This window comes from Macaca thibetana, chromosome 18 (assembly GCF_024542745.1).
Source record: "Macaca thibetana thibetana isolate TM-01 chromosome 18, ASM2454274v1, whole genome shotgun sequence".
Classification (NCBI taxonomy): Eukaryota; Metazoa; Chordata; class Mammalia; order Primates; family Cercopithecidae; genus Macaca; species Macaca thibetana.
In genome coordinates, this window is record NC_065595.1 from 65,175,569 (window position 1) to 65,311,594 (window position 136,026).

A 136,026-nucleotide genomic window follows, 5' to 3' on the forward strand; every position below is an offset into this window, starting at 1 on the left:
CCACCATCACCTAGGACAGGGCTTCTCAAACTCAGTGCTATTGAGCTGGATAATTCTTTGTTGTGAGGGGGCTGTCCTGTGGATTGTAGAATGTTTAGCAGCATCCCTGGGCTCCACCTACTGGATGCCAGTAACACCTCTTAGTTATGACAACCAGAAATGTCTCCAGACATTGTGAAATGTCATTTGAAGGTCAAAAACACCTCCTGAACTCCTCTGCCATGGGTTAACAGCCATTGCCCTAGGTCTTGGGTGTCCTCCACTGAGTCCTCCCTCTATATCTGGGCAGCACATAAACGAAAAGAGAGAAGGCACATCCACTAGCAGATGCCTCAACCCTGCAGTGACACATCATGTGGGCTCACATTTCACTGATGAGAAACTCTTTGGCAGGCAATATAGAGGAAGGAACAGGTCTGGAGCGCAAAGAGGCAATAATTTCCGTGTTGAGCTTAGGATGCCTGGGAGACATCCAAGCATAAACACCTATTAGAAAATCAGCAACGATACCCAGAATGCAGAAGCGTTTGTAAACCCAGATATTTAGGTTATAATTTACCAAAAGAAGATGTTAGAACTGAATTTACATGACATTTTCATATTAAAATTAAATGTAGGATTAAATGAGAAAGCACTATGTAGCTATAAAGTAACATAAAAATAGAGCAATGTAATATTTCAGTGAGCCGGTGGAGGGTGTGAAAAATGAAGCCGTTCTCCTTACTTAAGAGACAAGTGTGTTCAAATGCTGGATGCTCAAGCAAACTGAGAAAAAGTTTTTCTATCCAGAACACTCCTCAAAATGTCTGTTTCCACTGTTTGGATCTAGTTACCTCCCATTGCAAGGGTATTAGGGAATTTGTGTCTTTTCCTTGGTGAGCTCTGGTCCTATTTGTAAATCTTTGTGACTCATGGGGCTGAAATGGCACTACATTTTATAGCAACCATAGGTTCTAAGCCAAAAGTCAGAATATAGTGTCTTATGGATTTAAAAAAAAAAAATCTGATTTGAATATTTACTTAAAAGATTATTATAAAAGGTGACAGTTAAGGAATAACTTTTTATTAGAAAAAAAGGTTACATGACGTAGAGATCATTGTTTCCTGTTTCAGAATCTACCAGGATGCTTTTTAAAATGCAGATGAAGCCAGGTGCGGTGGCTCATGCCTGTAATCCCAGCACCAAGGGAGGCCAAGGCAGGCAGACTGCTTGAGCTCAGGAGTTCCAGACCAGACTGGGCAACATGGCAGGACCCCGTCTCTACTAAAAATACAAAAAAATAGCTGAGTGTGTCGTGTGAGTCTATTGTCCCAGCTACTCTAGAGGCTGAGATGGGAGAACGGTTTCAGCCCAGTGGGCAGAGGTTGCAGTGATCTAAGATCGCACCACTGCACTCCAGCCTGGGTGACAGAGTGAGACGCTATCTCAAAATAAAATAAAATGCAGATGCGTAGCTTCTACTGCATCAGAATATACCAGAATATCTGGGAATCTACATTTTAACAATAATTCAAGTGATTCTTTTGCATTTGAAAGTTTGAGAGCACTGATCTAGGATAATTTATTTTCAGATTTGTTACTGTCACTTAATGCAATGTTTTAAGCCCTGAATTTGTATGTGCCCATTTTGTGTAATAAGGAGAGATTCCCTTTCTAAGGGACTTTGAGCACCTGAGGGAGGGTAGTTTTAAACTACTCAATCTATACATTTTAAAGCCACAATTTTAAATTAAATCATACTCTTCTTACACTCTTCTGCTTTATACTTTTATGGAGGCATTTTTTCCTCTAAGTGACTGACATATGCTATATCTCAGATTTCTGCCTTAATTTCTAAAAGTAACACTTCCTTGGAGAGTAAGGTGGTTGGTGAAACATCAAATCTAATGGACAGGCACGTTAAATCTCAGTAGATCCAGTTCAATATTCTGTAAAGGGAACTGGCATAGGGCCTAACAGAAAATGCTTAGCAATCTTTGGGATAAAAAAAGGTTTATACTGGAAATGTTGTAATGTCTTATGTTTATTCCAGGATATCTTATTTATTACTACCATCACTGTTGGTATCATCTGCCATCACTGCCATCATGTTTTAAACAAATTTTACATCTTAGGTAATGGAACACAGTATACATGAAGACGGACTTAAATTTAATTTTCATGATTAAATAGAGAATTTAATGGCCCAACCCTATCCCCTGCTTACTAAAATCAAATGACGAGTGGCCATCCAAATTTATGGAAAAGGCCTCTTGATGTGGCAAAAACATTGTTTGGCCTGAAGGGAAAAATGAAGACCTGGGTTTCTAGAAAAGTTGAATGACAAGTGTTGCTTAGAATTTGCTGAGAAAGTGACGTGCTTAGAAGCAAGGTGGAGAAATATGTTAGTTTGCTAGGGCTGCCATAGCAAAGCACCACAGTTCTGGAGGCTGGAAGCCCAAGATCAAGGTATGGGCAGGGCCATGCTTCTAAAGGATCTAGGGCAGGATCTGTCCCAGGTTTCTATCCCAGATTTCAGTAGGACCTTGGCTTATGGCAGCATCACTCCCGTCACCACATGACATTCTCCCAGTGAGCATGTTTCTTTCTGTGTGCAAATTTCCCCTTTTCATGAAGACACCAGTCATGTTAGATGAGGCTCATCCTACTCCAGTATAACCTCATTTTAAAATTATAAATTGACAATTTATGGTCGTGTAAATTTACAGAGTACGGGGTACAAAGTGGTATTATAATTCATAAATATAATGTGAAATAATTAAATCAAATTAACATATCCATTACCTAAAATACTTAACATTTTTGTGGTGAGAACGGTTGAAATTGTGAAGTGTACAATACGCTATTATTAACTGTATTCACCATGCTGTGTAATAGAATTGGAAAAAAGAAGAAAAACATATTCTTCCTGTCTGAGATTTTGTACGCTTTGACAGTCCTCTCCCCATTCTCCCACCGTGCCAACCTCTTTAACCACTACTCTACTCTCTGCTTCGATGGGTTTAATTGTTTACATTCCACATATAAATGAGAACATGTGGTATTTGTCTTTCTGTGCCTGACTTCACTTAGCATAATGTTTTCCAGTTCCATCCATGTTATCAAAATGACAGAATTTCCTTATTTTATTTAAGGCTCAATAGTATTCCATTGTGCATATATACCACATTTTATTTATCCATTCATCTGTTGATGGACACTTAAGTTGATTCCATAACTTGGCTGTTATAATTAGAACTGCAATGAATATGAGGAAGCAGACAGCTCTTTGACAAAGTGATTTCAGGTCTTTTGAGTAAATTCCGAGAAGTGAAACTGTTGGATCATATGGTAATTCTATTTTTAGTTTTTGAGGAACCTCCAAACTATTCTCCATAATGGTTGTACTAATTTACATTCCCACCAACAGTGTATGAGGATTCCCCTTTCACCACATCCTCACCAACCAGTTATTTTCATCTTTTGAAAAAAGTTATTCCAACAGATTTGAGATTATATCTTATTGTGATTTAATTCATGTTTTCCTAATGATTAGTGATGTTGAGCCTTTTGTATGTATCTGTTGGCCGTTTTTGTATTTTCTTTTGAGCAATGTCTATTCAAGTCCCTTGCTCATTTTTCAGCTGGGTTTTTGTTTTTTGCTATTCAGTTGTATGAGCTTCCTTTATATTTTGGATATTAACCCCTTATCAGATGTATGGCTTACAAATATTTTCTCCCAATCCATAGGTTGTTGCTGCGCACTGTTAAAAGCTTCTGCACAGCAAAGAAAACACATTTACCTTGTTGTAATCCCATTTGTCTATTTTTGCTTTTGTTGCCTGTACGTTTGGGGTCAAATCTAAAATGTACTACCCACAGTAATGTCATATAGTTTTTCCCCTATGTTTTCATCTAGTAGTTTTAGAATTTCTGGTCTTACAATTAAGTCTTTAATCTGTTTTGAGGTGATTTTTATATATGCTGTAAGATAAGGATCTAATTTCATTCTTCTGCATGTGGATATCCAGTTTTCCTATGGTCAAAAATGAGTTGATTATAAATATATGAGTTCATTTCTGGGCTCTCTCTTCTGTTCCCATGGTCAATGTGTCTTTTTATTTTGTGTGGGGGGGGGGCGGTGGGGTGGGGACGGGTGGTAATACCATGCTGTTTTAATTACTACAGCTATGTAGTTTAGTTTGAAATAAGGTAGGTGGTACTTTCACCTTTGTTCTTTTCCTTCATAATTGCCTTGGCTTGATTACCCAAAGTTTTTCGGTTCTGTATAAATTTTAGGATTATTTTCTATTTCTATGAAAAATAATGTTGAAATTTTGATAAGGACTACATTGAATCTATATATAATTTTGGGTAGTATGACCATTTTAACAATATTAATTATTCTAATCTGTGAACACTGGATATATTTCCATTTATTTGTGTCTTCTTTAATTTCTTTTATTGATGTTTTATAGTTTTCAGTATACAAGTGTTTCATTTCCTTGGTTAAATTTATTCTTAAGTATTTTTTCATAGCTATTATATATGAGATTGTTCTCTCGATTTCTTTTTTAGATAATTTGTTGTCAGTGTATAGAAAGTCTACTGATTTTGCATGTTGAGTTTGTATCCTGCAACTCTCCTGTATTGATTTATTAGTTCTAACAGATTTTTTCGGTATAGTCGGTAGGATTTTCTATATATAAGATCATGTCATCAGCAAACAGTAGCAATTTCCCTTCTTCCTCTCCTATTTGAATACCTTTTATGTCTTTCTTTTATCTCATCTTAACTAATTGCATCTGCAATGACCTATTTCAAATAAGGTCAGATTCTGAGATACTGCATGTTATGACTTCAACATATGGATTTGAGGAAGATATAATTCAACTCGTAGCAAAGAACATGAGAATCTGTGACATAGTGTATGAATAAAGGATGTGGATTGTATATCAATAGTGAAAAAATGTTTTATCATTTCTCCAGTCGTATCCCAAGGCCTGTTCTCCTTGAGAAAAAAAAAAAAACATAAATATTCAATACTAAAGCAGAAGGGTTCTGACGGATCATTTACTTTCATATCTTATGGTGTAGATGGGAAAACTGAAGTTTGCAGGATTAAAGTGAAGTACTTACTCAAACAGTGGGGTAGCAAATCCAAAACTTGAATTTGCTATACTCTGTCCCGTGTCCAGCTTACCAAGAGCTGGGATACTGTGAAGAACTTCGCCCTTTAAACTAAACATTGGTTTTCATTCATGGGTTGTTAAATGTAAGGGCAAATCCCTTCTGTAAGTGAAATTGGGCATCAGGGCCCCCACCCGCATCTTTTCTTCAGTTGTCCCTGAGGTCGCATTGACCAGAGGACTCTCCAAACCACAGACTGAAATTCCTGCAGCGTCTTGGACAGCACCCTGTGCATTTCAGATTGCCCCTCTGCTTCTCCATCTCTCCTTTCACAACTTCTCTGTCCTGTCATCTCAGAGCCTAGCCCAGCTCTAAGTTGGTAATCAAAAACATGTTAGCCTAATGTATTTGTTTCTTAATAGCTGATAGGTAATATTTTAATAGTAATAAGCCAGTCTTCTACTCCCTTTCCTCTTTTAGGAGTCTCTTGGGCTTTCTGAATGACTATCTTTGGAGGATAAAATAAGACTTATTTTCTCCCATTCTGTAGGTTGTCTTTTCACTCTGTGGATTGTTTCATTTGTTGTGCAGAAGCTTTGCAGTTTGATATAGCCCCGCTTGCTTGTTCTTGGTTTGGTTACCTGTGATTTGGTATCATATTCATGAAATTGTTGCCAAGACCAGTGACATAAAGTTTTCTCCTGTGTTTTCTCCCATGACTTTTACAGTTTCAAGTCTTACACTTAGTCTTCAATCAAGTCATTTGAGTTGATTTTTGTATATGGTGTAAGATAAGGATCCAATGTAATTATTTTGCAAGTGCATATCCAGGTTCACCATTTGTTGAAGGACTCTCCTTTCTCTATTGTGTATTCTTGGCACCCTTGTCAAAGATCAGTTGACTTGATACACATGAATTTATTTCTGGGTTTGCTATTCTGTTTCATTGGTCTGTATGCCTGTCTTGATGCAAGCACCATGCAGTTTTAATTACTATAGTTTTATAGTATACATTGAAATCAGAAAATGTGATTCCTCTAGTTTTGTTCCTTTTTCTTAAGATCGATTTGGCAATTCATAGTCTTTTGTGGTTCTATATAAATTTTAGAATTGTTTTTTCTGTTTCTGTAAAAAATGCCACTGGGATTTTGATAGGGATTGCATTGAATTTGTAGATCACTTTGGGTAGTATGGACATGTCCACAATGCTAAGTCTTCCAAACCATATATCTGATAAGTGGTCAATCTCCAACATATATGAAAAAAACTCCTACAACTCAATAGTAAAACAACAACAACCACAAACATAAACAGGCTAAAGATTTGTGTAGACATTTCTCCAAAGAAGACATATAAATGGGCAACAGGTATCTGGGGAAAAAATGCTCAGTTTCACTAATCATCAGGGAAAGGCAAAACAAATCCCAATGAGAGGTCACCTCACGCCTATTACAATGGCTATTATCAAAAAATATGAGACAATAGTGTTGGTGAGTATATGGTTTTATCCTCACGAACCCTCATACACTGTTGGTGGGAGTATAAATTGGTACAAATATTGTGGAAAACAACATGAAGTTTCCTCAAAAAGTTAATAATAGAAAATACCACATGATCTGGCAATTCTACTTTTGGGTATTTTTCCAAAAGAATTGAAATCAGATCTTGAAAAGTTATTAGTGCTTTTGTGTTCATTGCAGCAAGATTCACAATGGCAAGATGTGGAGGCAACCTAAATCTCCATCAGCAGATGAACAGATAAACAAAATGTGGAATAAACATGCAATAAATTGTTATTCAGCCTGAAAAAAGAAGGAAAATTCTGCCAAATGCAACAACATGCATGAAACTTGAGGAAATCATGGTAAGTGAAATGAGCCAGTCATAGAAAGTACATGATTCCATTTATATGAGGTATATAAAATAGTCAGGTTCATAGAATCAAATAATAGAATGATAGTTGTCAGGGGCTGGGGAGAGGGGGAAATGGGAGTTGTTAATCATCTGGCATAAAGTTTCAGTCAAACAAGATGAACAAGCTCTAGTGATCTGCTGTACAACATTGTACCTATAGTCAACAATAATGTATTGTATACTTAAAAATTTATTCAGAGGGTAAATCTCATGTTAACTGTTTTTACTGCAATATAATAAAGACCTTTAATCTTTGGTTTATTTTGACCAAACTAAAAGGCTTAGAGTTACTGGATAGATACAAGTGGTCATCATGGTATTCTTCAAATTTCAAAGAGCTGGTCACCATCTGATTTGGTTTGGCTGTGTCCCCACCCAAATCTCATCTTGAATTGTAGCTCCCATAATTCCCACATGCAGTGGGAATGGACTGGGTGGGAGGTAATTGAATCACGGGGGTGAGTCTTTCCCATGCTGTTCTTGTGACAGTGAATAAGTCTCAAAAGATTAGATGATTTTATAAAGGGGAGTTCCCCTACACAAGCTCTCTTGCCTGATGCCATGTAAGACATGAACTTGCTCTTCATTTACCTTCTACCATGATTGTGAGGCCTCCCCAGCCATGTGGAACTGTGAGTCAATTAAATCTCTTTCCTTTATAAATTACCCAGTCTCAGGTATGTTTTTATTAGCAGCATGAGAACAGACTAATACACCATCTTTTTTCATCTACTCTTAAGGCTTTGGCATCTTGGGTGGGCTATGGTAAATTTAACACATTGAGTTGTAAAGAGCTTATCCTGCAATTGGTATGCTGTTCAGCTTCAGGGCATGTCCTGAGCTGTCTAGATAAACTCTACAGTATATCTGATCACACTAGGTTTCCACCCTCCCTACAAATTTCACCTTTTTCAACCTATTCAAAGATAGCTTGAAACAATACTTTCATGCTGCTTTCACTTTACTCCCTCTGTGCATAGGATTTCAAAAAGCAAAATACTGTATTGATCAGGCAACTATCTTGGATTGTCTCAGAAAATACTTCATTCCCCAAAACAAGCTATCACCTTCAGTTCCTTTGAGGCTGCATCAGTTTCACTATATCAAATTTATAATTGGAAAATGGCATGAGATTAATTATGGAAATGCTTTTCCAATTTCAATAGTCAATTAATAAGCAAGTATATGAAGACCACAATAATTACATTGTTCTACAAGCATTGCACTACAAGCCTTATTTAAGTATATTTAGACTTTTGAAAGAGAATCTGATTAGCATTATTTTTTAAATGAATTTGACATTCAAGGGATGCATGAATTTACTTTGGATGTTGGATTACAAATTAATGCTTATCAAATTAACATTGATTTTCTTTATAGTCTAGGACCATCATCACAGAGAATTTTTCTGCATGAATTCCTGCCATGGTTATCACCAGGCTCATGAGTGAGATATCAGAAGGAACACAAACTCCCACGGACCCTATTAAAAAATATTCTTTCCTGACATCTGTAGTAGCCATGTCCAAGTCAAAGATCTATCTTACTCCCTTAATTGAAGAAATTGTTTTTCTCTATTCTGACCAAAGAGGGAAAGTAAGAGCTAGCATAGACCGTGGAAGGTGGTCCTAAAAGTGTTTGATTTAAGTAAAACCTCTGACTTATTTTCATAGTACAATTATACACCTTCAAAGGCAGAGGTCCTGAGTGTACAGTTAGATAAGTTGTAATAAATGTATAAAAAAACACTGGAATCAAGATATACAATATTGTCATCACCCTACAAAGTCATATGAGATTTTACGATAGTAAAATGTAACAGGTCTCTCTTTCCGCACATCTTCTATAGTCCAAATTTTCTGGGAGTGTGTGATCTTCACTTTGCCTCCTTCCTCTTTGGTGTTTGGATGAATAGAAAAGTCAGAGTCTGTCGTCAACTCATGTACTCATTCGTAGCCCTCCAACCTCTTCAGACATTTGCTGGGACACTAGCTTTGGAGTCTGACAAACCAGGCATAACCCTTGGCTCTATATCTACTTATTAGAGTTATTTTAAATGCCTGAGCCTTGGTTTCCTTATCTATAAGGTGAAGATGCTAAATGTACCTCATATGGTTGGTATAAAGATTAACTAAAATATGTAAAAGCCCCTGACGTTCAGAACATGCTCAGCTGATACGCCATTCACCCTCTCTGGCTAAAATCTTGGGTGCTGGGTCCTTTCTCTCCCACTTCCTCACCCCAAACAACCATCCAAAGGGTATATTCTAGTCTTTTACAATGCTGCATTTTAAAAAGACACTTTTTCTAATCAGAAAAACCAATCCTCACTAATGTGTTAGTAAACTTGAATCATTTCCCCTTCCAGGTAACATATTTGCATTTTAATTTAAGCCTTTACGGAGATGTTGTTTTAGCCCAAATAAAGGACTTTGAGCTAAAAATATCAGGAATTGGGGAGTGGTGTCATATTTGGGGCCAGGCAGCAATATTTCTCTCTAGGTTCCAGACAGCTACCCATCTGCCCGTGTGCACAGTTGCCGGTGTTAAATGTAGGTGGTTTTTTTCAGGAAAAGATGACGTGTACAGGTTGCAGGCACATTTTGGACAAGCTGCTTTAAACAAACTCATACAGAGGTTAAAGTCAGAGCGTGGCATCTAAGTGCCGTGACAAGGAAACTGCCTTCCCACGGGTGGAGTGACTGCTCACAGCTGCTTAGCAGATGAGAAGTAGAGATCTGCAGATCAACACTAGGATCATGGCAGCGAGCAATGGCCTCTGCTTTTGTGCGCCTCTCAGTGCAACCCACTGAGGTTCTGTGCGCCTCTCAGTGCAACCCACCTGGCAGGTTTTGCTGTAAGTGCCAAGAGCATATAAGGGAAGGTAGCTGATCAGCTTCCCATTTAAAACATATTTAAATTCAGAGCCCTCAGTGAGAGGCATCAAAACAGCTAGATAAGCATTTTGGAGGGCTGCCTTTTTGTTTTCCTACCTTCCAGGCGCTGAACTGATAGAGCGCTGGCTACGCCTTGTTCTTCCTCTTCCTTTCTTACCGAAAGTGGTTACTAACCATTAGAACCTGCTCAGGCGTCAGTTCCTATTCGAGGCTCTGTCTTCCTGTGATGCGTCCTAAAGTCTTCTTTGCTATTGGCTAGTCCCTGATTTTGTATCATTTGATTTTCTCAGGTAAACTGACTCCCATTCACCTTTCCTTTCATCACATTTCTCTAGAAAACAAGAAAATGTCTCTTGATCACAAAAGATACTCTGATTGAAGCAAAGTAGATCTGCTGCCTTTTCTCTCCCTGTGCAGCTTTGTAGATAGATTGTGGATAAAACTGAACATCAGCATCTCAAGCTGCTGCAAGCGCTGACCCCAAAGCAGATGACACACATCACCCATGATCATCCCTCAGCTCAAGATTGATGATGAAGTGCAAAAGTGAGAACTCTCTTTTAGCTGTACACAAATTTGCACTCATTATGTTTTCACAGCTTCAATTGTTTTAACAAATCATTTGAGGAAATACATTTAGGCATAATCCTTTGCTTCCTTCTCTTTTGACATAGCATTCAGAACTCATACTTGGGGGCGGAGCAAGATGGCCGAATAGGAACAGCTCCAGTCTCCAACTCCCAGCGCGAGCGACACAGAAGACCGGTGATTTCTGCATTTTCAACTGAGGTACTGGGTTCATCTCACTGGGGAGTGCCGGACGATCAGTGCTGGTCAGCTGCTGCAGCCCGACCAGCGAGAGCTGAAGCAGGGCGAGGCATTGCCTCACCTGGGAAGCGCAAGGGGGAAGGGAATCCCTTTTCCTAGCCAGGGGAACTGAGACACACAACACCTGGAAAAGCGGGTAACTCCCACCCCAATACAGCGCTTTAAGCAAACAGGCACACCAGGAGATCATATCCCACACCTGGCCGGGAGGGTCCCACGCCCACGGAGCATCCCTCATTGCTACACAGCAGTCTGTGATCTACCAGCAAGGCAGCAGCGAGGCTGGGGGAGGGGCGCCCGCCATTGCTGAGGCTTAAGTAGGTAAACAAAGCCTCTGGGAAGCTCGAACTGGGTGGAGCTCACAGCAGCTCAAGGAAACCTGCCTGTCTCTGTAGACTCCACCTCTGGGGACAGAGCACAGATAAACAAAAGTAGCAGAAACCTCTGCAGACGCAAACGACTTTGCCTGACAGCTTTGAAGAGAGCAGTGGATCTCCCAACACGGAGGTTGAGATCTGAGAAGGGACAGACTGCCTGCTCAAGTGGGTCCCTGACCCCTGAGTAGCCTAACTGGGAGACATCCCCCACTAGGGGCAGTCTGACACCCCACACCTCACAGGGTGGAGTACACCCCTGAGAGGAAGCTTCCAAAGCAAGAATCAGACAGGGACACTCGCTGTTCAGAAATATTCTATCTTCTGCAGCCTCTGCTGCTGATACCCAGGCAAACAGGGTCTGGAGTGGACCTCAAGCAATCTCCAACAGACCTACAGCTGAGGGTCCTGACTGTTAGAAGGAAAACTATCAAACAGGAAGGACACCTATACCAAAACCCCATCAGTACATCACCATCATCAAAGACCAGAGGCAGATAAAACCACAAAGATGGGGAAAAAGCAGGGCAGAAAAGCTGGAAATTCAAAAAATAAGAGTGCATCTCCCCCGGCAAAGGAGCGCAGCTCATCGCCAGCAACGGATCAAAGCTGGACGGAGAATGACTTTGATGAGATGAGAGAAGAAGGCTTCAGTCCATCAAATTTCTCAGAGCTAAAGGAGGATTTACGTACCCAGCGCAAAGAAACTAAAAATCTTGAAAAAAAGTGGAAGAATTGATGGCTAGAGTAATTAATGCAGAGAAGGTCCTAAACGAAATGAAAGAGATGAAAACCATGACACGAGAAATACGTGACAAATGCACAAGCTTCAGTAACCGACTCGATCAACTGGAAGAAAGAGTATCAGCGATTGAGGATCAAATGAATGAAATGAAGCGAGAAGAGAAACCAAAAGAAAAAAGAAGAAAAAGAAATGAACAAAGCCTGCAAGAAGTATGGGATTATGTAAAAAGACCAAATCTACGTCTGATTGGGGTGCCTGAAAGTGAGGGGGAAAATGGAACCAAGTTGGAAAACACTCTTCAGGATATCATCCAGGAGAACTTCCCCAACCTAGTAGGGCAGGCCAACATTCAAATCCAGGAAATACAGAGAACGCCACAAAGATACTCCTCGAGAAGAGCAACTCCAAGACACATAATTGCCAGATTCACCAAAGTTGAAATGAAGGAAAAAATCTTAAGGGCAGCCAGAGAGAAAGGTCGGGTTACCCACAAAGGGAAGCCCATCAGACTAACAGCAGATCTCTCGGCAGAAACTCTCCAAGCCAGAAGAGAGTGGGGGCCAATATTCAACATTCTTAAAGAAAAGAATTTTAAACCCAGAATTTCATATCCAGCCAAACTAAGTTTCATAAGTGAAGGAGAAATACAATCCTTTACAGATAAGCAAATGCTTAGAGATTTTGTCACCACTAGGCCTGCCTTACAAGAGACCCTGAAGGAAGCACTAAACATGGAAAGGAACAACCGGTACCAGCCATTGCAAAAACATGCCAAAATGTAAAGACCATCAAGGCTAGGAAGAAACTGCATCAACTAACGAGCAAAATAACCAGTTAATATCATAATGGCAGGATCTAGTTCACACATAACAATCTTAACCTTAAATGTAAATGGACTAAATGCTCCAATTAAAAGACACAGACTGGCAAACTGGATAAAAAGTCAAGACCCATCAGTCTGCTGTATTCAGGAGACCCATCTCACACGCAGAGACATACATAGGCTCAAAATAAAGGGATGGAGGAAGATTTACCAAGCAAATGGAGAACAAAAAAAAGCGGGGGTTGCAATACTAGTCTTTGATAAAACAGACTTTAAACCATCAAAGATCAAAAGAGACAAAGAAGGCCATTACATAATGGTAAAGGGATCAATTCAACAGGAAGAGCTAACTATCCTAAATATATATGCACCCAATACAGGAGCACCCAGATTCATCAAGCAAGTCCTTAGAGACTTACAAAGAGACTTAGACTCCCATACAATAATAATGGGAGACTTCAACACTCCACTGTCAACATTAGACAGATCAACAAGACAGAAAGTTAACAAGGATATCCAGGAATTGAACTCATCTCTGCAGCAAGCAGACCTAATAGACATCTATAGAACTCTCCACCCCAAATCAACAGAATATACATTCTTCTCAGCACCACATCATACTTACTCCAAAATCGACCATGTAATTGGAAGTAAAGCACTCCTCAGCAAATGTACAAGAACAGAAATTATAACAAACTGTCTCTCAGACGACAGTGCAATCAAACTAGAACTCAGGACTAAGAAACTCAATCAAAACCACTCAACTACATGGAAACTGAACAACCTGCTCCTGAATGACTACTGTGTACATAATGAAATGAAGGCAGAAATAAAGATGTTCTTTGAAACCAATGAGAACAAAGATACAACATACCAGAATCTCTGGGACACATTTAAAGCAGTGTGTAGAGGGAAATTTATAGCACTAAATGCCCACAAGAGAAAGCAGGAAAGATCTAAAATTGACACTCTAACATCGCAATTAAAAGAACTAGAGAAGCAAGAGCAAACACATTCGAAAGCTAGCAGAAGGCAAGAAATAACTAAGATCAGAGCAGAACTGAAGGAGATAGAGACACAAAAAACTCTCCAAAAAATCAATGAATCCAGGAGTTGGTTTTTTGAAAAGATCAACAAAATTGACAGACCACTAGCAAGACTAATAAAGAAGAAAAGAGAGAAGAATCAAATCGACGCAATTAAAAATGATAAAGGGGATATCACCACCAACCCCACAGAAATACAAACTACCATCAGAGAATACTATAAACACCTCTACGCAAATAAACTGGAAAATCTAGAAGAAATGGATAATTTCCTGGACACTTACACTCTTCCAAGACTAAACCAGGAAGAAGTTGAATCCCTGAATAGACCAATAGCAGGCTCTGAAATTGAGGCAATAATTAATAGCCTACCAACAAAAAAAAATCCAGGACCAGATGGATTCACAGCTGAATTCTACCAGAGGTACAAGGAGGAGTTGGTACCATTCCTTCTGAAACTATTCCAATCAATAGAAAAAGAGGGAATCCTCCCTAACTCATTTTATGAGGCCAACATCAGCCTGATACCAAAGCCTGGCAGAGACACAACAAAAAAAGAGAATTTTAGACCAATATCCCTGATGAACATCAATGCAAAAATCCTCAATAAAATACTGGCAAACCGGATTCAGCAACACATCAAAAAGCTTATCCACCATGATCAAGTGGGCTTCATCCCTGGGATGCAAGGCTGGTTCAACATTCGCAAATCAATAAACATAATCCAGCATATAAACAGAACCAAAGACAAGAACCACATGATTATCTCAATAGATGCGGAAAAGGCTTTTGACAAAATTCAACAGCCCTTCATGCTAAAAACGCTCAATAAATTCGGTATTGATGGAACGTACCTCAAAATAATAAGAGCTATTTATGACAAACCCACAGCCAATATCATACTGAATGGGCAAAAACTGGAAAAATTCCCTTTGAAAACTGGCACAAGACAGGGATGCCCTCTCTCACCACTCCTATTCAACATAGTGTTGGAAGTTCTGGCTAGGGCAATTAGGCAAGAGAAAGAAATCAAGCGTATTCAGTTAGGAAAAGAGAAGAAGTCAAACTGTCCCTGTTTGCAGATGACATGATTGTATATTTAGAAAACCCCATTGTCTCAGCCCAAAATCTCCTTAAGCTGATAAGCAACTTCAGCAAAGTCTCAGGATACAAAATTAATGTGCAAAAATCACAAGCATTCTTATACACCAGTAACAGACAAACAGAAAGCCAAATCAGGAATGAACTTCCATTCACAATTGCTTCAAAGAGAATCAAATACCTAGGAATCCAACTTACAAGGGATGTAAAGGACCTCTTCAAGGAGAACTACAAACCACTGCTCAGTGAAATAAAAGAGGACACAAACAAATGGAAGAACATACCATGCTCATGGATAGGAAGAATCAATATCGTGAAAATGGCCATACTGCCCAAGGTAATTTATAGATTCAATGCCATCTCCATCAAGCTACCAATGAGTTTCTTCACAGAATTGGAAAAAACTGCTTTAAAGTTCATATGGAACCGAAAAAGAGCCCGCATCTCCAAGACAATCCTAAGTCAAAAGAACAAAGCTGGAGGCATCACGCTACCTGACTTCAAACTATACTACAAGGCTACAGTAACCAAAACAGCATGGTACTGGTACCAAAACAGAGATATAGACCAATGGAACAGAACAGAGTCCTCAGAAATAATACCACACATCTACAGCCATCTGATCTTTGACAAACCTGAGAGAAACAAGAAATGGGGAAAGGATTCCCTATTTAATAAATGGTGCTGGGAAAATTGGCTAGCCATAAGTAGAAAGCTGAAACTGGATCCTTTCCTTACTCCTTATACGAAAATTAATTCAAGATGGATTAGAGACTTAAATGTTGGACCTAATACCATAAAAATCCTAGAGGAAAACCTAGGTGGTACCATTCAGGACATAGGCATGGGCAAAGACTTCATGTCTAAAACACCAAAAGCAACAGCAGCAAAAGCCAAAATTGACAAATGGGATCTCATTAAACTAAAGAGCTTCTGCACAGCAAAAGAAACTACCATCAGAGTGAACAGGCAACCTACAGAATGGGAGAAAATTTTTGCTATCTACTCATCTGACAAAGGGCTAATATCCAGAACCTACAAAGAACTCAAACAAATTTACAAGAAAAAAACAAACAACCCCATCAAAAAGTGGGCAAAGGATATGAACAGACATTTCTCAAAAGAAGACATTCAGACAGCCAACAGACACATGAAAAAATGCTCATCATCACTGGCCATCAGAGAAATGCAAATCAAAACCACAATGAGATACCATCTCACACCAGTTAGAATGGCGATCATTAAAAAGTCAGGAAACAACAGGTGCTGGAGAGGATGTGGAGAAATAGGAACACTTTTACACTGTTGGTGGGATTGTAAACTAGTTCAACCATTATGGAAAACAGTATGGCGATTCCTCAAGGATCTAGAACTAGATGTACCATATGACCCAGCCATCCCATTACTGGGTATATACCCAAAGGATTATAAATTATGCTGCTATAAAGACACATGCACACATATGTTTATTGCAGCACTATTCACAATAGCAAAGACTTGGAATCAACCCAAATGTCCATCAGTGACAGATTGGATTAAGAAAATGTGGCACATATACACCATGGAATACTATGCAGCCATAAAAAAGGATGAGTTTGTGTCCTTTGTAGGGACATGGATGCAGCTGGAAACCATCATTCTTAGCAAACTATCACAAGAACAGAAAACCAAACACTGCATGTTCTCACTCATAGGTGGGAACTGAGCAATGAGATCACTGGGACTCAGGAAGGGGAACATCACACACCGGGGCCTATCATGGGGAGGGGGGAGGGGGGAGGGATTGCATTGGGAGTTATACCTGATGTAAATGACGAGTTGATGGGTGCAGCACACCAACATGGCACAAGTATACATATGTAACAAACCTGCACGTTATGCACATGTACCCTACAACTTAAAGTATAATAATAATAAATAAATTTTAAAAAAAAACTCATACTTAACAGGAATTCATAATCAATATAAGTATCAGGGAACCGTGTATGTGTAATCCTGGCACACACAAAAAGCGTAAAAAGAATAAAAAGTATAAAAAGCAAGGAAAATTAGGTACTTAGTACTATTAAATCTTCAGGTCCAAATTACTTTCTTTACACCTATCTATCTAGACAGCAGCAAGCTGTCAATGGGATATATGAGTGGAACCTTCAGCATACAGAAAATAGTTAATTTCTTAGACCAATGAATTAGGGACCAAGGGAATGGTGTTCAGTAATACATTGTGTTCCTTTAATCATTAATCGAGTTTACAAAGAGCTGCCCAGTGCAGGTGCTTTTGTATTTTTTTAATATACCTGGCATTCAGCATCAATTTTCAATGTCATTGGCATTAGCCAATTAAGTAACGAGATTAGGAGTGCCCAGCTACAGTAAAGAAAAATATGTCAAAGTCGATTTTTCTTAATGAGACTGAAGCCTCCATTTTGCTGGTGTCAAGAAGAGGAAGAATGGCCATCAATGAATCTGATGACTGTGAGAAATTTTAGTAGTCAATGAGTAATCAATTTTGCAGTTTTTTAAATCATTCTGAGCAATTGTGTGAATATAATCTTTGGTGTGTATTATTAGAGTAAAAACTTAGGGATTTTAGCAATACTGAAAGTTGTACCCCTTCCTTTTAAGACAAAACAACAAGAAAAAATAGTGGCCATGACATTTTTGGAGCTTCTATTTGAAATAAGCCATCCAATATGTCAGTGATAAGCAGCTCTGCAGAACTCTTCCATTTTCAAGTTCAGCACTCTTGGCTAATTTTATTACGCCACCTTAAGGTCCTTCAGGGGCTTTCTAAATGGACTGTAGAATAATTCTCATTGCCCAAATAGTTAAACTATTCAGTACATGCAAGCCAAGAGGTCCTGTGTTGATTCGGTGCCAGGACTCCAAACCTCTGAAGGCCCTATTAGGAAAGATAAATGAGAAGTGTTTTCCACCTACCTGTCCTTGCTTTCCACAGAATGAACTTTAAATCAAATTTTTAGCTTTATGTCACTTGAGAGAATAGTGAGAAGGGCTTTCAGGTGGAGGGAGAGCTATGATTAAAGCTTGTGAAGGGTTGAGAACATACATGGTAAATTAATGTGTGTGTGTGTGTGTGTGTGTGAGAAAAATGGTGTGGAGGATTTAGAATAGACAGCGTTAGCTGGTACAAAAAAGTGTGACATATTTGCAGGGGAAAAAAGAGGAATATACGTTTGATAAAAACGGTTTCCCTCCATCCATCAATGAATTTGGTGGACAGCTCTTTGCTGGCCACAAAAGCATCAGGGAAGAGAATATAAGTGGAACTCAATAAACAGGAATCGATCAAATACATTGCTGCATGCAAAAGAATCTAACAGAACACGAAATAAAGAGCATCCAGTTTAGGAAAGAAAATCTTGTCTCTTTACTAGGATCGGAGGCCAGCATTCCTCTTTGGGAGACAAGCAGGCCTCCATGGACGCTACAGGTCAAGATCTTGTGTTTTTGACACATTCAGTATGCAGTTGGGTTCCCAGCGACTCTTGATCGGCTTTAAAGTCAAAGTGGCATGGGATTATTGAACTTTGGGTGCCCGACTTTTCCACATTCACAAAACCCAGAATGAAATCCCTTCTAGTCGCGGTGTCTCTCTTCTTCGGTAGAAGTTAAGTGGGGGAAGAATTATGCTCTGGAAGAAAGGCTTCCTCATCAACCTCCTGATGTTTATACAGGAGAGTGATCTTTGCTGGGAATTATAATGCTCATCAAAGTGTTTGCATTAAAACTTGCACAAATTAGCAATCATGACCATCTAAGCCTTTGGTGTAAGTCTACTAGCTTGTATGGGGTTGTGAGGATGTGTTCTAAAACTTGGAAGGGCCATAGCATACTTTTATACAGATATTTTCCTTTCCATAGATTCCTATGTACAGTATCTTATTTTAGAGTCTTTAAAATACGTATTTTAAACCGCATCAGTGAAACTGTTCAGAAGTTCTTGTTATATTCAATGTGGTGAGATACACAATCAGTGGTCTCTTCATGAACTAAGGCAACAGGCAAGCCGAGAAGCAGGCTAGCACACCACACATTGGGTGTATCTTTACAAAGTGTCTGGTGGGGAAAGAGCACAGGCTGAAACTCACCCAGCCAACCTTGCATGCTCTGGAGAAAGCTGTTTGCCCACCTAGAAAATGTAATTCAGTAAATGCGTAGCACATGCAAGTGGAAGTCTTGTTATCAAAGAGAAAGAAAGTACCCTCATTCAATGGGAAATGGAAGAAAAGTCAAAATTATTTAGATCCTATCTGGGTGTATGAAGTTAACTGGATAATGACGAAATCCCTCACAAAACCTTTATGTGACTCCTTTGGGTCAGGCATTGACCATTGGCTGAGGTGCTTGGGGGAGCAAGTGGTCCTTACTATTTCAGGATACAGCAGGTAAGAAGCCAGTCACATGAACAAAAAAGGTGTTCCCATATAATTAGTGTTGCAACAAAGTTTACATAACATACAAATAAACCCCAGAGGGGTTAGAGTTTGGCAGCTTAGTTAGGAGTGGGTGGAGAAAAGGTAAGTCTCTTTCAAAGACCCATTTCTCTTAGAGTGCTCAAATCAAGAATTATCTGATTGACATGATCAGAATCCACCTGCTTCAAGTGATCCTATGCCCTTTTGTAGTCCTTTATTCTTTGCTCTTTGGATGGTTTCCCCTTATACCAGGAACCAATACCCCCAAGTAATGAACCCCTGCAGCCTAATCAAGCTCCATCAAAGGTATCAGTTGAGGGTTCAAATCCTTCAATGCCACTGAAGAGACAGCTAAGCTGATTGGACAGTGAGCATATCCTAATGTATTAAGGGGCAATTGCGTCTTTCCATTACGTCTCTGGGGCAACATGTATTTTAATAGGGCTCTCAAATCCTTAACCTAAGAGATTCACTAAGGTGGAGATGGTGAGCCGGCAGGGAAGGTATTTGGGAACAATTGGTTCTCTTGGATCTTCTTCAATCATAGCACATATGCAGAGGCTTCATCAACCGAACGAAACTATAAAAAGTTTATCCCAAGCCAGAAAAAAAAGTTCCGATTAAAAAGTCCAGAACTCATACATTCATTAGCATAGTTTTTGATTCCTCAAAAGAATTACTGAGAAGGCCTTTGATGTATCAAATATTAAGCCTTTGATGTATCAAATGCTATATGCCTAGAGGGATTAGTTCTGATTAGAAAATTCTAGTCTCCGGTCTATCTCCCAGCCTTTAACGACTTGTGCATCCTTTATTAAAAGGCAAATGGCAGCTGGCATTCTTTTGCCAGTGTTTGTTTGCAGGTGCCTGTGTTTGCAGTGGCACACTATGTGTCTAGCCAAGGAGGACACTGTAGTTTGGACTTGGGGGTAGCAGTCAGAAGAACTTGCTGATCTTGGGGGCATTGTTCACAATACTATCACTATGTATTTTCATGCATTCCCTGAAGATAAGTATTCCTTTCTGAGTCCCTGGAACCTCTGTGAGCTATTGTTTCACTTTGTCTCCCAGGAAGAAAGGACAATCTAGCAGTCTTCATATGTCTAATGGTTCTTTTTTGTACATATCTTTCACCAGGGCTCCCTGGCATTGGAACAGAGATAAACTAAATTAGAAGGACTTTTGCAAAGTAAACTTCTTAATAGGACATTTCATAGGATGGGCCACTTTTGCAACCGAGTGATATTCGTGAAGGTGTCTGAAGAACAGCAGACAGTGGTCAGGGCCCTGACACTGCTTTGTCATTTGTATAAAATCAGTCTTGGTTCATCTATCATCTTAAACATGATGATTAACACAGATGTTTTACACAGATTTTGATGGTCATACTTTTATGTAATATTCACTCTGAAGGGAAAAAAAAAAGTACCTTTACAGGGAAAAGAAGGAACCTGTAAACTTCCGCAGTGCTCTGGGGAAACATTATTTGAGGTGCTGCTAACTGGATCTCTGGACTCTCCTCTAGTGGGAATTATTCCAGGTGGTGTCCCTCAGGAGCCTCCCATCTGTGGAGAAAGCACAAGTCAGGAAATTCGGCTGTTGACTACTTCCTGTGAACATTCTACCCAGGGGCCCCTCAACAGCTTAAAGCAGAAATAGAAGGCCTTTTGCTAGTTGGGTGCAATGACTCAAATTGTGCTCTCCCAAGGCTGCATACTATTTTGAGAGCAAGCAATTAAGCAATGCTCAGGTTTATGGCTCAGCAGATGAACCTGGAATGGTTCATTTGTTCTCCTAAATAACCGCTCTGTGTGTGTGTGTGTGTGTGTGTGTGTGTGTGTGTGTGTATGTTTCCCTAAAGGTGAACTTCAGGATAGGTTTGTATTGTGTGTGCCCCAGGAAGCAACTTTATTGGATTGCATTAAAATGCCCTTCAGAAGTGAGTCAGAGCTCTCCTTGTTGCTGTGGACTCCTCATCTGTGCAATGGAAAACACAACCCAACTCTCCTGTAGAGGCTCCAATCAATGACTCCCAGGAAGTGGTGGGCATGTGTCACTGATCCTCAGCTGTCCATTTACCTGTTATGTTTCCAGAAGGCTGTTATTCCCAAGAGAGGCTGTGGCTCCAACATGAATGAACAGTGAGCATTCGCTTTTGCTAGTCTTCAGTTTACACTGAGCACTTTCCCCAACTGGGCTCTGGGTTTTGAGATGGGCATTTACAGAGCTGTAGGGAACAAGAAGGTGATACGATGTCTTCACAGTATTCTTGAGGTCATTTCTTTTTCTCTTTTTTCTTTTTAAGAGATAAGGTCTCGCTCTGTCTCCCAGGCTACGGTGCAGGGGCATGATCACAGCTCAAACTCCTAAGCTCAAGTGAACCTCTTGCCTCCGCCTCAAGTAGCTGTCATTACAGGCATGTGCCACTGTGCTGGGCTGAGGTCATTTCTTCTTGCCCCTAAAGCATCAAAGACAAACCTTCCTTGGTTAAGCAGCAGGGGTAGCCAAGTTGGCACAGGAAAAAGAGGAGAGAGGTGATTATTGCTCAAGCGCAGAGTCTGCCGGCTTCTCCCTCCCCGGCTCCTGGAACTCTGGACTGAGCTCAAGTCCTACCTTGACTTCCAGGGAGGCCTCCCTGCCTTCACCTCTTCAGTGCAGAAGGAGATGCTCCTGAGGGCCAGAGATGCCAACAGGAGATTTTACATTCATGTTTTGTATTCAAATTAAAGGTAACTTCAGCATCCTTCCTCATCAGTTAGTCCTCACATTTCCTTTTGTATTAAATGTATATTAGATTTCTTCTTAAAAGAAAATGTAAGCTCATGCCTGCAATCCCAGCACTTTGCAAGGCCAAGGCAGGCGGATCACAAGGTCAGGAGTTTGAGACCAGCCTGACCAACATGGTGAAACCCCATCTCTCCTAAAAATACAAAAATTAGCCAGGCGTGGTGGTGCGTACCTGGAATCCCAGCTACTCTGGGGGCTGAGGCAGGACAATCTCTTGAATCTGGGAGGAGGAGGTTGCAACAAGCCAAGATTGTGCCATTGCACTCCCACCTGGGCAACAGAGCAAGACTCTGAAAAAAAAAAAAAAAAAAAAAAAAAAGAAAGAGAGAGTGGCCGGGCGCGGTGACTCAAGCCTGTAATCCCAGCACTTTGGGAAGCCGAGACGGGCGGATCACGAGGTCAGGAGATTGAGACCATCCTGGCTAACACGGTGAAACCCCATCTCTACTAAAAAATACAAAACACTAGCCAGGCGAGGTGGCGGGCGCCTGTAGTCCCAGCTACTCGGGAGGCTGAGGCAGGAGAATGGTGTAAACCCGGGAGGCGGAGCTTGCAGTGAGCTGAGATCCGGCCACTGCACTCCAGCCTGGGCGACAGAGCGAGACTCTGTCTGAAAAAAAAAAAAAAAAAAAAAAAAAAAAGAGAGAGGGAGGGAGGGAGGGGGAGGGGAAGGGAAAGAAAAGGTGGGTTATTCCCTAATTTTCAGCTTCCCAACTCATAAGATTACAGCAGCAGAGTAGAACTACTTTGAAAGGAAGTTATACTCTTCCCCGACTTCCACTCTTGACCTCAGAGGGCCATTCTAGAGGGCGGCTGTGCAGAGCCCCAGGAGGTCTATGAGGTGACCTTGCTTGTGATGGTGCAGGATTCCTCAGTGCGGGTGGGGAGTGGTGCAACTTGAGAATTTGGTTCTCAGCTGGCCCCTCTGGGGCCCCACAGTCTCACAGTTTCAAGGCCTATCCCAAATGCTGCAGGTGGGTCTGTTAAATTAAGTCCCTAATATCTCTGCCCCAAATAGACAAGAATATCTAAGGCTTTAGTTCCAGAAGTTTTCAATTTGAGATTTCTTTTTAAAATGTTTACCCATCTATATTTCCAAAATCTTCTCATGTGTAAGAAACACCACAATGTGCCGGGTGTGGTAGCTCGTGCCTATTATCCCAGAATTTTAGAAGGCAGGGGCACGAGGACCACTTGAGCCCAGGAGGTAGAGACCAGTCTGGGAAACATAATGAGACTTTGTCTCTACAAAAAATAAAAAAATTGGCCGGTCATGGCCAGTCATGATGGCACGTGCTTGTAGTCCCAGCTACCAGGGAGATTAAGGTGGGAGAAGGGAGGATCGCTTGAGCCTGGGAGGTCGGGGCTGCAGTGAGCCATGATGGTGCCACTGCACTCCAGCCTAGGCAACAGAGTGAGACCTTGTCTCAGAAAAAAAAAAATCACAATTTTTTTGTGCATGTTCTCAACTTGTGTCTCTCCCCACCCCCACTGAGGAATCCTGCACCATCACAAATGGAGATAAGTAATCTTGTGAACTGCCCTCAAGCCAGAAGCAACTGGAAGAGTCAACCCAAGAGTCCCTTGGTCCCCAGTGCCTGAATACTGCCCTTCCCACCTGGAATGGAATGTGTAACAATCCCATGGACTGTGACACTGTATCTACATTACATATGCCACTGTTGTTTGAAGAGTGCAAAGGCTAGGACCTGAATTAGGCTAGGACCCCTGTGTTAGTTCATTCTCATGCTGCTAATAAATACATACCTGAAACAGGGTAATTTACAAAAGAAAAAGGTTTCACTGACTCACAGTTCAGCATGGCTGGGGAGGCCTCAGGAAACTTACAATCATGACAGAGGGGGAAGCAAACACATCCTTCACATGGCAGCAGCAAGAAGTGCTGAGCAAAAAGGTGGAAAAGCCCCTTATAAAACCATCAAATCTCATGAGAACTCACTCACTGTCATGGGAACAGCAGCATGGGTGTAACTGCCCTCATGATTCAATTACTTCCCACCAGGTCCCTCCCATGACACATGGGGATTATGGGAACTACAGTTCAAGATGAGATTTGGGTGGGGACAGCTAAACCATATCAACCCCCCAGGTTCCATGGATGTGGGTCTGTAGGATACAGGTGTGGATTCCTCTCCACTGCTTCCTAGCATTCTTGAGAAAAATCACATAAATGCTCTCAGTTTCATTTTCTTCCTCTGTCCTAGAATATCCCACGAGTTATTGTGGAGATTAAATTTGAATATTTTTAAAGGGTTCAACAGGTTTCTCATCCATGGCAAATGGCCAATGCATGTACTTGATTATATTAACCCAAGGGTCTTCATGCTTTTCAATTGTGAAAAGACATGCACATTCCAGCCACCCTGGGAAAGCACCAGGTGGCATGAATATGCCCAGGCTGCAGGGGAGATGGCCAGTGTTTGGGGACTGGTTCCAGACCTTACGCAGTATTGTGGACACTCAGACCTTCAATGAGATGGTATTAGAAGGCGGGGCCTTAGGGGAGTGATTAGGTCATGAGAGTGGAGCCCTCATGATGGGATTAGTTCCTGTAAAAGAGGAGACATGAGACAACTTGCTTTCTCTCTCTGTTCTTGGCCATGTGAGGACACAATGAGAAGACAGCCATCTGCAAACCAGGAAGAGGGCCCTCACCAGACGCTGGATCTGTCAGCACTTTGATCTTGGACTTCCCAGCCTCTAGAACTTGAGAAATAAACACTTGTTGTTTAAGCCTATAGTAATTTGTTTCAGCAGCAGGAATGAAGACAGGAAGGTGGCTCTGTTCTTTCCTCCAGGGTCCAGAATGTACACATAATTAAGAGGCTAAGATGCAAACCCCAATATCAAAGGGATTTCCTCAAAGCAATGAAATAATGTGGAAAGTCTTTCTGAAATTGACAGGATGTAAAAGAAAGCCTCCTTCTAAAAAAACAAATTCTTACACAGCCAAATGATGAACTGTCTCTCTCACAAACTCCCCAGGACTTTACTGAAGACTGTCAGATGACAGCCATAGGAAGTGGCCTGTACCAAAGGATCCTGATGCATTCCTCAGGCTCTCAGGAGGACTCAGATTCCTGGAACCTGAGCTCCAGGCCTCCAGGTAAGCAGTTGCCATGTTGAGGGCACAGAGGTGCTGCCATGCTCAATGCTGCAGTGGCCTCTGCATCAGTCTCTCCCCTGGGGCTCAAAACATAAACTACTCCTAAAGTTTCCTCCATTTAAAACAGAATGGAGCTCTAGTGCTGATAGTCTTGAGCTTGTTTATAGCCTACCAATGGTAACTTAGAGCAGAGAAATGGGAAAAAAGTCATTCTAATTTACTTCAGAGAAAAGCCCTGGTGCTCAATCCAGAAACACTATGAGAAATACAGAGGCCAGGCCCCACCAGAGCCTACTCAGTCGAGCTGTCTGGTTGGTCCTTAGGGGATTTACATGAGCAGCCCAGGCTGGGACCCATGGGAATCCACTCCAGGATTAGCAGTGACAACTCTCATTTTCAGCAGGACAATGAACCACTTCTATACAAGGCGGGTGGAGGGTGGAGGGTGGATCAGCTGCTTTGCACAACTCTCTTCTAAAGAACAAGACAAGGTCCATTGCTCAGAACCTGGGCATCATCTCCATGGGCATTGCTCTCATAAAAGCAGGGTCAACAGAGAGCAAGTTCCTGGATCTTCTCCTTGGTGAAATTCTGCAGTGAGTGCATCTCTAGTGATGGATGGATAGAGTGCATCTCTAGTGATGGAGGATCTAAGCTGCAATTGTTAAACCTACCCCTTATATAAAAACCATGAAATATCCAGATGTATTAGACCATCTTCGCAAGGCTATAAAGAACTTCCCTGAGACTGGGTAATTTATAAGGAGGTTTAATTGACTTACAGTTCTGCATGGCTGGGGAGGCCTCAAAAAACTTACAATCATGGTGGAAGGGGAAGCAGGCACCTTCTTCACAAGTCCGCAGGACAGAGAAAAAGAGCGTATGAAGGGGGAAGAGCCCCACACTTATCAAACAACCAGATCTCATGAGAATTCACTCACTGTCATCAGAACAGCATGGGGGAACCATCCTCATGATCCAGTCACCTCCCACTATGTCCCTCCCTTGACACATGGGAATTACAATTTGAGATGATATTTGGATGGGGATACAGAGCCAACCCATATCATCAGAGAACAATGGGGCAGAGTCTAGTTGCACTTAATGGGCCTTAACATCAACCATGAACTCACCGATTTGTCTGCATTACTTCAAAGCCACCTGCCTGACAGCCAGCCAGCCAGATTGGACCTGGCCATTTAGTTAAACCTACAGTCTCATTCTTCCAAATAGCTGATATTTCCCTTGGGATGGTTTGCACTATGCAGGCTAAGCTTATGAGCTCCTATTTCTATAATGCCAATTTGCCTAGATGGTTGAGTGTAGCCGACAAAAATCTGTCTTGAATCACACAGTGATTCAAGATGATTTAGATAAGCAGATATGCTGTATGACTGTATAGAAACCATTTTCTTCTGGAAGCAGGTGATAGAGGGAAGTGTTCTTGCTAAGGAACTATAAATGAGATTCTACCCTGGATTTGTAGTGACCAGTGACCTTTTCTGACTTATAGCTCATGATCAATGATGTCTTAAATTTGAGCATTTAACCTTGAAATTAATTTCTTCAAATTCATGGGATTATAGTATATGGGACTTAGAATCATTCCAGTTCAGCACCCTAGTTTTAACCCCGAGGAAGTAAAAATGCCAGGACTTTGTCCGTGACTAAAATACAAGTGCATGTGCATGCTTGCACACATTTTATTTTCTGACTCCTGATAGAGTGTTTTTCCCATGATGCTAAGATGCTTCCAGTCTGATGTCTGAATCTAAAAAAGTCAAACTCTTTGTCATCCATTGTGTATTAGTCAGGATAGGATGGGATATGCTGTGGTAACAAAGACCCTGGAATCTCAGTGGCTAAACCATAAAGGTTTACCTTTTTAATCACCTCCAAGATGAGCAGCAAGGAGCTCTGATCCTGGGTTACTCTGGAACCTAGGCTACTGGAAGCACTGCCACCTTTATGTGTCACTTCAGTGTTTGCCACAGCTTTGGGATCTCACACTCTCCAGGTGTCAACCTAAAGTGACGCTCATCACTTCTGCTCTCATCCCAGTGGAAAGAACTCACGTGGGCCCTGGTTGCAAGTGATCTAGGAATCATGGTCCTCTGTGTACAAGGGAGGCGAGATGAACCTGATGATGGTTAGCAGCACCACCATATTTAATAAGCATCTTGAGGACACCCCCTCTGTGCTATATACTGTACTGGTGGCTGAGACTACCCACAGAAGTCCCTACACTGGAAGACGGAAGGGGTTAGACTTTGTGATGTGAGAGACTCTATCAACGAAGACCCTATGGTTAAGGAAACAGTTACCTATGGGTCAAGGCTTCAGGGCCTGGATGGCATGGCATGGCAAATTTCTAAATTCCTACGACTGTAAGAAAAACCCTACTCTTCCTTAAACCTCTACCAAAAAGAGTTATCAGATTGATTTACAACCCAGACCACTGCAACTCTGATTGGACAGGGGACTGGTCTTACAAACACTCTTTTCTGATAAGCTATTACAGACTTCAAGTTTTGGCCAGTGGATAGAGACTGCACACAAGCTGTCTTTGTGGCCTGTAGTTCACCTTTTGACATACTGAGCCAAATTCTACCTCATTTTAGAGCTAAAACTCCACCCCAAATTGAACATGGCAGAATAGGTTACATATATGTTTACCCATTGTGCATGCATTCACTCCCCTCATAAATATGTATTATTTCCCACCAAACCTGCTGAATATGTATGACTCCGGCCCTGTGAGACTTAAAACCTGCCCTTTCCCTCTTCAGTCCAAGGTGGAGGCTTTCTCTTCCCAGCTTGCAAACCGGTATCTCCAGCAAAGCTCTCCTTTCTACTATTCAGCCATCCTGGTTGTCTTTTGGATGGCAACTTGCAGATAGATAAGCTACAATATGACAAGTGCCATAATGAAAGTGTGACGAGAGTACAGCCAACTTCAAATATGGGAACAAACATGATTGGGAAAATTGAGAAAGACTAACAAAGTAGGTGATATTTGAGCTGGGTCTTGAATACAGAATAGAATAATCTCCTTATGAACACATTGTAGTCTCATTTGAAATAATTCCTTTGCTTTTGTGAATGTTCTACTGAGGTTTGTTTTAGTTCTGTGAACTTCTTGACAAAGGTCCAACATTCTCTTGAATAGCCTTGAAATAGACTTGAACTTCTAAAGAATCAAATAAGTAATACATAAGCACAGTTGTGTTATCAGTATGAGCTGGAATTGTGTGACCCAGAAAGAAACTGGCAAGAGCCCAGGAGTACAGTGGAAAGTGTACTGAGGTGGCCATATTATATTTTCAAACTAAAATCAGAAAGCAAGAACTTCGAGGAATTTTAGGTTCCCTTTGCATGAAAAGGCCATAAGTTTGGAATATCTGAGATATTCCAGAAGTTTATAGCAATATAGAACCAGAATGTGTTAAATATTATAAAATGATCCCAGAAAAATCTGAAATGTGTTGTCACAGAAGCAACAAATACAGCCAGTGATTTGTATAACAACCATTTACTGAACACTTTTTCCTAGGCAGGATATTGTATTAACATACAATTAAAAATCACTGCTACATCATTTTTTCCTTCCTCCAGGAAAAAGTAAAATTCCTTTCTTCTACTCTTAGTGAAAACCTCTACCCAAATTCACAAAGGGTGATGATTTCAATAAGGACAATTATAACAAATAACAAGAATTTGCTATGTGCCAATTATAATTCTAGTCATGTATTTATTCACACTTCAAGCACGGTTTGTTGTAGGAAACTCCAGGATCTTTAACTTACCAATTAAATTGAAAATAGCTTTGAGTTCCATACACTAAAGTGGCAGAACTAGGATCTGAACCCAGATAGTCCAACTACAGAGCCTCTATTCTTAATCATTTCACTATGCCTTTTTCATAAAATGATTTATCCTCTAGAAAAAGTGAATGACAATCCCTCATTTCTAATTAAAAAAGGAAGAAAGAAAAGGCTCACATATTGGTTTTTAAATTACTGGGCTGCAAATATTTTCTTTCCAGGTATCCAAATCTATATTAAGGCCTATCTTCATTAAAAATGACTTATAATATTTAGCTACTCTCAAACACCTCCCTTGCTTTCCAAGGGCTAGAGCTAAATTGATTCAGATACATGATGCTGTGGTATTAGGATATAATCCAAAGTATGTATTTGGTCCTCATTCCCAGGTTTCTGCCCAGAACTCCTAAAACCCTTTTAATTTCCTAAGTGATAAGAGTGATAAAGGTGAAAAGAGCATCTTTTGTTATTCATAACAAGCCCTGTTCATCTACTCCTGAGCTTAGGTTGATGCGATAACATTTGGAAAGCCCGTAAGGATGGGGGCTGGTTGCCAGGGGAAACGAACCACAGGATTAAAGGCCCAGGACTTGCAGCCCTATTCATCAACCTCTGGGGAGGGGAGAGGGGCTGGAGAGTGACCTAATCACCAATGGCCAATGATTTAATCAGTCATGACTATACAATAAATCATCTTTTAAAAATTCCAAACAATAAGGTTTGGAGAGCTTCGGGGCTGATGAACACGTGGAGGTGCTGGGAGGTACTCCACACAGAGAGGACGTGGACGCTCACTGCCCCATCTCCCATATCTTGCCCTATATATTTCTTCCATTTGGCTGCTCCTAAGTTGTGTTCTTTTTTATAAAAAATCTGGAATCTAGTAAGCAAACTGTTTTCCTGAGTTCTGTGAGCCGTTACAACAAGTTATCCAACCCGAGGAGGGAGTCACGGGGCCCCCATTTATAGCTGGTCTATCAGAAGCACTGGTGACAACCTGGACCTGTGACTGGTGTCTGAGTGGAGTTAGTCCTGTGGGACAGATCCCTGAACCTGGAGGATCTGATACTATTTCCAGGCAGATTGTGTCAGAATTCTGTTAAATTGTAGGATAACCAGTTGGTGTCTGCCCGAGAATTGAATTGAATTGTCGAAGTGTTGAACGTATCATGTGAAAGTAAAGAAGGAAAAACAGTTTGTTTCTCTCTTTGATGGGGACACTTTGTTTGAAATCCCTGTGGCACCATGGCTGGTAAGGCTGTACTAGGTGTGAGTCTTTTTCACCTTTTCCCTTCATAGGAAAAGAAGGCCAAAGAGAGGAGGTGCTATTGGCTTTTGATAAGATTGTCAGGTAGTCTACCTGTAACCCTTATCCCCCAACTCCTAGCAGTCGGTTCCCTGGGACTGTTTTCAAATACCTATTCATAGGGACCTGGAGTCAAATGTGTCCATCTGTTCTTACTCTCTCTTGAACTCTGGAATAACTACATGTAATACATCGCTAATCATTACCTTTCCAGGATAACATATTTTTGTAAGCTACTTACAGCTTTTTAAGAAGTCACCAATGACCTACTAGTAGAAACTTGAGATTCATTCAGAGGGAGCCATTTTTCATAAGAATAACTTTTAGTGGTCCTCTTTTGAAAAAGCCTGGCCTCTTGAAGAGAATTGCCATTTTTGAACCTAGAGGCCCGTTCTGCTGCCCGCATTGCTTACATTTGCATATACTGCAGAACTTATTTCTGGGTTCCATGAAACTGCTGCCTACACAGCCAATCTGCCACTTCTCCTGGCAGAGGCCTCTGTGCACAAGTGCGCACACCGCACACATACAGGGCAGGGCTGGCCACGCTTTTCCACAAATCCAGTTTCCGAAGAATACCGAGATGCTCCAGGTCCCCTCAGAAGAAGGGTTGCTAAAAAGCAACAAGACTCTAGTGAGCAGAGGTCTCTGAGCTGGTGCTGATCTCAGGGAAGACGAATGTGGATGAAAGGTGAGGGGGCTTGTAAGACATGAATGGGGAAATGGAATAACCAGAGTGGAGTACAGGCAAAAGGGGGAGATCTTCCCTCTTCCTTCTTTACCTGGCCTAATGTGAGCAGACGTTATCAGAAGGGATTCTGTTATAACAAAGTCATTTTCTGTGACATGGTTTGTACTAAATGGAACAAGGCTGGTTTTGAGTTTTCAGCGTGCAATTACCAAGAGGGCCTTTTAATAACTTCGGCTATTCAATTGCTAGAGCATATATTGCCATTCCCTAGCTTGTTGCAGTAAAGGTGATGATATAGCCTGCATGCCATTGCAGTAGCTTTCTTCATCACTTGTTTACCAGAAGTCAGGGAGACGGCTTTTCAAAAAATGAGCATAGACTTCCAGGCAGCAAAGCTTTCTAATCCCACCTGATGGTCCTCAAGTTATCCAGAGCAGCTTCATAGAGAAGAACGGTAATTAGGTTGATTGAATCCTCATGGCTGCATGGCTTTTCAGCTGCTCTGATGCATTCTTTTGAGTATAAATAAGTTTTCAATGAGTATTACAGAATAGGCAATACCATAGGAAAAGACTGCCAGTAAGCTCTGATTTTAGATGCTGTTCCCAATGTAGCTATTTAGTTCCTTGAATTGTTAGCTCTCTAAAGCCCTGTCTTACCCTCCCTAAATCCATGAGCCTAGATGGTTGGGTGTAACGAAGAAGTCTGGGATCATAGAAAAGCTGTCTGGCTCTTGTGGAAATTAAACCCTGACCTTTGTCTCAGTAGCAGCAGGCTTTAAGTAGTACAGCCCAGGACCATGTCTTGGTTTTGGTGATTTCTTATACGACTAAGGTGTAATAAATAATTTTGAATGATGCCTTCACATTCTGAAACCATAAGCCTCTTAAACATTGGTCACAAACTTTTTCTGGTTTATCTAAGACATTGTTGGCGCTAGCACTGGAAGTCCTACATCCAGGAATCCCCTTGAACTAGGTCAAACTTAAATGGTTGACCCCCCCCTTCCTTAAAAGGTATAATGCAACTTCCCTAGGATTGGATCTATTTCTCTGTTCGTTTTGTGGTCTAGATTTCTTGTTATATCAGTGCTCTCCTATCAGTTATCTCCACTATATGAGCGGCACCAACTGGCACATTTAGCTGAGGGAAGGGGTGGGAGTGAGGCGGGAGGATGGAATGAGGGATGAAGAGAGCAGGAAGATTAATGTCATATTGCAGTCGGACTGCAGGGCTTCTTTTACACTATAAATATTGTATGAAGTGCTGATGTAACCTTTACCGCAGCATGACATGGGATTTGGCTGTTTTTATGGCTCCTGATTAAAGTAAGAAACAAGTCTCTGATTAGATGATTCTTTTCCCCCTACAGACCTCTGTCCTTCATATTTCCAAGAATGCTATTTTATTTATGTTGTCCATCTGAGACACCAAAATATGTAGATCACCACCTAGACAACATAAAGAAGCATTCTTTTTATTCTTGACCTCAGATTATTCATAATCTAAAATGCTGGCTTGGATGAGCATTGCAGGGAAAAGAAAGAGTTGAAATTGGCAGATTTTACCTCCTTTTAAAAAGTCTATTATCTATAAGTGGTGAAACCCACTGATGTTTTGTTGAGGTTGCATAAGAAAATAGATGGGTTTTTAATGGTATTAGTTTGTTGCAATTGCAGATAGCTAAATACAGTCAGCTAAAAAGCAAATTGAGCTCTAAGGAACTGAATTAAATCATTTGGTTTTCTCCTTCTGGTCTATCCTATTCAGTAATTTAATTATTTGTGAAACTTTTAAACTCAATTGACTCATTGAATTTGTTCAAGTTGGATGGTGTTTGGTGTTACACTCATTATATATTTTTTGGTCCTGGTCCAGCAATTAGCAACTCAGCTTTATTCAATCATACAGAGCCAACTATATTTGAAATGCCTGTGTTCAGCGTTTAATGTCTTCAAGTGATATCAATTTTTTAAATTCAGAACATTAATCTGCTCATTATGTGGAAGTGCAATAGAGCTACCCAATTGAAATTGAGGGGGCTTTTCTTCTTTTTGTAACCCTTTATATGAATTTATTGGATGGAATTTGAAAAATTCAACTGTGATGATTAAGGCTAAAAATTAAAATGATCCAATATAAATAACATCAGAGGGTGAACCCTCATAAATCAGCAAGTCTGATGTTAAAAATAGTTCCAAAATATTATTCTAGCTGTTAGATGCCATCTACTGGTTGTAATTACTATATGATACAACCGGCCGTGGTTTTAATGCAAAGGGAGAATACCCAAGACATCTATAGTTAAAATTCAAATCGTGTTTTATGGCACTCATATTTTGTGCAAATCAATCACTGAATAAGCTAAGCTACATTTTGAAATTCAGACTGCATTTAAGAAAAAAGCTACTGTGAACCAGAATGCCTTACTTAGATTTTACTTGTATTTGTAAAATTTGGTCTTCCAAGAATTTCTGCATGGTGGGCCAATATGATTTCTGGTGATTCTACAATCTAGTTTTTTTTTTTTTTTCCAGATGTAGTATAGTATATAGGGATCTGGAGATCGTTCTTCGTCATTGTACCTGAATGCATTTTGCAAAAGCATTCAGATGCCAGCTGTTCTCCATGTAGGATGTGGAAGTGTGACAGATACAGTGGTTCTTGTGCTGTTGATTAATACACACAGGCTCTATCCACATTTCTGAATTTAACAATGATGAGTACTGATGTCCATTATAAAGAAAATTAAGTATGTAAACCAATCTCATGCCACTTCCCATATTTGTATATGGAGACTGTGCTTATGCTCTAGGAAGGAATAATTAGGTACATTACGGATAAAGAAGTTAACAATTCCCTGGATATCTTAAATTAGAGGAAAGCACACAGATAGCAAAGTCTGCTAATGAACAGATGCTGGCAATTTGGAACCTGTAAATCAAATCCAACTGGCTGCCTGTTTTTGTGAATAAAGTTTTATTAAAACACAGCCATGCCCGTGTGTTTGCGTATTGTTTAAGGCTACTTGCAACAGCAGAGCTGAGTCATGGAGACAGACACCACATGGCCTGCAAAATCTAATATATTTACTATCTGGCCCTTTGCAGTAAGTTTGCCGACTCCTATTCTAGAAACTTAGATTCTTTATTAAGGCTATCATTTAGTGGAAATTCTAAATCAGCATCTTTGCTTCCATCAACCTCAATTTTGCAGCAGCCATGGCTTGTCCCATGAGAGATGATTCTACCACAAGAACAGGACCACAGGGATGGCTCCTCTTTGAAGTTTTTACAGCAGCCTCCTCTCTGGATCAGCCAGCCAAGTCCTGCTCCCGGATCCAGGGAGAGACCATGGGTGCCCTCTAGGGTATGGTACAAAGGGAGGATGTGTTCCAGTAGAGAATAGAATAGGCCTTTTCTTTCACCTTTTGGTTTCCAGGTGCTGACATACATGTAGGAATCTTGGTAGTAAAATCGAGTTTAATGGTTATTGAAATAGAACTACCAGAGAGGTTGTAGAAGCACATGTTTTGTACAAGTTGGTTAATTGTCAGCAGCTTTGAATCGTGTAACTGCTTACAAAAAATTTCACATGGTCCAGGAATGAGAGGAAACAAATGTATGAAAAGCAAATTCCCAGATACTTATATGTAAAATAAAAAGCAAACTAACAATAGTTTAGAAATTTTATACTTTCATATACTGCTGTTACGTAGAAAAGAGATTCAGGAAACCCCTAAAGCTGATTGTTCAAATGTCATATTTATTGATATACCCGAGGCCCTTCTTTTTGTTAAAATTACCTACATTGATGATAACAATGGAAGAAGTAGGATTTGCATAATATCTTTCTAGGTATTTGTGAAGACATCATCTCTTTTGCTCAAAAATGCTCTATGGTAAAGAGAGGGAAAACTATTATCTATCTCTAACTTCAATGAAAAAAAACAAGGATTCAGAACAGAAAGTATCAAAACTGAACTGTGGGTTTGGATAATTATATTCTGGCTGTGATGTTGGGGTAAATTATCTCTTGGGGTAAAAGAAAAATCTCTAAGCTTCAAATTCCATCAGCTGTTAAGTAAGATAATATCCACCCCACGGAGTTACCATGGGGACTGGGGTTGTCCCTTGCCTGGCGTCGGAGAATTTGACTGGTACACAGTTCCTTACAATGATTTCAACTTTTCCTAACTAAGAAGAGTGACTCCCTGTGCCTATACACAATGTGGTTTTACACTGAACACCTGCTTTCCTTCTGGGAGTCTGAACTGGGTATATGTTAGGCAGAGGGTGCTTACGTGACCAGTTCCCCGTAAAAACCTTGGGCTTTTCTAACGAGAACCTTGGCTTATCTAATGGGCCTCCCTGGGCAGAATCAGCAGATGCTTGTTGCTGGAGAAAGAAGCATGCTCCTGGGTGGCCCCTCGCAGGAGGGAGAAAGCATAAGGAAGCCTGCATACTGGTTTCTCAGGACTCCACCATGGCTTTTTCTCTTACAGTCTGGCTGTATATCCTTACTATGTTGCTGGAAGGAATCTTAGCTGTGATTCAAACTAAATGATCCCCATGAGTTCTTCTAGGGAAACTCCAAATATTAGGGTAGTCTTAGGGACCCACAACACCCTATATAGTTTCTTTATATTTTAATGCTCACTTGATTAGGCTAGCCCAACAGTTCCCAACCTTGGCTATAATTAGAATTACTTGGGAAATTACACACACACTTTGCTCCAACTGCCTGTACTCAGCCTCAGACCAATTACATCAGGATTTCTGATGTGTAAGACCCAGCAATTGGTATTTTTTAGTTCTGGCATTTCTATGTGGTTATTTTTTAACAGTTTCTATGTCTTTGTGGAAATTGTCTCTACAAAGATATTGTCAACCTTTTCCACTAGATTCTTTGGCGCCTTTTTTTCTTTTTCATTTTATTTTGAAATCTTAGACTTACACTAAATTTACAAGAACAGCAGAGAACCTGAATACCTTTAATTTGGTATAACTATAGTACAATTATCAGAACTAAGACATTAATGCTGGCGCGTTACTACTAATGAAACTATAGACTTTATTTAGATATCACTAGATTTTTCTAGTTATATCCTTTTTCTGTTTAAGGATTCAATATAGGGCCCCACCTTGCATTTAGTTGTCTTCTTTTTCTTTTTTTTTTTTTTCCTGAGACAAGGTCACACTCTGTTGCCCAGGCTGGAGTGCTATGGCATGATCTCGGCTCAGTGCAACCTCTGCCTCCCAGGTTCAAGCGATTCTCATGCCTCAGCCTCCTAAGTAGCTGGCACCACAGACATGCACCACACCCAGCTAATTTTTGTATTTTTAGTAGAGATGGAATTTCACCATGTTGGCCAGGCTGGTCTCAAACTCCTGGTCTCAAGTAATCTGCCCTCCTCGGACTCTCAAAGTGCTGGAATTATAGGCATGATCCACCATGCCTCGCTGCATTTAGTTGTCTTATTGCCATAGTCTCCCCGATCTGTGACAGTCCTTCTGTCTTTCCTTGTCTTTCATGACCTTGACACTGATAAAGAATTCTGGTTTTTGCAGATTGTCCCTCAATTTGGCTTTGTCTGATGTTTTCTCATGATTAGACTGAAGTAATGCATTTTCAGTGAACTCTGCAGAAGTGGAGTACCTCTCTCAATGTATTACAGCAGGGTTATGTAATGTTGATATGTCTTATTACTAGTGATGGTAATGGTGTTGGGTTCTGGATTTCTTCACTCTAAAGTTTTCAAACATTCCTTGGCAAGGTACATTGAGACTGTGCAAACACACTGTTTCTTTTTAAACTTTTGTCCACTAATTTTAGCATCCATTGGTGAATCTTTCCTACAACAACTTTACTGCAGTGTTATATCAGTAATATTTGATTTCCCTTATTTCTTCTACATTTATTAATTAGAATTCTGTAAGAAAGAGCTCTTCTCCCATTTATTCAATTATTTATTTATATCAGTATGGGCTCATAAATATTTATTGTACTCTATATATTTGGATCAATTATTATTATTATTTTATTGCTTAAATGGTTCCACCTTTGGCCACTGGGAGCTTTTTTCATGTTGGTGTCTGTGCCTCTTGATATAGTCCCATCATCTTTTGAATACTTCCTTACCTTTTGGTACCATAAGATGCTCCTGTTTTATCTTATATTTTCCCTAACCCTGCCTTAGAATCAGACTTTTTTTCAAGGAGCTGTGGTTCCTTTTATGGAGAACGGGATTTAGAAACCAAGATCTGGGCACTGGGTGTGCTCACTGCTAATGTGGAATCACTGCCTCCAGTCCCTCTCTGTGGATGGAGTTTGGAAATATATGTATGTATACCAACCCTTGCGTACACACATCTATTAGTTTCCACATCTCTCTACTGAACATACTTTTTTAAAAAAATGCTCATGAATTCATACTAATTTCTTCTATTGCAATCCAACACCTCATGTTTCATTCTTGCCTTCCTCCTTTCCTAATTCATAACTTTTTCTTGGATAGTGACTCTCATTATTGATAATATTTTTTATATGTTTAACCCTAATACATATACAAATTAGTTTCAGAATAGCCAACCAAAAACTGTGTAAGAAACAAATCTTTTAACTAGAGCTTAGTGGTTGTGTGCAGTCCCTGGTGTCTTTATCCTTTGGCACCTTCATTGGAATCACTGTAAAGTTCCTATCTGGTCATTCCAATATCTAGGCCTTCTGGGTCTGCTGCTATTGACTCATTCCTGGTTTTGACCGCAGGTCACATTTTCATTCCTCTTTGTGTGTCTTGTAATATTGGCTTTTACTTGAACATTTTGTATGAAAGAATGGTAGAGACGGAAGTAAACAACACTGACTCCAGACTGATTCTGTCTCATCTGCAGTCATGCTGGGTGTGAGCTTTGTGGAAACTTGAGTTTCAGTCCATTTACCACCAGTTTCCAGTGTTTTAGGTCAGAATCAGACCTTGTTCTTCTGCAGGGATACAAGCACTGGTGAGATCCTGGAGAGCTCTTTTGCTTGACAGCTGAACCGGCCAGCTTTCTGGTTAGTTGGGAGACTTTTCTTCACTTTCCATCCCAGATTCCAGTTGCTCTAGAATCTTGGGGAATTTATGCTCTCCAGCCCTGCGCAGTACTGCCATCCATTCTGTGGAGGCCCCTTGGCTTCCTGCCCTCCCGTCTCTTTTGGAGGGCAACTGCCTTGCCCCTGGGGGATACACTTCAAGCCTTCATGGGGCAGCCCTCTGGACACCTTGATTTTAGCCCAGTGAGACTGTCAGACTTCTGACATGAAGACTGTTAGATGATAAATTTATCTTGTTCTGAGCCAATATGTTTGTGGTCATTTATCACTGAAGAAACAGGAAATGGATGCCCTCCCCCTAAACATTCAGTAAAGACCTGGGGGAAAGAGTTGCAGGTGGGGAAAGTTGCTTTGTGCCTGGACCTATGGAATTCTGACTGTGTGAAGCAGCCCACTTCTGGCTATTAAAAGCTCGTTAAGAGTTGGGCTGGTGGTGTTGGGATGAACTGTGTCCTCACAAAATTAATATGTTGAATCCCTAATCCCAGCATCTCAGAGATTAACTGTATTTAAAGATAAGATCTTTAAAGAAGTAATAATGGTAGACAGGACCATATCCAATAAGACTGGCGTCCCTCTAAGAACAGGGCATTAAGGCACAGACACAAACAGAGGGAAGAATTGTGGAGGCTTGGAGGAAGACAGCCATCTACTATCCAAAGACAGAGACATCAGGATGAAACCAACCCTGCAACACCTTGATCTGGGACTTCCACTCAGCCTGTGGTGCTTGTCATGCCAGCCCGAGCAGACTGTTATAGCTGGCTTCTCCTGACTCCCCTTTACAGAGGGCACCTCCCCTTCCTGCCACTCCACAGGTAAGAAAGAAGTCATGGGTCTCTCATCTCCTGTCAAGGACTCATCACTTTCTGAAATTCAACTAATTTAAGCTTCTTTGAATCGTTAGCTCTCTGTTAGCTTATAAAAACAAAAATCACAATTTATACAGCTTAATTTGGTAGAAGTCTTCAAGCACTAATGCTTCTGAGAAGTGTTCTTCCACAGCCAGAATGAAAATCCCCTTGGCTAAGAGGTCCTAGTCTACAACCTTGGCATATTTTATAAAAAATTAAGGTACCAAGCAACCTTCGGAAGAACATGAACTCACAGTCCCCCATCCCAACACAAACACACACATACACACACACACACTCCTTTCACCTCATAGTCTTGAGACAAATGCTCTTTAACCTGTAGAGTAGGTCATTTTGACCCTGTTTTAGGCCACCAGTGAACATATAAGTTTGTGTTGGTTTTTTCCCCTAATAGTGACCTTTCTTCCTTCCTTCTTTTCTTTTCTTCTTCACTACTGTGACCCAACAGACATGTAATAGAATGCCAAACTACACTGTAGGGCATAAGCTTCTGGAAAGTAATGGCAGTTATGTGACAAGAAAGATTGCCAGCCCAAATCTCAAACCTCTATGGAAGTTCCTAATGATGGTACACCATGTAGTGGTATTTGAACAGTTCTCCTGGACTAATAGCTAATAATTCTTACATTTCTACTTCATATTACCTTTCTAAGTATCAAGACATCCAAAATATTTGCATGCCATCTGCTACCTTTTGTGCTAAGCTTTTTAAAAAATTTATCTAACACTTAACAATTGACTTTCTTTTTATAGGTATTCAGTGCAGTAAAATTTCACTTTAGAAATATCTTTCATATATTTTTAGACACTTCTCCTAGGGCCTTTCACCCTCCAAAGATAGAAGACAATTTTCTCATAATTCTGTAAGGCAGTGAATTTTATAGACATATGTATACATGTTTCATAATTAAATTGCTACTCAGTGTCTCACTGTTTAAGGGAGAGGGATGACCATGTTCAGAAGCCCAGAATCCTCACTCTGTCAATAATTATAATTACCAGTAAGACTAACAGAGTCAGTTCCCACATTGAGTGAGTGGCAAAGAGCAAAGTATTTAGGCCTTGAAGAGATATTGAGATCACTGAGGTAGAGATCACTTAAAGTACATTGATCCGTACAAACGCCATGGGTCAGATCAATCTTCAGAGACCGAGTTCTTAGCTTTGCATGTCCTGTGCTGCTTCTCATTCTTGAGGCATTTTCTGAACTGTCACAGACTCACCAAACCCCCAAAGCATGCAGAGGTGTCATTTACAGTGAGCCCTATAACTTCCAGGTAGACCACAACATCAACATGTGTATGCCAGGACGTATTGTCCCGGTGGGAAGTCTACATGGGAAGTCACGTGATTCTCAGAAGGTGGTTTTGGCAAGCAGGAATCAGAGCAGCAGCATTTCTTAGCAACTCAGCAATTCAGCTGCGATAGTCCAGTGTGGCAGATTCCACCCTCTACTCACCACAGGGATCAGAACTGGTACAGCTGCTTGTTAAGACCCTGGTCACTGTTGGAAAGAAACTGAAATCCTTGCTGTTTCACCTCCTTCTCCTTCTTAAATTGTTTTAAGTATTCCAAGATGACTTTCAATGTTCTGTTGGTCTTTGCTAGGATATAATATATTGGTCCTACATTTCTCTATAAAATTTCAGTGACTTTACCTAAGAGTTTGCCAGTCTCTTCTATCAAGCACTCAAAATGTCTTGGGTTACTTCTAAGAAGGCTAACCACTTTTCTTAGGTGTTAATTTCCCTATTTCGACTTCAATAGGTTACCTATTGAAGTATTTGGAGTAAAAGAGACTATCACAGTCACCTGGTGGCCCTATAACAATATTTATTATGTAATTAAATAAAATACTAGTGGCTAAGAACTATTGAGCCCTTACTACTACATGCCAGATAAAAAAACTATATGTTTCATATCTAGTATCTCATTTAACCCTCATAACAAACCTAGGAGGCACAGGAACTATTATTATCCTCCATTTTATAGATGCAGAAACAGGTAAGCAAAGTCTGCTCACCCATGGTTTTAACTGCTCTAATATATTGTCTCCACCAATCATAACAGGCATGATTGATTCCATTAGCCCTAAGCTACAAAGTCAGGCACTAGTGTAAGTACTAGATATGATACAGTATGAATGATTGTTTAAAATGTAATTCCTTTATAATGTAAGGATTTGGGTTGGACTTAACACTTCTATTTCAGAACTAACCACGTTATATAAAATTTGTATTGCATGAGTTTTCATATTTCAAGGGCGTGATTTAGCTTGTGGTACATCCAACTGCATGAAGTAAGGAAAGTGGCTATAATAGAATGCCATGGTGTGTATTAACATACCCATTGGAAAAGCTTCCTCAGAACTACAAATTTATGACTCGCATGCTTAATGGGGGTCAGGTTGAACACTGTAACAAGCTGCCAGGTAATCTGATGCATACTTTGAGCACAGGGACTCTGCTTCCAGGAAATGCATAAAACTCAAGTATAGACAGGTCCTCAATGAGGGTGTGTTCAGAAGGCTTGTGGCCAAGAACCATGACATTAACGCAACCCATTAGAGACTTTTCCTTCTTTTATCATTCAGACTGTATACATCAGATCAGTGGTTTTAAAAGCAGTTTGCCACTAACAGCAATCCATCACAAGTTTTCACAGGTTTTTGATTTCTTATAAAATAAAAAATAATGTCATTGGAAACATCTCTGTTAGAATATTTGACTAATGAGTCCTGTGTTCAGGCCTCAGGTTGTGCTGGGAGGATGTCCAGAGTCTGTGGTCATCAGCTACATCCTGGCTCTTCATTTCTGGAGGAAATATTTTCTATTCCTCTCTACTTTGAAATTCTATAGTTTTGTGCATGTTTTAATTCCTTTGACATTGTTCTTACAGTGTGGTCATTTGAAAGCTAAATAAAACTACCTGAACTTCTGGATAATCGCCCATATTTTAGTATTTTTCTTTCATTAATGTTCATATATAGTGATTTTGTTTCTCAGTTGGAGGGGTAACTTTATCTACCAAGGGATATATGGCAATGTCTGGAGATATTCTTGGTTGCCACAACTTGGGGGACAGGGGTACTACCAGGATCCAGTAGATAGAAGCCAGGGTTGTTGCTAAACATCCCGTGGTGCCTAGGATGACCCACACCACAAATAACTGTCTGGCCCAAAATGTCAACAGTGTCAAGGTTGAGAAATTTCGGCTTAAGGAAAGCACTTTTGAAAACATTAAGATTTACTTATGCTTAATTTTAGTCTGTTGACATGAAGATTTTCATCATGTTTTAATATTCTTATTAATTAAATGGTGCTTGTCTACTTTCTAATTAGCATTAAATGACTTTTCCTATATTTCAGGGCTATAGAAAGATTTTTTAAAGATCTATATAAAGAACAAGAAGTTAGTCCCTTCCGGACAAAAATCTTCAGTAAAATTGATCTGTGCCCCAGGCACACAAAGAAGCAGGAATCTGGGTATTCTCACTGTGAATATTCCGTATGTCTAGCTCCTGGAACCAGAGAATACCAAGGAAGACAGATTATTTGGAAGATATGGATGCCAAATTGCTTCTCAATCCAGTCTCAGAAGCCAGAGATGTCAGTGGGTGCTGCTGTTTTATTTCCTGTGAATCAGAGGATAATCAGAAACCAAATGAAAATATTGCCACAGCTAAGATTGAAAAGAAGGCAATTTATGAGTGAAGTGTGGGTTTCAAATGAGATCTTCTCTGTTGACAGAGAGCCTTTGCTCCAAGCCAATACCTGAGCTTCTGCCAGTTCGACCAATTATAATGGAGGAAGGAGATGAGGGATTAGAAAAAACAAAGCTGACAGATGGCAATTTGTGAAGAGTTGAATCAACATAAATTATATCTCATCAGCGAGCGGAGGAAAGAGAGGATGTTTTCCAGTGTTCGGCTAACCACTGAGATGGTGAGCATGCCAGAGGCACAGCAAGCAAACCACTGGGCACCCTCGAGAGTTGGATGCAAGCACAGAGCTGGAGAAATACCCTTTATTGGAAAGCCATATGGATTGCAAATTGTGGGTAGACATCTATTTGAAACAATACAATAAATGAACATCTGGGATTTTGGAAGGTATGTGTCATAGACTACAGAAAATCAGAACAAAATTGCCCGTAACTAGATATGATAATGCAGAAAGTATCCGAGACTCGCCAGTACAAAACCCACCTTTTTAATAGTGTATAAAGTAAGTATAAATGTTTTTTTTCTGAGGTTGGAAAGAGTTGACTGAAATCATATAAAATGTTTAAGCTATCAATTTTTTCTGTAACCTTAAAATTTCCTTCTTTGAACCTAAGTAATTAAACATTAATGTTAACTTTCCAAACTTTTGTAACTTCAAGGGAAATAGAAAAGTCAACTTGTCAGCCTCAATACAATAACATATAGTATAAAATAATATAGATATGGATATACATAAAAATGACTTTAAGTCATGATAATTATAACTTTGGGAGTTAAGTAAAAAAGATCTCCAAATTCAAATATAACGAAATTAGGTTCATGTGAAATAAAAATCTTTTAGCAAGATTTCTGCGTGAAGATTTTTCATTGTATGAAAACCCTGTTTTCTCTAGTGAACAAACTAGAACCCAGTCAGAATACCTAGACCAGCAGATGGCACTACAAGGAAAACTAATAGTCTCAGATTTTCATAGGGCTTAAAATTATAGAATGGGAAGATTTCAAAGTGAATATAAAATAGATTGAAATCTATATTTCTGATTATATATGTAAAGGCAAAGAAACAGATTTTGGGAAAAGCAATGTAAGGCTTATGTCTACTTTTTTTCTTCATTTTGAATGATAGGCTGTGGTACAAATGAGTTTTACACATCCTAAAGATTGTTTCTAGTCAACAAATATATTTTCTCAAGTTATCATTAAAATGATTATGCAGAGATATTATCATAACAGTTGTTCAACTGGGAAAAGCAGCAGGTGGTTAACTGCTTGTAAGAAACTAACAGCATCTCAGTGGGTGGCCTATTGCAAGGGGCAGTTTGAGGTTCATAAAGATTTTTGTGACCCTCCTGTATGCCTCTACCATTTGAGGATTTTGTGTAGGACAAACATTTGTAAAGGCAGAAAACAGTATTTAATATTTAATGAAGTAATCCCCCACTGATGCTTCACAGCAGATGTGCTTGACTTAGTAGAATGTTGGAAAGAAAATGTACAGACAAACACATTAAAAATTATCAGACATCTTCGTAGCCTCTCCCTGCAGGTGTCTCTGAAGGGTGATTACCTTCTGCACAAGATGGAAATAAAAATGGGGAAAATGTTTTGGTACAAAAGTACAAGAAGTGATTTAACGATGGGCAGGAGTCATAAGCTCCAGATGCATTATTATTTTTTTTTTGTTACTTCCAGTTTTACCTTTTTTTCAAGATGAGTTCTACATTATATGCAGGACTTACAGAGGAACAATAAGACAGTCTTTAATAATTCATATCTGAGATGAGTGAAAATAGAAGGGTGCATCTTATTATGAAGACATCAACTGGATTAGTTATTCTAGCACACAGGAGACACTACAAAACCATCTTCATTCCCACTGAAAAGGCACATTCTTTTCTTTTCTGTCTTGGAAATTTCTGATGTTGGCGGGATTAAGATTCTCAGATAAGCACCCCTTTGATTCTTAATGGTTTGCTCCCCTTTGGGGTTTAAACTTAAGATCTAGATGTAGTTTTGCCAGCCAGCAAGACAAGAGAAGGAGACAATAAGAAAATGAACTTGGGGAGCGAAAAGGTCACTTTTTCCATCATGCTCGATGCATATTTTGATGTGAACTGGCAGAAAGAGTTGCCGCAGGAAACCGTGTTATCAGCGGCATCAGTACTGCCTTGTTGAACAACTGAACAGTGTATGCTGCTTCCTCGAGACCAAATTCTGTCATTTGAATCTGAAATGGCAGCTGTGTCAAAACAAATTTACATTATGAAGACCTAATTCCAATTTCTAAAATGCTGATTCAAAAATCTGTGTAACTCGGCAGCAATCAATTATATTTGTCAACCTCTTTGAATAACTGTTTATTAATTTCTCAACACTCCAAGACTGGATCCCACGTGGCCCCGTGGTATAAAAGCTATATTTTCTGAATCAATAATAACTGTCATTTATTAGACTTCTGACATCTAACGATCTGGCAGACTAGACATTATGAAGAGTTAATTAGCTAAAGTACTGATAGATTCTGAATAGATTATAAAAAGCGCGATTTTTCAAGCACTGCTGACCTCATAAGTAAATGCAGAGAGTTTTCAAGGCCAAAACAAGCAAACAAAAATGACTGCAAACAAGAGAACGTAACAGTGGGTTGCGATTGCACTTGAGCATAGCAAGAAGCTGGGTTTTTCCTGGGGTCAGATGCCCACACCAGGAGTAGGTTTGGACCTGGGATCCACCTCCGAAAGTGGATAAAGTTGAAATGTTAGGAGTTCCTTGTAGGCACATTATCTGTGGAGGAAAGCAACCCAGGAACTCAGAACTCTCATGGATTGTGTGGTCAAACATAGTCAAACACACAATCATCGCACACCCAAGGAAACAAACCAGCAGAGTGAGAGTTTGCAAAAGCAATTCATCAGTATATTTTACCTCCTGAACAAAGACTTCAGATGACTGGCATGATCAGATTTGAAATAGGAAAGAACTATCACAATCAAATATAGAATTTTTAAAAATAAGCAGGAACTAAGGACTATCAAAAATGCAGATGAAATACAAAGTGTAATTCTTGAAATGTTCTAGACAGCGTATTATGCACAGATGAAGAGAGAATTAATATCATACTTTAGTTCAATTTAAAAGGAAGCCCTGCACCTCCTGAAAGAAGGGAAAAAATAATAAACATCAAGATAAATCCAAGTTACCCAGAATGCAGCCTGGAGATAAGGATTTGAAGACAAAAGATTATGTGGAGGACACAATGAGAAGGTTGAAACATAAATGTCATCAGTATTTGAGAAGAAAAAGTGCAGAACATAGGGGCATGGATAGAGGAGAAAAACAAAATTATGGGGGTTACAGCAGAAATAACAGAAGCTAAAAGACTGGAAAATAACACCTTCAAAGTGCTTAAAAAAAAACAACTGGCAACTCATAACTATATACCTGCTGTGCTTCCTGAGTTCAAGTGATTCTCTTACCTCAGTCTCCCAAGTAGCTGGGATTACAGGCACCAGCCACCATACCTGGCACATTTCTGTATTTTAAGTAGAAACAGAATTTCACCATGTTGGACAAGCTTGTCTCAAACTCCTTATCTCAAGCGGTCCTCCCACCTTGGCCTCCCAAAGTGCTGGGATTACAGATGTGAGCCACTGCGCCTGGCCCGAAAAAAATTTGTATAGAAAATTAAAATATTTAAATTGTGAAATTAAATAATGAGCTAAGATACTGATTTTTTTTAATACCACATAAGTTGAAAGATGTGAAATTGGATTTAATCTTCTAAGCCTGTTATTGTTCAGAAGCAAGGTTAAAGTAGAGATGCAGGTAACATTTTGAGGGTAAATACTAAAAACACAGAAACAGTGAATCACAAATCAGTACAAGGAGAAAGAGAAAAATAAAAACAAAACAATTTTAAAAACCAACAAAAATCATGGAAAATGGAGGACAGATAGAAGGCACAAAGCAAGAAGCTTGAGACAAGTCTAGGATTTCTATTTCTGGTTGTATAAATGATATTTATTTATTTTTATTTTTGAGACAAAGTCTTGCTCTGTTTCCCACGCTGGAGTGCAGTGGCACGATCTCAACTCACTGCAACCTCCGCCTCCCAAGTTCAAACGATTCTCTTGCCTCAGCCTCCCAAGTAGCTGGGACTTCAGGTGCCCGCCGCCACGCCCAGCTAATTTTTGTATTTATAAATGATTTGATACCTGAGACGACCTTTTCAATGCAAATTAGTAGAAGTTTGGATAAGACAAAAATAAATTATTTAAATGCACAAAATATGGAATATGAGATGGTATAAGATTAATAAATGCATAGATCCCCAAAGTGAAGTGAGAGCAGGAATCCAGAAAGACATGGAGACACCAAAGCCAGATTTCACCCTCAGGGTTTCTGCTGGACCTGGAGAACTTTAGGCAGCACATCACCCCCACCCTTTGGCCACCGCACAGGAGTTAAGCATAAGATCCCAGGGCCTACTCAAGGTGGAGAAATTTAATAGAAGCAGTCTGCATAAATTTGTGATCTCACAGAGCAACATCCTTTGCATCAAGGTTAGTGAGAAGCCCACAGTGAAACAAGCTGTCTTACCCTTGGTGCTGGGTAAAGGGAGGAAATCTTCCCTGAGGATTCATGTTCATAAATTTGTCCTCGTATAGGCTTTTGGTCTAAGGTTATATTAGCAAAGTGTTCAAAAAAGACTTCGAACTGATAATTTAGAACAGAATGGTGTTAGCAGAATCCTAAAGCAGCAGACAGAAGCAAACAAATGTTCTCTAGAAGAACTGAAACCTCAACTCACACCTCAGAGAATTCCTGGCAACCCAGTTCTAAGAAAGTGAGCAGCTTTCAGTCAAAAGGAACATGTGCAAATGAGGAGGACAGAATCAACAGACAACGGAAAGAGATTATCCAGATTACACGAGAACTTCAATATATTGAAGGAAATAAAAGAGAAGATTGAAAAATGAACAGAAAACAGTCTATTAAGAAGGCCCATGCAGATTTGAAAGAGAACTAAACAAACTTCTAGAACCGAAAGTTATAATAATTAAAAATTGACAACTTGGACACATTAAACAAATTACACTACTGAGAAAATCAGTGAATGACTGAGACAGATCAATCTATCCAGAATGTAGTACAGAGATAGAGATGAAAAAGACAAACTAAAGGTTGACACAAGGAGAGCTGAGTGAAATTTAACACAGTTAACTGAGGTTTCAGAGAGTGATAAAATCAAACAGAGACAAAAGCTGGGGAGAAAATATCAGATCCAAGACACCCAGTGAACAGCAGAATAGATAATGGGTTTTTTAAAAAAATAAAGACATATAATGAAACTTCAGAATGCCAAATAGAGAAGATTCTAGAGGCCAGAGAGAAAAGATGGACTAAGACCAAGGAAGAACTGGCATTGAGATTAATGTCTGACTTCTCAAGGACAGCAATGGAAGCCAAAAGACAGTGGAATAGTAGCTCTGGGGTGGTGAGAACTGACAATCTGGAAGTCTATACTCAGACAGCATTTTCTAAGAATGAATTCAAAATAAGATAAATAGAAACTGGTGATTTTCTGGGTTTCTAGCCAGAAGCTTTGCTGAAAGAAATTCTTAAAAATGCACCTAAATGAATATTTTTAAATCCAGCTATATGCTACTTATACCCAAATCATAAGAACCCAAAGACTAATGCAGAATGGAAATTATTAACCAAAAAGAAAATATTAATCAAGTATCCCAGAGAAGACTAGGCACAACTAGTTAATATGTGATGAAAAAGTTTTTTAAAAAGGAAAAAAGCATTACAAGTGGTGGAGTTTCAGTTCAGAATGATAGAAGTTTCAATTTATTAGGAAGATATGGAGGTCTAAAATTTCATCTAAAAGCATAATTTAATTTTCAGAAAATAGAACTGCAAGAGGGGAAAACAAATACATAGTTGAATATTTGAGCACACCTCTCTCAGAAATTAATGGTTCAAGCAGAGAAAACATGAATAATGATATAGAAGATTTAACAGCACAATTTGCAAGTTTAGATACATGGAGCATTGCACACAACAGCTAATGAATGCACATTCTTCCAAGTAGGTGGGGACATTTTCAAGACTTGATCACCTGTGAGGACATAAAGCTAGCCTCAACAGAAACAAACACCACAGAAACATTCTCTGGGCAAAATGCAATTAAGCTAATAATGAGCTAAAACAAAACTAGAAATAAATTCCATATATTTGGAAATTTCCAAACTACCAAATAACTCATGGATCAAAGGAGAAGCAAAATACTATGTCAAACTTGTGAAAGGCTATGGTACCTGTAGGGAAATTTAATAATTGTTAATACTTTCATTTAAAAGACAAAGGATCAAAAAGGTCATCAGGCATTAATCATCCTACATAAGAAACTAGAAAAAAACCCAGCAAATTAAGTCCAAAGGAAGTTAAATGAAGAAAGGTAATCACATAGAAAAAAGTCACAATTAATGCAAGAGAAAATAAACACAAATGAGAGAATAAAGGACAAAAGTTGGTTGTTTGGAAAAGATTAAAAAACCGACAAGACTTTGAAAAGGTTAAGAAGAAAGAAAAAATAAGAAATATTAGGATAAAAAAGTACTTAACTATCGATACATCAGAAATGTAATAGGTAAGAATGTACTATAGCCAATTTTAAGCCCATAAATTTGAAAATTTAGACATAATGGCATAATTTTGAAAATACAACTTTTTACACTGATTTTAGAAGGAATAGAAAATCTGCCTATTTTTATAAATATTAACAAAATTGGATCCATCAAGAGAACCACAAAAAAAAAAAAAAAAAAACAAAAACAAACAAACAAAAAAACCTCTTCAGGCCCATTGGACTTTACAGGAAAATTCAAGGAACAATTAATTTCAAGCTTACACAAACTATTCCAAAGAATCACGGCCAGTGTAGTTTTAATACCAAAACCAAACAAGAAAGTGGGGAAAAACATAAAACCAAAAAAAAAAAAAAATCTAAATAAAATATCAGCAAAAGATACTATATTATATTATCACCTAGGAGTGTTTGTCTCAGGAATCAAAGGATTGGTTTAACATTACGAAAACAATTCACTGGAATAATTGAATTAACAGTTTAAAGGAAGAAAGTCATGTCACTGTTCCAATAGATGGAGACAAAGCAGTCAGTGAAAACTCCCTTTTCATGATGAGAAGTTCTGCAAATGTTCCATAATCTGACAGAGGACATTTTTTAAAAAGGAGAAACCCTATAGCAAGCATCATTCTTAATAATGGCATATTGAAATAGTTTCAGAAGGAATGGTACCAGCTCCTCTTTGTACCTCTGTAGAATTCGGCTATGAATCTGTCTGGTCCTGGAGTTTTTTCAGTTTGTAGGCTATTAATTATTGTGTCAATTTCAGAACTTGTTATTGGTCTGTTCAGGCATTCGACTTCTTCCTGGTTTAGTCTTGGGAGGGTGTATGCGTCCAGGAATTTATCCATTTCTTCTAGATTTTCTAGTTTATTTGCATAGAGGTATGTATAGTATTCTCTGATGGTAGTTTGTATTTCTGTGGGATCAGTGGTGATATCCACCTTAATCATTTTTATTGAGTCTATTTGATTCTTCTCTCTTTTCTTCTTCATTAGTCTGACTAGTGGTCTATCTATTTTATTGATCTTTTCAAAACAACAGCTCCTGTATTCACTGATTTTTTGAATGGTTTTTCGTGTCTCTATCTCCTTCAGTTCTTCTCTGCTCCTAGTTACCTCTTGACTTCTGCTAGCTTTTGAATTTGTTTGCTGTTGTTTCTCTAATTCTTTTAATTTTGATGTTAGGGTGTTGATCTTAGATCTTTCCTGCTTCCTCTTGTGGGCATTTAGTGCTATATATTTCCCTCTACACACTGCTTTAAATGTGTCCCAGAGATTCTGGTATGTTGTGTCTTTGTTCTCATTGGTTTCAAAGAACATCTGTATTTCTGCCTTCATTTCATTATTCACCCAGTAGTCATTCAGGAGCAGGTTGTTCAGTTTCCATGTCGTTGTGCGGTTTTGAGTGAGTTTCTTATTCCTGAGTTCTAATTTGATTGCACTGTGGTCTGAGAGACTGTTTGTTATAATTTCCATTCTGGAGCTATTCAATACATGAATAGAGATCATATCAAGTTTAAAAGCTTCTGCACAGCAAAGGAAACAATCAGCAAAGTGAAGAGACAACCCACAGAATGAGGTAAAATATTTGCAAACTACTCATTTGACAAGGGATTAATAACCAGAATATGTAAGGGGCTCAAGCAACTCCATAGGAAAAGAATCTAATAATCCAATTTTAAAATGGGCAAAAGCTTTGAATACACATTTCTCAAAATAATACAAACAAATGGCAAACAGGCATATGAAAAAGTGCTCAAAAAGTGCTCTAACGGATCATCAGAGAAATGTAAAATCAAAACAACAATGAGATATCATCTCACCCTGGTTAAAATGGCTTATATCCAAAAGACAGGCAATAACAAATGCTGGCAAGATGTGGAGAAAAGGGAACCCTCTTGTACACTGTTGGTGAAAATGTAAATTAGTATCAACACTATGCAGAACAGTTTGGAGGTTCTTCAAAAAACTAAACATAGAGCTACAGTGTGATCCAGCAATCCTTCTGCTGGATATATACCCAAAAGAAAGGAAATCAATGTATCAAAGAGGTATCTGCTCTCTCATGTTTGTTACAACTCTGTTCACAGCAGCCAAGATTTGGAAGCAACCTAAGTGTGCCTCATCAGATGAATGGGTAAAGAAAATGTGGTACATATACACAATGGAGTACTATTTGGCCATAAAAAAGAATGAGGCCCTGTCCTTTGCAACAACATGAATGAAACTGGAGGTCATTATTGTTAAGTGAAATAAGCCAGGAACAGAAAGATAAACATTGAATGTTCTCACTTATTTGTGGGATCTAAAAATTAAAATTAAAATAATTGAACTCATGGAGACGGAAAGTAGAAGGATGGTTACCAGAGGTTGGAAAGGGTAGTAGGAGACCAGGGTGAGGTGAGGATGGTTAATGGTACAAAAAATAGTTAGAGAAAAACATTAAGACCTAGTGTTTGATAGCACAACAGGGTGACTATAGTCAAAATAATTTAATTGTACATTTTTAAATAACTAAAAGAGTACAACTGGATTGTTTGTAACACAAAGGATAAGTGCCTGAGGGAATGGATACCCTTCATTTTCCATAAGGTGATTATTATGCACTGTATGCCCTCATCAAAATAGCTCATGTACCTCATAAATATTAATACCTCCTAGGTATTATTACTACTCACAAAATTTAAAATTTTTAAAAAATAGTGTTAAGTAAACTGGTTATCTACATTGAAAAAAGAAAAAATTGGATTCCTACTTTCACCAAACACGAAACAATTTCCACATAGATTAAGAGTAACATGTACAAATCAAAACTATGTAATTTTGAGAAGATAATATGGAAAAACATTTTAATGGCTTTTTATGTCTTGAAATAGGGAAGAATTCCTTATACAAGATAAAAACTGTGAAGAAAAACTTGACTATTTTGATACTAGAAACTCATAGTCATAAAAAGATATCAAAAAGGGAGTGAAAATACCAATCACAGACTCTAAAAAGAAATTTGCCACACATATAATGAGAAAATTTTATCCAGAATGCTTAACTCCTACCTAAAAGGATGGACCAAGAACATGAAAATGCATTTCACAGAAAAAGATATACAAAAGATTACAGGCAAATAACAAGACACTCAACTTTATTATTAATCTGAGAAATTAGAATTCTTATCACAATATTATTTTATTTCTCATCCTTCAGACTGGCAAAGATAATTAAAACCCAAATAACAAGTATTGGTGAGAATATGGAGCAAAAGGACCTTCCATCAGTTTATAGTAGGAGTGTACATTTGTATAATCATTTTAGAAAACAATGCAGGCTGTTCTTCCTTATGGAGTAGCCATTCTTTATTTCTTTACTTTCTTAATAAACTTGCTTTCACTTTACTGTACTAATTTGCCTCGAATTCTTTCTTTCTTTTTTTCTTTTTTGAGTAGGAGTCATGGTCTGTCACCCACGTTGGAGTACAATGGTGCGATCTTGGCTCACTGCAACCTCCGCATCCTGGGTTCAAGGAATTCTCCCGCCTCAGCCTCCCGAGTAGCAGGGATTATAGGCACCCACCACCACGGCTTAGTAGAGATGGGCTTTTACCATATTGGCCAGGCTGTTCTCTTGGCCAGGCTGTTCTCGAACTCCTGACCTTGTGATCCGCCTGCCTTGGCCTTCCAAAGTGCTGGGATTACAGGTGTGAGCCACCATGCTCAGCGTCAAATTCTTTCTTGTGTGAGATCCAAGAACCCTCTCTTGGGGTCTGGATCAGGAACTCTTTCCAGTAATATTTTTCTGGCAAACCATGAAGGCATTATACTGAAGAGACCTCTGACCCAAGGGAAAATCATCTGTGTGCAACACCAGTTGATGGCTTTGGCCGTGCCTGCTTATTACACCATGGAAAATGCATGCTTTCCTGGTCTTCATCCAAGGGTTCTTCCCTGAAGCTAGTAATTCAGTTAAGAAACTGGCAAACCGAATCCAACAGCACATCAAAAAGCTTATCCACCACAGTCAAGCTGGCTTCATCCCTGGGATGCAAGGCTGGTTCAACATACGGAAATCAATAAACTGTAATCCATCACATAAACAGAACCAACGAAAAAAACACATGATTATCTCAATAGATGCAGAAAAGGTCTTTGACAAAATTCAACAGCTCTTCATGCTAAAAACTCTCAATAAACTACGTATTGATGGAACATATCTCAAAATAATAAGAGCTATTTATGGCAAACCCACAGCCAATATCATACTGAATGGGCAAAAACTGGAAGCATTCCCTTTGAAAACCGGCACAAGACAAGGATGCCCTCTATCACCACTCTTCTTCAACATAGTGTTGGAAGTTCTGGCCAGGGCTATCAGGCAAGAGAAATAAATAAAGGGTATTCAATTAGGAAAAGAGGAAGTCAAATTGTCCCTGTTAGCAGATGACAAGATTGTATATTTAGAAAACTGCATCGTCTCAGCCCAAAGTCTCCTTAAGCTGATAAGCAACTTCAACAATGTCTCAGGATAGAAAATCAATGTGCAAAAATCACAAGCATTCCTGCACACCAATAACAGACAAACAGAGAGCGAAATCATGAGTGAACTCCCATTCACAATTGCTTCAAAGAGAACAAAATACCTAGAAATCCAACTTACAAGGGATGTGAAGGACCTCTTCAAGGAGAACTACAAACCACTGCTTAACGAAATAAAGGAGGACACAAACAAATGGAAGAACATTCCATGTTCATGGATAGGAAGAATCAATATTGTGAAAATTGCCATACTGCCCAAGGTAATTTTTAGATTCAATACTATTCCCATCAAGCTGCCACTGACTTTCCTCACAGAATTGGAAAAAACAACTTTAAAGTTCATATGGAACCAAAAAAGAGCCTGCCTTACCAAGACAATCCTAAGCCAAAAGAACAAAGCTGGAGGCATCATGTTACCTGACTTCAAACTATGCAACAAGGCTACAGTAATCAAAACAGCGTGGTACTGGTACCAAAACAGATATATAGACCAATAGAACAGAACAGAGGCCTCAGAAATAATACCACACATCTACAACCATCTGATCTTTGACAAGCCTGACAAAAACACGAAATGGGGAAAGGATTCCCTATTTAATAAATGGCGCTGGGAAAACTGGCTAGCCATATGTAGGAAGCTGAAAATGGATCCCCTCCTTACACCTTATACAAAAATTAATTCAGGGTGGATTAAAGAACTAAATGTCAGACCTAAAACCATAAAAACCCTAGAAGAAAACCTAGGCAATACCATTCAGGACATAGGCATGGACAAATACTTCATGATTAAAACACCAAAAGCAATGGCAACGAAAGTCAAAATAGACAAATGGGGTCTAATTAAACTAAAGAGCTTCTGCACAGCAAAAGAAACTACTGTCAGAGTGAACAGGCAACCTACAGAATGGGAGAAAATTTTTGCAATCTACCCACCTGACAAAGGGCTAATATCCATAATCTACAAATAACTTAAACAAATTTATGAGAAAAAAGCAAACAACCCCATCAAAAAGTGGGCAAAGAATATGAACAGACACTTCTCAAAAGAAGATATTTATGCAGCCAACAGACACGTGAAAAAATGCTCATCATCACTTGCCATCAGAGAAATACAAATCAAAACCACAATGAGATACCATCTCACACCAGTTAGAACGGTGATCATTAAAAAGTCAGGAAACAACAGATGCTGGAGAGGATGCGGAGAAATAGGAACACTTTTACACCCTTGGTGTGAGTGTAAATTAGTTCAACCATTGTGGAAGACAGTGTGGCGATTCCTCAAGGATCTAGAACTAGAAATACCATTTGACCCAGCTATCCCATTACTGGGTATATACTCAAAGGATTATAAATCATGCTACTATAAAGACACATGCACACATATGTTTATTGTGGCAATATTCACAATAGCAAAGACTTGGAACCAAATGTCCATCAATGATAGGCTGGATTAAGAAAATGTGGCACATATATACTGTGGAATACTATGCAGCCATAAAAAAGATGAGTTCATGTCCTTTGCAGGCACATGGATAAGGCTGGAAACTATCATTCTCAGCAAACTATCACAAGGACAGAAAACCAAACACCGCATGTTTTCACTCATAGGTGGGAATTGAACAATGAGATCACTTGGACACAGGGCAGAGAACATCACACACTGAGGCCTGTTGGTGGGTGGGGAGCTAGGGGAGGGATAGTATCAGGAGAAATACCTAACATAAATGATGAGTTGACGAGTGCAGCAAACCAACATGAGACATGTATACCTATGTAACAAATCTGCACGTTGTGCACATTTAAAAAATTAAATTAAAAAAGAGAAAGAAACTGGTGAATGAAAAATCATACAACTACTGGATCTTCTTCTGTCTATTTGCATGTGTTGTGTGTGTGCTGTTTATATGTGAAAGAGTTTTGATTAATTGGTTTAAAAGTAATAAGAGTTTAAATCAAATAGTTTGTCAGAAAAAGAAAAACTACAGTGCCTTTTGGTTCATCTGACTTTAGTAAGCTTTGGGAAATAAAGACAGTTTTAAAGATTATTGGTAAAATTAAAATGTCTTCAAAATTTAGACATTTGATCTAAATTAGGCAGATCAGATATTAGTTTTCCTACATGCTTTAAGTTCATAAACTGCTGCTTTAAGTTTTAAAAATTGTTCAGTTTACCTACTTTGGATTATTAGATTCCAGATATGGCCTGGGGACATGTGGAGTTAGCCATGCCCGCTAGCTGTGTTGGAAACAGTCAGACCTTATCTGCACTTTTGTCTGATGTCCTAGGCTCCACACAATTGCTTACTAACCAGGTTTTTCACCAAAAGTAAACTTTGCTCAGAGTTAACATTGTAATATGTATCTGAGACTACTAAAGAAACAGTTCTACAGGCAAGGCATGTAAGGAAAGCAGAATGTACTTTTAGTAAAAGACTGTAAGAAGGCAAGGGAATGTGGATTTCTCGCTTATGTTTAGAGAGTTAAAGGATTGTTTTAAGTGAGATAGAAAGTATCTAAATGTTTCAACAAGTTGTGGAAGGTTTATAAAGAATTAATTGTAAAAGAGATTCTCTGTGTGAACATATTTGCTAAAGTTAAAGGGGTATTATTCAGTTTTTCTGTAAATTGAATATTAAAATAAAAGCAGATAAAAACTAAGATAAATAAATTAATTATTAATTAATAGTAATACACAATAAAATAAATAATAGTATATTGTAATATATTGTAATATATTATACTATATTATATATAGTATTGTAATATATTATATTATATATAATATGTAATATATTATGATAATGTATTATATAATATGTAATATATTATAATGATATATTATATATCATATAATATGATATATATCATAATGATATGATATAATATGTAATATATTATAATATATATTATATATTATAATATAATTAATAATATTAAATATATAATAAATTATAAATTATGAAACAATAATAATTAGTTAATTAATTAAGAGTTGTTTTTAGAACTCTGATCTGCTCTTTAGTGAAAATTGTAACGGGTTATAAAAGGTTTATGAGAATCTTGCCTTATGGTCAAACTGATTAAGATTGGATACATTTGTCTATAAGGTGTTATTAAGAATTGGGGTTGACATTAATAGTACACTAATGCAAAGGGTGAAATTTGGCTTATTTAGTATAAAGATCACACAAGAAGCATTGTCAAATATGAAATGGTGTTTGGCTTTCTTTGAGCTGTATTTGTGTAAATATGTTACTGGTGTGTATTCCAAAATAATGGGAAAATCCTATAATTCTGTTATGATTTAGTGTATGTAATCATTAATAATTATAATTGTTACACAAAATCATTGTATGTCACAGAGGTAAAAAAGAAAAAAAAACATTGTAGCATTGCCTGGTCAATAGAACATATGTCTATCCTGGGGTCTGCAATTTCACTTCTAGAAAATCCTGCACATATGCACTGGAAGACATTCTCATGGGAGTATTTATCATATTAGCATGAATGAATGAATATATATGTATGTGTGTATATATATACACATGTGTGTATACGTGTGTGTGTGTATATATATATGCTACCAGAGGTAATCCAGATGTCTAACTCAGCACAACAGAGATACATTTTGATATAGTCACAGAATGAGCTACACACTGAAGAAATTCAATAAACTATAGCTTCACACAATAACGTGCATGATCTCAAAACATAATGGAGAGACCAAGAAGCAAATTCACAGAGGAGTCAATTAGTGTGATAGCATTTTTGTAAATTCAAAAAACCAAGACTACACAATACATTGAAGAAGCATGTGTAGGTGGTAAAATGAAAAAGAAAAGCAAGTTAATGAATAAAACTCTCCAGTTATACTGAGATTGTCAGGTTGGATATTTTAAAAATCCAGCTATATGATATTTACAAGAGCCGTATATAAAACACAAAGGCATAAAAGAAGTTGAAAATAAAAGGATGAATACAGACACAGGCAAATACTAGACATTGTCCAATTCCTGTTTTCTGCCTAGCTTGGTACTAAATATCTAATTCATTTAATTTTCTCTACCCTTAAAATGTAGATAATGTTCTCATTTTTATGGATAAGGAAACTTAGATTAAAGCCACTAAGTAACCTACCTATAGTTTCCAAACTGGTCACTAATAGAAGTGCTATTCACACCCAGTTCTCTTTCCATAGCACCGTGTTCCTCCTCCTCGGACACAGGCTGACCCTATCTTAGCATTCTTGGAAAGCTAAGAGGGAGTAGTAGAGGAATAAAATTGTATCTGAAAATGTAGGGCTTCATGGTTGCCACACCTATTGACACACGTGAGGGATGGACATAAAAACGCGAATAACAAAAAGGCCTTTCCGACAGGAAAGAGTGATTCCTACAGCCAAGGTGAGTCTATGGACCGAAAAGAGAGGAGTAGGAGAAGAGGGTGTTAGTGCGCAGGTGGCGGGCGTTGAAATGGACTCCGGTTTCTTTTCCTAGCGCAGCAGTGCTCTAAGTTTTTGGTATCTGAAATCTTTTACATGCTTAAAAATTACTTAGATCCTAAAACGCATCTGTTTACATGTATGTAAAATAGTGTATTCCAAGATAGTATATACTAGCATTTTCTATACTATGTTAGAAATTAAAGCTGGTACTTTTTGAAACAGAATAATACACAACATACATTCCATTAGCCTTCTGCTGAGAGTATAATATGTCATTTTTTGGAGAAATTTTGGTAAGAGATATAAAACCATTAAAATTCATACCTTTTGATCCGTGAATCCATCCAAGAGTCTAGCATAAGGAATAAGGAAACAGTCCTATGGCCTCTGTGTGTGTGTGTGTGTGTGTGTGTGTGTGTGTGTGTGTGTGTGAGAGAGAGAGAGAGAGAGAGAGAGAGAGAGAGAGTGAGTGAGAGAAAAGACAATTTCCAAAGGAAACAACAAATACGACAACAGTAAGAGATAAATTGAATGTACCTGGTAATATAGAGTAAAATGCTTACGTTCCATTCTGGTTATACCACTTCGGAAAATTAACGTCGATGTCCTTATCTATGAAATGGGAATAATTATAATACCTACTTCATATGGATGCTGTGCATATACAATGAGATTATCTATGCCAAGTACTAACCTCAGTTCCTGGCACGTAGTAAGTGCCCAATAAATGTTAAATATTTTTACTACCATTGCATGTGAAATGCTATTCAGTTGTGCAAGCAATTAAAATAATATAGAATTAAATTCATTTACATGAAAACATATTCACGGTTATTAAGTAAAATGTTAACAAGACAGCGTATGCAACCTTCTATTTTTGTAGAGAACAAAATTTATCAAAAATTCTGCAGAGATACCCATGTGTTGTCTAACAGTGAGGATTACAGGTTACTTGTATATTTTTTTCGTTTTTGTATATTTTTCTTCTCTGTTGGTAACTTGTGTAATGAAATGTTTTCCTTAGGAGCTGTACGGTATCACGGCTGACACAAGAGGGCGCAGTAGGACGCTTGTGAGTTTTTTTCTGGCGCTAAGGCTGAGGGTGTAACCCTCTGTGAGCTGTCCAAGGTCTGAAGAAGGCAAGAGCCTTAATCCAGAACACAGAACGAAAGAAAATGTTTTCCACCCCCAAACAAAGTAACAAACAAATATGTGCACATTAGGAACCACCGAAGCCAGGATCTCAGCTCAGATCATTTTTATCAGATTCTCTAGGGATGGGTCCCAAACATCAGCAAAAACAACAACAACAACAACAACAACAACAAATCCCAGACTATTCTAATGTGCAGCCAGGATTGAGAATCCCCGACGCATAAGGGAACTGAAAGCGACCTGACCGCAGGCGCCATGCGTAATTGGCAGGGCCCATGCTGGTCTCTTTCATTCCCTCAAAGATCTGGTTCAACTGCCGGCGACTCTCCTTGTGCCTCACGTTCCCTGCTCACATCAGTGAACCTCCTTCCCTGCTCTGTAGACTTCCCTGGGAAAGACGGTGACTGCCCTGCCTCCTCCACCCAGCCCTGAAGCACAGAGCAGGGCTGGAGCAGAGGCACTTGATGCTACAGTCAATCGTGGTTCATTCAGCTGTTCTGCAAAAGGATTGCCTCACAACACAGAGGCCTCCTTATTCTATACTGCAGTCAGCCCCGCACCGGAAGACGCTCAGTGTTGATGATGAAGCACCTCAGCCCCAGATTCCCCGCAGCCAGCTTTCAACAAGTTTTGCTCATGTGGGACAGGAGGTTGGGGTGGAGGGAGCTCTGCACCTTATTTCTTATGCTGCACAATTGGGGGCTGCAGTAGGGAACTAGAGCTTCTCAGGAAGGGGCTGGAGTAGAGAACTAGAGCTTCTCAGGAAGGGGCTGGAGTAGAGAACTAGAGCTTCTCAGGAAGGGGCTGGAGTAGAGAACTAGAGCTTCTCAGGAAGGGGCTGGAGTAGAGAACTAGAGCTTCTCAGGAAGGGGCTGGAGTAGAGAACTAGAGCTTCTCAGGAAGGGGCTGGAGTAGAGAACTAGAGCTTCTCAGGAAGGGGCTGGAGTAGAGAACTAGAGCTTCTCAGGAGGCAGAGAGGAGAGGAGAGAACTTTGGCAGCCCCTGCAGGGCTGAGAATCCTCTGCCTGACAAGAGTGCAGAAGGTAGCTGTGCTTCTCTTCACTCCCAATGTCCTTAAGGCCACATTCGAGCGGGTCCTTGGCATCTTGCTGAGTTTACCGCTCACAGGGGTGTGAGAAACTGCAAAGGACTGTCTTCATGGACAGCTCAAATGTCCTAAGGAATGTGATCCCCTTGTTCTCCTAGTGGAATCACAATCTCTTTGGGGGTTTTCCAAAGGACCAAATGTGGAATGCAAGAAGGATACAACCACAAAATGACTTACCAGGGATTTCCATTCTGCACTGTAATGCTTTTCCATTCTCTTCTCTTCCCCTAAACACATCCCAGTCACTGCTGACTCAAGACAAAAGGAAGAAGTGAAAGCAAGACCCAGTGGTAGTTAGAATATTTTCACCAGTGAAGAGAGATTTTCCCAGAAATCCCCTCACAATGTGATTGGTTGTGTCAGTGGAGGAAAAGGAGGCAATCGCTTTAGATGCTGCATTCTTGGGGGCCACTTCCATTGGGCCTATGAGAAATATCTGATGACCCAATGCTTAGGAAACACTGGGGAAAGTAAGCTGTATGCACACTCTAGTTATCTTTCATTAGAACTGTTTCAGCTATCTATTGCTTTATAGTATATCAGCCCACACTTTGTTGGCTTAAGACAGTCATGTATTATTTCTCATCATGCTATGAGTTGGCTAGGGGGTCAGTCTGCTGACCTTGTGAATGCATCTGCGACAAATGGGTCTTTTAGTCTCCTGGACTTTCATCTTGGGCTTCTTTCTGGTATGATGGTCTCAGGGCAGCATCCCCAAGGAGCAAAAGCAGAAGCTAAAAGGCCCCTTGAGATTTCAGTTCTGGCATTTGAACATGACACCCACTGCATTCTAGTAGTCATGGCAAGTCACAGGCAGGAATAAATTCCATTCCTGATAAAAGAAGCTGAAAAACATTTGTGGCTATCTTTAATATATCACAGCATTTCTCATCCTGAACACCAGTTGACATTTTGGGCCAAATAATTCTTTGTTGGGTGGAGGGGAGAGGGCTGTCCTGTGTATTATAGGGTATTTAACAATACCCCTGGCCTCTACCAATTAGATACCAGAAGCAAGAGCAAGTGCATGCACACATGCTTGCACACACACACACTCATTCACTCACCAGTTGTGACAACAAAAATGTCTGAAGACATTGCCAAGTGTTCCCAGGGGAACCAAAACTCACCTCTCATTGAGAACCACTGATCTATGATAAGTGTGGATTTATTTTAGGTGGGAACTCTGGTACTTGGTATCAACACCTCCCTTTTCAGATCAACACTGACTCAAACCTGCTTGAATAAATTTACATCCCCACGTGGACTAAATTACTTGGCTGGAATAATAATAAGTTCACATACCAACTTGTGGGTGGACTCAATACTTCTCTGCTGAGGAAAAGGAAGTCCATATCCCGCCACTGAACGTGGACACTGGTGAGCCTTGGGAAGCAGTTACTGACTTGTATCTGGCTCCATGAGGCCAGGACATGATCACGGTGGTCAGTTCCAAAGAGAAGGAAAAGAGGTTACGTATGTGGATGAGAATGAAAGAGACATTGTGCAATTTGTTGGGATTTATCTCGCTTTTGTTCACACACAGAAGAAAAATCCATATCCTGTGCCGTTCCTCAAGTCACACAGTTCTGGGGTAATATTTGTGGAGCAGCATTCCTCACAGGTGCCCTTTATGATTTAAACCATCATTTCTTCCCAACAATTATTCATTTTCAGGTTTTTCTTATACCTCATTTCTCTTCTCCCCCAAGTGTGTGAGATGCAGTGATCATTACAAAATAACAAGAAATCTTAATATCTTCAAATGCTAGATGTGCTCTGGCTTGAAAATGTCATGTCTGCCCATGCTATAACCACTCGGTGCTTCTCCAGCAGGTTAGGGCCATTTATGATGATGATAATCTCAGCTGAGAGGTGTTGCTGACACCATTATTTCTTGAAAGAGACTGAAGGACCCGACTTCTTTATGTTCAGAAAGCATCTCATTTTCTTGTCTCAGTTCTTTGATGTTGCCAGGAATCATTGAACTGTGAGAAGCTGAGAGAAAATTTATATTCCACAGAAATAATATTTTTGCTCAAAGCAGGAGCACAACATTGGGGCAGAACTTTTGTTTATGGAACCGGATACATATGGAGAGAGACCAAGAATGAAAACCACCTTGAAGACTTTGTAAAAATATTTTGTCCGGGGCCAAGCCCTTTCACTGCTTACCTTATCGATAACGGGCTCCAAATATTTATTTTTTACTGAGCAAGAAACTGAATTTGAGAAGCTGGCACCAGGTTGCACAAGTTATCTGTGATGCTGACACAGTTACAGCATTGCCTTCACAGGTCTCATGAATTGCTGCCAGATTTTAATTGGAACGTACACATGAAAAAGAGAGACTCTTTTGACTGTCTATAAATAATCACAACAGCAGAAACGCAGCAGCTATAGAAATAGTTACGGAAAATAAGAACTTCGCTTTGAAAAATGCAGGCTTTTTCAACTCTTTCTGTGGGTTCATCTCTCTGTTTCCCTGTACCTGGAATTATCTCCAAATCTAGGTTTGCCATTCTGTCCATACACTATGTACTCACCTCTGTTTTTTTCAATATTAGTCTCTTTAGGCAGTATTTGCCATGGTTTTCAGGAGTTCTGGTGCATATGATTTAAAACTTTATTTTCAGTAACATATTGGTTTACATTCTTAGCTCCCATTGGACAGAGCACGCAGGAGAATTGAAATTGCTAAACAGGTGCTCTTTACCTTCTCAGGTGTTCTGTGCTGCACCTACATACCATTCACCCCGGCTGTAATATATGTGTGTGAGGTTAAAGCAGTTAAAAGTGCTCCTCAAAACTCCCATACCATTATAATACTTGGAGAACTCAAGGACCTAGTGCCTATGAAAATATGTTGATTAAAATTGAGTTAACATTTGAAGATCTCCAGGCCAATTCAGAGGCCCTGATCTTTAAGCCAAGTGTGGGCTTCAATTTTGCACTGTGTGCTTTTTGAGCAGGTAAGGAGTCTAGCCTTTAGCTAGTTGAACCTATTTGATCCAAACCAACAGGTTAGGGCATTGACACTACCAACCCTCAATAGCTGGCCAGGAAGGCAGTTGTAGAAGAAGGCAATGAACAATCTCCATGCAAATCCTTGTCTTGGGCTCTGTTTTCAAGGGGTTACCAAGATGAAGATAGTCACTTCACCAACCAAAAGCTGTGGGCTATATCACCCTCCCACCCCTACAGCACAACAAAGGTAGAGAAAGCTGTTGATTTACACCAAGACAGAGAGGCCCACTTCCTGGGAAATAAGCAACTGACAGCAGGCATTTTGCATTCTGTGCACTGGAAGAAGGAGAGTTCCCTGGAAGGAGCAAAACTTTTTAGCAGTGAATGAGTGTGGGGATTTGCATTACATACTTGAAGCAATTGTAAGACCAAAGGCAAAGTCCTTTTTGCCGTTGTTAGTGGAGACCCTCCTGCACGGCGCAGAGAGGCACAGAAAAAGTGATGAGAACTGGACACTACACCTGGATAATGAAAAAAGAATTCAGAGAGAAACAATTTGCTTAGTCACAAATAGTTTTGGGAAAATTATCAGTATCGAAGTGGAGTCACCAATGTCAAGTCCTAACACATGAAGCCAGGAGGCCGTGACGGAGGGACCTCCTGCATGCCTGCCTATAATGGGAATTACGCAAGGAATTCCTCAAAGCTGCAGCGTTCCAAATAAGCCAGTTGCACAAAGAAACTTGCCTCACAACAGCTGCCTCCACCCATGAGCTAATGTCAGCTCCCACAACAAGCCCCTGTAACCAATGGTTTGTTTCAAAACAGCTTCTGCAGACTCCTTTTTGTCTTAAGAGTTTTCACTTTCCTCATTCCTCTTTGATGTGCCTATGGTCTGCCATAGCACACATACCTTTCACTGCAATCCCTTGCTATTCCTGAATGAATTCTTTGCTTTGGAGAGTTGGTCCCTGTCACTCATTTTAGATTGACAGTTTAGAATTTCTCCAATTTTTATTAAGTTATATTTATACTGGAATTGTACTGCGTAACACTTTTATGTGTGCATGTAAGTATAACCATACTTATGAAAGCTGGAAAGTCTATTTCATTCTCGTACCATGAAATTTGATCAACCATTTTCAATCTTTTTATTGTCTTTCTAAAGCCCTGAGTTAAAGAATTCCTTCAGGTACTGTTATAAATGAGTGACAGGGACAGGGAAGGTTTTGGTGTCTTCAGTGAGAAGGTAGCTAAGCAGGAGGCTTCATGGAAGGCTACCCCAGCAGAACTTATTTCTCTCTGGGTGTTATGGGCTGAACTGCATCTCCCCAAAATTCACATGCTGAAGTCCTAACTCCCAGGACTTTAGAATGTGATCGTATTTGGAGATAGGGCCTTTAAAGGGTTGGTTAGGTTGAAGTGGGGTAATTAGGATGGGTCCTAATCCAATCTGACCAGTGTCCTTATATGAAGGGGAAATTTGGACACAGAGACAGAGACCACGCCTCTGGGAGACCATATGAAGACACGGAGAAGACGGCCACCTGCAAGCTGCGGAGAGAAGTCCAGGAGAAACCAAACCCGCCAGATGCTTTGTCTTGGGTTTCTAGCCTCCAGAACTATGAAAAAAATTAAATTCCTGTTGTCTGAGCCGCTTCATCTGCAGTATTTTGTTATGCATCCCTAGTGGACAAATGCACTGGGTATGCTCTACTTTATATTTGCACACTCAAGGGGATGGGATCAGTGGGAAGAAAGTCACTCACAGGGGCTGTGATGAGGCCATCTTAACCTTGAACCAAGAAGGCAGAGATGAACTACATGATTTTGAAATCCCTTTAGCACCCTGGCAGTTCGGGTAAGTCTGAGTTTTCCCCATGAGTCATTGTGATGGAATCAAAAGAAGCATTGGAATTAAGGTGATTCTGATGACAGCCTCTCCCTCCTCTTTCCCTGCCCTCCCATCCCCACAAGAAGGAGTACATACTCAGTTTTGTTGTTGATGTTATTGTCCACTCAGAGTGACCTATCTCCTCATCCATGCATATTCCCTTGTCAGAGTTTTTGGAACCAAAAGATAACATTTAGAAAAATGACTGATCAGCATTCACAGTAGAGTCTAGTGTCATGCTTCCTAATCCTGAGCATGCATCAGAATCGCCTGGAGCATTTGTTAAACTTGTTAGAACACAGATTGCTGGGTGCCACCGCCAGAGTTTCTGATTCAACAGTCCTACGGCTAGGCCTGAGAATCTGCATTTGGAACAAACTCCCAGGTGGTGCTGGTGCTGCTGTTTCAGAGCCGTATTTTGAGAACCATCACCTAGGGCAATGGACACAAGGAAATATTATTTGTTCACAATTCTCTGGCTCCAGCTCTAACCACGTTTGCTCACCACAGCAGACAGAATAGATGTGTGTGTGTGTGTGTGTGTGTACGTGTGTGTGTTGTACTTGCATTTTGAATTAGGCCTAGGTTAGAGTAAATGTTATCTTAGAGAGCTTCAGAAAAACATGTGCTGCTGTAATTAAATTTTTCCTCAAATGAAGCTGCTGAGGAGGTTGACTCTATCCAGTAAAAAGACATTCTAAAAAATTCCATTTAGTAAGCATTTGTCTTTAAGGCAAATGAGCAACAAACATACTATTTAAATTTTATTGTTGTTTTTTTCCTTACTGTGTGACTTTCTCTTAAAAAATCCTCAAAGCAGAGTAAAGTGTGTAAGTACTACAGCGATCTGTAAGCTAATGATGATAATTAAATTTACATAGGGTTTCTATCCTCAAATAAGAAGCATTGAACTTATATTGAGCCACTTTGACAAAAAAAAGGGCTAGCAGTGTTGAATCTTCTTACAGTAAAATTGAAGAGACTGTTCAAAGTAGTTTGTTCTAGAAGAGTTTTATCAATTATTATTTGAGTGACCATTGATTGTGACCTGGGAGTATTTTTTGTGTGTGAAGATAATAAATGTTTAGTCTTTGTTATGAGAACAAGTGGTATCACTTTGTCAAAAATTCCTGGAAAAAAAGGAATATAATTATATTTATTACCCGTGATCTGTACACTTAAAATGGTTAAAATAATAAAATATATATGTGGGCCGGGCGAGGTGGCTCAAGCCTGTAATCCCAGCACTTTGGGAGGCCGAGACGGGCGGATCACGAGGTCAGGAGATCGAGACCATCCTGGCTAACACAGTGAAACCCCATCTCTACTAAAAATACAAAAACTTAGCCGGGCGAGGTGGCAGGCGCCTGTAGTCCCAGCTACTTGGGAGGCTGAGGCAGGAGAATGGCGTGAACCCGGGAGGCGGAGCTTGCAGTGAGCTGAGATCCGGCCACTGCACTCCAGCCTGGGTGACAGAGCGAGACTCCGTCTCAAAAAAAAAAAATAAAATAAAATAAAATAAAATAAAATAAAATATATATGTGTATTTTACCCCTATAAAAATTAATAAAATATTCGTATTAATTGGGTGCTGAGTGTACTTGCCACTCACGTGTACTCCTAATATTGAATACCAAGGGCAATGTGAGGAGGAGGAAGATACCCACTAAACTCTGGCAACAAGGAATCTCCTGTGCTTTGTTGTAAGTTTCAAGTATTTTCATTGTAAGCACAATATCCAACTCTAGCTAATAAGCAAAAACAAAACAAAACAGAAATTGAGAGGAAGGAGAACTGGAATTACTGGTGGTATCTAACAACAACAGCAATGACAGCAAAATCAGGCTTACCTTTGCAGGAGCCAGGGCAGCTTCAGGAACCTCAGTGACAAGATTTTGGGGACCGACTATTTGGAGCACTGTGGTTAACACAATAAGACCCAATCTCAAGGGCTCTTGGTCTCTGGTTCTCCTTCCTCCGCATGTTAAACGTGCAGGAAAGAAAACGTGACTGGCCAAGCTCAGGTCCGGCGTCAATACCTGGGTCAATTAGCTAAGGCCAGGTGTGAACTGAAGGAGGAATTAACTGCAATTATCACCACCATCTGTCTGCAGAACTTTTAAATCTTTTCCAGCTGAAACTTCGTACTCATTAAACAACTTCCCATTCCTTCCTTCCCCCAGCTCCTGGTAATTTCTAATCTACTCTCTGTCTTCATAAATTTACCTACTCTAGTGACATCATATAACTAGAATAATACAGTGTTTGCTCTTCTGTGACTGGTTTATTTCCCTTAGCAGAATGTCTTTAAGGTTCATCGATGTTGTAGCATGTGTCAGAATTTCCTTCCTTTTTAAAGACTGAATAATATTTCACTGCAGATATATCCCACATTATGTTTATCCATGCATCTCTCTATGGACACCTGGGTTGTTTCTACCTTTTAGCTATGATGAATAATGCTGTTATGAACATGGGTATATGCATACTATATTTTTTCCCAGTGGGCTCATGAACAAAGTTGCCATGGCAGCAGAGACAATAATAAGCCCCCAGTATGAGTGGCAGGTTGATCACATTGGACCACTCTCATCATGGGAGGGAGACTGTTATTCTCACTGGCATAGACACCTAGCCTGGATATAGATTTGCCTTCCCTACTGAAATGCTTCTGCCAAAACCACCATCTGTGGATTTCAGAATGTCTTTTTCACCATCATGATATTCCACATAGTTCTGATTCTGCCAATAGAATTAATTTTACAGTAAATGTAGTTTGTCAATGGGCTCATGTTCACGAAATTAACCAGTTTCAGTCATCTAAACAACTAGCCTGAGGGAATGATGGAATGGCCTTTTGAAGACTTAGTTGTAACACCAGCTGTGTGGCAACACTTCGCAGGCTGGGGTAACATTCTCTAGAATACGGTGTATTCTCCAAGTCAGCAAACAGTACGCCTTGATGCTTTTCCCATAGTTATGACTCACGTGTCTAATAATGAAGCAGTAGAAATGGAAGTGATTTCTCCCACTGTTACCTCTAATGACTAGTAAGTGAATTTCACTAGTATGCGAAATTTTTGCTTTCAGTAGCTGCAACTCTGGGCTCTGCTAGTCTAAAGATCTTAGTTCCCAAGAAAGGGATGCTTCCACGAAGCACAAAGTGTTGGTTCCATTAAACTGGAAGTTGAGATTGTCATCTGGGCAAAGAAAGGAGTGCCTGTACTAACCGATGTGACTGTTCTAACTATGAAGTGGAAATTGGTTTGCTACTCCACAGTGTGGGTAAGGAGGCTGTCCGGAATGCAGGAGATCCTGATCGTGCCTGTGACAATTACTATGTCCTGTAAGGAAAAAGTACACCAACCCCATATAGGCAGAACAGCTCCGGGCACAGACCTTTCAAGAAGAAAGGCTTGGGTTACCTGCCAGAAAGGGACACAATCAGTCAATGTGCTTGCTCAAAGTGAAGTGAATAGAAAATATGAAAACTGATTTCTTCCTCCCTTACTCTGGCTCTTCTGCTGTCTAACTTATGATATGTTAATAGTAGTTCACTTGATTATATACCTCAATATTTAAACTACAGGATGGCAAAGGCTTGGAGGTGAACTAGCTACAGGAATGAGCATCACTAAAGGAGACTGAACCTGTACTCTTTTTCGTAGAGAGCGTTGCTGTGTTTTCAGGTGTGTGAGAGATAGCTACATCACGTTAGGTAGAAGCATGATGCTGCTTATGTCCTTATTTAGAAATTAAATATAGTTAAAGAGGTGCATATGGATGCCAAGCTGACAACAGATGGACTCTGGTGTTTTTTAACCATGTGGACTTGGTTAGGTTAGACCTATTTTCTCAGAATATACTGCTCTGTAGGATTCTGAGTTGGAGTCAGCCAGAAGACCAATTTGAAGAAGGTGGAAGCAACACAGCAGTTGTTGCCCTTGGGGATCATTGCGTTAGATGAGGTTACAGCAGATACAGTGGCGTTGGTGGGCTCCAGCCTGTCCTTGCTCTCCCTCTCTCCGCAGTCAGCTCTTCTTCTGAAGGATGACCACACGGAATAAGAGCAGCCCCAGGCCCACCACCTCACTCCAGGTGGCAATACAGAAGCACAGCTTCTGATGGCTTCCCCGCATCTTCAGTTTGCAGCCTCATTTTGGTGCTTGGACGTGCTTAACTTCTCAGGTTGATGACTTCTCCAAAACTCCAAATTCCTTCCTGGAACATCACTTGCCCCAGATCCTCCTATGACCAGACAACGTCCCATTCTTGAACTAAATCCCTTGTCCCCTAGATAGCTCACAGTGCTTCTGCTTCCAGAGTGAACCCTGAATGATTCAAAATGCTGTATCACACTAGGGGAAGAAACTTCCAAGTGGTGAGTGACTGAGAGAATAGTTCCTACTTCTGGAAACCAAAAAATCGCTGATTATTATCATGTCATTATTAACTAGTAATAATAGTAGCTGGCATTTATTGAGCACCCACTAAATGCCAGGCACACGGCCTTATATGCCTTGTGCCATTTGCTCCTCACAAAAACCTTCTGAGGTAGGCACTTGTCCGACTATTTTGCAGGTGAGAAAGCTTTTAGAGCTAGCTCAGTGCTGAAAATGTACACACTTGACTATTCTATTTTCATAAAATGCTCCTCCACATGTCACACATTGAAATTATTTGTTTACATATAGGTGTCCTCTACTAGACTATGAGATTTCAAGGTCAAAAAGTACATATTTTTAATATCTTCATTCTTAAAGACAGGGTCTGAAAATTAGAAGGTCTATGATAAATGTTTGCTAAAGAAATTGATGAATAGAAGGAATAGTGGTGAGAACTGTGGCCAGCATTAGTACTTCTGGTTAAAGAAAATTGGCAGTGAGTCTTGCGACTGACATTTGTTCACATTTCCAGGATGGGAGCCTAGCTATGTAAAAGAATTCCGAAAGAATACAGAGTAAGCTTGTGCTATTAATGGGAACAATGGTGATAAAAAGAAAATTTTATTATCCAGACCACTTCACATTTTGGTGGGAGGTCGGGGACAACAGGGAAGGGTATGCATTTTATAGAAAAAGCATATAGTACTTTGGAATGTGGCATTTGTTTTTACTTTAAGGCGCGCATACACCTACTTGGCAGTAGGGGGAGCAAGATGCAGGGAAATCTAAAATTTTACACTGGACAAAAAATGTGAAGACAACTGAGTCATCTAGGGATAAAAGCATGGGAAAGTGATTTGACACAAAGCCGTCTGAAATGGGCTATTGATATATTTTAAATACTAGCTCCTTAATTTAAAAGAGTTTTGAATTGGATACTTGAAAGAGTGTGAGGGTGAGAGGGAATGGGTGATGAGAAATTACTTAATGGGTACCATGTACATTATTCAGGTGATGGACATAGTAGAAGCCCAAACTTCACCATTATTCAAGATATCCATGTATCATAATTGCACTTGTACTCTTTAAATTTATATGAATAAAAAATTAAAATAAAATGGTTTTTGAAATTTCTCAGTAGAGCCCTAGCATTCTAACACGCACTCAAGGGAAAATTGGGCAATGATCAGTATAGGTGTTCAATAAGGACAGAGCAGGATATATTGTTTTTTAACCTAAATCACCAGATTTGGGCCGGGTGTGGTGGCTCATGTCTGTAATCCCAGCACTTTGGGAGGTCAAGGCGGGCGGATCACCTGAGGTCAGGAGTTCAAGACTAGCCTGGCCAACATGGTGAAAGCCTGTCTCTACTAAAAATACAAAAATTAGCAGGGCATGGTGGCAGGCATCTGCAATCCCATATACTTTGGAGGCTGAGGCAAGAGAATTTCTTGAACCCAGGAGGCAGAAGTTGCAGTGAGCCGAGATTACACCACTGCATCCCAGCCTGGGTGACAGAGCAAAAATCCATCTCAAAAATTAATAATAATAATAACAGATTTGTTCTTTAGATAGTGGTAAAATTCCCACCACATTTATGCCAATTAGACCCAGGTTTGAACCCTTTGTGGTCTAAAGAAAACCAAAATTGAAGGGAAAACTAATGGTACCATTTAATTGAAATTCCCTAGGCATAATATAGTGTGATAAGATAAAATGTGTATTGCTATAAAGGTATGTTTTGCTTATTTTGTAAACAAGGATTATATTCTGCTTTGAAGTGCAAGAAGAAAGTCACAGTCTAGTTTTATGAAGACTAAACTAGAGAAAATCGAGTTCTCTTCAAGTATATGACATCTCCACAAATGAATGTTTATGGCTTTACACTTGGAGTGTTCTTGGAACACTCTTCATAGGAAATCCTCCCTCAAGAAGACCCCCACCTGGCATCAGAACAAACCTAAGCTCTTTGCAAATTGTTTTGACCGTCTCTGAATTTTCTAATTTGAATCTAGGAGGGAAAATCCTGTATATTCAAATTGAGCAATGTAATTGACTAATGAATTGTTACTATTTTATTTTAATTTAATGATGCAAACATTTTGAAATCAACTTCAGTGCCTGTAAAGTTGACATTTGTTTGGTTCGCTTCACTTTCAGGGCATTTTCTAGTCTAATTAAACCCATGTAGCAAGGACCAGAGCTCCAAAATACTTCAGTCTTCACTTAGGCTCATAATTCTGGTTATGGTAGGCATAATGAGAATCCAAACAATTTCACATGAAAACCAAAATATAATATACAAACTCACTATGGAATTCATCAAGTCTTATGTATCGCTTTGCTAGTATAAATATGATCAAGTTCATTCCTGAGTCTCGGCCATGACCAAATCCTATGACTTACAAATTTTGTTTTGGAATTTTTTCAATTTTTCTTAAGGTCACAGCCTATGTCATTAGAACTATGGCATACATGGCTTGTCAGTCCTATTATCTGCTTGAAGCAAAGGTTTTCTTGCTATGACATGTGATTTATTCTCAAAAGTATTTTTGTTCACAGACACTCAAAATAAATCAGTAAGTTACAAAGCTGACTTGCTTTAAGTTTCAATAGTCCGTTCCTTGATGCATGTGTGTGTGCACATACATGCACACTAATCACACCTCCAGAATCTCCTTCAGCCCATAACATTTGCAACTCAAAATCCCAGGTATCCTTCCACTAATACTTCTATCATCAACTCTAATTTTTATTGCAACAGCCTGATTCCCAAATCTGCAATTCAGGGCAAGACTCAGAAATCAATCTCAGGCAGACGTATTAGTTTTAGACATGATGGCAAGAATGTTCCGGATTTTGATAGACAATCTTCCCCCTTCTTCTGTCTTTAAGATTATAAGGAGTTCATATAAATTAAAAGATACAATGGATGGATTACTCCTTTTGAGACCCAACCTAATATCTTTTTACTGTCTTCCCTCCATGACTTAAATGTGCTGAAAGATGTTGGTAAAAGAGAAAGCATTAAAGATATAGATGCTCCTTGCTGTTCAAGTTGCCCTCTCTAATCTGCGTGAATGAAATCAGAGAAGAGTGAGGCAAGCCTGTGACACTTCCGGGATCTCATCATTTTCAGTGGATAAAAAAGGCTTTGCATCAACCCTCAGCACCAGGGGTTATAATCCAAACAGCCTTTTAGAGCTGGAATTTATAATTTTCTTCCAAAGGACTGTGGGAGCATGTCTAAATAATTATACATCTCCACCATTGCGTAAACCAGTTTAATTAACATTTTTCAGGCATGTCACATTTATACAATCACTAAATAATTTTCTAAAATTATGCTGCATTACAAGTTGCCACATATCAACTTGGATTATTTTTACTCATGGCCCTAATTATGTCTGAATTTTATTTTCCTTTTTATATCCCTTTATTTATTTTTTTACTATAATTTGGTGCTTCCATTGAAGATGATTCATACTTACAGGCTAGCCAGATGCTTTGTTCAATTTATTTACCAAGTGTTGCATTTAATTGCCACTGACTTAATGAAAGCTGGCATTTTTTTCAGGCAGGTATAACATTATTAAATGTCCTTTCCATTCACTTTATAATAAAAGAAATCTTGGAAAGCATTGACCACCATCTCTCTGACTTAGTCAGAATATCCTACATGAATCCAAGAGAGGTTCTAGTGTTGGACATCCATGGGATTTGAGGAACGAGGAGATTGCAAACATGCACTTTAATTGTGTTTTAGCTTTTCAGCAGCACATGTTTCAAGAAGATATCAGTCAATTTACTCTCTATTTGAGAAGGTATAAAAAATTGGGAAGCAAACAATTACTATGTATTATTGCTCAAATTAATTTTTGGTCTTTTTAAAGACTATTGTTATTATTACTATTACTGTCTTCATAAATGCATTCTTTTTTTAAAGTAGTAATCCCAAGCAAGACTAATAAATCAAGAGATGTTCTCAGGCATGAAGCTGAAATAAAACTAGAAATACAAATAGAATAAATTGTACAATCAAATGAGCAAGCACTCAAGTCGTATTTAGTGCGCCAAACACATTGAGCTGCATGGTTACATAAGCAGAAGGATTAGTATTTAGGTCACCAAATTAGTCTTTTAAATTTTCTTGCTCTTTATCAAGAACTCTATTTGCTTCCTGATATCATTTACCATGACATATTAACCACAGCACTTTATGTACCAGTATTTCCAATTTTTAAACTTCTTACCAATAAATATAACCCTATGGAAGAATTATTAGTGGTTCTGACGATAAACCACTATTGATGATATCTATTAAATTTTATCTATAATGCAAAGTGATTTTGCAGAATTCTCACTTTCATGGATTAGAAAACATATTTTATATGTTCACCTTGACTGTGTTTATGCACTAAAAAGATTTTGAAGAAATCAAGTAATTATGTGAGGAATTCAAACTAACAAAATTATACTTTTGTTAAGAAAATTATATTTTTTTACTTTAATAGACTATTTGTATTGAAAAGCAGGTTTTTTGCCTATGTCTTTTTGTTTGCAGCTCTGTGCGTAAAGTATTAAGCTGCATCTATACTTTATTATTTTGGCCAAATCTGTTTTCAGTGACTATCTCAAAATGACCGGCTGTTTAAAAATCAAAAGGCATAGTGTTTTTGGTGCCAGTCCACAAAGAATACTCACACACATTTGCAACAGTATGTCTGGGTGTTAACCTTTCCTTGTGCTATGAACACATACGCGAGGAACAAAAAAACCCGGATGTTTGTTATTAACAAAGATAAATTATTTATGTTTCCTCTGATATAAATGATGCTGCAAAATTGATGTAGAAATCTGTAGAAATACATTCAGTTATCATGTCTAGATTCTGAAAAACGACCTGTGGCTTGATAGAACAACCCCTAAGTTTATGCTGTCTGCAGTCTTCACGGTACATGGATCAACACACTTGATCCATGATCCAAACAGTGTTGCCAAGTGACAGATTCTCCTCTCAGTTTTATCTCCTTATGCACACATCTAGGAAAATGATTTCTAGAATCTGAAATTTCAAATTAAATGGTAATTTTAAAGCAATATATAATTCAGCAAAAATCTTTCTTGCTCATAAAGATAGCTTAGGTCCAATAAGAATTTAGTTTGTTAAGGCCGGGCGCGGTGGCTCAAGCCTGTAATCCCAGCACTTTGGGAGGCCGAGACGGGCGGATCACGAGGTCAGGAGATCGAGACCATCCTGGCTAACACGGTGAAACCCCGTCTCTACTAAAAAATACAAAAAACTAGCCGGGCGAGGTGGCGGGCGCCTGTAGTCCCAGCTACTCGGGAGGCTAAGGCAGGAGAATGGCGTGAACCCGGGAGGCGGAGCTTGCAGTGAGCCGAGATCCGGCCACTGCACTCCAGCCTGGGCGACAGAGCAAGACTCCGTCTCAAAAAAAAAAAAAAAAAAAAAAAAAAAAAAAAAAAAAAGAATTTAGTTTGTTAGTTGTATATAGTGACCCTTCTCAGTTAAGAAGCCCTGCTAGTGAAGGTCACTTAAAAATGAATCATTAAACATAGAATGTAGGTATATATGTTTTGAGTATTTTAATGCCAAAACCATCGTAATTTGAATTTAAATTATCCTTCTGCTACTTACAAAGGAGACATTTAGCTGTATCTGTAGATACAGAGATATATTGTTTTTTGGTTTGTTTTTGTTTTTGTTTTTCCAAAATAAACACCTCTATGCCATGGAGATACTAGGGAACAGTTAAATATCAATTACTTTATGAAAACCTAGCTTGTTAAATTGTGTTTTGTGTTCTGCATTTACTCACGCTGGCCCCACTGGCCAACATACCTGTCCCAGCTTTTTGTACCTATCTGACATTTTCTTCATTTCTCAAGACTCAGTTGGAAGATTCGTGTCATAACTCTCTTGTAATATTCACATTATAGTAAAATTATGGTTTGTGTGCCTGTCTCAGAAACAATACTATTACAAGATTCTGTGGTCAGAAATTGTGTCTTTCACACACACAAAACGGTATTTTTATCCTTTCTACCTACCACAGTGCCTACCTGACTCATGATAGGCAGAGTATAATATATCTGAAACTCATCTGAAAGCAATTTGTGTATTTTACCAAAGGGACAGCAGCTTGAAGGACAGCTGCTTACTACTACAGGTGAAATCGGTTTTTTTTTAGGTTGTATCTATACAAAAGGGAGTGATAAGGCAATTAGCCACAAAAAGCAATGGCAAAAGTCCTATGCTGAGACAAAGTCATTTTCTGATCTGATTTGCTTTGATTGACCTACTTATGTCAGTCTTTAATAACTTTCAGATTTTTTGTCTTTAGACATATAGACATAGTTTAAAGATACTGGAGTTTCTCTACTTAAAATAAATTGTTCATAAATTTGCCCATAAATTTCTTTTCAATTATTAAACATTATTAGGTGTTTAGCATTTACTAGTATCAAATGGGTTTGCATCAATAATATAATGCTGTCATGAATTTCTTAAATATTAAAAAAATACAAATTAATATCTAGCCATGCATTTGCAAAAAGAATATTTGCTAAGGAATAAAAGTTATTGTAATTTTTAAGACACTTTACATACAAAATGATCTATAAACAAGAGTAACCAAATGCTCTTTTATGAAACAAAAAGCTTCTCTAGTGATTCTTGCCTATCTTTTTTTCTCTTTTGGCAGGATGCTCTTTTTCTTCCACCACTAGGCCTGCCTATTTTCCTCCCTTGTTATTCACAGTCAGCTTTCATGGGACTTGGTCACAATGTAGGATCAGAAAGCACAGGTTATTGAGACAGGTACATACTTTGTAATATTCCAGGAGAATTTGCGTAATCTTCTTCAGTCTTTTCACCAGCAATGACAGTATGTTATCTTAGTAACAAATCAGCCCATGTCCTGTCTGCCATGCAAAGCCATGTCATAGCTGGCATTATTAAAGGGGCAAGGGATGAGAGCCCATTTCAAGTGGAATAACAATATCTTTCCAGGTGGCGGAAACTCTGAAATGCTTCTGGCTCTGGGGTGAAGGCTAAGTCCTTAGGATGGCTGGCATTTGTAACTCCTACTGCAGTTCACACCTATGTGGGCTCAACACTAGCATAGTGCTTTTCTGATGTCATAGACAAACGGATGGCATACAGAAAATAAGGAGCTCCTCAGGTCTTGGCAGAGTTGCAGGTAGTTTGACTAAAGTTGGACTCCTTAACTGGTGGTGGCTTAATAGATAAAACATAGAATTTTCTTACCAATTTAAAGAAGAATCTCATTCCTTTTTGAAGAAAAAACCCCAAAGATAACTTCCCTGGGGTGGGGTGGGGGGGGGTGTCTTAGATTGTTTTTCAGAGTTAGTCATTCAAAAACTTAGTCTAAATATTCACCCAATGATTTTTACTCCTCCCTTCCAAATAATAATACAAATTTTAAAATAATCTGGGTCTATGGAAAACAAACTCCGTAAACATCATCCTATTCTTTATTTGTTATAAGTGAGAAAAAATATCAATCTTAAACTGCAACCCTTAATGCAAGAAGATCTTATTTATAAAATATATTTTTATATCTTGGCAAAAATACTATCCTAATCCAAATACAAGTCCATATACTTAGTCTGTACTAATTTAATGCATCAGATGGTTTTTCTTAAGTTCTCTACCGCAAAAAAATTCAAAACTGCATCTTAAAGAACTCAAAATTACTAAAGAAAAAACAAATATAGAAAAACACTTTTGTCTATACAATTTAAATAAATCAGTAGATTACCTGATCTTTACTTGCGGCCTAATACATAGGAGGCTGAGACCTCAAGGGCTTCACTGGTCTTTTTGATACAGTTAGCCTCAATAAATGGAAATGGAATAATTGCAGCTAAATATAGCCAAGTGTGCCAGTTTGGATGTTCATTCATTGTTGTATAATATGATGATCCTGGGACCATAAGGAGCATGTGTCCAGCTCTTGATAGTTCTATGTTCTATCAGGAGGCATTGCAGCAGCGTAAGCCCTCGTTTTTTAAGGTCTAATTTTTCTTTCTCACATACCTAAATTATAAAGACTTTTTAGTACATTAAGTTTATGGTTGTCCCTAACTACTAAGTAGTAAATTTAGCCTACTAATTGCTTTTCTGTATTTTGCCTTAATAATAGTAGTTAACATTTACTGAATATTTGTATGTGCCAGGAGTTGTTCTAAGTCCTTTAATTATATTAGTTTATGTAGTCCTCATTTAAACAATTAATTCTATGTGTCAAATGCTATTAATTATCTCCTTACTGGAAGTGAAGACTCAGTTATAATGTTATATGACCCCCAAGTCACACGTGGAGCCACTATGCTATGTTGCCTTACACGTTAGACTTTTAAGCCTAAAATTATTCTTATTAATAAAAAGGAAGGTCATACGAAGTAATTGTTTAGCAGTTGACTCTATTTTAAATAAAAGGAACAAACCTTTGTATAATACTCTCTACGTTCCAAGCCCATTATAAGCACTTTACACAAATAATAGTTCTTTTAATCTTTACTCCAGTCCTGTAAGGCAGGGACATTATTATTCCTATAGTGTGGAAAAGGAAATTGAGACACAGAGAGACTATGCAGCTTGTCCATGGTCACCCAGCTGGTACATGACAGAAATTCAGGGAAAAAATACCATCACACCAATTGTTGCAATTATTTTAATTTAACATTTGAGTCCTGCCACTGCTGTTTGTCTCTGAAAAAGTTGTTCCATCTTTCTAAATCTTAGCAACCTCATTTATAAATTAAAGGTGGGGGGATTCTATCATCTATAAGGCCCTTTCAAACAATCCTATTTATTGTATACAAAAACCCCTGAAAAGTCACTTAGAAAAAAACTTGTTCATGCCAGTTTGAAGATTTATGAACTCCAGCTTTCTATCTGACTGCATTCTGACAATTTTCTGTATTTCTCTAAGAATGGTCTGGAAAGGGATCTAGCAGGAAATGAAGAATGTATAAAGTATTTTGATGGTTTCCAGAAATGTCAATTTCAACTCAGCATCTGCCAACAGGTCTACCTAATCTTCCAAACTGTGCAAATCCTGGATCCACCATTTACCAGCTGTGTAACCCTGGACAACAATTCCATCTTTCTGACCTCAGTGTCTTTCTCTGCAAAACAGGGGTAAGAATAATCCTACTTCAATACAGTTGCTGTGAGGATTCACTGAGATAATGTGTACGAAGCTCAAACAATAGTACTTAGCCCACAGTAAGTACTGAATGAAAATTAGCATTATTATTGCAGATTTCTGCTCCTATGAAAGTTAAGATTGTGAATTACTACACTTACATACACTTCCTCTGAAGTCTAAAGAAATCACAGGCTCCTCCCAAGATTTGGAAAATTGAGCTCATCTTTTTCTATCTTCAGAAAAAAAAATCTAGTTAAATTGTTCAATAGTTAAGTTAGATATTATCTGATATGGAGCTAAGTTTGTGAAATATAAACAGTATTCTGTCCACCCCTCCTTAGTTAAGCTAAGAGGTATTAGCTTTATTATTTGCTAAATGTCACTTAGCATTTGATAAATGTAGCATTTACAGTGCATTCTCAGAGGACTGGAAACAGTATTGTAGAACACCCGAACCTGTTTTCCCCTTTAAGTAACACACTATCTCAGTATATAAATCACCTACTGCCCAAAGTAATGGAGAAGAAAACCAAAGGAAGTTTGACATTTATTTTGGAAGTGTGAGAAAGCAATTGAGACTGTTGAAATTTAACACTACCTTGAGGTCTCATTACACTAGCATGTCACTCATTAGTGCAAACTCACTTTTGCTTTATAGAAGAGCCCAATATATTAATCTACAGCCTTAAAGTGAGTTATTGGTTTAATGCAGATCCAATCTGAGAATAAATGAGGCCCTTTTAAAATGTATTACAGAATGTTGCGCTAATGGTAGTTGATAACGTATATCCACTCTTTGCCAAGTTATGGGAACAAATGTGATATGATTACATCCAGGACAAGAGCCTGAATTTAAGTAAGACTTTTAGAGCTGAAGGAGATCATAGAGATTATATCATCCACCAGAGGCCCAGAGGGATTAAGAGATTTGTCTAAGATTATACAGATAATAGGTGGATATCCCAGATTTCAGACTAGACTTTCTTGAGCTCAAGTTCAAGGAAGGTCCATTCTTCTACAGTATGCATTCAGCAACATATTATAATAGTAATAATAATTACAATAACCACCATTTATTGAATACATCCTCTGGGCCAAGGGTTCTGGTAAACTCCACACATATAAGCCCTCCTCTGACCCTGACCCTGTTCTATTCCTCTCATAGCTCCATGAGGTATGTCTGGTTCTCTTCATTTTACAAAAAGATGACTGAGACTCAGGGTTTGTGACTTGTACAAGGCCACACAGCTAGGAGATGCCAACAGCTGGGTCCAATCTCAGTTCTGAATCGGCACTCTTTCTACAAGACTAGCTGCTTTGCCCAAGGGGACCAAAATGACCACATCGTATCTCCTGGTTTTGAAAATTAACTAATTCACTTTTAATGACATCAAGTGTAAACAATCTACCAAATTATTAAAACATTTTCTTTTCGTCTATGTGGGCCATGGATTCAAGACCATAAACTTATCATCAGTGATATCCACGAGGATGGGAAGGGAATATTAAGCCTGGTGCTCTGCAAATACTTGGAGGTAAACGAGAAGTATCATAGGCAATTACTATTCACTTAACGTTTCATTCTATTTGAAAGAGAAATTCCCAAATGTTAAATATTACCTTACATTTTAAGCTTAAAAATACACTGGACATGTGACAATGGTGCTGAGTACTTTGGGGGAAGATCACAACAGTCCTGGTAGCAGTGTCACAGCAAAATATTTCAGAGGTACCAGATGAGCTAGCTCCAAGGCAAAATGAGGCAATATTATGCTTAACTGTTCGGAAACCTCTTTTATTAAAAAAGATTTTAAATATTAATGCTATTTTCAATACAGGTGTGATAACACTCAATAAAGCATAGTGTACTTGATATAAATTTCGGAATGTAACAGTCCATCTAGTTCCTGCCCCGCTCCAGTCTCCACCACACACCCCAGTAGCAAAACGTACACACCTGTTTAAAAAATGAAGAAGCTTTTGGGCATTGGGTGAGCAGAGTGGAGTGGGGCAAGGAAAGTGCTCTTTCCTGAATTATTCATGCTTTTGGCTTTAACTTCAGTTAGTAACATCAATTCTAAGAGAACTGAGACAAACTCTTCTATGTTCCGCAAAGGGAGGGAGAAAAAAGCCTGCCATTCGCAAGCAGCTATGGCCAAAACCAGCGCAGAGTATACGGGTCGGGAAATTAGGGATTTAAAAAAAATTGGAGTAAAGTGCACATTTACTGTCAAAAATATATTGTTTTGATCCTAAGAAAATTAAAAGAATTTTATCTAATGGACTAGATTGCTGACCTTTTAATACATTTGGTTTTCATCGAACATACAATCACCATCGGACATAAAAAGACTAGTTTGCTTTAAAAAAAAAAACAAAAACAAAATCCTTGGAGTTATCTACAGGAATCTTGTGGACGCAATTCAAGGATAACATTCTGCAGCTCTTTGGATATTGAATGATGTCCTCGGATCAGTCCACAAAAGAGACAGAGAACTGTTAATGCACTGATACAAGTGGGCGTTTCTCCCATTTTCTCTCTCCTCCCCCCACCCCACTCCTTTCTCTAAATGCCTGTGCTTTCCAGTTCTCCTTCTTCTACCCCTATGGCATGAGACCTGGAAATCATGAAGAGTTTCTCCTTGTTTGTAAACTGCCTCTGCACCGGCTGAGGTTGCTCGGCCGTAAGTGGCTCCTGGCTGGCACCCTCCGGGGAGCTCTGCTCCGCACCCGGAACAGGGGCGGCCACAGAGTCTCGCGTTTGACTGGCAACTGCGTCCAAGACCGACTCGGAGGAGGTGCCGGCCTCCCGCAGGGGTGTGTAGCCCTTATTGCTGCTGGATGGGTCATCCGACTGGGAGCTCCCCGAGTCCCGCCTGGTGGGGGGCGAGCCCTCCAGCCGCAGGGGTGGCGAGGGGGAGGCGGCTTTGGCCAGAGGGCTGGAGTCCGGGTCCGCACTCCCCGGGGAGGGCGGGGGCTCGGGGGACGGCGGCACCCGGTAGTCCGGGAGCCCGCTGGTGCTGCGGCGCCGCAAGGCCGCGTACCTGCCGGTCCTGGGCAGGCGGCCGCCCTGCCCCCTGGCGGCGCGCGCCGCTACCGCGCCCTCGGGCTCCTCTAGCTCCTGGCTCGCCCCGCGCATGCTGCCCTCTGCTCCGCGGAGGTTGGTCAGGCTCAGGTCGACCTCGCCCCTCGGGATCTCCAGGGAGCCGCGTTCCCCCGGAGGCCTCTGCCAGCTGCAGCTAGCGCCCTCCGCGTCCCCGTCCCTATCGCGGTCCCCTTGCAAGGGCAGCAGCGCGAAGGCGCTCAGCGAGGAGTCCACGAGGGAGCTGGCGGTGCTCTGGCGCCCCCAGCTCTCGGGTGGGCTGCAGGGCGCCGGACTGCTGCAGCTGCTAGCGGCGGCGGCGGCGGTGGCAGCGGCGGCCCGGCGACGGCCGGCCACGCCCGAGCGGTCGCGGTAGACGCTGTACACGGCCTCGGCCAGGCTCGCGGGCTCCCGCGGACAGCGCGGGGAAGAGGCCAGGTCCGGCGGGGACGCGGCGCCCCGGGGGCGGCCGCCGCTCAGAGCCGCGGGGTGAGGCGGCCACGAGCCCTTGGCCAGCATCGCCGCGGCTCCGAAGGCGTCTCCGGCGCCACCGCAGCTCCCCGGCTTCAGTTCCAGGCCCCGCGACTGCACGTAGCTGAGGAAGCCGTTGAGCGGGATGGCCCCGGGGGGCGCCGCGGGGGGGGCCGACGACGACGAGGAGGCGGCTGCGGCCGCAGCGGCGGCCGCGGCGGCCGCCAGGTCTTTGGCGCGGAGGCTGTGCACGTCGATGACTGTGGAGTAGAGGTCCCGCAAGTTGATGATTTTGGTCTTCTTGTCCCGGTTCTCGTGGAGGACCGCGTTCGCGCAGATGAAGAGGAAGATGCCGATGCCCATGATGAGGGGCCCGAAGACCTTGAGCTTGTCAGAGTGCAGGTAGCCAGAGAAGATGCGGAAGAAGAAGCCCACCGACGTGGAGGAGGAGGAAGGGGAGGCGACTCGCGCAGGAGGCGTGCTCCTGGGCGCGCCCGCGGAACTGGAGTTGACACCCCCTGGAGCCCTAGGGTGGCTCCTGGACCGGTTTTTGCTGCCACTGCCGCTGCTGTTGGCGGTGGTCGGAACGCGGTGGCTGCTGCCCGCAGGCGGCAGCTGCTTACCCCCCTCCCGATTGGCCCCCGTGGCCTTGGGCCAGTAGCCCACCACCGCCATGGCTATGCCCACCAGCAGCACCAGGATCCCGCAGAGGGCGATGAGCCCCGAGATGGAGCACAGCTTCAGCTTGCCTTTCACCACCACCACATCGTTCTTGCGCCTCTTTTTGGCTTTCCGCTTGCGCTTGGGGATCTGACTTGGGGGGCGGAGTGGATCCTGCTTTCTGGCGGAAATCCTCAGCAGGCCGCCGGTGGCGATCATGGCGAACTCGTGGATTGCAGGACTAGCCTCTGGGATGGAGGCTTGCTCAGGGAGGGCGCCAACTGCCCACTAGCTGCTCAGCCACCTCCTCCTGCTGCAAAGCAGAGGAAGACAGTCAGGGTGTCGGCTTGGCTGCAGTGGCATCTCACGCTGCAGCTGCCCTACTCCCAGATCCCACTCCATGTGTGCCCCCAACCCCAGGGCCTTTATCCACTAACTGAAATGAAGGCCGTGTACAGAGGCTGGGGCCAGGTAGACATTAGGGATGGGACCTATTAGTTGCAGCAACTAATAGGTGGTTATAAAACATTGCAGTAACTAGTATGTGGTGATAAAACCATCTGAAAGTATGCCTCCTTCTCCCCGCTCCCCACCCATCTCCCCCACACACTCCATAGGTAATATGAGGGTTTGAAATGAACAGTGGAGTTCCAACCATTAGTAAAACCTAAATGTAGGGACAAAAGCAAAGTAGTGGTTAAGGACTTTCCTAGCAAGATTCTTTCCCTTAATCCTTCTGGAATTGGAAGATATTTCAAGGGAACTACCACAGGAGTTTCAAGTCTCTCTAAGCTGGGGAATCTGTCAATGTGTGGCCCAAAGTCACTAAAACAGTCAGGAAAGTTACTACTGTATAAAGACAAAGGAATTTATTTCACTGGATGAAATTAAAGGTCATATAATGGCTGGCAGGCGGTTTATTTACTTCAGATAATTAACAGAGAGTTCATCACTGGGGAAGCAGCAGAGATATTGCAGTACTCTGACAATAAATCCCTTCACAAAGTTGTCTCCCACCTATGCCTGTTCCTACAGCTAAGTGCAAGCAGATCCCTTGCACAGCCTTCTCGCCTCTCGGCAACATCTGGACAGCTTCTTGGGGTGGAATATTTAGTTTTAGGTAACTGCTTATGTAACTGAGCTCTTCCTTCTGGCCTTCTTTCCTCCCTCAGAGGAACTCCCTTAAAGGTATCATGTGCCAGATTTCATCAGGGAATTTGAGAAGTCCCCTAGAATCTCCAAGAGAAAGATCTTTTTTCTCATATGGGAAAATTACAATTAAAAAAACTAACACTCTGCCAGAATAGCTTTCTGACCCCTTATTAAGGTGCCAAGAGCATGCTACAGAATTCCAGTATTCAAATGAGGCGGCAATTAACTAGGTAAAGCAGCCTACATAATATGTGATTTGTAGAATGACATTTCCCCCAAGCCAAAGCTGTTTTGTTGTTGTTGTTGTTGTTTGTTTGTTTTTTGCTTCCCCCCCCCCTTATCCCTTTCTCATGAGGTCATTTTTAGGAAGGGAGGGTGGCAACAATCAATGGATTACTCTTAGGAAGTTTATTTAGTTGTTTGTAATAAAGCCTGGGTAGGTAAATTCACAAATGCATATTGGTGGTTATTCGGCAACCTCTAAAAATTATAGTGTTGCTGTATCTCCAGAGTAAAACATTTTCTGTCCCATTAGTTGTTTTCCCTCCTATGAGATGCTAAAATTAAGGACATTGTATGAAATGAAAGACTTAAATATCACTCTCAAGCCTTTTGCTATTCTATCTTTTGTCAGATAATTCATGTTTTAGAATAAATTCCCCCTTGAAAATGTGTGGTAGGTAGAATTTTGCTTTTAATTGGTGATTGGGTGAAAGGCTTTGGCCCTCGAGTTCCTCCATTATATCAATATAGGCAGGATCTTTTCTCCATCAGTGGGAATGCAAATGGTAATCAGCTCTTTACAATGTTTGCAAATCAATCTCTCTTTGGGACTTAGTTGGGTTTCAGTAAAGAGAAGCACCAGGTAGATAAGAGAGGGGTCACTATAGAGAATACATCTATAAACCTTTAAGCTGCACCAGTAAGTACAGATTGAAAAAAATATATATTGTCTATCTCTCATCCCAAATAAATAGGCACATTTATTATGTGGTTGTAATATAGAGACTGTTGTTATAAGTGATCCTTGGAATCCAGCATCTTAAATAATCTGGAGATCCGTGGTTATGTTAAGAAGGCTTTAAGGACCGGACATTTTTTTGGAAGCGAACTCAGACTCAGCTGGCAGGGTGGCTCTCCCACCGAAGAAAGGCTACACGTTTTGTTGGGCATTGATCAGGTGCACCAGGAGCCTGGATGTCTTGGGGGAGGGGGAAACTCACTTGGATTTCTCCTCAGCAAAGCAGCTTTGGCTCCGGTAGAATGTAAGGAATGGATTTCAACAGTCCTTTACCGCACATCTTTAAAATGAGTTTAATAGCTAGTAATTAACTCCCTCGTTTATTATTCCTTCAGCTCTGTTGAAGGCTGTACTCCCTTTTAATGTGTCACCATCTGACACGAAATGCAAAGGTCAGATGCCACGGGAGACCCACCTTTGAGGTTTTCCTTTATACCTAATGCAAGAAAACAAACTTAGCAGTCAAGCTTGGCTGCCCTCTCAGTTTACTGCCTGGAGCTGGTCTTACCGTGGTTAAAGAATGGAGGATGGGGGAAGCAAAGGAGGGAGGTCTAAAAATACAACTGCTTCCAAGAGAGACATTCAAGTTCTCCGCTCATGATGGATTAAGCCCCACTCTGAGGCTCGGAGGCTCCGAGCCCACAGGCTGGCAGCGCTGTGCTGTGCTCGGCACCCAACCCAGGTCCTCGACCCCCGGTCCCTCACTGGCAGGGCGGCGACCCCCTGGCCCCTGGCTTTGGTCTGCTTATTGATGTTGGCTGGAGTCACATGAGTGCAGCAGCTGGGAGTCCGCCTCTGGAAAGAAGACAGGCAGCAGCGAAGTGAGAGCAATCTGGAACTAGCTTTTTCTGGACAGCGCATCCCGTGTAGCCAGCCCAGGAAAAAGCCTCTCCCCGAACACTAGCCCGGGGCGCGGGGGTTCGGAGACCCGAGGGGCGGGGAGGGGCCCCCAGGGTCTGGGGACTGGCAGAATTGCTCAAAATGGCAGCACTCTCCGCACACAACATCGCTCACTTACCCAGGGAGACCGAGGGAGGTCGGGGCCGGCGAACGGGCTCTCGGGCGACACAAAGGAACCATGGAGAAACTTTTTCAGCCCGAGCCGACGGCGGAGCGCAGGGACAGCGCCCCCGGGCCCTGCATCCGAGCGCGGCTCAGCAGCCCCGCAGGGGCGAGCGCCCTCCCCAGACTCGCAGCCCCCTCCGGCGCTGTGGCGGGAGCCATTTCCAAGAGTTTCCAAGACGTGTCAGGTCCTCTGCATCCCGCATCCCGCCTCGGAGCCCTCCTCTCGGCCGCTCATTCTCCCGCTCGCTGCGTCCCCTCGCGCGACGCTCCCGGGCGTGTCCCCGAGGCGGCGCCGCCGGCCCTCGCGCCTCTTTTGTGTGGCTGCTGCGCGCCGGGCTCCGCCGGGTGGAGTTGAGCCCGCGGCGGCGGCTCGGGGCGGCCGGACTGGCGGCTGTTGCTAAGAGACCGGAGCCATGACACAGGGAAATTGCGGCAGGGTGGCGGTCGGGGCCCGCCCGGCTAGGCGGCTTGGGGGGGGCGCCCCCGCCCCCCGTCCTGCCCCCTCCCCCAGCGCCCCCCCACGCCGCCGGCCTTCCCCGCTCCCCCGCGTCCTCAGCCGCCCGCCGCCCGCCGCCCGTCCCTTCGGAAGCGCCGCTTCCCTGGGAGGAGGAGGCGCGAGGGGAGGCGGCGGAGGCAGCCGACGCGGGGCGCTGGGGCCGCGGGGCAGGGGGCGCGGGGCGCCTCCTCGGCCTCGGCTCTTCCCGCCCCGGGGCGCCCCGAGACCGCCGCCTGCCTCCGCGGGCAGCTTTGTTCTTCTTTCTTCCAACTACCTGTCTGAGCCGCGGGCCCCAGAGGCCCCAAAGAGAGGCCTGGAGGGTCTCCCCAGCAGCATCCGAGGGGCGCTCTCGGGGAGCGAGGGGCCAGAGTCCGCGTTCCCTCCGTGTCTGCCTCCCTCCCCTCGTGTCTCGGTCTTTTGTTGCCTCTACTCCTCGGCACGGCACAGCCTGGGTTGTTTTCCCCCTCCCGCTTGGGAGTTTGCAGTGTGGATGCTCGGCGAGCACAGTAAGTTGTCCCCCAACGAACTCGGGCCCCGGCTGAGTGGAGCCGCCCCCGCCGAGCCGGGCGCACCGCGGGACGGGTGGAAGGCGCTGTCAGATGTGCTCGCGCTTCAGCCCCGCCGGGCTTTGTGACCAGCCTGACCTGGACCCGGCAGCTGCGGTCCTCGGAGATCAGAATGGGCTCCTGGGCTCTTCCTTGGGCAGCCCCTCCTGCTCCTCCCGGTGCGATAATCAGCAACCGTTAAAAGGAAAACTATAATTCTCCAGGAATCAGGGTTAGAATCAAAGAAGGGAGGTGGGGGTAGGGAGGATGTCCAAACCCCCTACGTCATTTAAAAAAGAGAGAAAGGGAGAGAGAGAGAGAGACAGACAGAGAGAGAGAGAGAGAGAGAGAGATTGAGAGATTGAGATTCTGTTTCCTAGCTCATCCCTGTCCTCTGAACTGTAAAGTAAAAATGACAGGGAAAAGATAATTTCAAAGTGGAATTTCCCCAAAGATTATTGAGAAAGTGAGAAAGATTTCAATTATCTGTTGAAATGAGGCAGCCAGGATTCAGGAAGAAAGGAACAGAAGAGCAGATGAAGCAAGTGCTGTCTGAAATTTTGGATCCAGACAAAATTGGGTGGGTGTTATATATTCTGAGTTTTGCTGCTCAGGGGTCCACAAAACCCACACAGGAGGGCTCTGCTGCCCACAGCTCCTGTTACAAGATTGTTCCCCACATACACAGCATTCACTTGTGCTTAAATCTAGAGCAGACACGTTTCAAAAAGAACAATAAAGACAAAAAATTTACAAGTTCAATGATATAAATGTGAACAGTGATCTAAGAGATGGGGATAGAGACGGTGGGGGACAGGAGGGAACGAAGCAGAAGTGTTTTCTAAAAGGGAACCCTGCATTCACCTGTTGGAAAGGTGGCCTCTGTCACCCTTTTCAAGCAAATAATGAATCTGAATGATGATCAGGGTGTCCGGAACCCACCACCTTCCCCCTGCTTATTCCTGCTCAGATTCAGGCTATTAGAAAACAAACCGTAATGAAGGGAAAGTTTTAAATCCCACATTGGGTTGTTTCTTTTTAGAGAAATCACTGCAAAGGAGAAATAATAAGATCTAGTTGTCGTTTTCTAAAGCCTTTTTGGCTCTGAACCTCCAGATCTCTTGAATACCAATAATAATCTGGCATTTTGTACAAAGATTGGGCCTACAGTCTCATTTCATTGCACAGCTAGCTGCCAGAGTCTATGGGTGGCAGTTCCTATCCTCTGTTTGCTGGGCTGTACAAACAGGAATAATACTGCAGAATTTCATTAGGATTTTAGGTGGATTAAACTGCTAATAGTTTCAAGTTTCTGTGTAAATTATAGCCATCATTTGCACATTTAAAACTCATTTGAGGGATTTGGAGAAGAAAAGAATTCTTTTCTAGACAAAGGGCCTTGGGACATAGCTAGTTTTTTCTTATGTTGATGATTGCAACAAAATTTATGGCTTATGACTCAAAGGCTTCCTTCCAAATTGGGCTTTTTGGAACTTTGAACTGTTTTATTTAACCTGAGTGTTATCACGTTCAGTAATTTTCTTTGTTTTCAGCTCATGGTATTAGAGGAAATCAAACAGATCACATCTGTTTCCAGTGGAGTCCTTTATCCCCTCTGTAAACACAGAATCAACATACATTCCCAGGGGCTTTCAAGTTATGTAGAGTTACTTTTAAAGGAACAAGGATACTCTTGGCCCTTCTGCAGTTATTTTCCTTTTAATTTCACTGGCCCTTTCAGTTTGGATGATTTCCGAGAGTGTGGGACCGCACTTTCACCATGCTGAGGACTGAAGGGCTATGGCTACCTAATCTTAATAATCCACTAGTGCCTCCAGATTTTGGAGCTCAGCACAACCTTCTGACCTTGTAGCAGGGAGTGTAATGAAGGCCCTGGGAAAAAAAGAGAAGAGGATAAAGATTAGCTTAGTTTAGTTGGATTAAATTCTGACCTGCAACCTTTCATTGGCTCTTTCTTAAAAAGAATCCTTATATAATTTATTCAGTCTCATAATTTATTCACATCTCATTTACTTCCCTGATCATTTCACCAACCTCGCCTGGTGTGCTTGACTCACCTGCCCGTGCTCCCAGGGCTGTGTAGGGGAAGACAGTGGCCTGCCGTGGGCGCACACAGGACCTTCTTGGTCTCCAGGAGTGTGCCAGAGAAGGAGAGTCTGCTTATACCAACAGCTCAGCAACTCCTGCCTCTGCACACCCCTTTCTCTCACAGATAGTACAGGCTGCAGAAATAAGTAGTTTAGTGTTGTGAGTTCTGGAGCCAGTTTATCTCCTCCACTAACTAAATTACTTAATCTTGTCTGCCTCAGTTTCCCCATCTGTAATGGGGATAATGACACTGATAGCCTATTCATAGCATTGTAGTAAAGATTAAAAGAGTGTAGTCAGTGTACGCTAATGCTTAGCACATAGTAAGCACTCATTACACTTAGCTATCACCTTATTGGTCCTAACATCTCCCAGCTTGATACCCTCACTCTCCTGTTCCATTCCTATTTTCTGGGATCCACATGGAACTGTATCTGTACTTATTATCTCTGAAGTAGGGTTACAGGATCAGCTGTTGTGATTGAACTACCCCTACGCACATGACATAGGTCCAGTGTCACTCCAGAAAGCTTGCTCCATATGAGAATGAAAACGCTTTCTCCGTTGCAACTTTGCTCATTTTGCAATTAACCCGGACCCTTTAATTTCAATGTGCTCAAGAACTCAGATTTCAAACTCATGGCACACTGTAGTCAAATTAGAAATTTGCAAAAACACAACCAAGAGACATTCTTCAGACCAGAAGTTGGAAGATTTCGTAGAAAGGACCTTCGAGGCTTTCTATGACATCTCTACATAAGAAGACAGAAATGGTCAACCCCAAGTCAAAAACAGGATACAAAATCACTCCTCTTCATTCTTTCTTTACCCTTTTCATACCTCTGCCAATAAAAATCAAAATGACAAAAAAGCATGCCAAAATAAAACAATAGGCATACAACTAGAGTCACTAGATTAGCAAAGAAAACTATTGCATGGTATATACTTCCACTAAAAACTATTTGTTGTTTACCTAAAATTCGGATTTAACTAGGCATCTTATATATTATTTGCAACCCCACCACAGTGTACCTGATAGCCTTTCAATTTTCTCATGGAACTTGCAAAGGAAAAAAGGGCCTGATAAGGAAGAAAACATGAAATGCAACATTAAGTTTATTTTGGAAGAGAATAAGCAGAAAAAGAAAACACAAGCAAAGCCTGGATGGAACAACAGAACTTCAAAGCCTGAGGATAGTGTTTCCAAGCCGGACTGGGCTTAGCCCTGGGGTTTCTCACAGTTAGAGGTTGCATGGTTTGTGTTTCTAGCTCTTTCCTATGGAACACTGCCATGCTAGAGGGACAGGCAGTTGCTCCTGCGTCCAGTCCCCAGGGTCCCACAAATGAATTTCTGAAGAGATAGAGCTCAACTCACTTTCAAGAACTTCAGCTTTGAAACCAAGGGTAAACTTATGCTAGTGTTAAGGTCAAGATCAAGTCCATTTCTTGTATTTCTGAGAGGAATCAAAGTTCAAGCCCAAACACCTCCACCACAGAAACAGTGGAAAAAAGAAATGGTGCAAGATCTAAATAGCCGCCCTTAGAACACATCAGACAGGTTCTGCTGCCTCCATTCCAGGTCAATAGCATGTAGCAATGACAGTTTCCATCTCTGTCTTCAGCCCCATTCATTTGTCTTTCTCAGTGAGAGATCTGCCAGGGATAGTTGTCTCTAGTAAGTGGGGTTCATTTTTATACATTCAGTTTTCCCCAATAGCCTGAATTTTCTACCATTTTTCATGTACATCATCAAAGCTGGATTCTGTGCGATTCTTGCGAAATAATTGAGGTCTGAGATGAGAAACTAGAGTTTGTTGGCAGGCCTGAAAGCAGATCAAAGCTGAGCTTGGAAAAAACTTTGCTGGGAGGGCTCCATCAGTGGAACAGCCAAGATGAGACCCGCAGCTAAATGTGCCCTGTGTTCCCAAAACATATCCTAAACGTCCACACTAATGTCGTTCATATCATTTTGTATAATCTACAAGTGCTATGGAGAGATAACTTGTCCTACTGAGAGCTAATTGCTCACATGTCTGATCTGCTTTCAAAATTAATTGTGATGTGAGCTGCTGTGTGTACACCACAGGAAAAAGGAAACACGCAGATAAAGAACTAGTTTTCAAAAGTAAAGACAGAAACCTAATAATTCCAAGTAGCAATTTCAGGATTGCTACTTCGGTGGCGGAGTTCTGATTCATCCAGTAAGGATTTTCTTAAGCACCTCTGTGTACCACACTCTATGATTCCTGCGTCATTCACTCAACAAATATTTACTGAGTATCTACTGTGTTATCGTTATCGTTCTAGGCACTAGGGATAGAGTAGTGGTGATCTGTGCAAACACAGTCACTCTCAGTGGTGGGGGTGTGAGATAAAAAACAAATAAACAAGTGAGAAAATTTCAAATCTTGGTGAGTGGTATGAAGAAATTAAAAGAGGTTGCTGTGACTGGTTACATGGGCAGCAAGAGAGAACAATTTAGATTGGGAATTCAGGGAAGGCTTCTCCAAGGAGTGTCATTCCACTGAGAACTGAAAGCTGAAAAGGAGTTGATCATTTGAAAGTATTCCTGGGGAAAAAATAATAAAGGACACAGTGTTATTAGCATATAATCTAATTAGATTCATCAGTACATCTTAGGAAAAAAAGAAGAAAAAGATCATTGAGGGAGAAAATTAGTTAGGGAATACTTCATGAGTCTGGATCCCCCAGCTTGACCTGGCATGGATTTGGGTGAGTGGAGGGAAGGGGGAGAATGGGGCATAACCTCTTTGATTGGTGTACGGGGCCACATAAGGTGGCAGGGAAGACATGATGGCCTAGGTAGCAGGCAGCTAAGTGTGCCATTGACAGAGATGGTAAGAAACGTAGAGTGGGAAGGGACCTTAAGGTACTTAAAGCTCAAATTATAATCCAAGAACCAGCAGCATCAGTGCCACCTGGGAGGTGGTTAGCAGTATAGAATCTTGGGGTCCATTGCAAAGCTGATGATTCCAAATCTTCATTTTCACAATATGCTCAGGTGATTTGCATGCACATTAAACCTCAAGAACCACTGATGTAGTCTAATCTTCTCATTTTAGGGATAGGGTAACAGAATTTAAATGATCCCCATCTTTACCATCCTAGGCTTGTGGAGCTGTGTGTGTGTGTGTGAGAGAGAATATTTTGCTTTTAAATGTGTGTTTGAAATAGTGAACCTGGAGGTCTGTGACACCTGTGGCTAAATATATGTTTCTTACATAGGGCAGCAGCATGTGTTTTTTTAGCTCAAGTAGAAGAGGAAAGTTAAAATTTGGTGGCTTTTTTCAGATCTATGCATCTGTTTAGGAAACAGGCGTGGTGAATTTGGGGCCTTAATTCAGCTTTCCGGGAGATCAAATTTACTCTGCTTTGGGATTACTCTTTGGGGTTAGGCCATTTGTACCTGAGTAATTAAGCCCCTTCCAGTCATATGACCTTAAGCAGGTTACTTAAGTCTCTGCATATGGTTGTATTGCCTATGAGGGTGACTTATAACTCTTTTTCAGGGTAGTTGTGAGGAAGAAATGAGATCATCAGTGGCAGTGACAGCATCAGTTATTTGTGGAGAAGGGACAATCTGGTCCCGCCTCATCTCCACTGTCCCTACAGGGCCCCGCCAAGTGACTAGATGGAAGAAGAAGATGAGTACTGGCTGGGTACATATCACTGTCCCTAAGCCTATTCCATGCAGAAATCATGGAGCTGCCACTGTAGATGTTGCTTGGGGTATAGGCAATGAGGCCTGTAAAGTATTATTTAGATATGAATGGTTGTGTGATGATGATGGTGAAGAGTTACAGAGTGGCCATTCCCTGTTGGGCACTATGCTGGGTACTGGCGATGCAGTCGAGGTCAAGCACTATCTATGAAGTTTGGGTCAGATCTGAAAGATACATAATGGTTCCCCAGAATGCTTTGTAGTTCTGAATGAGTCCCAGCCAAGCGGCAGTGGCTTCCTGGTCTCCACTCTCTCACCTCCGTATCTTCTGAGCCTTACCCTCCGAGAGCAGTTGCATTTTGCAGTAGGCTTAGGTTTCCTTAAATCTCACGCCCATGCCATTGGAGTATCCTGTGAGTCCCACCGTTTAGGAATCGGGGGTGGGCCTCTAGTATCCCCACAGTGTTTGGAAATCTCCACCACTGAGTTATTAAACTTGTAACTTAATGTGTAAGGGACCAAAGGGTCACACTGTGACATGAAATTTCACATTTGAAGTAGTGCCAACAGTTCTTTTTGCACACACCTTTCGGATGACCCCATGGCAACATCTGTAAGACATTTATATTCTTTAGGGGTGTAAATACAGAGTCATAGCGAAAGTGAAAACTGCCTCTCCCAAATTATCATCACACAGCATATATATATCTAATATATAAAATGAGTAAATCAAAATTGATGGCATGCTTTTATCCAGTGAAACTCTTCTGATCTTATCCCAACCATAAAAGATATGTTAAATGATTAAAATGCTCTAAAGTAGTAAGTAGTATGTGTGTATACACACAAACACACGTGTATATTCTCGGAAGGAAAAATGCACACAACATTTTTCACACTAAATTTAGTCCTGAATTTCTATAAAATCTTACAACCTGAGCTGGCTTCTTTACACTAAAGAAGATAAACTTACAATCTGAGCTGGCTTCTTTACACTAAAGAAGATTAAAGTATCAATGCATCGGAAAAACATCACAAATATTTCTTTTCTAGTGAGAAAGATGCCAACATCACTTCTTGACAGGCAAAGCGAAGTGATTACATAGCTCTCTACAGAGGCACAATAATGATATGGTGTATTGGAAAATGATACGCAGAAAAATCAGAGAGAATATTTCAACATATTTCTGAATTTCATTATTTTCCAAAGCCATGGCCCACAAAGATCAGGGCTTGATTGTTGAAAAATTTACAGAGAGAGGGAGAGAGAGAGGTATTTACAGCCCCTTGTGTAAGAGCTTAATATATTCACCTTACAAAGAGGCTGTGTCACAGATTTCCTCCAGATTCCTCCCAATCACTTACAGCTTCTGACTTTTGATGACATTAATATTAATGCAATGATAGAAAGATTATACTTTCTGGAAATTTGATACTAATCAGTGTTACAGCTCCACTTTTTTCAGGGCAGTGAAGGGTTTAAGAAAATGTTTTTTCCATTTACAGAGATAAATATATATATATGATCAAGACTAAGAATCCACAACCCAAGGGAGGAGAATGAGAAAAGATCATAATTTATAGCAGTTACCTCAAGAGCTTACTCATCAGAACACATATCTGTTTAATGGCTTATTCTAGAAATGTGGGAACTCAGAGGATTTCTGCAGCTTTCATTTTGTAAGCAGTAAAGGAATTGCCCTGCAGCCTGTCACAGCGGAAGGTGAGGTGAGGAATCCCGGCTGGACTGGGGTCGGGGGCCATGCTGCTCACCTCTGAGGAAGTTACAAGACTGCAGGATTTCATCAATGGAGCTGGTGCTCTGATTTTCTGTTCCTGTCTCTACTGGCCCGTGGAGATAACAAAATGTCAGCTAGTTTCTGTCTCTAAGCAAGACAGGTTCTAAACCATGTCAAAGCACTGAACCTTTTCCCTGGGTGATCTCTTCACCTCACAGGTGAGGGGGAGACTTGAAATGTCCCAAATAGGACATTTAAATAAATATTTAAAGGATGCAGAAAGTCAAACTAGATAATTTCATTCCTTCTTTGCTTTTTCAGCCATGAAAATCTCAAGGGCATATTGCATAACCTGTTGGACCCAATACATATTAATGCACTATTTAAATGATGCATAATGTTGAATAGTTGGTATCAAATGATATGGTTTAAAAAAGTACTAGATGGCTTTTAAGATTCCTTCCTGTTCTCCGAGCCCTCATATTCTCACTTACAGCTGTGGAAACTAGGGATAGGTCCTTTAGGTAATGCTCATTAGCCCACTTTTTCTGCTTCTCTTGTGCAACCAGAAACATTGGCTTATACAAAACATGGTAAAATTACAATGTCCCACAACACACAGAAGCTACTGGTTTGGGTTTGTACTTTGTCCCCAGTTGGAGTAGCGATTCGCAAATCTCTTCAGGAGGTGGGACATTTGGAAATCTCAGAGTGCTTCTTGGAATGTTATGACATATCAAACTTAAAATAAACTCACATATGATTTTGATTGAATCTATCACAAACCATCTGACATTCGATTCTTACATAGAAATATAGTACACATCAAGCATGCAAGGAATACTTATAGAAGAAAACCTTAAAGCTATAAACCTTTGTCTGATAACATTATTTTTCCTGAAAATTGGAAAAGAACACACTCATTCTATTTGAGCCATGGGACAGCTTGACGTAGTTATGGAAAACCGGTATTTCTCAAAGAATATAATTTTAAAAAACATGGTCTTAGCTATTGAATGGTTAGGTACTAAGAATCTCTGTCTTTGGCCATTATTTTTGTTTGCCACTTAACATATTGACCTTTGCAATCACACTGCAAACACCTACCTGCTTTCTTTCTAGCTTCTTTCAGCAACATGGCTTTTCAGGTTTATTTGGCTCATTAACTACCTTGTTTCTCTAGACAATACCCCAGAGGTATTAGTTGGCATTTTTTTCCCAGCTGAATGTCATTTGGTTTTTCCTAGTGCATTTTCTTCATCCTAGGAAAACAAACCCTTTGCTATCATTTCTCTATCCCTACGGTGTCTATGACACCTTCTTCGTTTTGTCTCACCATTTGTTAGGGTACTGTTTACTCCCTTCTCCTGATCATTAGTGAACCTGCAGAAGCTCAGGATCACAGGGGGAATTAATCTTCTAGTTATCTGTATTCAAGATCTCATTATCCACAGAGGGACAAGTACCTAGGGGCCTGTATTGTTTCAAGGCAGAGAAAGAGGTTAACCCACTTTGAGTCTATATTTTGAAGAAATATTTTATGAAATATTTCTCTACCTAAGCCAGGTGATATGCTTACATGTAGTTCAAACACTTCTATTGTATTTCTGTCTTCAGCATTTTATTATTAGTGTTCATTCAATAGATCATCTAACTTTTTCAACACAGTATCTCTGTGTGGGTCTGATCATGATGGACTAGTTGTTTGCAAAACTCTCTAGGAGGCTTTGGACGCTGTTCTTCCTGAAGCCCTCACTCTTGGTAGGATTCTCAGGCAGAATGGTTATCAACCCTGTGCCTCTGGAGGAAGCACTTCTTCCCATGTGAGACCCTGTTCTTCATCTACACAGCCTCTCTGGATGTTTCTTTTCTTCTTCTAGCAGGCCAAGGAACTCTGCTAGCTTTCTACTTGTGATAGACCCCCTCCATGCACTCTCCCCTGTGGGCATTTTCCTGGCTAGGCTACCGTTTTTCTCATATCCTCCAACTAAATGCAGCAACATTTTTTAGAGTTTTGCTGTCAATCTCATGAGCCAGTAGCCTGCATAATGTAAATAATACACCTGAGGAATTACAGGGATTACAAGATCTTACAAACTGATGAGGTTGTAAATAGAAGTTGCATTGGCTTTATTGCAGTTAACTTTATTTCTGAGAGTGTGGCTCGCCAATTCTTCCCTCGTGTCCTACAATTAGCAAAGACTACATAGATCTTTGTCATAGACCTTCCCAGTACTATGTGCTTGAAGAGCTGGACAAAACCTTAGTTGCATGCTAGTCTAAAAAAATGTAGGTGATTTGTATCTCAGAGACATTCTAGGTTGAAAAGATGGCCATGGCCCCTAGAACCTAGAATTCCACCATTTCTCATTCTCATTCACTAACTACTGCCACTGCTTCACAACTCTTCACCTATTTTAAGATTTCAGGTAAATTCTTCCTTTATTCAGCTAGAAAGTAAGCTCAACAAGAGCAGCTACATCATCTCGTTCCCTGCTGAATCCTTAACACCAAAGAAAGTGACTGGCCAGTTATCTATTGCACTCCTTCCATGTACTGGACAGTGAATAGATTGGTGGGCAAAAGGGAGTATCCAAAAATACATTAAAATTATTAGACAGCATCCTGTTAATCAAGGAGCCTATATAAGCAAGAAGAACTAGAAGGAGGTTCTCTAACTGTTGAATAAATACAGAAAAATGCCTTATTTCCAAATAGAAAACCAATATTGTAAACATGTCAATTATTCCTTTTGTTTAATGCAATTCCAATCAATATCTGATTGGATTTGTCTTTTTAACTTATCAACATTATTCTAGGGATCTACTCAAGAGACATGTAAACAAATTTTCACATAAATATTCAATGTTATGAATATTATAAGTGAATATTCATAACAGCATTATTCATGGTAGCTTAAAAAGTAGAACCAACTCAAATACCCATCAACTAGTGAATGAATCATCAAATGTGACATATCCATGCAATGGAATGTTACTCAACAATAAAAAGAAATGGATTATGATTACTTGCCACAACATGGATGATTTCAAAAGCATTATGCTCAGTGAAATAAACCAGTCACAAAAAACTACATATTGGAATGTATCAATCCGTTTGTAGTAAAAGTCTAGAAAAGGCAAATCTAGAGAGACAGAACTAGATTAGTAGTTGCCCGGGGGTTGGGATGGGATTGAGGAGTGACTGCAAGTGTGCACAAAGGGTTCTTCTCCATTTTTTTTTTTTTTTTTTTTGGTGGGAGGAGTGATGAAAATGTTCTAAAATGAAACCATGATGATGGTTACACAAGTCTTTAAATATACCAAAGTCCATTGAATTATATACTTCAAACTGATGAATTTTATGCTATGTAAATCATGTCTCAACAAAGTAAAATAGAATATTTTAAAGTTTATGTGTAAGAATAGAGAGGTATGAGGAGCCAAGGTACTTTTAGAGAAAAAAAAAGTAGTGATGGGATACTAATTATTACCTTTGGGAAAAGTCTTAGAAGGAGAATTTCTGGATTAAAGGTGTACACAAAATGAATAATAACAGTAATTGAATAAAATAACAATCCATGAGTCCACATTGATAGAGTTAGGGTAGGTTCCTGGCCAACAGATAAAACGGATTCTCCGTAACCCGCAGAGGTGCTCAAAGTTAAAACAGAACCAGGCAGCCATGGCTGGATGAGCGGGTGGTGTCATATAGTCAGTGTTCTCAGAAAAGTGTTGCAAAAGTGTTGCAGGACCTCCCTTTGTATGATCAAGCCAAACCAGTTTCTGGTGGTGCCTAGAAAAACTGTGGCCAGAAACAGCCTCTCCCCACCACCCAGCCAAAGAACTATCTGACAGAGACTTCTAGTTTGGGGCTTGGAAGCCACCCAATCCGATTTGAACAAGTTTAAATCCTTCATTTGCATAAGTGGACCTGATTGAGAATTGGGGTGAGAAACATTCCCTGTTTAAGCCAGACTCTCCCTTTGTTCTTAGGAGAGCACATTTTCACTTATATTGAAAGCTGTGCCTCCCCAGTCTGCAGATGTTTTTTAAGAAAATACAACTGTCTGTCTTCCACAGTCTTTTTTTTTCCCAGTAATAATGAACAAACCAATCTAGACAAAAAAACTCACAGCTTAAACAAATAACCCAAAATGAATCAGTTTAAAAACAAAATAAGACTATAAAATGTTTAGAACATGGGAAAAAAATCTGTGGGACATGGGGTTTGATGAGGAGTTCTTTAACATGACACCAAAAGCACAATCCATAAATGAAAAAAAGAATCGTTAAGTTGAGCCTTATCAAAATTTAAAATATTTGCCTTGCAGGAGACTCTGTTAAAAGAATCAAAAGATAAGTTATAGACAGTGAGAAAATATTTGTAAACCACATATCTGACTCTTATTTAGAATATACAAAGAGATGTTAAAACTCAACAGTAAAAGAAAAAAAATCTGATATGAAAATGTGCTATAAAATGAACATTTTATCAAAGAGGATTTATGGATGACACATAAGTCTATAAAAAGATGTTCAACATCACTAGCCATTAGGAAAATGCAAATTAAGATGTTGACAAGCTATTTCTATACTCCCATTAGAACAGCAAAAGAGAAAACTGAGGTTCATGGAAGTTAAATAATTTACCCAAGGTCACAGCTAACAAATTGGTAGAGTCAGAATTTGAACGTAAGCAGCCAAACTCTAGAGAACACACTGTTAACAACTGAAGTATATTCCCTTGTTTCCTATAAAAATAATTAGACATGCAAAAATTTACGTACATTGATGTCCATCATTACTTTCTTAAAAATGGTGAAAACTAGAAACACTTCAATTTTGAAAAGTAGAGAATTGGTTAGATCATATATAAGCGATCCATCTCTATCCATCTGTTGTATGAAAAAATCTGCATCCATTAAAAACAATGCTGTAGAGTTAAGGTCAGCAAACTTTTTCTGCAAAACAGACAGTAACTGTTTTAGGCTTTGCCCACCCTACGGTCTCTATCAGAATATTCAACTCTGACACTGTAGTGCAAAAGCAGCCATGGACAATGTGTAAGAATGAGTGATGTGTGGGTGTGTTTCAATACGTTTATTTGCAAAAACAGGCAATGGGGATGGCTTTGCCTTTTAGGTCATAGTTTTCTGATCTCTTCTGTAGAGTAACTGCGTATAATGTTGACATGAAATGTTCATGATGTACTAAGGGAAAAAGAACATTAGAATTAAAAAAATGTATAACTCAAATGTAAATGATTTTGGAAATTGGAAACTGATAGGTGTGTGCAACAGATACTGCTGTTTGGCTACCTAAAAGTTGCTGCTAAACCTTTCCTTGTCTTCTACTCTAGAGGCTGGGAAGCCAGATATCCACATTATCCCGCATGACATCACTGAGCTCTGTGGCCCAGTTCTGACTGCATGTTGGAAGCAGAAGTCTGCAAGGGATGGCTTCTGAGAAAGCTTTTATTTATTTAAATTTAAATAAAAGGATACCTTCTAGCCTGGGAATAAATTCCAGCTTGCTTAGAATAATACAGCATAGAAAAGAACCTCAGTTCCTGGTGCATCCCTGAGCCAGTGTCTCAATCCTGCCCTACCGATTTCCAATTCCTTATTATGTGAGAAGCAACCCTCTCTTCTTTGATTAGGTCATTATTGGTAGGTTTTTTGTTGGTAACTTGCGTCCAAAGGCATTCCTTAACTCAAACAAAATAGAAGGGAAATTCCACATTCACAGTGTTGCCTCAGACGAGCTCTGGCTTCTCAGAACTTCAGTTTTCTATTTGCTGGAGCTCAGAATCAAAGAGACAGTAAAGAAACCCATTTAAAAATTGCATGGCACGTATTTCTTGGGTGATGGGACTTCATGGATAATATTTTTACTTTTATTTATTTATTTATTTTTTCTTTTGAGACAGAGTCTTGCTCTGTCTCCCAGGCTGGAGTGCAGTGGCACAATCTCGGCTCACTGCAAGCTCTGCCTTCCACGTTCATGCCATTCCACTGCCTCAGCCTCCCGGGTAGCTGGGACTACAGGCGCTGGCCAGCACGCCCCACTAATATTTGTATTTTTAGTAGAGACAGGGTTTCACCATGTTAGCCAGGATGGTCTCTATCTCCTGACCTCATGATCTGCCTGTCTCGGCCTCCCAAAGTGCTGGGATTAAAGGCATGAGCCACCGTGCCCGGCCCATGGGTAATATTTTTAAAATTTCTTTTCTTTGTGTATTTTTCTTTTATTGTCAAACATTATTAAAGAGACCATAGATACGTTTTGTAATTATAATAAAAAAGAAAATATTACTAAGAACAGTGAGAACTCTTAAGCTAACCACAAGATAATAAATATATAACTACAAAATATAAAATACCAAAGCCATTTACAAATAAAGAAATGGAGCCACATGAAACTTTGCAGTTTAGCCAAAGTCATTTAAGGATTCTGAAGCTGGAGAGGAAGCAAGGCTTACTTACCCCGTGGCTAGAACTTACTTTTGAAAACTCCATTTTTGTCCATTCCCTCTTATCACTACTTGCTTGCAAGTTAGGAAACAGATTAGAACAAAAGCATTATTTGTCGTCAGTGGTCAATGTTCATTGCTTACCAGAGGCTTGGGATTAGAAGATTCTCAGAACCAGTTAGCTCCTGATACAATCAGGCTTGATATGGTTTGGATTTGTGTCCCCAACCCAAATCTCACGTCGAATTGGAGGAGGGGCTTGGTGGGAGGTGATTGGATCATGGGGGCGGATTTCCCTCTTGCTGTTCTCATGATAGTGACTGAGTTCTCAAAGATCTTATGGCTTAAAAGTTGTGTGGCCCTTCCCTGTTCACTCTTTCTCCCTCTCTCCTGCTGCCATGTGAAGAAGGTGCCTGCTTTCGCTTCGCTTTCTGCCATGATTGTAAGTTTCCTAAGGCCTCCCAGTCACGCTTCCTGTCAAGCCTGCAGAGCTGTGAGTCAATTAAATCTCTTTTCTATATAAATAACCCAGTCTCAGGTAGTTCTTTATAGTAGTGTAAGAACGGACTAATACAGGCCTGAAAAAGTTACCATCTAAAAGCCACTTGAATTATTTCTGGGAATAGACTGAGGTACTTTCTGTTCTAAAATTCTTGACTTTTGTTACCCAGCCGAACGAGGGCCTGCTTGCCCAGTGCAGTAAGGCCAAACATGCACACTGAGTTTATGCAGTGGGAGAAAAGAGGGTGTTTTATTTGCAGAGTGCCAAGCAAGGAGAATACAGCAGCAGCTCACACTGAAGACTGAAACTCCCCAGTGGCTTGCAGGTAAGGCTTTTTAACAGAAGGGGTAAATTTCAGGAAAACAGAAGTTATAGGCAAAATCATAAATGAATATATGGAGGTTATACATTGGTTTGGCCTAAAAAGGCAGAATATCTTGAAGTGGGGGCTTACAGGTCATACACAGATTCAAAGATTTTCTGATTTGCAATTGGTTAAAGAAGGGAAGCTTTGTCGTAAAGACTTGGAATCAGCAGAAAAGAATATGAGATCAGGCTCGTGGTTGTGACTTCCTCCACGCCCCTCAGAAAGAAACTTCAAACAACGCATGGCAGTCAGAGTTCAGTCCTTAGCACCCCCTCATCTGAGGTCTCTGTGCCAGTGGGTCCATTTGGTGGGAGTCTGCATTTCTGAAAAACAACTCAGGGACATACATTATGACCTTATCTTTACTTTCTACAGGGAACCAATATCTCATGATTCTAGCTTCCTTGGCTATCATTTTAAGCTACTGTTACCTTCTTGCTTATCAAGTTGCTCATTTACTTCTCAGGAATATCTAGGTGCCTGGACTTTCCCTTGAAGGAACTCAAGATTTTCCTTTGAAAGCAGGGGTCCTTGCTTCATCTCAGTTTAATGATAAAAGAATCGAAGATAACAAATATACACCACGAATATAACCTCAGTACCAAGCTTAGCATGAAGTGGGGATTCAAAAATAATAATTAACAGTGTCATCTACTAAAACAAAAGTTTTCGAAATAATTATGGATTCATCCATAATTCCAGTATATCTTTTTTTTTTTTTTTTAAGTATTTTATAGTCCTGTTCTATGGAGTTCTTTTCATAGCTTAGTTTTCTTCAAATCATTATTATTTCTCCTTCCTGTTTTCTTCAGTTTCAGTGCCAGTTAAAAGAAGTTGTACTCTAGCTAGTTTTATTTTTTAAGTAGATGCAGAGCTGAATTTTTGCCTCAGGATATATTTTCCAAATTCTTCTCCACCTCCTCAGTTTCCATCTCTTGTTAAAAGCACCTCCATCAACCCTCACTTAGACACTGCCTACTTGGGGGTTTGTCTTACCTTTGCATTGATTGCATGATTCCTGAGGACAAGGATTCTGAGCTCTCTCAGAGGGCAAAGTACCTTGAGTTTGTTGCTTGTCTTAGGCAACATTTTAAAGTAGGAGAATATAGAGCCCTCCTCTAAGGTCTGCAGCCTTCCAGGTTTTACCCCATAATTCTAAAACAAGAATAGTAAAAAGCCCACCTCTCATCCACTTGGGTCTGGTGTCATCTAGGTAATTGGATCAATTAATGACATTAAGAGGAATCTTCTGGAAGCTGCTCCTAGAAGACTTGCCAAGCTCTCCCACAGACAATGGCCTCTGCCTTCTCTCTCTGTTTTCTAACCCCCAAGTGACTCAAGGGATCTGAATTTCAGAGTGAGTAGCGGTGGGGTCAGGCTGGTGGGGAACCTATTTGAAACGTTTACACAAGCTTCCTGCCCAATGGGTCAAAATAGCCATTTGAATTTTTTGGCCAAAAAATTTCTGTATGCCTAAAAGATGCCAGATGGAGAAGGAAGTGGTGTGTTTAGTCACAGGAGGGATACTGCATGGATAATAGGTTCTCTACACGCTTTTTGTCAACGTCAACATCAGCTTGTCAGTTTGTTAGGACAATCTTACATAAGAATAATTCTCAGCATTCATCAACTGCTGAGACCTTCCCAAACCTAATTTTATTCTCAAGACAAACCTGTCAATGAGGTTTTATTAATTGTTTCCATCATACACATGGAGAAATTGAGGCAGAAGTTTAGAGAGAAAAACATGGTCAGAGCGGTAAGGGAATTGGCCCAGGGGACAGTCTCTATAGTTCTTCGCTCTGAATTTGTTACAGAAATACTATTTATAAATCATTTGAAATGGTGATAGCACCGAGCCCACCAATTCAATCCAGAAACAGCCTCTATGTTGCAACTCCGTTTATTTTTCACTGGCCAGAGGTAGTGCTGAGGTAGCAATTGTAAAGGTGAGAAGTCACAACTTCTATTACGGATCTCTAGGGATACCTACTGCAGACTTGCCTGAGAGCTTATCCTCCCACCATTGTTGAGAAGTGCTCTCTCCTTCCTGGCTGTGAGCCACTTCCCAGAGGAGTTCCTGCTTCTCTGTTTAGAAATCGCAGAGTGGGCGTGGGCGTGCCATGTTTCTTGAGTTGCCTAAGACCCGAAAGGTTATTTTTAAAAATGTAAATATACACCCAAACTCATTGAAATAATGGTAATGGGAAGATCGGGCTGAAGACCGTGATTGAGAAATGCACGTTACCATGGTAATAACAGGGTGGGCAAGGCTAACTCTGGCCCTTACACATTTATTTTAAACCAGTAGTTTTCAAATGGTAGCGTGCATCGGCATACCCTGGAGGGCTTGTTAAGATACAAGTTACCAGACCCACCCCCAGACTTTCTAATTTAGTAGATCTGGAGTGGGCCTTATAATTTGCATTTCTAACCAGTTCCCAGGTCTAGCCCCAGGGCCAAATCCATGTTTTCACCTGTTTTTGTAAGGTCTGCAAGTTAATAATAGTTTTTACAGATGAACCTTTGCAAATTATTCCATGATAGGCAACACTAACTTTGAACCCCAATTAAGCAAAATTCTGTCCCCTCTCACAATTACATTCTTTTCATTAGTAGACTTGCATTACACAAAAATTGTACCCAGTATTATAGTTTGAATTTCATCAATGAAAACTTATTGGAATTTCGTTTGTCTCCCTTGTTATATAATAAATACCCAGATAAGATGCTCAGTTTTGTTTTTTGGCTCACAAAGCCTAAAGTATTCATTCTCTAGACCTTTAAAGAAAAAAATTGCAGACCCCTGGCCTAGCTGATGCTGCTGATCTGGGGATGACTTTGAGAAGCACGTAAACCATTTGCTAAGCTATGTGTAGTAAACCCTCCTTCCACTGATTTAATACAATTCCATGGGCCCAACTGTCCTGGATTATCACACAATGCCGAGAGAGAGGCACCACCCCTCAACCTACATTCTTCCCCTCCAGGGAGCCAAGCTGCGGAGTCTAAAAACATGAGGCGGTGCCTCAGTGTAGAGAAAGGAGATTCCCAAAACTCTAGTGGGCACAGTTGTAAGGGAAGTAACATTTGTTTTGGGTGTTGTCCCACCTCTCATTCTAAGCTGTTCCCATCCCAGATGCTGGGGACTCTGGGGATTCTCTGACTCTGCAATGTCCCCAACTCCTGCTCTGCAGACAGACCTGCCCCATTGCATCTGCAGCTAGCTCTGCAATCATGCCCCGAGTAAATGCTGGGTAAGCAATCTGACTATAATCTTTAGAATTTATAAGTCTGTGATTTATATCAAATATTCGTGGTGTATATGACAGCTTCCTTTGTCATATGATATAGAAATGTCTGTTACAGTATTATATAGAAATTAGTGCACTGAAAAAAAAAAGGTTACTTTTTTAAAAACCTTGACTATTTTTGTCCCCACTCTTTAATTCTGCTGTCATTAGGAGATTCTCAATATTAAAAAGTGCTCAAAACAAGGTATTCTGTTGTAGCTTGTCTTGAAGAAGTACCACCTGTCTTCTGCCTACTAATGAAAACTGGACTTTTCTGAGGAAAGCTCTGTCATCTGGAATCTTCTGACCAGTGGATGAGCCAGCTCAGGGCCTCTTCTCTGCATCTTCTTTGGGCTCGGATTGTGGGAAGCCCTGGGGAAAGCAGAATGATCTAACAACAGGATAAAGATTGCTTTTGTTATCATGTCCCATGGCTAAAAATTACCCACTGCTTTTCCTTCTGAAACTGGGACCCTCAACTTGGAATCTCTGGTTATTAATAAAGTCCCGAGAGAGAGCAATAGAGTGTTGGTTAGGACCTCAAGCATCAGCAGACCTAAATCTGAGTTGTCACTTTATCGCTAACCGTGAGAGCTTGGGCACAATGCTTGCCATCTCTTCACACCATCCGCTCACATGTGCAATGGTGTAAAAATCACAACTACTCAGAGGTAGTTGTAAGGATGAAAATAGATGATGTGCAAAGTCCATAGAACAGTATGTGGCATGCAGCTTAGTGAGGGCTCCACAAATTGTAGGTTTGGTATTATTTTGCATAAGCACTCTATTAAGCAGAATAAGCAGAAGCTGACTGTGAATATATCTGAGCTACCCACTAGGTTTATTCATCCATTGTCTTATTCATTTATTCATTTGATAAATACTTTTGAACACCTATTGTAAGCCAAGCACCTTCTGGGATTTGGGAATACAGTGTGACCAAGCCAGGTGAGATCCCAGCCTTCTCAGAGCTCATTTTGGTAAACTCTGAACTCCTAGAGAGGGAGATCCCATCCCTGTATCTCATGTAGAGCCTAGCACAGCAGTTAACCCAGAAGAGATCCTTTCAAAATGCTGTTAAAGAGTGACTGGGTAAGTGACATGCCTAAAAAGTAGGAGAAAAGTCAGGTGTGGTTGCTTCCCCTCTGCTGTTACTGGGACTCAGCTACCGTTAGGAGTAGCCCCTCTGATACACGCAGCTGGACCAAGACCAGAGCTGACCATCGTGACTTCTGTGCTAGGAACTCCTTCCCAGCAAGCACAGAAGGAGAGTGCTGGGTCCTGGATAGATGCCGGTCACCCCAAAAATGGTCTTCATCTTAATTGCAGTATGTAATTCTGCACTAGGTTCCAAGTGGCAGCCACACTGAGGTTGTTTTCTCACATAACTCAATGTTCTTTTCATTGCCATGGTATACGAGCAAACTGTTCAGCTGTGAGTGAGTTCAGGGGAAGGAAATATAAGATTAGGCTGCCATGCATACTGAAAGGCAGAAAAGCTTCCATATTATGGAGCAATAAATTAAGGAATAATCACAAAAATGTTACAGATAATTCACACCAAGCACCTACTTACAGTTACTTTATTATTTTAGATTATATTCATGATTATTATTTAATGTGTTTTTAATATGAACGTACAGCTTTATGTAATACTTTTGTAACTGAGAAGGAATTAGAGGTCCAAGTGCTCTGAAATACTTTCTTTTTTTCAATTACCCAACATTTAGAAGACTCCTGTTTTACAGCTGATGCCAATTATTCACATAGACATACACTTTTTATCTCTTTATTGCATGTAGGGGTAACTAAAATCTATCAGATTTAAATTTTAGGTTTTATGGCAAAAGTCATATTTCTATTTCTGCATGAGTCTAACTAATGCTCATGGATCCACAGTCCCTACCAGGGGAATTCCTCAGTAGTCAGTCAACAAATATTCCTTGGGAAGTCGCCTTGTACAAGGTATGAGAATGGAACCTTGGAGCTAGGTACACAAAAGATCACAGAGCTTTGTCCTTGATCTCTAGACACTTTTAGTTTTGTTTGGAAAATAAGACATATAGGCATGGGATGACAATTAAAAATATAAGGCAATAAATGTTGAATGTCAAATGATAGCATCAGAAACAGTTGCTGTAGAAGTCCACAGGCAACAGCAGTCTGGGGTCACATTTGGTTGTGGAAGCCTTGCCCACTGAATGTTGTTTGTTTCACTAAAGATTGCCTGATCAAATGGAAGAACGGTGGGGTAAGTCATATGCCCTTGCTACTTGAGTGTGATTTGAGAGCCAGTGACTGCAGCAACACTTGGGAGCCTGTTAGATCTGCAGAATCTCAAGCACGACCCAGGACTGACTGAGTCAGAATTCGCATTTCAACAAGATCCCCAGTGATTCTGCATTAAGGTCTCAGAAGCACTGGCCTGTCCTGCAGATTTATAAGTTACTTGTCTTTTTTGAAACAACGTCTCTCTCAGTCACCCAGGCCTGAGTGCAGTGGCGTGATCATAGCTCACCGCAGCCTGAAACTCCTGGGCTCAAGCAATCCTCCTGCCTCAGCCTCCAGAGTCACTGGGATTACAGGCATGAGCCACTATGCCCAGTCACTTTTCCGTTTGATGGAAAGTTGGACTTATACTTGCTAATCTCATTCTCACTCCAATAAAAAATTAGCAATTAAAGGAAACCATTCATTCAATAAACCTTTGTGTGCCTTCTTGTGCTAGAAACTTTGTTCCAGTCACATGCTAAATATATACAAGTACCCAAAGAGAGTTTTGGATATTCAGTAGTTCTAGTGACTTCATACTGAAGGCTCTGAGTCCTAAGGGTCCAACAGATTTGTAATACTCAGGAGTGTCTCCTTCATCAAGTAGCAAACCTGAGTCATCCCCAGAAGTGGGGTAAATTTGTTAGAAACTCCTATGGGCCAGAAACAGTGACTCACGCTTGTAATCCCAGTACTTTGGGAGGCCGAAGCAGGTGGATCACCTGAGGTTAGGAGTTTGAGACCAGCCTGGCAGACATCTGGTCTCTACTAAAAATACAAAAAAACAAAAACCAACAAACAAACAAAAAATAGCTGGGCGTGGTAGCTGGTGCCTGTAATCCTAGCTACTTGGGAGGCTGAGGCAGGAGAATCACTTGAACCCTGGAGGCAGAGGTTGCAGTGAGCTGAGACTTCTCCATTGCACTCCAGCCCGGGCAACAAGAGTGAACCTCCATCACAAACAAACAAACAAACAAAAGATCTCCTGTGGACACAGAGTGATGCCCAGGGAAGGTGGAACTCTGTCCTGTAACAATGTTAGTTTTGCATTTGGTGTCCTCCTGTGCTAAAGTCTGTCTATTCAGCAATCTATTTGACGTTTCAACCTCTGTGTCTAACAGGCTTCTTAATAATAAACATTCAGAAGTGTTAACTTTCTCCCACAAATCTGTTTTCCCCCAATCTTCTTCTTCTTCATAAATGACACTACCATCTGCCATGTTAATAAGCCAAGACTTAAAACTCATTCTGAAGTCTTCAGCTGTCCTACCCACTACATGTAATCCAGGAGCACTCCCTGTCCATTCCACCTTCAGACTAGGATGCTGGCTATGTCCCCGTTGGGTTGTCTCCATGGGCACTATCGGCTATCTTGCCTGGGGGACTGTGCTGGCCACCTATGGGGTCTTCCTACCTCCACCCTTGCTCGTGTCCAAGCTCATCTCCATACAGCAGCCAGAAAGGTCTTAGACAAATGTCAGTCTCTCCATGTCGTTCCTCTGCTTGAAACTTTAATGATTTCTTATTTATCTTCAAATAAACCTGAAACGATCAGGCTCTGTTTGATTGGTCCTGTTGTTTCTTCCTCTTCCCCTGTTGCCCACCGTCCTCCACCAAACTGACTTTTTGATTATTCTTTCAACATCCTCGTCTCTTTTCTGCCTCAGAATCTTTGCATCTATTCCTTAGAATGGTCTAGAACTGTCTAGAATGGTCTGCCTGACTCTTCACATGGTTGCCTTTTGATCTTTCAGAGCTCAGAGTAATTGTGTTGACTTAGAGAGGCCTTCCCTGAAGTTCAACTAGCAGGCAACCCCAGCATTCTGATGTACTCCATGGTTCTGATGACCACCGCCAATCACATGAAGGGCTGAGACTTCATCTTTCTTATTCATCTCTATTTGCCCAGCACATGGTGTGCTCCATACAAATATGTGACTGAATGGAAGTATAGTTCTAGATTTGTGTGGCTTGATAATTTTTTCCCTTTTTCAGTGTAAATCTGAAATATTTTTAAATTCAATTAACCAACTTTTAGAAGAATTCTGCTATGCAGTTAACAGAGATTATTAACACAGGCATACACATTCTACCTCTATACTTCATACAGGTAAAACAAGGAGCCAGATGGAATTTGAATGTAGGTGCCCCTAGCCAGCTGATCATATGGAGGACAGAGCTCATGCCCAACACCCAGCAGTCTCTGCAGTGTAGTCAAACTTGCCTCCAGGATCCACTCAGACAGCACTGTAGCCACTTGAGTAGAGAGGAGTCTCCTGAATGGGCCTCTCTGGTTGTAGTGGAGGTAAGAGAGCCATCTGAGTCCCTACACCCTGACAGGAAGTACAGGTGAATCCTTACTTAAACGTAGAGAAGATCACTCCACTTTCCTTAAGTGGTTTAGATTGTTGGTTCCTTTTGAGCTCTAAGGAATTGGGTAACTTTTTAAAAAACTATAAACTACCTGTTTCCATGTCCAACACAATACTGAAGAGTCTCATACTTGGTGAGTATAAGTGTGGCTGGTAGAATAATTCCAGTAACATCTGCATCCTAATCCCCACCCCCGTCCCAATCTGCGAATAGGATCCCTTGCAAGGCAGACATGGGAGATCGGGAGGTGATCCTGGATTCTCTGGTGGTCCCAGTGTCATCACAAGGACTCAATGTCATCACAAGGGTCTCTAAAGAAGTCAGAGAAGGAGAAGTAATGACAAAAGCAGAGTGTCAGAGTCAGATTGAGGCTTGAAGATGTTACACTGCTGGTTTTAAAGACGGAAGGAAGTCATGAGCCAAGGAAAGCTACAGTTTTCCTTGATGACCCTCCCACCTTAGCCTCCTGAGTAGCTGGGACTACAGGTCCCAGCTCACTTGAGCCTGGGATACTGAGGCTGCAGTGAGCCATGACTGTACCACTGAACTCTAGCCTGGGAAACAGAGTGAGGCTCATAAAATGAAAAAAAAAAAAAAAATGACCATTTTATGTGGTTTTTTAGAAGACAATGAAGAATCCCTCTATGGGACTTGATTCCTGTTTTCTTCCTGGAAAATGGTGTGGAGTGATAGATGGATGGTTTATTGCAGTTAGAAAAAACTGCTCCTGCTTTCCTACCATATTGCGAGCATGGCTGTGGAAAGGGGAATTCTCAGCAAGCATCAGAGCTCAGTGCTTATGATACAATGAGAGACATAGTTGACATTTAAATATTTTTCATTTTTCATTTTAAACCACCCTGTAAGCATTCACTAATTAAGCCTCATCAGGCACTGGTGTGAAAGAATTACCTTCAATGTTCTGCAGATGAAAATAGTTCATGCCATACTTCAGAAAGTTCATCTGCTGTTGGAAAGGAGGAAATGTGTCTCTTGCCATACCTACTGCAGTATATTAAAGCAGTGGTTCTCAAGAAGGACATGGTGCTATGAAAAGGCACCTATGTAACCATACATACAAATACGTCAAGTGGATACTGCTTCTCGCTGTCCGTGCAGCATCATCAGAGTGCACACTTGATCCACATGCTGTGTGCCACACATGTGCATGCCCTATACTCCTGTTACACCCTCCTCTCTCCCCTTCAGAAGCTCCTACTCTAGGCCAAGCCCCATCATTTCTCCCCTGGGCCAAGGCAGTGAACTCCTGATAGATCTGCCTTCTCCCTTGCCCCCCACAGTTTCTCTTAGCAGCAGCCAGAGTGATCTTGTAAAAGCTTAAATCAGATCAATGCCCCTCCTCTGCTTCAATCCCATCATGATTTTTCTTTTCTCTTACAGTAAAGTTTCTTCTTCTTACCTTGACTTCTGTTATGAATTAATCATTTATGTCCCTCCAGAATTCCTAAGTTGAAACCTAACCCCCAATGTGAAGGTATTAGGAGATGGATGGGGCCTTTGGGGGTTGATCAGGTCGTGAGAGTGGAGCCCTCATGAATGGGATTAGTGCCCTCATAAATGGAGTCCAGAGATCTCCCATGCTTCTCTTTCTGCCATGTGAGAATACAACAAGAAGATGGCAGTCTGCAACCTGGAAGAGAGCCCTCAATGGTATCTGACCATGCTAGGACCCGATCTTAGACTCCAGCCTCCAACACTGTGAGAAACAAATGTTTGTTGCTTAAAAGCCACTTAGTCTATAGTACTTTGTTATAGTATCCCCAAAGGACTAGAACAGCTTCAAAGCCCTGCAGTGTCGGTCCGCACCAGCCTTCTGAATGCTGATCCTGGCTGATTACGTTCAGCCACACTGACCTCTTCCTCTTTTCTGAATGCCCCAGGCCTATACTCACCTCCAGACCTTTGCACTTGATACTCCTCTGATCTTCCCATGACAGCTCCTTCACTTCTCAGCTTAGACATCAGCTCCACAGAGAGGCCTGTCCTAACAATCCCATCTACCGGGACTGGGTATCTAGTGTAAGTACCATTGTGACTAATAAAATGAAAATTATTTGAAAATGCTGCCAAAGTCATAATTGGTTTCAGTCATTTGGAATGTTTTTTCCAATTAACAGTGGTCTATGAAAGTGTTTAATGTGAAAATTTGGTCCTGATACTTGGAAGTTTGTGAAAAGGATGAATTCCATCATGAAAGGAAAATAACTATTACATGGGGGCACTATATTTTTTAAAATGCTACACGATACAAAATGATGACACTAGTGTATGTTGAGATAGTTCATCATACATTTCTGGAACATTTCCCAAAACTACATACTGACTTTAATGCGGTGATGACGTAAACACCTAGTTTGGAGTCAGGCGTTGATTAACGGTAGTTCCTTACTCCTTGAATATGAGAGAATTTGTTTTCGTAAGCTCAAAGTCACAGGAGACTGTGCATTTGTTTATCAAGACTTAAGAAAGTGTCATGGCAACACAAATAGGACCTATAAAAAAGAGAAAATTTACTATCAGTCCCACTGCAGGCAATTTAACTGTCAGTCAACTTGTGAGACAAAATGCATCATTCTCTAAAATTTCCATTTGGGGAGCAAATGAGTTTATATGTTATGTCAATAGAATGTGAGACTGAAGTCTTATAAACTGCAAAAAGACTTGATGGTGTCTGACAAAAAAAATGAAAAAGCTGTAGAAAAATAAAATGATTTGAAAAATCCAAAACTTAGGAGAAATATATACTGCAGAATGGGAAAGTGATGTGGATAACCTCATGGTCTTTCTAAGGCAGTGTGTCCTTGTGATCCAGTGGTACTATTGTGTGTGAAGCACTTCAGTGCATTAGTGAGCAGGACCTGGAGTGGGTGGAACTTCTCTGCAAACCTGCAGGAAGAATTGGGGGAAAGAATTTGAAGGGCGACACAGGAAGTATAAGAGGTGGGAATGGGCCGGGCGCGGTGGCTCAAGCCTGTAATCCCAGCACTTTGGGAGGCCGAGATGGGCGGATCACGAGGTCAGGAGATGGAGATCATCCTGGCTAACACGGTGAAACCCTGTCTCTACTAAAAAATACGAAAAACTAGCCGGGCGAGGTGGCGGCGCCTGTAGTCCCAGCTACTCCGGAGGCTGAGGCAGGAGAATGGCGTGAACCCGGGAGGCGGAGCTTGCAGTGAGCCGAGATCCGGCCACTGCACTCCAGCCTGGGCGGCAGAGCGAGACTCCGTCTCAAAAAAAAGAGGTGGGAATGAGGAGAAGAAGCTGGGTAATGCATGGGTAAGGGGTCAGTGAGAAACCTCCATGATAGGAGAGGGTGGAGAAAGGGTGGACAAAGGATATTTAAGGACAGGAATAAATATTGTGGGATACTAAGTTGTTGGAAATACACTGAATATGTGACCTTCCCTAATGGTCCTCCAACCTTCAATACAGTTGGCTTTGCATAATTGTGTATGGGTATAGGTGTGTGTAAACCAAGGAAGGACCTGAATTTCATGTCTGTTTAGCAAAACAAGGGGAAAAGTGGCCATGAGAATACAAGCCCTTGGAGATGCACAGGGACCTCAGTCTAATCCAATACAGTTCCAATACAGGCCACGAAGTCACAGTGACATCTGGATTATGGCTCCTTATGAAACTAGGCCTCATAAAACTTAGAAACTAGGCCTCATATAGAAAAAATTAACACCAGGTGGCTCTGGATAGGGTCCCACCCTGCCTCGATAGGGACCCACCCTGATAGGGTCCCACCCTGCCAATTCCGGGAAACAACCTCATGGGGTCCCACCCTGCCAATTCCGGGGGTCCCACCCTGCCTCGAAGTTCCCGGAATCAACAACTCCAGGAAAAAAACCTCATAAGGTCCTGCTCTAACCAATTAGCATAAGACACCTTGCTCAGGCCATAGCTAGACCCAATCATTTTGCGCCTTAAGCTTTGTTTGAATTTCGCGCCATAAGCTGTGTTTGAACTTGTGTTTGCCTATATAAACAGCCTGTAACAAGCAGTCGGGGTCCCAGGGCCAACTTAGAGCTTGGGACCCTAGCGCGCTAATAATAAATAACTCTCTGCTGTGAATCTCGTGTCGGTGATCCTTCGCGGCGACCCCTGCCCAGGAGGGAATCGACAGTTCGGTTCCAACATTTAGAAGCCTCTAGGGGTTGTGGGTGGGATGATGTAGTGAAGGACTTCTTTTAGTGTATTCTGATAGTGAAGGTTGTTGGTTTTCAGCTAAGGGTAGTATTTAATTGGGAAGCCATAGCTTTTATCTTATTGTTACACATGTCTTTCTTTGGAAGACAGATGGTCTTTAATGCTGCACATCAATACCAGAACATTTTTCACTATAGTTTTACAAAATTCCTACCTGTACATATGTTCAGAGATAATAGAAACATAAATTTAGTTTCACTGAAGAAAATTCCCTAAAATGTGATAGGATAATGGTTTCACAAACATTTGAGAAATAACAGTAAGTGGTGAGCAGAGAGATGTTAGTCTTTCAGAAGTTATTGGAATTTTCAGTTTGATGCCAAGCTCAGAAGAATATAAATGGCAACTATGAAGTCATCATATTTTAAATTTGATTGTATTATTCCACATAGCACATTTTTTTTTCCACATAGCACAGTTTTATTTAAGTAGGGGAAAACAGATTTGAAGTAATCTGATTAAAAATCATCTCCTGGGGCATCACCTGAAAATACTGAAACCCAACTGTATGAGAAGTGGAAAAGGAACTTCATCCTGGGCTTTAGTCTGAATTTTGATTCTGCAAGCTAATGTGGTTCTTTATTAAGATAGCTTGTTAGCTTGAGGCTTGTAATAGCTTTAGTTTTCAACAAGTTTATTTCATATACATTTCATATATTTTAAATGTGTCCTTTGAATACATTATTATGAAATGTTATATGAGAATGTCAGTCTCCTGACAAAAAGCAAAGAAGGTTTAAGTTGTGTGTTCTGGGAAGATATGACTCAGGGACTTGGATAGATATCTACTGAGCAAACAAATATAGATAGTTATGAAAAAACAAGCTGCAATTATATCTCCTTTCCTCTAGGAAGAAATAATTCTACTTCCTATAGTATATGATGGCAACAGTAATCTGTACAACTTTCTGGAAATATGCAGCTAACAAGTTAACACTAAAAGGGATCACTGCTTTTGTGAGAAATGAAGCCTACATGTTGGTTGCAATGAGTCATCATGATCTATCAGTGTTGAAAATTAGGGTATATTGCTGCTTTATTGAGCTTTACAGAGCAACTTTCTGGAAATATGCAGTTAACAAGGTAACACATATGTGGTGGTGGGGACATTTCTTTAAGACGAAGATAAAGGGAGACAGCGTTGAGACTCTGTGCTTTCCTTGCCTTTCTTCTGCTTCCCTTGTCTCTTTCCCCTCCCCCCAGTTAGTTCCATTTTCCCTGAATAGTTGTTTCTCTCTCTCTCTCTCTCTGTCTCTGTCTCTCTCTCTCTCTCTCTCTCTCTCACACACACACACACACACACACACACACACACACACACACACCTGTATTTGCTCCGTCTAGGCCACAGGTTTAAAGTTCTATTCAGGCTGAAACTCTTTCTGTCTCGTACTCATGGAGGTTATGAAAATGATCACAAAGAATGTGAAACTCATTTCAAATAAAATGTCATGTCTGGGCCAGGCGCAGTGGCTCACACCTGTAATCCCAACACTTTGGGAGGCCGAGGGGAGCGGATCACAAGGTCAGGAGATCGAGACCATCCTGGCTAAAACGGTGAAACCCTGTCTCTACTAAAAATATAAAAAATTAGCTGGGGGTGGTGGCGGGCACCTGTAGTCCCAGCTACTCAGGAGGCTGAGGCAGGAGAATGGCATGAACCTGGGAGGCGGAGCTTGCAGTGAGCCAAGATGGTGCCACTGCACTCCAGCCTGGGTGATAGAGTGAGACTCCGTCTCAAAACAAAATAAAACAAAATAAAAATAAATTTAAAAATGCCATGTCTGAATGGAGGAGGTCAGTGATTATTCAAGGAGAGATTTGCACTTGACTGGACAGCACATTCTAGCCACCAATGAATCAACAGCTTGTACATGGTTTGTAAAGGACAGCACTCATGGTCCCCAGGCTCAGAATGGACACTTCTGCAGGCTTCATCACACTCACCATCATTACTCAAGATCCTACACTTCTTTCCCTACAAAGACATCAAAGTAGCTTGAAAAGAACCACTGCCTGTCTGGAAAATGACACCTACATGTTTGTTGGAGTTTGAAATGAGTCATCATCATCTATCAACATTGAAAATTAGACTATGTTGCTGCATTATTGAACCTGAGGGGGGGGGGGGGGGGGGGGGGGGGGGGGGGGGGGGGGGGGGGGGGTTTTGGGGGGGGGGGGGGGGGGGGGGGGGGGGGGGGGGGGGGGGGGGGTTTTTTTTTTGGGGGGGGGGGGGGGGGGGGGGGGGGGGGGGGGGGGGGGGGGGGGGGGGGTTTAGTACAATATAAATGAAAAAAAAAGAAGCAAGTTATTTGCATCACTGGAGTATGGTTAATGTAGTCAACACATGCTTTTTCAACATTTGCAGCAAGTCAGTGCTTTCGGGCTTCTGATTCTGATAAGGATGACTTTTATTTATCAAAAACCTACTATGTGCCAGATACTCTATGTGACACTTGGTATACTTTGCCTTATAAAACCATTGCATCCTTCCTTTAGGACTGACATATTATCTTCACCTTATAGATGAAAAACACTAAAGCTTGAGGATGCTAAGTGCCTGGCCCTGGTCATGCCACTAGTTGATGACAGAGCAGGTGGATTTGACTCCATAGGCTGGTCTTTCCTATGATGTTCTCCCTTGATAAGGAAAGGAATACTGAAAAAAAAACAACAAAAAACTGTGGAATAGTCAAGATATTATTTGTTTTGCTATAGATGAAGAATTGGCTTAATAGGAAACCAAAGGTAGAGAAAAAGATTGTTTCTCTAGACAGAAAAATTGTAAGAGTTCGTTTAATAGTTTTATAAGTGATTTGGATCAGAGAGTGCACAGTGAGATCTCCAAAATTAAAGATGGAAGTGAAATGTCAAACTGACAGGGATAAACCATAGTAAGATCTCATGAGATTTCCTGAGTGGGTAGAGAAGTAGCAAATGAGCTCTGGCGTGGGAAACTGCAAGGCAATATAGTCTGGCAAAATAATATAAGCTTTGCTGATGACATCTCTTGGTTTCAATACAGGAAAAAAAGCTTGAAATCAATGTAAAACATTATGAATATATTACATATTTTTAAAAGATGTTTTAAGTTCATTATTTTTTGACCTTCGTAAGGAATCAGGGAGAAAAATTACTTGTTACTAACCCCATTTTATAAAAAAGTAAAGACACAAGTTGCTTCAGTGACTTTCCCATCTGGTAGTTAGTAAAATAACTCTGTGTTAGGCTATATTTCTATAAGGAAATACCTAACAATGGGTAATTTATGAAGAAAAGAGGTTTAATTGGCTCATGGCTCTGTAGGCTGTACAGGAAGCATGATGCTGCTATCTGCTAGGCTTCTGGGGAGGCCTCAGGAAACTGACAATCATAGTGGAAAGTGAAGAGGGAGCAGGCACGTCATGCGGCAAGAGAGAGGGGAGAGTACCACACACTTTTAAATGACCATATCTCACACGAACTCACTATCGTGAGGACAGCACCAAGGAGATGATATGATGTCATTCATGAGGAATCCACCACCATGATCCAATCAGCTTCTACAGTCTCCACCTCCAACATTGGGGATTACATTTCAACATGAGATTTGGGCAGGAACATCAAACTCTAACTAGAAACCAGTAATGCAGATTCACAGCTCATACCATTCCTACTCCTGTAGATTCTTCTATAGGGTCATAAAGTCAGTAATTTCAAGTTATCAAGAGGAGACATTATGATGTCTTTATTATATTAAGGCCTTGGAGTCTGACATCCCTGGACTTGAAGCCCATTTTTCCACTTGCCAGAATACTTATATAAAACAAGTTATTTAAATTCTAGAGAGTATTTATTTACTCTTCATTCATTTTTCCACTTGCCAGAATACTTATATAAAACAAGTTATTTAAATTCTAGAGAGTATTTATTTACTCTCATTGAAATGTTGATATAGGATAGCACCTGCCTCACAGAAGTGCTTTAAGGATTAAGTGAAGTAAGGTATAAAAAGACTAAGAAGAATGCCTGGCACATAAATGTTGAGTGAATGTTAATTTTCATTGTTGTAAATGGGCAGGATGGTGCAGTAAACTCAGACTTTGAAGTATTCTCTGTGCTCTAAGCATATAGAAATGATTGCTAAAATAGAACACAAAATAGAAGAAGGGTGCAGTGGTGCACTTTTGTAGTTCTAGTTACTCTAGAGGCTGAGGTGGGAGGATTTCTTGAACCCAGGAGTTGGAAGCCAACTTGGGCAACATAAAGAGACCTTGTTTCCAAAATAAATAAATAAAATAAAATAATAAAAGGAAAAGGCAAATAACCACAGCTCTCTTACAATTCCCTATGAACTTTTTCGAGACCAGAAATGGAACAACAATGTAAAACAGCTGTTCGGCTGTAGATGTGGGTTCACTGCTTTTGGGATTGGAAGCAGGCAGGGGTAGGTGCAGTCTGGTTCCTGTAGAATAAGGGAGACCAAAGCCCTTCACCTGAGGTGGGTCTAGCACCAATGTGAGTGCTTGAAGCCTGGGTGCTAACCCATTTCTCAGGAGGAGAAGCTATAAAGAACTACTGCTAACACCAACAGCTTAAGTAACTAAGGGGGAATGCAGGCACAGTGGGGCAACGTTGACCAGGAGACAGAAATGAAGATAATTATACTGAAAAGCAGGTATGGATAATAATATAAGACCTAACCCTGGGCTGTGGCTCAGACAGGTGAATGAGGGCAACCCCTAAACTTCTAGACAGGAAGTTTGGAGCACAGGAAGGGAGAAATCAAAACAACCAAACTAAAACTTCGAAATAATCCTGCAAATCTTTCAAAAGGCTTTTTGGTTGTAAAATTCACAAAGACATTTGATGCTAACAACAAAAAAATTGATAATTAACATGAATTAAGTCCAGAAGTTAAAATATTCTATCAGTCTGAGAAATATATTAGAATAGGTATATTTAGTATGCTCATAATACTCATAAAAAGAACAAAATGTGAAAGAAAAAGAGACAGAAATAAATACAAGGTCATCTAGCTATGACTAACATTCAGTTTGAAATTCTGGACATAAAAAATGCTATTAATATTTTTAACTGTAATAAGCAATTTAAACAATAGGCTGGACACAAATAAAGAATCAATGAACTGAAGAGTAGTGCTGAAAGAATTACGCTGGAACGCAGCATAGAGAGCCTGGAGAGAAATATGAAAGAGAGATTCAGATACACAGCAGATAGACTGATAGGCTCCAACAAATGTCAGTTGAAACTTCAGAATAGAAGCAAGAGGGAATGGCAGAAGAACAATATTGAAAGAGATAATGGCTAAAACCTTTCCATATTTGAAGAAAGACGTGTGTCCACAAATTGAAAGCACTTATTAAATGCTAATAAAGATAAACTAAAATAAATCTATAGCAACATGTCAGAACGAACAGAACATGTAGACTATCAGAAATAAAAAATAAAATCCTAGAAACTACCAGGGAAAAAACAGATTATTATTATTTTTTATATATGACTATTCATAGCAGCTTTATTAATATTAGCCCCAAATATCCATCAACTGATGAATGGATAAATAAAATGTGATACATCCATATAATGAAGAACTACTCAGTGATTTTAAAAAGGTGCAAGCTACTGATACATGTAACAACATGGTGAATCCCAAAAAGCATTATGCTGAGTAAAATAAGGCAGACACAAATGAGCACCTATATGAGTTCATTTATAAGGCATTCTAGAACAAGTTATCTACAGTTACAGACAGATCAGTGCTTGTTGAGAGCAGGAGGTGGGGGCAGAGTCAACTGCACACAGCAGAAGAAAACTTTCTGGTGTGATGGAAATGATCTATCATTGGTGTGTGAGTTACACAGGGATAAACCTTTGAGACAGATTATTGGCAAAGATATGATACAAAGAGCGATTTCTCATCTATGATAAATGCCAGAAAACTGGATTTAAAGCTTCAAAATACTAAGGGATGTCATTTTCAACCTTGAATTTTATACCCATCTAAATTATCATTCAAGATTGAATGCAAAATAATAGAGGCATTTTTATGCATAATAAAAAGAGAGTTAACCAAGCACAGACCTTCACTGTTAAAGGTTGTATTTAATCAAAAAGAAAGGAAATCCAAGTGACAGAAAAAAGCAATAAACATAGGAATTAATAAAGTACACTAGTAAATGTAATTAACAATAGATTATAAAGTACAAGTAACTAGAGCATATGATTTCAGTAAAGCAAAAGAACCCTAACTCTAATTAGTTAAATATGCAAATTTATAGTTTGGTGTGTATGTTATATATTTAAGGTCATTACGAAAATTCATGAAACTGCACATGGGACAAAATCACACAGAAGTGAACATACACACACACATGAATGCATGTAAAACTGATGAAATCTGAATGAGGTCACTGGATTTTAACAATGTTGATATCCTGGTTATGATATTATACTTACAGTTATGAAAGATACTACTGCTGAGGAAAATTAAGTGTTTACAGGATCTCTCTGTATTATTTCTTACAAGTCCATGTAAGTCTATAATTATCCCAAAATAAAAAGTTAAAAATAATATAAATGTAACTCTAGTTTCCAAACTTTCCATGGAAGACAAAAGTTGGGGATATAGAAAATCCTATCAATTTAGCAGAAGACAGGAATGGGGAAGTGAAGAAGCAGATGAAAAGGATGATAGTAGAAAAAACAATGTGAAATGTAGATATAAATTCATATATAAGAGAAATTGCAATGATGGATTATCTCTATCCCTTAGCTTAAGATAAAGACTATGGGAATGAATCTTTAAAAAATCCAACCATTTGCAGTTTTAAAAAGACATATAAAACAAAATGATACAGATATGTATAGAAAAAAGAAAAGAAAAAAGATATACTAGGTAAATACCAAATTTTATAGCATTTAAAGTTTACATCAGCATTAAGATGCTACATCAGCATTAATATGAGGCAAATAGAATTTAAGGGGACAATTATTAACAGCAAAACAGCAATAAAATATATAATCAGATAAGCTATAGCAATTGTGAACTTTTTGATATAGAAATTAGTGCTGAAAGACAAACATGATTAGCATTTATGAAACTATGTTCATGAGCTTTAGTTTTATTCCATTTAATACGTTGTATTAAACTCTTGGCTAAGCACTCCCTTGAAATTTTGAAAGCTAGACTTAGGAAATCGTTTTATTTATAGAGTTGAAATTTGGCTGATATGGTTCATCTTGGCTGAAAAAAATTAGTATTGTCTAAAATTTTTAGTTAGATCAATTAAATACAAAACCAAATCTGTTACTAAGAAAGTTTTGTGTGTATATTCTTAACCTTTAGGGTTAGAATTAAAGAGTGTGACCAAGCTTTTCTATAACATATCGATTTGTTCCAGTGTCAGGGGCAGCTGGTTGTTGTAGATTATTTTTCTGATACAAGATACATTTCTTATGCCATCTAATTTACAATGAAAGTATGTGAACGGCAAAGGTTTATTCAAAGTGACCTTGCTATGGTCTGATTGTTCGTGTTCACGTCAAAATTATTATGTTGAAATTCTAATCCCCAAGGTGATAGTATTAGGAGATGGAGCCTTTGCAAAGAGATTAGGTTATGAGGGCTGAGCCCTTGTGATTAATATCAGTGCCCTAATAAAAGGGAGCCCAGAGAGCTGGGTCTTTCTTTCTGCCATGGGAGGTTATAGTGAAAAGACCGCCATCTAGGAAGCGGGCCCTCAACAGACACTGAATCTACTGATGTCCTGATCTTGGACTTCCCAGCCTCCAGAACTGTGAGAAATAAGTTTCTTTTGTTTATAAGCTACTCAGTATGTGATATTTTGTTATAACAGCCCCAAAAGACTAAGACAGACCTTTTGGTATTGTTATTATGAATCCAGCTGTCTTTTCTGAGAGACTGAATTCTGAAAGTCCAACAAGTTCTGGGTTAAAGATATACATTCTGGGCCGGGCGCGGTGGCTCATGCCTGTAATCCCAGCACTTTGAGAGGCCGAGGCGGGTGGATCACAAGGTCGGGAGATCGAGATCATCCTGGTTAACACAGTGAAACCCCATCTCTACTAAAAAAGACAAAAAAATTAGCCGGGCGTGGTGGTGGGCACCTGTAGTCCCAGCTACTCGGGAGGCTGAGGCAGGAGAATAGTGTGAACCCGGGAGGCGGAGCTTGCAGTGAGCCCTAGATTGCGCCACTGCACTCCAGCCTGGGCGACACAGCGAGACTCCATCTCAAAAAAAAAAAAAAAAAGATAGACATTCTGGAGTCAGGATAACAGAGACACTTGGAAGCAGGGATACAGTACCCCTCACAAAAGAGCGCAGTTCATGGCCTCTTTTGTCCGACATGGAAAGAGCCTATTGTGTACCTTTTCCCACCAGGCTGACACACTCAAGCCTGAGAGCATTTTTTATAGCTTTTGTTGGGATTATTGTTGTGCATAAGTCCTAGCAATGAGGTACATATAACCTTTTAGAGTAGGTCTTTCAGTTAATTAATTTTAAAAGGCCAGCCTTCTCATGATGAATGAGAACACTTACTGAGCCCCCATCCATGCCTCTTCTCTCTGATATAGGTACAGGGATTAGGCTGTGGGGGAGGGAGTGTCAGGGCCTTGGTGAAACAGTACAGATGTCCAGGTATGTGCCTACACACACACACACACACACACACACACACACACACACACACACTTGCAACACACCTACCAGAAAGAGCTTGTTTTAAAAGACAAACTAAATCGACTTGCAACAAGCTCTCAATTGTTTTAAGCTTGTTCCCAGTGTTGTGGATCACCAGACCTGCACATGTTAGCACTTCCTAGTTAGGCTCTGGGGGAAACAAAGCACAGCAAAGAACTCTAATGGAGTATCAGATGCAAAAGGATTTGGACCAAGCAAAAGACAAATGTTCAGGTGTTTGACCTAAGTTCAGATACTGGCACATTTCTCATTCTATACTTATCTTAATAAAATCTCACACCTTGCAGGAGCCAGTTGAATGACCCCTGAGGGATTAACAGTCTATAATTCTGGGGTTCTGGCTCCCTGATACAATCACATGAGCCTGGCTGCCTAATGGAATTTAAGAAGGTTTTGCAAATATAGTACTGAAAGTGGATATATTTTATTAGCTGGTTGACTAGCCTTATATGTGTATATATTTTTTTCCTTCTGTCATGCTTTACGAATAATTCTTAGTGCTTCGTGTCACTTTTCTAAATCTTGGCCTCATGTTTCTGAAAGAAGCATGCATGCACACACACACACGAACCCATCTTCCTCTGCAGTTTGCATATTTGCTTTTTGGATGTCCACAAAAGGACAGCCTTAGAATCAGTGGTGTGCTGGAGCTGACTTACACTGGCTTGGAAGAGCTGGCTTGGGGCATCTTTTTCCAAGTCTAATATTCAGTGATTCCATATTGGGAGCTTGAAATCAGCCATGACGAGTATTTTCACCATGGAAATTGGCAAACGCTATAGACTAAGGCTTTGTTCCCCCCTCTGAAAAGCCAGTTGTTAAAGATTTACCAGCATTCCACTGCTCAGAATACTCAATCCACAGTTAATGTCCCCTCAGACAACCTGCCACAGCCTGAAGCAGAGTCATCTCAGAGACTGCTCTGTTTGCTGTGAACAATTTGACTGGGAGGTAATGACACCAGTTGCATGCAGAGGCTTATAGGCATTTATGTTTCTCTTAGCATAAGACTAAGTACTAAAGTTTTTATTCCAGGTTATTATGAATACAATTATGCCTTGACATTAGAGGATCTTTTTAAAAAGATCCCAACACAAGTGTGTTCTTTTGCTGAAGTTTTTGATTTGCTATTGTTGGCTCCTACTATACCAAATCATAATTCTTCCCAAACATGCTTTTCCTGTCAATCAAGGAATAAAATATTCAGTGTATATTTTCACATGTAAGACAAGGTGATAGGCAATATGTTAGATACAGAGAATAATTGTCTAGCCTCGAATTATTACCTTCAATAAGTGTGTAATTTAGAGAGAGATGCAAAACATGCACACATGAAAGGTTATATAAGAAAATGTATAACAGTGTAGAATTTGAATGTATCCAGGCTGTCATGTTTTTTCCTTAACTTCAGTCTCACCATATCATTAAAAACACACACACACACACACACACACACACAGAGAGAACCTATTGAATATTCTTATTAAAGGTTTCTGAAGGGCGAATGCCAGAAGACAAGGATGGAAGTTGCATCTCACATTATGCAGCCAAACTTTCTAAAAATCCTCTTTGAATATTTTTCTCTTCTCCCAAATTATTTCTCCCATAGCATGCATCTTGTCTCTTCTCTTCCCTTTCCCTCTGTCCCCTTTTTCTTTGTCCTTCCCTCTGATGCCTCATGTGAGCTCTGTGTTCCCATTTCTTCAGATGTTCTTGAGAGTTTGGCAAAACAAGGATCTCATGGGAGACTCACCCTCATTAGAAGGTAAAGAAGAACAACTTGGGAAATTCCTATGATTCCATATGCTTCTGCCACCAATAAAGGATGAAAATTCAAGATGTATCATAAGAAATATTCTAAATTAGAGGTAAAGAGTTTTGAGTTGTAAAATCAGAGAGGGGTAAACGTGAAAAGATCATTTTGGGGAGTGGAAAAGCTTTCAGAAAGAGGAAGTGGTAGGTGAGTAGATGTTCTTAAAATATAGAGAAAGGGAGTGGAGTAGCCAGTTTAGTGCTTCCTCACCTATGGGGTTCCCTGGAAAGTCATGGAGGTAGGCTCACAGCCACCTAGTGAGGAGAGTAGTTAATGTGCCCAGGGAATGCAGATAGTCATCTCTTACTTTTCATCTTATCATGTCCTTCAACATCCTCAAAATGACCATTAGTTCACAGACCCTTTTTTCCTCTCTCCAAAGAGGAGAAGGAGTCCATGTGTTAGGCAGGCTAAGTGAAAAGCAGTTAGATTTTTAGGACATCTCCAAGATTATGCTGCAAGTTAGTATGGATGTAGGTCAAGGTCATTCCTAAGATATGTAGATTTTAACCAAGACTCTGACTGTTAATGTATTTAATGGGACAGTTTTTTCCAAGTAATTTTGAGATTACAATTTATACCACAAGAGATAAAGCTGGCTTTCCCTTGCTATACATAGTTATACACATGAAACCCAATAACCAACTGGAGAATGGTTCTGTCATGTGTTCGGGTCAGAAAACATCAGCCACCACCCTCATAGCATTTTTTTGCCTGTATTTTTGTATCAATCAACTAAATAAATTTTTAGGACAGTTTCCCCCTCTTCTTGTCAATGCAGACTCAAATAACTTTGATGTAAAAAGACAGTTTGGTTGTAAAATCTATTGTCAGCAACTTTGCAGAGTTCCTGGATTGAGAATTTTCAGCCTCCTCCTCCAGTCTGGTTGATAAGTTCAGAAATTTCACTCTATCATTATAAACTTTTATCACAACCCAAAGTTACTGCAGGGATTTGCACACTTTCCCATGTCCTATTGATAGAGCTGTCAGCATGGGGCATGGGGAGCCCAGAGTATTACAAAATTGCTGTGTGAAGTCGTTAAACTAACAGCAACCTTATTTTCTTCATATTCACGTCTGAACATCTACATTAATCTCAATCTCTCCGTTCCCAATCATCTAACAAGTACTCCCACTCTTCTGACAGTATCAAAGGCACTTGAGTCATTCAACAGAATTTCATCAGGGCTTCAGGGATATTTGGCTCATCTGGATTCTGAACAATTTTTCCATCATCAGCAGCAGCTCCTTCTGGCCACATGACCTTGATTGACTTATTTCACATCTTTCTGAACCTCAGTATTTTCATCTTCAAGTTAATTATATATTCCATCTTTTCCTAGGCTGTTATGAACATCCAGATTAGCTAATATGTAAGAAATTACTTGGCAACTCAAAAGCTCTGTACAATATTGTAGTGACTTATATCCTCTTGTCTGATGAGAAAAGCAAGATTGCTATTGAATCTAAAGTTTCACGCTCTGGTCCTGAGTGCTGGCATTGAAGGGTTTGTTTGTTTGTTTGTTTGTGTGTTTGTTTGTTTTGAGATGGAATCTTGCTCTGTCACCCAGGCTGAAGCACAGTGGCGCGATCTTGGCTCGCTGCAATATCTGCCTCCCAGGTTCAAGCAATTTTCCTGCCTCAGCCTCCCGAGCAGCTGGGATTACAGGTGCCTGCTACCACACCTGGCTCATTTTTGTATTTTTAGTAAAGACGGGGTTTCTCCAGTTTGACCAGGCTGGTCTCAAACTCCAGACCTCAGGTGATCCACTCACCTCAGCCTTTCAAAATGTTGGGATTACAGGTGTGAGCCACCTCGCCCAGTCTGAAGGTTAATTCTCACACTATGATCCAACGGAAGAGAGACTGCCCAGAAAAAAGAAGCACACCATGAGAACAAACAAACAAATTAAAAAGTAACTCAGGTGGCCGGCAGCCACTCTTCCTGTTTCTCGTTTTTGCAACCATCAGTAAGTTCTTCCCAATTCTGACCTGGGTGCCTCTTTCTTTTCCTCTCAATTCTCCTGAGTCTGCATCATGCAATCTTAAGAACAAAACTAGAGAAGCAGGACTCTCCCGAGTGCAGGTAGAGAGGGGGAGCCTGACTGGACAGAGAGGGATGCCAGGGATACTCCTACGTTCAGAGTTTTTGATGCATCACAGGTATCAAGATGTGGCGAGAATTCTCACTTGAATCACTTCAGGATTTAGCTGTGTCTGCGTGTGACTGGAATCCTGGAGCAGGGTAGGACTGCTCGGGGTTTATTTGTATGAGGAACCAAAAGAAGGCAGCAGAGAGAAAGGGTCCTTGAGGAGGATACATTTGATTGAGGTCGTGGCAGGTATCTTACCTCCACCCCTCTAGAGGTATTTTAGAGGGACGGAGGTATCTGAAGGGGGTATTTTAGAGGGTATTTTAGAGGGGTGGAGGTATCTGAAGAGGGTAAGTATCCGCCTCTGCATTGTCCCTGAGCCTGGGTCGCATGAACTCACATCAGAAAGGTGGGGAGAGCAGCCTATCATGGAAGAACAGATGGAAATAAAAGAGCTGAGGCATCGCAAGAGGAGGGAATGGTCAGGGCTGGTGCCAGCAGCTCCTGCTGCGACAGGCTTCGCATCTTCAGTGCGGGCAGATGTCAGCGTGCTCGGGGCAGGCCCTGGACAGCACCAGCTGTGGTTGGCAGTCTGCAACATTGGCCAGCACTGGAAGTGTAACTGATGGTTTTAGGGTCAGCAATGACGGAGGCTGGAGCCAGAGAGGAGCCAAATGGCTGGCGCTCTAGAACAGAACTTAGCAGAATAGAATAGCCAAAAGAACTCATTGGGAATACCCAGGAGAGCACTAGAGGGTAGGAGAATGGTTGAGACCCCTGAGTAATCCACTGGTCTTGCTTTTCAAGCCTTCCCATTTATGTCATTTTTATGAGTATCTCTGTAGAATGTAACCTCAATATGAGTGACCCAAATGCTCCATTTTTCTCTCAGGTCCACCCTGGGTAAATGACTTGCAGTTAATCAGCATGTTAAAGGTTTGGGTCTTAAAAGAATTACATAATTTTTTGAAGGAAAACATAGGTTAGAGGCCATGTTAGACCATCACATAATATATAGCAGATAGGCCAGGCATGGCAGCTCACACCTGTAATCCTGGCACTTTGGGAGGCTGAGGTGGGCAGATTATGAGGTCAGGATTTCAAGACCAGCCTGGCCAACATGATGAAATCCTGCCTCTACTAAAAGTACAAAACTTAGCCAGGTATGGTGGCGTGCACCTGTAATCCCAGCTACTCGGGAGGCTGAGGCAGGAGAATTGCTTGAACTCAGGAGGCGGAGGTTGCAGTGAGCTGAGCTTATGATACTGCACTCCAGCCTGGGTGAGAGAGCAAGACTCCATCTCAAAAAAATATATATTATATTATACATATATATCATATATACACATAATATATATGATATATATCTATATAGCAGATACAACCCACAGACATACCAGCTGCTTTAAGCTTCACTCTTTCTTGCTATGTGTGCCCTTAGTTCTCTCATTTATGAAATAAGGAACTGACACTGATGATACAGAACATACCTTTCAACTGTAAGCATCCACCTTCCTCAAATCAGGAGCACAGCTAGCAGCTTAGTAGGTTCAGGCCTGGTGGTTGTCTGCATTATTAAACAAAGAAAAGGTAAAGATCTGACAGAAAGGTGCATTTGATTCAGGAGCAATTCAGGAACTTGGGGAACATCAGCATGTATGTTGGATGAGGCTGACTTAAAAGGTGGAGAAGAGTTCTGTGCTGAAGGACAGGAGTCCCTAAGTGTGGATATACAGAGGGAAGGATGACTGGTAGTCACAGTGGCATCCGAACTTAATAAGGACGCAGAAGAAGCGTGCAGCTGGATTGTGATGTGATGGCCACATCCCTCTGGAACCTCACAGCTTGAAGTCACTCTCAAAGAGGGACCCAAAGCCCTGCCCACTGAGTCTGATCTTTAAATGCTGTGAAGTCCAAGGACACATGCCTGTGTGTGCTCGTGAGCATGCACACATGCATACTTCCAATTAGAAAAGTATTGCTCATCAAAGTTCAATTAAGAAAGTTTGGGAAATACAGAAAAGTGCATAGAAAAATAAAAAGAAAATAATCCATGATCCCATTACTTACCAGTAAAACTTATTCATATTTTGGCTAGTTCCTTTCCTGTCTTTTCCTACACAGATGTAAAATATTACTAAATTGTCATATACAACTGTGCATCCTAATTTTTCCCTATTTTGTGACAGATAATATTATACATGGTTACTTAGCATTTTTCTACCTAGATGCATCTCATTCACTTGGATGTTCTTTTTCTGTTTTACATTTATGTTATTACCAGTATGTTTCTATTATAAATGATTTTTAAACATATTTGTACAGAAAACTTTGGTCCATATTTCGAATGACTTTCTTAGATTCTTAGGGCATGTACATTTTAGAAGTGCATAGTATATTCCTTTTTTCTCTTAGTGAATATGGGTTGATGGTAATGCCAGACTATGTCCTGGGCCCTGCAGCTAGAGAGGAAGGAGGCAGGACTGCTCAACCTCTGTAGCTCATAGGTCTGCAGGAAACAGAGAAAGGTTAGAAGCACTTACAACAGGGTGCCTCCTGTGGGTGTGAGATGTGTGAAGCCCCTAGTGTTGTCAGACAGCACTAGCAGAAGAACCAGAACGCCTGCCCCTGACGCGGCGGGTCCTGATGCTGCTGAAGAAAGGACGTCCAGGCTGAGGCCTTAGGAGAGTCTGCAGGAGCCCAGGGGAGCAGGAGGAGACAGGGTGCCTGGGCAGTCTGTCCAAAGGGAATGTACAAGGATTTTTGAGAGAAAGTGTAGGGGAATTCAAGTTACTGAAAGGAGCACAATAATACTGAATTGTAAGGTGTTAGAGAGAGGAGTTTGCAGAGACAAACTAGGCCGTATTACTAGTATCATCTAAGGCAGGGGTCCCCAGCCCCCAGGACACAGACCAGTACCAATTTGTGGCCTATTAGGAACTGGGCCCACAGCAGGAGGTGAGTGGCAGATGAGTGAGCATTGCCGCCTGACCTCCACCTCCTGTCAGATCAGCAGTGGCATTAGACTGTCATAGATGCACAAACACTATTGTGAACTGCACACACAGGGGATCTAGGGTGCATGCTCCTTATGAGAATCTAATGCCTGATGATCTGAGGTGGAACACTTTCATCCCGAAACTATCTCCCCCACACCCTTGGTCTGTGGCAAAACTGTCTTCCATGAAACTAGTCCCTTGTGCCAAAAAGGTTGGTGACCACTGATCTAAGGCATTTGAGAAACTGGGGGCAATAAGCAGCCACTGAAATGTTCTCAGTAGGAGTGGGAAGTGATTAACCCCGGATGTTAGATAAAGGTCACCTTGGTGCATATCCAAGGAGAAGGTTGGAGGCAGGGAGGCCATGTGGGAGGCTGCAGAAGTAATCTAGGTGAGAAACACTGTCATTTCCACAGGGAAATGGTAGCCAGGGTGGAGAGGTGCTGTTTCCAGGCTATTTAGGAAGCAAAATCAATAGGATTCAGTCACATCCGATTTGGGGGAAGAGGCTAAGTGAGTTGGAGGGCTCTTGAGCTTGTCCTATATGTATGACTGGGGGGTGGTGGCCCCAGGCAGGCAGAGAGGGCACATGGACAAAGGAGCTGGCTGGAGGTGTGCAGACAGCAGGCGCTTGGTGAGTTGAGTTTGTTTCACTTTGAATCTACCATATTTGAAGGGGAAACTCAAGGGGAAGCAGTGAGCTCTTGTAGCTACAGGTCTGGAGCTGGGGGGCAGGGGGAACTACAGGCTGAGACAATAGGTCGGGAGTCATTGATCTGCACTGAGATGGAGAGAGGAGCAGGTCAGTAGACGTGACCTGGCACCTAACCTAGAAAGGGGGCTAAAAAGCACCAACAAGAGACAACACTTATGTTCTCAAGAAATGTTGAGACATGTTAGGGAGAAATGTTCTGGTCTGTCATTTGGGGTGAGGTGGTGAGACCCTCAAGGACAGAGAATCAAAGGTCTGCTTCTGGGGAGGGTGTCTGGTCAGCTCTAGGGGCGTTGGCTTTTCTGGGAAGCTTTGGCCTTGAATACATGTTGAGCAATTACTTAGAGATTATTTTGTTGGAAGGGTCGCCAAAGGGTCAGCCCTCCTGTAGCACCTGCCTCAGATACACCCCACCACACAGGCCACTGAGATGGCTCTGTGAGGCAACACAGAGCCAGGGAGGCCAGCAGACATGGACAGAGGCAGAGAAGGTTACAAAGGAGCAGCCAGCCCAGGAGGAGGGCTGCAGTGAGGTCACAAAGTCCATGGTGTGAAGGTATAAAAGTACAGAGTCGGTTATCAGTGCACACTGTGGCTGGCAAATCACTTCAAATGATGGTGGAAAAGTCTCCATTGGGTTTAGGAAGGTGCTCAGTGGTCATCTTTGGTAGCACAGATGCTAGGAAAGGTGGAGGAAGGCGCCATCATGCTAGGTGTTGACTTGTGTTGTTGGGGTCAGGAAAGAAAGACAAAGAGCTCGACAAGTCTTTCGAGAGGTTTGTCCTTCTAAGGGTCAGAGGGTGGAGTGTGAGTGTGTCTGCTTCGCTGTCCATCAGCCTCACAGCCTTTGCATCATTTGACAAATGTTTCAGCATCAAAATAAGGTGTTTTAGCCAGGCGCAGCGGCTCATGCCTGTAATCCCAGCACTTTGGGAGGCCGAGGCGGGCTGATTGCCTGAGGTCAGGAGTTCGAGACCAGCCTGGCCAACATGGTGAAACCCTATCTCTTTACTAAAATACAAAAATTAGCTGAGCGTGGTGGCATGTGCCTATAGTCCCAGCTACTCGGGAGGCTGAGACAGAAGAATCACTTGAACCTGGGAGGCAGAGGTGGCAGTGAGCCGAGATCACGCCACTGCACTCTAGCCTAGGTAACAGAGCAAGACTCCATCTCAAAATATACATATATATATATAAATAAAACATATATATTTATACATATATATGGTGTTTTCTTATTTGAACCTTTGACATTTATTTGATTACTAGTAATAGTGAATATTTCCTCTTATGGCTATGTGTAATTTTTCTTATGTTATTTATATCCATTGCCTGATAGTATATTAGATTAACATATTATATTAACATATATTAACATACATAACCATGATCTTATTCATTTTAAAGATATATTTTTATATCATAATCTCTTTGCAGTTATATTTGAGGCAAACACATTTTCACAATATTTATTTTATTGCTGCTTGTAACATATAGAATTATTTCCTAACTTTATGTAATAAAATCTCGCAGTGGATTATTGAGTTTTAATAGAAAAGTGAGCAGCAACAGTTTGAGCCCCTTGGGGAAGAGGAGACTCCCTAGGGGGACAGCATGACCTCCGCTTGCATCCTAGATTTTACTACAGCACTGTTTGCAGAACGCCTAGCAGGCTCAGAAAACCAGCCATGCCCTGGTGGGAAGAAAGCCTTGCTGAGATTCTGTGGCTGAAAACCATCATGGGCTTTTGCTTTCGGACTGCCCAGTGCCAACCGATGCAGGCCCAGAGAAGCAAGGGGGAGTGCCATGCTGGGAAGGCGGTGGGCACGTAGATGGAGCTAGACTTGTGGCTTCAGGCCCTCAGCAGCCACATGATCTTGCAGCTGCAGGCCGTGCACCTGCTTCTTGGGCCCATGATTGGCCGGATGTTCAGCGCCTTAAAGACAGACTTGGGGGCCCTTGGCTGTCAGGGGGTGCAGCCTGCAGATGAGAAGCTCTGAGAGGCAGTTCTCAAAGCCAGGATCCAGAGGCTCAGCCATGTGAGTTTCCTATGGGAGGGAGGAGGCAGGGGCATAAAGGCCACTGAAGTTGTTCTCAGAAGCCCCAGGATACCTTCTCAGTGGAGGCATCCAGGACACAGCTGTCTTCACTTCTTTACTCAGTCACTTAGAAATTGTTTAATGAGCAACACCTTGTATAATTCACTGTTGCTGCAGCTGAGGTCAACATGGTGTCATCTAGGGGAGGAACTGAAGAGGTTGTGTTAAGGAAGAACCATGAGAGTAGTGCCCAGTTGGATGTGACCCTTACAGCTGTGTAGGCATCCAGGAGGCTGAAAGAAGGCTCACGCAGGGCCTGGTCACTGAACAGTGGACATGCTACCTCACAGAGCCCAACACCACACCTAGCACATCCTGAGCCCTCAATCAATGTTGTGCAATAAAGGAATAAACCTGGATGTCTTTCCTGTAACCAAACATTGGACTCTTCATCAGCTGTGCACTTTTTCTTCCCCAGCTAGCACAAAGGTTTGGACTGCACTATCCACACTCTTTCTTGACCCTCTCTGTACACCACAAATGCATGGTTCAGGGTGACTTTGCTGGGCAAGGGTGATGGTTTGACTATTTGTGTCCTTCCAAAATTCATGTTGACACTTAATGCCCGTTGTGGTGGTATTAAGAGGTAGGGACTTTAAGGAAGTGATTAAGCCACGAGGCCTCTACCATCATGAATGGGATTAGTGCTCTTATAAAAGAAGCTTCAGGCCAGGTGCAGTGGCTCATGCTTGTAATCCCAGTACTTTGACAGGCCAAGATGAGAGGATCATTGAGCCTAGGATTGCAAGACTAGCCTGGGCAACACAATGAGACCCTGTCTCTACGAAAAGTAAAAAAATTAGCTGGGCATGGTGGGGTGCACCTGTAGTCCTAGCTACCTTGGAAGCTGAGGCAGGAGGATTACTTGAGCCCAGGAGGTTGAGGCTGCAGTGAGCTCTGATCGCACCTATGCACTTCAGCCTAGGCAACAACAGTCAAAAAAAAAAAAAAAAAAAAAGCTTCAGACAATAGCCTGGCCCTCCCATCTCTTCTGCTGTGAAAACACAACATGCATCCCTTTTGCCTCTTCAGCACATGAGGACATAGCAAAAAGGCCCAGGCCCTCGACAGGCACTGAACCTGCTGGTGCCTTGATCTTCGACTTCAGAGCCTCCAGAACCATAAGAAATACATTTCTATTCTTTATAAATTACTGAATCTGTGACATTTTGTTACAGCAGCACAAACAGACTAGGACAGGGAGGTTGGGAGGACACCATGTACTGTGTCTTTGCAAAGTTTACCCTGTATAAAGCTGACTGGCCCTGTGGGATTTGTTAGCAACTGGCTGGGCCAGAACATTAGAAAACAATTTGAAATGCAGAATGGGGAATGGTAGCAAGTCTGGCTATTTTTCTCAGGGTTTTGTTCAGCACCATTTGCTGCCATGCTACCAGAGTAATGGTTTGTGTGGCCTGTACATCCAGAATGCCTAGGTTCAAATTCTGCTCCCTAACTGTGTGACCTTGAGCAGGTGATAGAAGCTGCCCATGCCAAGTTCTGCATCTGTAAAGTGCGGGTGGTAAAATGACCTAACTCGTAAAGTTGCTATGAGAATGAAGTAAGTTGGCAGGTGAAAAGGTGGTGAATATTCATATTATTGATGTTATTATTATTGTAAGCAGCAGTGGCAGCAGCTGCCAAGCCTCACATTCCAACCTAAGAATCTCCAAGACAAGGCAGATGATCTTGTAACACTCCAGGAGGTCACATCTCTGATTCCCAGCTCTCCTGTCTGCAGAGCCAAACCTTTCCACAGAACTCTCCTCGCTACCATAAAATGCTGCCTCCACAGAGGGAACTTCCCCCTACCCAGGCACAAGGCAGGTGGTGGCTCTGTTCCATGTGGCCCCTCACCACAGTGCAGTGATGATGTTTGGGCTGAGCAAAAGACTTCAGTGCCCAGAGGAGAAGGAGCAGGAGGCTTTGCCAGCTTCCATTTGCATGAGAAAAGAACTGAGAAGAGAGGGGAGAAGAGGGAAGACGCTTCCTTCCTCCTTCCATCTTGGCATTCACAGAGCAGGCTGCATTTGAACACTGCCCTGCGATGTACATTGGATCCATGCAATGTTACACTAGTATTTCATAAGGGACAAGGTGACTTCATGGTTTTTTTCACCTGTTTTTCTCCTCTGATCCCAGAAGCTGGGAAGTGGGCTGGATGCAGAGAAAACAGCATTGTTCTTAAGTCTGCTTCACTGCTTAAAGACTAAGAAGGAAAAAAATAGAAAGGAAAACAAGAATCATTGTGTCTTTTGTTTTCTCTTTAAAATATAAAAGGAACTCTGAAACCAAAGTTCAGATGACATCGTATGACATTTTCCTTTCCACATGGAAAAATTTTGAATAAAAGATCTGTTTTCTGGGTTGACACTTCTGGGCTTTTCCAATCTCCAGCAGCAGTAAAGTGCTGTCATTTCTGGAAATAAGGATGGCAAGACTCAGGGGGTTAATCTGCCTGATTTTGCTCTCCAAGGGTGACAGCATAAAGCTCTTTGGCTCTGCATCCACAGTAATAGCTGAGGGCAGCGCTGCCCAACAGAACTTTCTGTGATGACAGAGCCTTCTCTAATCTGTGCTGCACATCTGGCAGCCACGAGCCACATGTGGCTATTGAGTGCTGGAAGTGGGGCTGCTGTGACTGTGGAACTGAGTTAACGTCACTGTTAATTTAAATTTAAATGGCCACATGTGGTCTGTGGCTACGGTATTGGCTGGTACATGAAAGCAATAGCAAAACAAACTGTAAGTAGCATCCACAAATGTGGACTGAATGCATCACACAGATAAGATGGAAAAGAAAGAGCCTAAAAGTTCTGAAGAGTGATGCTTCCCTTCCACAGAGGCAGGTTACATGTCCGTGGCAATGATGCTTTTTGAATATTTGGGATGACCATTTTCTGTTTCATCTTTCAGCTGTGGGAGTAGCAGTCTACTTTCTTTCTTTTTCTTTTTCTTTTTTTTTTTTTTAGAGATGGGGTCTTGCTATGTTGCCCAGACTG

The 136,026-nt window shown here is 40.8% G+C and overlaps 2 protein-coding genes and 2 long non-coding RNA genes across 4 annotated transcripts; 3 read left to right on the forward strand and 1 right to left on the reverse strand.

Annotated features, from left to right (window-relative positions):
* Nucleotides 1–30,873: 30,873 nt before the first annotated feature.
* On the forward strand, nt 30,874–54,322 carry LOC126941183 (uncharacterized). Its single transcript, XR_007721123.1, has 3 exons — nt 30,874–31,012; nt 42,351–43,208; nt 52,804–54,322. It is a non-coding gene; the product is annotated as an uncharacterized LOC126941183 (long non-coding RNA).
* Nucleotides 54,323–80,824: 26,502 nt separating this feature from the next.
* TMEM200C (transmembrane protein 200C) lies at nt 80,825–86,787 on the reverse strand. The gene is made up of 2 exons (XM_050767478.1): nt 86,450–86,787; nt 80,825–83,571 (listed from the first exon to the last, which is right to left on the reverse strand). Exon 2 carries the CDS (start codon nt 83,475–83,477, stop codon nt 81,612–81,614), a length of 1,866 nt encoding a protein of 621 aa, XP_050623435.1. The 5' UTR covers nt 83,478–83,571; nt 86,450–86,787; the 3' UTR covers nt 80,825–81,611.
* Nucleotides 86,788–86,909: 122 nt separating this feature from the next.
* Nucleotides 86,910–103,105, forward strand: LOC126941103 (RNA-binding protein MEX3D-like). Its single transcript, XM_050767328.1, has 2 exons — nt 86,910–87,498; nt 102,303–103,105. The coding sequence occupies exons 1-2, from the start codon at nt 86,910–86,912 to the stop codon at nt 102,380–102,382; spliced, it is 669 nt and encodes a 222-aa protein (XP_050623285.1). The 3' UTR covers nt 102,383–103,105.
* A 62-nt stretch (nt 103,106–103,167) lies between these two features.
* LOC126941181 (uncharacterized) lies at nt 103,168–108,545 on the forward strand. Its single transcript, XR_007721121.1, has 3 exons — nt 103,168–103,767; nt 105,550–105,667; nt 105,923–108,545. It is a non-coding gene; the product is annotated as an uncharacterized LOC126941181 (long non-coding RNA).
* Nucleotides 108,546–136,026: the final 27,481 nt, after the last annotated feature.

What these genes read in the sequence shown, in the direction of transcription:
- TMEM200C (XM_050767478.1), bottom strand. Translation starts at nt 83,477, where the DNA reads ATGATCGCCACCGGCGGCCTGCTGAGGATTTCCGCCAGAAAGCAGGAT.
- LOC126941103 (XM_050767328.1), top strand. Translation starts at nt 86,910, where the DNA reads ATGACACAGGGAAATTGCGGCAGGGTGGCGGTCGGGGCCCGCCCGGCT. An exon ending in GTGGATGCTCGGCGAGCACA is followed by an intron (nt 87,499 to 102,302) that starts GTAAGTTGTCCC and finishes TTTTATTTGCAG; the next exon opens with AGTGCCAAGCAAGGAGAATA.